The sequence below is a fragment of the Podarcis liolepis genome, assembly GCF_965112155.1.
Source record: "Podarcis liolepis genome assembly, chromosome: 8".
Taxonomy (NCBI): Eukaryota; Metazoa; Chordata; class Lepidosauria; order Squamata; family Lacertidae; genus Podarcis; species Podarcis liolepis.
This window is the reverse complement of record NC_139560.1, coordinates 44,106,301-44,239,053: the sequence shown is the minus strand read 5'-3', so window position 1 is coordinate 44,239,053 and position 132,753 is coordinate 44,106,301. Positions and strand designations below refer to the sequence as shown.

General features: G+C 42.9%; 1 protein-coding gene across 10 annotated transcripts; it reads right to left on the bottom strand.

The window, feature by feature from the left end:
• Window positions 1-12,364: 12,364 nt before the first annotated feature.
• On the bottom strand, window positions 12,365-88,863 carry KCTD1 (potassium channel tetramerization domain containing 1). 10 transcript variants are annotated; one of them, XR_014529282.1, is made up of 6 exons: window positions 62,161-63,491; window positions 38,935-39,113; window positions 26,982-27,126; window positions 20,829-21,134; window positions 15,723-18,351; window positions 12,365-15,686 (listed from the first exon to the last, which is right to left on the bottom strand). XR_014529282.1 is itself a non-coding variant. In XM_083517755.1 (6 exons), exons 2-6 carry the CDS (start codon window positions 39,524-39,526, stop codon window positions 18,193-18,195), a joined length of 804 nt encoding a protein of 267 aa, XP_083373881.1. In that variant the 5' UTR covers window positions 39,527-39,635; window positions 65,017-65,790; the 3' UTR covers window positions 12,365-18,192. The 10 variants fall into 10 exon arrangements, 9 of the variants coding, with proteins under 9 accessions (XP_083373881.1, XP_083373882.1, XP_083373880.1 ...); XM_083517755.1 differs by lacking the exon at window positions 62,161-63,491 and adding exons at window positions 39,512-39,635; window positions 65,017-65,790 and having other exon boundaries at window positions 12,365-18,351; XM_083517756.1 differs by lacking the exon at window positions 62,161-63,491 and adding exons at window positions 39,512-39,610; window positions 65,017-65,790 and having other exon boundaries at window positions 12,365-18,351.
• Window positions 88,864-132,753: the final 43,890 nt, after the last annotated feature.

Genomic DNA, 132,753 nt, shown 5'->3' with positions numbered 1-132,753 from the left:
GTCAGGAAGAACTCACAAGGTGTTTATTTAAAGAAACAAAACCACTCAAGCCTAGTGAGTACAGTAACTCTTCCCATCTGGCAGTTGCGAGGACTGAAAGTCCTCCTTCCCACAGCTCTCTAAGGTTCCTCCTCCCTCAGGTCCTTCCCAAGCAACCTGAGGCTCCTTCATCTTATGTCTCCAACTAGCTTTGGGAAGGTGGCATGAGGGTATGTCACATGTTGCTGAGGGGCGCCCAAAAGACCTTGAAAGCTACATGCAGCCCTTCGGCTACACGTTGGCCCACTGTGTTCTAGTGTAACCACTTAGTAACAAGAGCGGTGGTGAGCCTAGCAGTGGCAATAACTGACCTGTGCTTAGCAGGAGAAACTCGAGGAATATACTTGTGTGCATTGTTATTAGCAAACCATTTTCTCTTTCCTAAATGATACTAAAGTGAGGAAATTAACAGGCCACCCTATGTCCCTCCTCACCTTTTACACTGTGAATGCAGATGTCATGGCGTGAAGCAGAAAAGAGAGAAAAAAGATATACAGTGGTACCTCAGGATAAGAACTTAATTCATTCCGGAGGTCCTTTCTTAACCTGAAACTGTTCTTAACCTGAGGTACCACTTTAGCTAATGGGGCCTCCCACGGCCACCACACCACCACTGTGCGATTTCTGTTCTCATCCTGAAGCAAAGTTTTTTATCTGAGGTACTACTTCCGGGTTAGCGGAGTCTGTAACCTGAAGCATCTGTAACCTGAAGTGTCTGTTACTGAGGTGCCACTGTAGACAACACACACACGTACATGTGTGTGTGTTTGTGTGTAAAACTCTTGAGGCCAGGCTTACTGAGCTTGGCATACCACAAATGTATGGTTTAATGAACAGAACCAAAATACCGACAACCTTTTTAAGCAACTTTTTTTTAAAAAGCATGATGTTCTTTTGCCTCCCTGCTCCCCCCCCCTCCTTTAGCAAAATAGAGATGCACCAGAGATTATTTTTGCATTCCTCCTTCAAACAAAAGCAGGCATGTTGGCCTGACAGCTTTATGAAATAGCCTAAAAACATTTGCCTCGGGCAGCTGTAGCCCAAAATATGTAAAATGACGGCAGTGTAGAGCTTCCTCTGTTATGCACGGTTAATGAGATATGATTTTTGAGGGCAGGTTGGAAGAGGCCCCCACACCCCACACCTACACTTTAGTTCACAGCTTCAGCGTGATTCCCACAGACATGCCTCAGCTATTAGAGCAAACTCCTCGGGAAAGAGCTGGTGCTGTTGAGAAAAACACTGCAAATTAACCGCACTTCCCGCCCTTTGCAGTGCCTCTCCAAGCCAACACATCAAATACCTTTACTTCTCTGTAAGGAGAAACAGAGAGGGGGGTAAATAGCCTGAAAGAACGAGGGAAAACAGGGGTCCCCCGCCTTTCTCTCCCTCTCTCTGCCATGCTGCAGGCAAATGCTAACTTTTGCTCTTGTAAAAAGCAATCTGAGGAGTTATGGAAAGAAAGCAAATTCCACCCTGTCCTCTGGCAAGCAAGCAGAACAAGACTGAGGCATTTTTAATTGATGCTTGGAGAACACAAGGATCTGAAGCTGGCATTAAAGAGCACAGCTCTATCTTCCCTTCATGCCAAACCCCCTTTTTGGAGTGGTTTTTTTTTAAAGTCTGGTTTACCCAGGCATACCACCAAAGGGCATCAGAGAGTCAGCAGCCCTGTGGCGTTTGTCCTTGGGCAACTGCCAGTGAAACCGGTTTCAGCTGGCAGATGCATGTGCAAGCTGCAGTAATTGGTGTGTGTCCTTTTCTGCCCCAGATTTCTTATCTCAGGCTGATATATTCTCCCCCTCCTCTCTCCAAACCTCTCCTTCTCCAGCCGTTTGTTTGTTTGTTTGTTTCCCCCCCCCCCCCACTGTAAATGTTTTATTAGCAAGATGCAAATTCTCAGCTCTGCAGCAAATTGGTGTTCCTGGATTATTTCAGATGTACTGTTAGAGGTTTCAAAATGATCCGGGAACAGGAGCGCTGCTTTGTTTGTGCAACGAGGGCCTTTTAAAGAGATGAAGCTTCATGAAACAAGCCTAGCCTAAAGGAGCTGCTACAATAATTGGCGTGGAGACCAAACCCTGGCCAGGAAGCATGTCAGGCTGCAAGTTTTCCACACGGGGGTCAATTCAGTCTGCTCTGCTCTGTGGAAAGCCAGATGGAGAAAACGCAGATGCTGCTGCTAACTCATTTAATATTACTTTTTTCAGCATAACGGATAAAGTGCTCTGCAAGAACCATCAGCCGTGCTGCTTGCCAGTAGGCCTTGGTGCAAGCTGATACCTGCAGAGCATGTAAAAGGGCCTTATTTGAATGTCTGCTGCCTCCACCCACATTCTATCTTGAGACTATTACGAGATCCAGATTTGGACACCAGGTTTTCTGTCCCTGTTGCCCACAAGCAAACCCCTCCTTTGTTTCTCATCTAGTTGAGGAAGAGCCCTGGAGAGTGCCAAAGCTGGCACACGCTTGTGAATGCCCTGAACAAGGTATGGTGCCATCATAGAAACTTTGTGGATTGTTTTCTGAGAACCCAACACATCTGCCTTTACTTATGAAAAGACACAGTATACCCAGTGTTATTTCTCTAGAAAAAGAGGGGCCGGAGCTCACTGAATGCTACCCCTGGTCTCTTATCATGGCAATGGCACACACCTGAGAGGTGTCAGACCCAAGTTCCAGCAAATTATGGCTTTAAAAAAAAGCCCTGAGTATATTCAAATATTCAGAAGATCATGAACCACAGACAACAATCTGTATTTCTTACAGTGAAAGAAAAAGCATCTGATTTCTTTGGTATTATGTAGTATGTTAGACATGGAGCCAAAGTCCTCTTTGAGGTGGCAGGGTTGTAGCTCAGGAATAGAGAATCTCTGGTGCGGCTGAGGAAGGCTGGCTGCAACCCTAGAGAGCCATAGCCAGCCCAGAGGACAATGCTTTGATGTCAACACGTAATGAATGAAATCTAGAATCCTGACTTGTTTTTCCCTCTGCAAACCTTTGTTTGCCATTTGATTTTTTTAATAATAAACTTTATATACCACTTAATTGTAGAGATCATTGCTGTTTTCTTACTTTTTTTTTTTTTAAATCCCCTTACGTGTGGAAAAAGTCTTGACCCTTAAGGAACAACAGCTCCCAGAATTCTCTCAGTTAAAGCGGCATAAAAGTACTTTAAGTAGAAGCTGCAGATGTGGCTCGGTTGCCACTGACAATGTAGAAGCCAACACTACTCAGCCCTGTATTGTTTGATGGGAGAATTTGTACCCTTGCAATGGCTTACAATATATTTCAAATACAACAACTCAGACCATGAAGTCTGGGTTACAGCTGCAATCTGTCAACAAAGAAATGTAAATGAAACCCATGTTAGACAATCCTGGGCCTTCATTGATGTAGCAAGCAAAACATGGTTCTCATTAAAAGAAAATCTTTGGGGTTTCTCCCCCTTTCCTTTTTGTTTAAGGAAGAGGTTGAGCAGCCCTGATTATATAGAAGCAGATGGGGGCAAAGAAGGCTGGGAGAGATGCCTGAGGAGTGATTGAGGAAGGGAAGCTTTGTGGAGCAAGACGGGCAGGTCATTCCATGCAGAGGGAGTGGTGTGGAAAAAGAGCCCAAAGGCAAGAGTGGGAAGAGAGAGATGGAGTGATGCAGGAAAAAGGAGTGGTGGAGAGAGAGCTGCAATGACTGGGAGATGGCGGAGATGCATGCAGGGTGGAGATGAAGGTGAGAGCAGGAGTCATAGAATCATAGAGTTGGAAGAGACCACAAGGGCCATCGAGTCCAACCCCCTGCCAAGCAGGAAACACCATCAGAGCACTCCTGACATATGGTTGTCAAGCCTCTGCTTAAAGATCGTCACATACACTTTTTTTAAAAAGAGTTTGGAGGTGTGGCATCAGATTCAAGAGCCTTTCCCCCTGCATTGCTTCTTGCACTCAGCCCATACTTCAGCCTTTAAAGTCAAGCTCTGGTTGTTGCTGTTGTTTAGTCGTTTAGTCGTGTCTGACTCTTCGTGACCCCATGGACCAGAGCACGCCAGGCCCTCCTGTCTTCCACTGCCTCCCGCAGTTTGGTCAAACTCATGCTGGTAGCTTCGAGAACACTATCCAACCAGCTCTGGTAGATGGCAGCAAAACAAATATCCCTTTTGTGACAAAACCAAGCGCAATATTTTCTTTGGGAGAAAAGCATGGTATTTGTCATATAACACATTAATTCATCTCTCTCTCTGTGTTGTAATTAAAGGTAACTTATTTTTTGACCTGTCACAGTTTGGAGAGCATCTGTCCTGGTTTCAGGTCCTGGCATCTCTCCTGAAAAGGATCAGATGATATTGATAGAATTTCCAGATTGCAGAGTAGAGTGAATGAATACGTACAATTTATGTGTTGCCGTCATTTATCCTGAGGTGACAGATTTCACCTTTTGACATTTCCTACTGCCATTTTATTTTGATGCATTGTTGGTCCAAGTGGGATGGAAAAGTCCTTTTGAGGACACATACCAAATTACTATCGCTCCCCCCCCCCCTCGGGACAGAGCTTAATTTGATCCAGAACTTGTTTGAACACCTGGATGTACCTGAAAGCCATTTTATTTATTAAACAGTAACAGGAAAAGTATTTCAAAGAATGGCTGAATGGGGCATTTCCCCCAATAAATGAGAAATCACAGGCCCTCATGGATGGAGATCCCAGTCTTCCTCCAAGGATCACAGGACATCTCTCTCCCCCTGCCTCCTTTATCTTCACAATAGCATTGAAACATAGTGGCTGGCCCAACATCACCCCGAATGTAGTAATTAGGGAAGACCTGTTACATCACGCTGGTCCTGGAATTAGAGGAGTCTCCATGGCAGAGCCTATGAGTTAGGTAAGTAGGAGTGGAAGAAAATTAGTTCAGTCTGCATTTTTAAGCAAATAAACTAATCCACATCTTTCAGACTATTGTTACATCGAATGGAACACAACTATCCTTCAGTTTCCAAATTTTCCAATACAGTACGAAACTAAGGCAGGTGGGAAGCATATGTGAAAATGCATATTTTGAAATAAAATACATTTAGAAATAGCATACGTTATCTAAATACTTTTTTAAAAAAATGGATCTGAAAACTAATGCAGAAACAGGACAGAAGAGACTCATAAAAGCACCTGAGAAAATTTGACACCGAGTAGGAATAAACCTGTGGTGTCATCAATCTCAAGGTACAGGTGCCCACCCCTCACTTAACAGAGGAGTTAGGGAGGGCTCTCAAGAACAGGTGGAGTAGCTTGCAGGAATCTGAGGCACAGCTGCATCCAGGGTACGCTGGTGTTTCAGCAAAGCCTCTACCTACTGACTAGCCTCAAGCGTGGTGACATTTGGAAAAGCAAACAAACTTTTGACAAAGCAGCATGATTAGGGAAACAGCTCATCATTGAATTAAAGCAGAAGTGTAAATAAGGCCACAGGTTTAGACCATAGTTTAGAGACGTGTCACATACCTCTAGCTGTAGATGGATCCGTCTTGTTCCTTCCTGGGCTTGCAAAGAATAAGCATATACTCGGGGTGAAAGCACTAATTGTCTTGTGTGATTAATGAATTAATTACTCACCGATTTAGTGTGCGCTTTAACTGGATTTTCATCAGGCCTCTCCCCAGGAAGGGATGTTTGGTGCTGGTAGCATTCTTGTAAAACAATTTGTGTCAAATTGCTAGATTGAGGCAATTCATTTTTAAGATTAAGAAACGGTTCTCCTTGCAAAGCTACGAGATACCCTTGCATAGGCTGAGATAGTGTTTAAACCAAATATTAAAGTCTATCAAAAAGCACCCAGAGTGAAGCTAACTGGAATATTACAAATGGAAAAAGTTCTTTGCCCCCTTTTAAATTCATAGACCCGCATTCCCTAGGTATGTTTTAATACATTGGAATGTAATGTTACTCATTCAGTTATATGGCTTCACATGAGGCTAGCAAAGTTTTGCACCCTACATATAAGAAGACGCAGCAAGAAAATATGTGCTGGATAATCACATTTTTCAAAGAGTAAACACAATTTGAGCCATGGTGTGCAATCCCCCCCCCAATGGCTGATGTTCATTAAGAGCCATGTGCATCTACTCTCAAAAGTGATCTTAAATAAAGATGAAGCAATATATGGATTATAGCAGGTTTCTATGTAATATGGCAGTGCTGGATTTAGGACAGTGAAGGTGGTTTCCCCACATGACGTGAGCCAAGGGGGCACAAAATAATAAGTTTTTAAACCCTATTTACAGGTACCTACTCAAAGTTAAGCCCCAGTCAGATGGGCAATTGAGTTGCTGCAAGTGAGGGGGGGGGGGCGCATGAAAATAAGAAATATTAGGGTGGAGTGTTGGACTAAAAGACAGTTTCGGACTTCTGGTTTAGCTGCGTCTTGAAACAGGTCATGTATTCGAGCTCCTTGGAGACTGAAGCCTTCCTACTAGGCATAATTAATAATGAAATCCCAAAAAGATTAAGGAAAATATGTATGTGGTAGAAGCAGCTAGGATCGTTATTGCTAAAATATGGAAAGGGGACTCCACGCCCACAAAGCTAGACTGGCAAAGTAAATAAAATGTCAGAATATGCTGAACTAGCAAGATTAACAGCAAGATTCCAAGACTATACAGATCAAATATTCAAGAGAGTAGAATATTTATAGAGACTACTTATATGAACATTGTAATATTACCAATTCATTGGCAGGCTTGGATTGAGTTTCTGCTTGAAAACAAGAGATTGTTACAGAACAAAAATGATAGAGAATCTAGGAGAGATAAAATTACCGTAAGTGCACAGTGAAAGGGAACTTAAGAACCGGGGGGGGGGGGGGGGACCAGAAGTCACTTTTGTCCTCGCTCAGGCTGCTATATTACCCAAGTCCACCCCTGAAAATTGATGTGGCCAAGATTCTGCCCTCACCCTAGGACATTTTCTCTACTCCAGCAACGATGCTGAGCTACTGCAAGTCTTTTCTAGGTCCTCATGTCTTTCTGCAACCTGTTTATTGTACATTCATCCGTCTTGTGCAACATTTTGAAATGTAAACATGACTTGAGGGAACATTTGTGGCATTATGAAGATCAATCGGAAACTAACCCCCCAATGCACAAGACATGTTGGACACAGACACACAAACATTACATGGAATAGATTTCTGCTAAATATTTTTCTACATACTCGCAAAATGTTCAGAGTCCACTGATCAAGCAGTAAGTGGCTTCAGGCAAACACATGGCAGTTTGCCTGAACAGGGGCGGAGGGGTGGGGGAAAGGCGCTTGAAGACTCAAGTCACATGAGGCCTCAACATCCTAAGGAAAATGCTTTGTTTTTCTAGCTGAAAGTATGTCAGCAATGCATCCAGAATGATATGCTCACCTAACACCCCCACCCCAATCCCTTTCATATTTACCTTAGGACAAAATTATACACTTCCAATTACAGGGGCAGTTAAAATCGATACAAAGGTGGGAGAAAACAGATCATTTTTCTTATGGAACTAACTGTTTTCATTAATTTTTCATTAGTCCTGCTTCTGTTTCGCTATCCATCACTAGCGGAGCTGCTTTGCAGTAGATTACATTTCAGTTATCTTCCATGCTTCCAGGATTTAGTAGATATTGCTTGATAACGCTGCAAGCTTTGTGGCTTTAACTTTTAATGATCAATAATGCACCAGGAGAGGGTATTTTTGTGTTTGTGTGTGTGGTAGTAGCCTTGTCTCAAAGACAAAAATGGTTTGCTTCTTGAATAGTCTTTTAATGTGGGTCATGTAAACTACATCTATTTATTAAAAAAAAAAATACGACTAAGTAAAATGTTCACTGGTTGGGCCTTGAAATGAGAATTCTCCCAGTACAGGAGTAATAGATACCTTCTTAAGAGTGCAACTTGAATACGGATTTGAAGAATCAAATGTCTAAAGAACAAAACATATTGCTATCCCCTCACGCACCAAGATTAAACCCCACACCCATGAAATGACAATCCTTTTCTAAATTTCTGTTATGCAAAAATGCACTTGGTATTAATGCTAATTATGAAGCAACTTCCTTTGTGTTACCATTTCTTGATCTTTTGACTTGGACCTGCAAATACTTCCTGTTTTAAAATATACCATGCTGAAAAGGGAGTAAAACAGGAGCAAATGTGCTAATACATGCTTCCCAAAAGCAATCAAAGCAGCCAAGCAGCTTGCCAGACTCTAATCCAGACACTGCTATGACCATCTCGGCAGCCTTAGGAGAGGCACTTGGATTTCAGTCTTTGGTTCCAGTTAAAGCCCCTGTTTCCGCAGCCCTTTCATAATGCAAAGCAATGGTCTGTAGACCAGTGTATTTATTAAGACATAAACAGGAAGCCGCGTAACGCATTCAGTGATAACGTGGGCATGCATGCGCAGAGTCACTCCGGTTTGTTCTATTTTGCTCAATAAAGTCAAATAAATGATTATTAGGAAGGACTGTAGCAGATGCAGATCTTTGGGAAAGAAGGAACCCCACCAGATAGCTATTCTTGCATCATGTTCAATTCTGCTCTATCAACCACACGAAGGCAAGCATTGCTCAAATCAAAAACAACAAAAAATGAGAGTGTTGCACAGAACCAGCGCCGGATTTACGTATAAGCTAAACAAGCTATAGCTTAGGGCCCCACTCTCTTGGGGGCCCCAAAAAAATTTAAAGGGAAAAAAAGATGTACATTTCCAAAATATAAGATAAAAAACAAATAAAAACCTACATACAGCAACAGTGTTTTGTGTTGTGTAGGCTCCTATGATGTAAATAATGGGCCCTGCCTGCTAGCCTGCTCCCTAAAATATCACTGGTTTGCTCATTTCTATATATAGGGTGCCTACATTCTGCGTGTGCAAATGGCTTTAGGTACCTATTAGGTCCATAAATTACCATATAGCATATGTTCAACACAAAAACAGCAACAATTTGTTGTTGACAAAGGACAGCCGGACATATAAAGGGCCCAATTACCTTCAGTAGCTTAAGGCCTCATCAAACTTAAATCTGGCCCTGCACAGAACTGATGTGCCCAGCTCGCCTTTAAATGAACCGCTGGCCACATGCAGAATGTGCTAGGAAAGACAATTAACATGTTGTAAGCCTATAAATCACAGGCTGTTTGTACCAGTGACTAGGCAAGACCAGGCATCCCAACAGTGCAGATTTTCCTCTGGAAAACTAATGCTGACAAACAACATAATAGAGTACCCTTTTTGTATTACAGGGTAGCTCATTTGTCATCTTCCCCGGTTCAGACTACAGAGACTTTTCTTTCTTTTTTATTTTTACATAGCTCTCTTGCTCCAGTCCACCATCTGCTCAGGATAGCAACTCTAATATAGTTGCCCACTGGCTTGGTGCTTGCAGACAAGAACTCACCCCTGTTATGATAAATTTTCAGGACAAATTTTCCATCGTAGCACAAGCCCCCAAACAAGAGTGGTCTCAAGAATGCAATATTTATGATGCATAGAGACTAGACCCACTGAGGGTTCTTTCCAAACAAGTATACTGAGCATGTAGTCCATCTTTTAGGGGAGAAAATGTCTAATGCAGCACTAGTTTCTGAAATTTGGGATATAATAATAATAATTTATTATTTATAGCCTGCCCATCTGGCTGAGTTTCCCCAGCCACTCTGGGCAGCTCCCAATCAAGTGTTAAAAACAATACAGTGTTAAATATTAAAAACTTCCCTGAACATGGTATGGTAAAAACAACAACGCTACACAAGTCATTACATTAAATCTTAGGGACACATGTGGCACAAATACACACTGCAAAGAGATGAGCTGGCATCCTGAACAGCAGCCTTGCAGAGAATTTCCCTTCCTCCAGTCTAGTTCAACTTAGCCTTGACACTATAATGGTATGCATTTTCCTGTAGGCAGTAGGACAATGATAAGAAGCAGCGGCAGGGAAATAAAAACCTTTATGAGGTCAAGGCATGAGTAAGTTGAACTAGAATTTAAGGAGGAGGAGGGTAAACTTTGCACACGAAAGAACCAAAGTTCAATTCCTGGCATGGAGGACCACAGCCAGTCAGTGTAGACAATACCAAACTAGATTAACGGCTTATCTGAGTCTATAAGGCAGCTTCCTGTGTTCTCATATAAAACGTAAAGGTAAAGGGACCCCTGACCGTTAGGTCCAGTCGTGGCCTACTCTGGGGTTGTGGCGCTCATCTCCCTTTATTGGCCAAGGGAGCTGGCGTACAGCTTCCGGGTCATGTGGCCAGCATGACTAAGCCGCTTCTGGCGAACCAGAGCAGCGCACGGAAACGCCATTTACCTTCCCGCTAGAGCAGTACCTATTTATTTACTTGCACCGAGCAACAGGAGCTCACCCCATCATGGGGATTCGAACCGCCAACCTTCTGATAGGCAAGCCCTAGGCTCTGTGGTTTAACCCACAGCGCCACCCACATCCCATATATAAAACATAGTTCTACCTTAAATGCCAGAGAGTACTCAGTCTGGCATTCAATATCCCTTACTTTTTGATTCCTGATTGTAAGTCCAAGAGTTAATTACACACAACCATTCGCTCTCCCTTTTGTTGAAGAGCACACATGGTCTCTGCAAAAGTCACACAATACAATTATGCAACCTGATGTTAAATAATAGCTAGCATACAAATCAACAAAGGCTAGCTGTTAGTTTGTAGGAAAATGTAGATAGATGCTGTGCCCTGGGCTATGAATTCTCTTCCCTTACAAACAACAAACCAGCCAGCTTCCCCATCTCTTCCCATGACATCTTGCATTGCAAATGCAAGAATGAGACTGTATTTGAAGCAGAAACAGTTTCAGCCTTAAATACAGAACATCTGATCCAACATGTCCAGGTTTGTGCTTGTTTGTTTTTTTGAGGCCTGGGTAACCAGATCAGTGAGGAAATAGCCAAAGATAACAGAAAACCTTAATGCAAAGTATTGATCTTGGTACTGGTGATCCCTCCAGTCCCTCAAGAAATAATAAACCACTCACATTGAAGTCTGAGAAAATCAACTGGCCTGAGGGCCTTGAAGGTTTCTTGGTTTCATTTCCACTGTAAATAAACCTCAGGCAGCAAGAATGTCTGCATTCAAATACCAGTTGTCCAATAGAAATAATTCATAATATAGAATTCTCCAGGACAGGAATGACAGAATGGAGTAATTGGTTTTAGCTTCTAAACAAAAATAAAAATATAATTTGAACAATTGTCAATATTGCAGTTGTGGGGGTTTCTCCCCCATATTTAATCCAATTCAAAGCACGCACTCTTTTTGGCGAACTGGTCATCATAAGACAAAAATATATACTACAAAGACAACTTTTAAGAAGGTGTATTCAAAACTATTTAGCATCTGCTTGCAAATGCAAAACCAAACTTAGTATAACATTAAAAGGAGACCAGCAATAACTACGTTTCCTTGAAGAATCAAGCTGTCCTTTGATACAACTTCAGCAGTGAATGCTGGTTCCATCTGTTGGTTTCATGTGCAATTGGTGCTTCTTCCCAACTACATACTTACTAGACTTGTCAGGTAGCAACCCAGTGTGGACAAGTTTACTGCTTGCGCATTAGTAAAACATGTTAAAGGCTCCTCACTTCATCCTCCAAGCTTCAACTTATTATAATCTCCAGGTTCTGCATTGACACACTCACCCTTAACAGCACACCCAAGTGACTGTTGCTGCTTGACCCACTGGCATCAGTGCCGTCAAACAAGAACCTACCCAAAACCTTCTAGCATAAGAACATAGTAGCAACCAAAGGCTTACTTAATCCAGCATCCTTTTCTCGCAATGGTTGCCCTCGAGCAGGACAGGAGCATGACAACACTCTACCTACTTGCGATTACCAGAAGCTGGTACTTAAAGGTGTATCAGAGATATTGGAAGGAGAATCTGACATACTGAAAGCAGGATGTAGTCATTGTGGCTAGTAGCCATTGATGTCACATCTGTAGGACCAAAGGTTCATGACACCTGATGTAGCAGATGATAGGAACTACCTCTGCCTGAGTCCTGGAGAGCCACTGGAAGTCAAAGAATGGGTAATACTAAGCTAGATCAAATAGACAAAGAGTTCTTCAGCATCTGATACAGCTCTGCACCTTGCTTCCTTGTGTTTCCCCAGCATTCGTCATGTACTATATAGTATTTGCTTAATAATTGTATGTTGTTGTCCAAATTTGTTTAAATTCACTTTTTTGAACTATGATTCCCACCCTCCACTCAAGTTTCTATATTTGACATAGTGGTCTGACAATGCTTTTAGGAAATAATCAGAACACACGATGAGGAACTAGAAAGAGGTATTTGTATTGGTAAAAATGCATTGATCATTGATATAAGCAACAGTGCCTTCAATTTGCCTTTGGAACCTAGTTTCATTTCCACCTCCACCACCTCCAGCCACATTTTTACTCCGAGGAAGGTCACGTTGTGTGGCATTTCCAGTTTATGTTCCCAGCAGTCCCTCTGCTACCACTTAATCATGTTGACAGAACACACAATGTTGGCAGCTGATGTTCCTTTCCCTTTTTCCATGCATTACAGCAAAAATACAGCACCTGCTGATGGCATCAAATGCAATTATTTTCATCATTGTTAATTTTAAAAAGTAGCTAAATTACAACTACAGTGCATCACAATGTTATTAACCTGTAAAAAGAGAGCTGGTTGCCATCACTGGTTTTTTCCTTATTCAATATATTTATTGCTTGTATCTATTGATCTGATTTAATAAATGACATTTGACAGATTGTTAAAAGAGTCTGCTTTCTTTGTAAAGGGCTAATCAGTGTCACCTACAAGTCTACATATTGTTTACCCTTGTTGCATTATTTTTATTCAGTTCATGACCTTGGAGTCCATGTCTGTGACCTAGAGTACAGTGCCATTAACATACCAGACCTCCACAATTTGTGATTCAGTTCAAAAAAAAAACATTCAATGCAGTGTTTATCTGACTATTCAAAGATTTAGAAAGGAGCGAGATGTTAATGTTTGCTTCAGAAAACTGGACAAGTATGATGAATGATAAGGGCCTCAGATTGTATCAAGTGCAGCCCAGAAACAGCAATGTTAAGCTGCAGCATTTGTAAGGGGGAAGACTAACTCCTGTGTGATAGTATTTCTTTCAAAATACCAAAACACAGAATCCAAAACCATGTATGGTCTGTTGGTGCCTGTCAATTATGCTACATTTTGGGCAAGAGACAATTTCACATAGTCCCACTCCTCAAATCTAGAATCTCCACCCTTTTCTTTCAAGGTTATGCGGAGTGAACATGCAAAATACTCCAAGTTAAGTACATGTAGGGTACTTAAAAAGTACTTTCCCTACATGTTTACAGATTATTCTACTGGTTAAGAACAGTTTTTAAAATGTGGATGTACCAGAGTTCATATTCCTTCCATTTCACCTCAGTGCAAAAAAAAAAAGTTAAATAAAAAAATGCACATACATTTATTTCATTAAGACTAACTGCCATCATTAAAAAACCAAAACATTTAACAATGATCCAGAAACAGCAATACAATAGAACTGCTATTGTCCAAATTTACAAATCTGAATCCAGAAATTTACTCAATCTACCTTCTCAGTGCAACTCTATGTTAACATCATTTGTCATTTTATCCAGTATTTTTAAGCTTATCCGCTTTAGATATACACCACACTGGAAAAGCAAAGTTGTATTTTATTTTACAAGCTGATACTTGTAGGGCAACTCTGAGTTTTGCCATCAATGTACTGAACATTTATGTATGGGATTTATCCTAACCACTTATTTCCTGGCATGATCAATTTAAATTCCCCTGCCATACCCTCTGGGAGATGCAAGACTAACTGCCCTTAATTTATAAAACCCAGAAGAATTCCTTTAGCTTTTGATGGTTTGAGATATACTAGAATAGACCCTTTTCGTTTGGTTGGGAAAAGCTTGAATTCAGAGCTTCAAGTCTCACAATAAAATAAAATAAAACGGAATGTTTGCACCATTGTTTCAGTTCACTGTTCCATAAGGAGGAGGAGTGTGTAGTCATAGCTTACTTAATATACAGTATTGCATATAAAAAGGTATTTTGGGTAAGCATAAATGTGGTGATTGGTGATTGGTGAGTCTTATGCCACAAAAGCATCACCTGTGAACAGTATGGGTTTTCTGTTGTATACCTTGTAATCTCTGTTGAGACAAGCCAAAACCAATTAAGCAATTAGAATAACTTAAGACAATAAAATAAATGGAGGCAGCTATGTTGGTTCTTAGAAAAAACCCAAATAGCAACAGCACCAGACCTTTATAAGGACCAAATTAAAAACTTAAAAACAAACCCCAAAGCAATGTGCTGGCTTTTGAGTTTTTAAGAATTACTACATACTGTATATGTTTTCTGGGTTTGTAAAGTCAGAGGAAGAATGCTGTTTGGGTTTAAAAAAAAACCAAGAAGAGGGCAAGGGAGGAAAGAAAATTGTTTCAGTCAAGAGGCTAGGAGAAGCTCTGGCTGCAATACATTAGACTTAAATGGTGATTCAGTAAGCACTTTGCATACTAAGTAGCTCAAATTTTGCCAAGTGTAAAAATTCAAAGGATGCTCCAAGTTAGAAGGGGGCCAAAAATATTGGAAAAAAATAAAACTCAATGCCCACTGTCCTTTCGAAAAATATATGCCAGCCATTATTCAAATTGTCCCTCCCTTACAAGGAAGAGAGGAGAGCTAAAGAAAAATGAGATAACCCTTATATTAGCAAATCTGGAGAGGAGGTGGGCAAAGCACTCTTATGTTGTTGTTGTTGTTGTTGCTGCTGGTAGTTTCCATGGGAGAGCAACCAGAATGGTCAAAGTCCTGTTGGATCCCTGTGTGCAGGGTGAGAATTAGGAAGCAGATCCCTTCCCCTGTTACTGTTAAGAAAACCAAAACGTTTATATTTCCTTCCTATTGTGGTCAATGGCATGGAATTAACTAGACCGGACCCGCAGTTTAAGGCCCATTTTGGTGAGGTGTCAGGGGAACAAGGGGGTTTAGGACCCTGCAGAACCTAGATGTGCGCCCACCCGTCCTGTCCTGGCCCCCATAACTTGTGAAACACCACCACTAGGATATCTGTGTCACATACTAGGGGCTCTCAGGTGCCAGGAATGTGTTCCTAAAAAGAAAGAAAGGAAATGGAAAGAAAAGTTATTACACTAATTACCAGATACATATTTGAATAATAAATCTGTAATAGGCCAAATCATTAAGGATATTACAGCTTAAGCCAAACACATTTTGACAGAGGTGGTCTAAATATAACAAACAAAGCAGAACAATTCAATTGGCTTTATAGTATCTGAGACCTCAAAGGAGAGCAAGACCTTCAAAGGAGAAGCAAACCTCCTTGATTAACCACCAACCAAATTATTGTTCACCAGGATAGCCAATGCCTTGACATAATCAGGCTACACTGGAACAGACAATGAAGAGTATTGGGGCACCTTGATGATTAACACATTTATTATGGCACAAGACTATAGTCCATCATAATAAAATAATGGTGTTAGTCTTTAAAGTGATGTTTATCTGAGCAAAAAATATACACCTTCATTTCACTCTTGGGGTCTGAACTGGAGGGGTCTGAACTGGACCAGGAACGAGACTTGTAGCTAATGGAAGACTTGTAGCTAATGGAAGGGGTTGTAGCTAATGGAAGATGTCAACAGCACCTGTGAAAATCGCAAATTCCATGCTAGGGATCATTAGGAAAGGAAAGGAAAATAAATCTGCTGATATCATAATGCTGTTATACAAATCGATAGTGCAGGCTTCCTACAGGCATCTGGCTGGTCATTGTAAGAACAAGATGGTGGACTACACAGGACATTGGTGTGGTCCAGCAGGCTCTCTCTATGTTCTTAAGGTGCCATGACACTTTGTGTTGTTTTCACTACTCCTCTGGAAATCATGAAAAATGATTCCTAGAGGCTTTGCTTGTTTAGCTCTAGGTGAGAATGAAATCCTCCCCCACCCTTTTAAAACGGCTCCCCCCCCCGAGCATTACAGAAAAAAATCAAAACATTCAGTACTATGCAATAAAACCAACATATAGAAGCCAGCATGAGAACCAATTATAGTCTCTCTTTAACTTTCTTTTTAACTGTCACATCTTGTGACCTCGAAAAATACCACTTTGAATCTATAGAAAGAAGGTAAATCTGTATGGTTGTATCCTGGGAAAGTTTACATTGATGGAAACAGAGATGAAAAATAATTTGGTTGGTTGTTAATAAAAGAGATTTGAAGCCAAAGTCAAGAGCTAAAGCCTACAAAATGGTTGCACTATGTTTCTTTCTATATTAAGGCCACTGATTAAGACCTCTGTGTCAAAGTGTGTTTGGCTTATGATGGGATATTATGAACTTACTACTGTAGTTAGTTATCTGATAGTTATTTTTACTGTATTTTTGGTCCTTTTTTAAAATACAGGCTTCTCCTTATCTGATTTTGGTCACTAGGTTTTGTATTAAGGATCGTTTTTTCTGCAGTTCTCTGTATTTTGTGAGTTTTGTCCTGCCAGTGGATCTTGTGCTCCACCAACGGAGCAGTAGTCATATCATTTCCTGGGGGCCCTCAACTGCTCCTTTTGATCAGGGGTAGGCAGACTTCAGGATCTACCAGCCAAAGTCTGCTGCAAAAGATATAAATTTAAGATTAACTAATTCTGATTCCAGAAATGCCACAGTCCTTCCACACAAAAAACACATTATTGGTTAGTCGAAGTTTTCATCATTACAGTATTATATGGGGCAGAGGTGGGTCATTTGTTTGTTGCTTTGGGGAGTCAGAAATCACAGCAAATCGTCCACAGATCTGCTAGTAGATCCAGATCTACTTTCTGTCTACCCTTGACTTTCCAGGTCTCTCCCATCATTATTTATTTCTTGGCGCCGCACGTATACACAGTCACATGCAAGTCAAACAAACATATGTGGAGACTTGCCTGTATTGTTACTCAGTGGCTGGAGCGCCTGCCCTTCTCCTTAAAACAACATCTTCGGCAAAACTGTGCAGAATTATACTACTCAGAAAGGAAAACAATACTTGTGACTTTATGGGCAGTGATGAAATTATACTACACAGGGATGTTAGCATTAGATAGACGTAAAAGCAGTCGTACAGGCCTCCATTTAATGACTTTACAACATAATTGCCCAGGACTGAAAAGATCGTACTAACCAACATTAGGTCACTTGTCTCAATGATGGAGAGAAAGAAGCACCCTGAGGTGCATCAGAACTGTTTGCCACTATGATCTAAAGATAAAGCACATTGCCTTTCTTTAAGTAACGTATTTGTGCCTTCATATTGTTGTTTGTGCACAGAATTCAGCACCACTTACTATCCAATGAATGTATCAGATGCATAATAGAGCAAGTTAAAAGCAAATGCTCATCTTGATTTTTCAACATTTTTCATTTTTTCTTTACTATTGTTGACTTAAATCAGAATATTAGCAGAATTTAGTGTACTTCATTTGACTAAAAAATAATAATAATGAATGCACTGGAGTCAAACTAGAGCAACTCTGCCATGTAGGAATAAATTCTGACTCCATCTGATAAAAAAATAAGATGGTTCACATCTGTCAGACGGACAGAAGTGTGTGACTTCCTGTTCATGACCTCTGTTGTGTAATGGATGGATGCTTTCTAGAGTTGTACCCAGTCATCTCTAACACAAACACCTGCAAACTTGATTCAGGATGTACATGCTGAAAAACAGATCACCATTTGGCAATGGAAAATGGAAGGGAGCTGTGAGCCTCCCCTTCTGGCAATGGCTTCTTTATTGTAAATCAGGCCTGGCTATGGCCTAGGACACTTAATGGCCCTCACAGCACCAATCTCACCTACTATTTTAAGGGGTTTTTTCTTTCTCTTTGCATTTCTAACTTTTTACATATACATATTTTACACCTTGAGGTTATTATTACTAATCCAAATGCTCCTGTATCAATACAGGTATGGTCTCTATATTTGATATAAATGTGTCTTTATTCAATGTTTCATTCCAGAGCTCTTTTGGTGTTCCGACTGCCCATGGAAAAAGGTCCCCTTTTTTGTTGTCGCATAAGAAAAAAAAATGTCCTTAGTCCAGAGGCTCTTGCTTTATTCGAATGACAGAGGATGAACGAGATGTCCTTCTGAGTTCTCGCCTAAGTACATATTCACTGAACTGGGAAGAGTCCACCCCTCCTCCACAGGAGCCAACAATTTCAAAGCCTCTTTGTTGCAACCTCTCAAGTACCTACAAAATAGGATGAAGAAAAGACTGGGTAAGAACAAAAGATTAAAAACAACAACAACAGCAGTGTAAATGTGAAAAACAAAATCTGTTTTCATGTACTTTTTTATTATATGCTTAACTACTTTAGATTTATGCAACATAAACTCCCTCCTCAATGATAACTACTGGTAGATTTCAAGACATTAACAGCAGCTACTGTAGCTAAATGAATACTGAAATTGCAGCCTCTTCATTCCATTCACCTTTGCATGATTTCTAAAAAAAATGTAGGGCAACATCCAATGCCGTCGTCCCATCAGTGCGGGAGTGAGAAACTTCCAGCCCATGGGCCAATCTTTGGCATGAGAACCATTTCTCCCAATCCATGGCCAACTGGCCACCAGTTGATGTCAGCGGTGATGACAATAACAAGTGAACTGATAGAGGTACAGTGTCTTATGAGCCTTCGATTCTGGGCTTTATTTTGGGTACTCCAACAGGTCATGGATGCAATAATAGTGCATTAGTGGTGGATTTATACTGGAACACCCACACATGCTACATTTTTGCCACCTGGAAAGACACTTCTGCTATGGCACAACAAAAGCAGGACAACGCCCTTCCCCTTGCAAACTTTTGTGGTATGGAAAGTTACAGGATTTCAGTGGCAAAGTATGGGCTATGCAACTGCTGGAACTAAGTAGTATGTTTGCCTCAAAACCTTTGCAGAAGCAAATGGAATCGAAAGTGAAGTTGCCTATAATCCCTACATTACTATTGTGAGAATAACTTTTCATGAATGCACAATTTAAAGGATATCTGTAGGGCCCTATGCTAAGTCCATTAACATGTACAGAGAGATGAGACACACCCAACATCTGTGTGGAAATATCTAAATTGGAAGGAGGTACATGAAAAGTCCGCTTCCAAGGCTGTTGCCTTTGATCTGACTTACTGCTCACCTGATGAGTAAGTGCCTTTAACTCAATGGGGCTTACTCCTGAGTAGACATGCAGATGATTGTGGTGTAGGAGTACAACTCCATTAACACCTAGGCTCCCTTTCAAACTCTCTCTGGAAAACTAAATAAATAAATAAATCCCCTCACCTATTGTGCTCACTAAGATTAATGTAAGCATCCTCTTGATTGTTCTAAATGCCTATGACACGGGCACACAAAGGTTTTCCTGATAAATGCTCCATGCTTTTGGAACTCCAGGAGCATGTTCTGAGGGTACACGGTGGACCCATATTGCTGAAGCTAAGGTGGTTTGAGTATGGATGGGATACCATATAGGAAGGGAGACCATTTAGGAACACTTCATGATGGAAGTTAGGATATAAACGTGCTCATAATCTCCGATCCTCTAGGACTTCTGTGATCTCTGAACTTCTTTATTTGGCCCAGTGTTTAGAAGCCAAAGTTAAAATGATCTGGGGCAGGATGCAGCTGGTATCTTTAAACTGTAGCTGTAGGGATTTGTTTTAATCTTGAATGTTCAATGTAAATTAAAAGACATTGATTAAAACAGAACAAACCAAATGTTCAAGGCAAGGCTTTTCAAAGACTGATTGGAATACAGGTGTTGAGCATTAATCAGATATGACCAGACCTTATTCTTCAGGAATTTTTCACTGTATTATTCTCTCTCTCTCTCTCTCTCTCTCTGTGTGTGTATGTAGACTGATAAGGCATAATATTCAAACTTCAACTGTTTCCCCGCACTAAGAAAGTTAGGGTAAAGCAGTGTAGGATAAAGGGGTAGATGTACTAGTTGATTGATCTACTAAAGACAGGTCTTGTGTCAATCATGTAGAATATTCAGATGTTTTTAAATTCTGGCAGCTAAATAAAATGTTCCTGAACCCGCAACGATTGTTGAAAATAACTCCTAAAACATGATACCACGGAATGGAGAGAAATCTCATAAGCCACCACAGGTTGCTCCATAAATGGTTAGCCTCCTATGTATCTTCCCCATAGATATTCAACAATACCTTTCAGGATGAGTTCTGCAACATATTTTTTCACTAACCCAATTCATTTAAGTGACAGTACGTGGCTCTTCTCATCATGTCATATGCAGCTGCTGCTGAGAACATGGAAACTGCCTTGTTCTCAGAAGCATCTGCATGCTCCATTATCTACTGAATAGGTTCAGCACAAGCCATTAGACCCAGTGTATCAAATAAAATGTGTTGTGGGAGGGGGAATCATTGGCTTGGTTTTGTTCTTATTTTTATTACATATTTTGTGGTTTTTATATTGTATTTTTATGTTGTGAAATGCCTTGAGATCTACGAATGAAGGACGGTATACAAATTTACTAAAGAATAAGAATTTAATAAGTAATAAGAAAAAGAATGCAACTGATCCTCTAAGGAAGGGCTTGGATTGATTTACTTTCAATGTGTTTGTTTGTTTGTTTGTTTAAACCTCACTTTGGTTCACATATTTACCAGCTTGCCCTAAAACTGATGTACTGTTGTCTACATACCTGAACTGAATTGAGATGACAATAGCCATTTAAAGGAAATCTGATGACATGTGTTGAGTCGTGATTCCAACCTGCATTGACTGAATTGCACATCACATCACCAATTTCTGGGAAAACCTCTTCTATCAAAGACTTGTCGCCGCTCAAGGTAATCCTCTCTCCAAGATCTGGAGCAACTCGCACAACCAAACACTCGCAGGATTTTGAAAACCGGCATGTCTCCCGATCCTGTTTCCACCTTTCCATCTCCCCTAGCATGGGCTGAAGCTGAAAATACTTTGCTTCTTCATACAACAAGCTGTAATCCTGAAAGACACATAATTTTCATTGCTAACGAGAAACATACATGCTGCTATAGGGTACGAATGGCAATCCAACATTGTCAACTTGCTTGTGGAACAGACTTCCTCATCATTTCCTTTCTACTGCAGCCTCTTTCTTGTTTGCCACCCAAAAACTCCTGTAGGAAGGTTGGGGGGCAGAGGGACTGCAGTGCTGACATGCCTACCAGTGCAACATGGGATCTCATACTACATCTACAGTATATAAGAAAAATAAACTCAATATTGAATTCACTTCAGCACGTGGATAGGAACTTCTCACCTTCTCCAAGTAAGAAGGTCATATGAAAGAAATACGCACAACAATTAATAGGGATGCTTCTGCCTTGCATTATCTTTTTCTGCTCCCCTATGAGTAGTAAGCTTACCCATGTCCAGGCAGTCATCATATTGTTTGTTGGGGTTGGGGCTGGGGAGTGGGAGGACTATGGCTCATTTGTAGCATACATTGTTTGCCTGCATAAGATCCCAGGCTCAATTCCCTGCAAAGGTAAAGGACCCCTGGACGGTTAAGTCCAGTCAAAGGCGACTATGGGGTTGAGACGCTCATCTCGCTTTCAGGCTGAGGGAGCCGGCGTTTGTCCACAGACAGCCTTCTGGGTCATGTGGCCAGCATGACTAAACTGCTTCTGGTGCAAAAGGACACCATGACGGAAACCAGAATGCATGGAAACGCCGTTTACCTTCCCGCTGCAGCGGTACCTATTTATCTACTTGCATTGGTGTGCTTTCGAACTGCTAGGTTGGCAGGAGCTGGGACAGAGGAACGGATGCTCACCCCATCACGGGGATTTGAACAGCCAGCCTTCTGATCAGCAAGCCCAAGAGGCTCAGTTGTTTAGACCACAGTGCCACCTGTGTCCCTTGCATCTCTAAGTAAGGCTGTACTGACAGTACTGAACTAGATAGACCAAGCCTGTCGTGATTCATAACAGGGCAGCCTCCTATATTCTTACACATTTTGTTGCCCCTGCCAATGACAATTGATGCTGAGCAAGTTTGAGGAAAGCACATGTGACCTCAGAATACAACTAAGTCTGAGGATGGGGACTAGACGCAGGGCAATTGTCATGCTAGTTACCAGTACAGTACAGTACAGTACAGTACAAAATAAATGCAAAGAAGAGAAAGCTGGTGCTGAACACAGACTGGCCTCTAGACCAGACCATCTAAGAAGGAATACAATATTTGTTACAGAAATATAGTTAATATAGTAGGGAAGGTTGTAAAGACTGGTGTTTGAAAGCATCAAAATGGAAATGCAGTAATTTAGGACACATAACATCAATTTGTTAAAAAGGGGGGGGGACTACATTCCCTTTGATATGACAACTGTCTTGATGGATAAAGGGAACATAATTATTAGTTTTGTGAACATTTAGTCATGGCTCCATATAACATTTAAAGTTACATTATTTATAATGCAATCCTATTCATGTCTACTCAGAAGTAGGTGCCACCGAGTTCAATGGGGCCTATTCCCAGGTAAGTGGGAATATTACTGCAACCAAAGACCAAAAGACTAATATTTAAATGGTTGGTGTCAAACTAGTCTCTATTCTGAACCCACTGCTAGGAAGATGTATTTTACTACATTTTATTGTACTACATATAATAATTACATTGGTGTGTGTGTTTTGAATTAACTATATTTGTGGCTTTAAAGTTTATACTTTGGCTCATATGTGCTTTGACAAGAGTACTGTGTATGTACAAATACAGAAATAATATTAATAAGATTCAATATTTTCTTCAAAATATGAGATATTTCCAAGTGCTGAATATCTGGCTCACCTCTGAACTAAGCAGTAAAGGTCAGCAATATGACCTTTTTGTGTTGTTTTTTAAAAAAGGAAAAAAATGCATTTTGACCTCATTGTAAATGGTATGAGGCATCCCGAGTCATACACACATCTGGATGAGGCTAGGCAACTCTAGAAACATTTTTGTCCCCTTTAAATTTCTTTACCACCCTCCATCCAAAGATCACAGGGTGGTTTATAATATAAAAACAAAAAAGCATAATAACAAACAAAAACAATACCCCCCCCCCGCCCAAGTCTAGATGCAATAGCCAGAAATAATGTACATTCTGGGATAAAACAGATTATGGCAAACCTGATACGTGTAGATACCAGGCCACATCCCCAAATATCTTCTCCATTAGTTTTGATGTTTGGTCCTGTTTTCATGTTTGTATATAACGCTTAATACCAGAATTATTATTAGGATTTATTGGTTACCTAAAAAGTCTCCAAGAAGCTTACATTTGAAAACATAAATATATGCCATAAAAACTATGCTGTTTACAAAAAAGATAACAAACAGTAAATGTGTGTTTGGTTGTGTTTATGCAAAACAATGAAGCTAAAAGTCTACTATACCAGATGAAACAGTAACACGCCCCCCGTCCCAACCAGAAAACAAACCAGCACATTTCTAAAACATTGTAAGTCAGGGAAATGACTAGCTAGCCTGGCCACCAAGTACCTGCAAGGTAGATGGAGGATCAGAGAGGTATGTCCTGCAGCTGTCTGGACCCCACCCCAAAAGTATTTAAGATACACCCAAAGTTCTGAAGTGGCCCATGACATATAAAACCCACAAAGCATGCCTCACCAGGATCATAATGTCCAGTTTAAAAATTCCAGCAAAAGCTAGAGAGAAATCAAAACCAGCAAGGAAAAAAACAGGAATTGAAAATTCATATTACAATTATGTAAGTTAAACTGAGAAAGGGAAGATCAAGGTCTGGGTGGGATATAAGAATTTTTCAAATAGCAGAGGAACATACTCCCGTAGAGAGGAAGACTAGCTGGCAAGCAACTGGTTCCAGCTGTAGCAAGAGCTGGTTCAGGCTTAGAGAGTAAGAAGTGCTTGTATGTGGAAAATGCTGCTCACAAAAAGTGATAAGATCTTGTTCTCTAGACTTCTTCCAAGAGGAAAAAATGTGTCAGAGATACCTTCTGTCTAAAGAATCCTGCCCATGGCACAAGTTTGGACTAGGTGACCTTGAATGTCTCTTCAAAACTGGACTCGGTTATATTATGTATCAAAACAGAATGGACAGTGACATCATCACAATTTGAAGAGGCTAGGTTTTAAATCTATTTTACCTACACTGAAAACAAATATGAACAGTGAACAAGAAGGGCAACGTCGTCGTCCCCTTTTTAAAAAATGACTGACCTACCTTCAGGAAAGAAAACCATTAGGGACAGTGCAGAGGCAGATGCTGAGTCTCATGTGGACATATGCGCTTAAAGGCTATTTTTAGACAGCGCCATTTAAAGAGTGGTGTGCCCTAAGAATGCTTGCGAAGGGCAAGTTGGTACTACGGGGTTTTGTAAAGACTGCAGTTTAGCTCTGTGGCTGGAGCTAGAGCTCATTTCATCAGTCAAACACATTTTGATTTTCCTACTGAGCAGATAAGTGGGGCCAGATGTTTCCAATAACCTGAGGCTGGGTTTTTAAGAGTGCTCACACAAAACCTTTTTTTTTGTGTGTGAAAATACAGCCCCTCAAGCAAGAGGGATAAAACAATTACACAGTATCTTGAAATTCTTCACCTCTTTTCACGGTTCCTCCCCCATCAAATCTGAATGAGAGAGGGGGAAAAACCACCCATCTGAATGCAAACAAATGCCATGTTAGGGCATATCATATTAAGGTGTGGATTAAAAAAGGGAGGGCAAGAAAGTATTAATTATGATGGCACACAGAGGTGTATAGTTTTAAAAGCCAGCTGTTTAAAGTAAGAATAGGTTTTATGAATTAAACTAAAGTTGCTCATTTAAACTTGTGTTAAAAAAAAGTTTTTCTGCACGCATATGGAAGTGTATTATTTTTGCTGATAGGACCCACATTTTCACTATCATCTATCTATCTATCTATCTATCTATCTATCTATCTATCATCTATCTATCTATCTATCATCTATCTATCTATCTATCTATCTATCTATCTATCTATCTATCATCTATCTATCTATCTGTCATCTATCTATCTATCAATCTATCTGTCATCTATCTATCTGTCATCTATCTATCTATCTATCTATCTATCTATTTATCTATCTATCATCTATCTATCTATCTATCTATCTATCTATCATCTATCTATCTATCTGTCATCTATCTATCTATCAATCTATCTGTCATCTATCTATCTGTCATCTATCTATCTGTCATCTATCTATCTATCTATCTATCTATCTGTCATCTATCTATCTATCTATCTGTCATCTATCTATCATCTATCTATCTATCTATCTATCTATCTATCTATCTATCTGTCATCTATCTATCTATCTATCTATCTATCTATCTATCTATCTATCTATCATCTATCTATCTATCTATCTATCTATCTATCTATCTTAGTTTAAACAGGCTGCATCCTTGTACTGGATAATTTCATTATTCAGAACTGCGATCCTAAATACACTTAACTTCAACTAAGTCCCATAGAAAAGTAGTGGGACTGACTGGGGAAACCCAGGTTCAAAGCTCCACTTAGTTGTGAAGCTGACTGGGTGACTTGGACCAGTTATTCTCCCTTAGTCAAGCCTACATCACAGGATTATTTTGAGGATAAACAGGGAAGAGAGAGAAGAGAACATGCATACCACCTTGATCTCCTGGAAGGAAACTTGAGTACAAATACAGCAAATAAAAATAAATAAATAAAGCATGAGCTCCTTGATCACAGGTTACATTGCTCATTCAAGTAGATCATTTGTATGAATAACCTACAATTATCTGGTTCAAGTCAAGATTCTGCGTGGGGACTGCTCTGAAGCTGTTGCTGCATTCTGTGATTAGGATTCAACTGTGTAGGTTGTGCAGTTAAAGTGGATCTGGTGCTCTTACACAACCAACCTGCTTCCAAAAAACAATCTGAACTTTTTACAAGTAAGGGAAGTGAGGGACAACAATTACTTAGCACGATACACAAGCTCTGAACAAATCAGAATGAATACTCAATCAACAGAAGCCATTATCTAACCTCTTTGCAAACCTTCTACAAATGAATAAAGATGAATGCTCAATAAACTGGTTGAGTGACTAAGGTTTTGACTGCATTCCTATGAATGTTAAGAGTCCTGTTGGATTAGACAACAGACCATCTTGTTCCCAACAGCAGCCATGCTGCTGGGGGAAGCAGGGGAAGGGAAACTGTGGGTTGGGTGGGAATGTGTCCCACCCCTGGCATAAAGGCAGTGGCCCTTCCCTGCTGCTGCCCACTGGCAGCTGGTATTCAGGGGCACATTGTTCTCCATTTGGAGGTTCCATTTAACTATTAGACTGGTAGCTGTTTATGGACCTACCTTCCACGTGCCTCTCAGGGACTCAAAATGGAAAGATAGCGTCTTCAATCAAAGTACAGCTGACAGTCTTACCCTTATGGTGGCTTATGATCATAGGTTAAGCCTCTATGATACAAATGGGAACCGAACTGCATGGGGGGGGACATTCAATGGTATGGATGTCTACAGTTTAAGAGTGTTTGGTGGTTCAACTCACACTTTCCTCTGTTCACTGGCACTGCCTCCCTGTTCATGTGTTCAGGAAATGTCAGGTGAAAGCATGCTTAACATGCATAGACTCCTCCCATGATATGAAATGTGTTTTATAATTCGCTTGTTAAACTGTATGCTCCATATTTTCAAATATTCATTTAAGAGATCTATTATTTGCCAGCATCCATCAATGCAACCCACAAGCCTTGCTCCCGGCACATGGCAGTACTGATTACTCTACCTCCTTTCTAAACATTTCAAATAGGATGATGACGATGCATAAAATTTCACCTTGAAATCATCTGGTATGAGGAGCTTTGATGTTCGTAGAAAATTCAGGATATATCTGAACATTTGGCCATCTCTGTCAATGAAGTAGTGCTGCTTCAGGCTGTCCAAAACAATTGGCTCTGTGCCATCAAAAAGCCTCCCAATTCTGAAAATGAGAGAAAAGTCAATTTGCAGTCAGCATCTTTAAGTCACCAGGAGTCACTGACCTTGGTCACTGGAATTTCTTGAATCCACGTTTTTGCATTAATCAAGCTCAGCGATAGCAACATTTCATGGTGAAAACAATATTATGGCAATGAACATGACACAGTGATATGTTATCAATGTGAATTTTTGAATCAATTTTGAACTTAATATTAATGAGAGGACTTGTCTCCTCAGATATTTACAATGAAATTAGGGCAATACGGAATGCATTTCCATTTCAATAGTTTCTTAAAACATCTTTGAAAGTGATGCTGAATGAAGAAGGCATGCCCATTAGAAGTACTTTTACCCATACACGTAATTTTCTTCTATTTAAAACTTATTGCAACATTAACCTTCAGGGCTAAGATTTTTTGTGGTATTTGGCTCTAAACCAAAATAATCTAAGCATGTGAACTCTAGTAACCACTCTCTTTTGATTCTAATATTCTGAATATTTCATGTTTTCATTCTTGTGTTTGTGTTCTTCCCCCACATGTGAAAGACATCAGGGTTGCAATTCTAAATCAGAAGATAACTATTTCAGCATTTCATTTTACTTATGATTCCATTAGCCTTTCATTTTTCATCTATCATTTCCACTTCCTGTGAAGTGGAGGCGAAGGGGCTGGTTTTGAATCCAACATATCCTGGGTTAGCTCATTTTGAGGTTTTCCATCAGCTCTTACCAACAGGGATTCTGCCACTGACCCTTCTGCCCACCCACCCATTTTGCAGGTGGAACAGGGAGTTCCATGCTGATTTCCACCCATGGAGTGATGCAATAATCACTCTGCCAGTACAAAGCATTGCCAGCATCTCTGTGCTGGCAGATTGATGTTGGCTTTGTTCCATGGGTGGAAGTCAGCAAGGACTGGCAGGGCTCGGAGGAGGGGCAAATGGGTTTTGGATTGCAGCCTAAGCCATCCAGATTCCCGGATGAGCAGCAATTTGATATTGGTTGTCCCCTCTAGTGTCCCATTTGATTTATTTTCAAAATAAAATACATAATGACCTTCTGTGAGTGAATGTCAATCAAGGTGGAGCCAGTAAGGTTGCTAGAGTAGACATTAAAAGCTTTGGACAGAGGACCACTCTCAGTTCTACCATACAAGATTTTAAGCCTAGTGGTATCTCTTGCAGATGTTCAGAGAAACACCATACATGTTTCCAATTTATATCACATTCTGTATTCTTTATGTTGCTGATCTACCCTGAACATTAATCAATTTATCTAATTTTACGTGAAAACATGGCACAGACAAATGCAACTCAGCTAGAATCAAGTCCTATTAAATCTGCATACAATTTAGTAATTTGTATTTTTAAACCATCTATTTTCACTCTATGAAATCACTGATCTTCCACTGACTTTCAGCAACAGCCCATTCAGATTACATATTAAAGTGCCCTAATTTTAGGACTTTATTTCTTTTCCCATTTACAAAGTAAACTGACCACTTAGAACAAGACTTCTCTTGTCTTGAAGGCAGAAAACATTCAGCAGGATCATATGGGTCATGACTTTGGACAGCCCCCATTAGGCAACAGGTTTGTTGTTCTCATTATTATTAGTCATATATCAAAGCAAGCAGACACTAGTGATCCAAGCTTTAAAGAATGTCAATAAAATGGGATGTGGATGTCAAGACTATTCTTACCAATGTTTTCCATTAGAACAAATGCCTGTTACTTTTATGTCACCTTTAGAGACCTCACAAGGTTTTCTTCTCCTTTCTAGGTCCACTATTTCCACTATAAAGCCACTTACAGGAGAAGGTAGTTTAAAATGCAAGTTGATGCTTCTTCCTTCCATTATCACTACCACCCAACCGCTGTGCTCGCCAGTGCACCTCATCCTCCTATCCAGAAGGTCAGTCTCTCACACATGTCTGAATTGGTTTAATATTTGCTTCTGAACTTCCAAGTAGCAACCCGATGAAACTGATAATTTTTGTCAGACTCACTGTGGCCCAAGGCAGAAAGCAGCTGTACAAACTCAAAATGCAACCCGAGAGGCAAATGAACTGTTCACAGATTTAACAAAATCGAAGATTTATATTGGGAAAGTTGTCTTTGAAGAAAGTAAATAAATAGAAAAAATGAACAAATAAAGGGTCGAGAAATGTTTCAAAATGGAGTGGGTTTGACTAGTTCCCCAGACGTTTGTCAACATTCATGTAGTTTTCCTTCTAAAAACAACAACACTGACATCTTTTCTCCTGAGTGATATTCGTATTGTACTGAAAATGACTGATAATATGAACAATGTAAAAAGGGACTTAAGAGTAAAATCTTTGAGAAAAATCGAAGAAATTAACTGAACAGTTAAGAACATAAGAATATATGAAAAGCCCCGCCAGACCAGGCCTATGACCAGTCTAGTCCAGCATCCTGTTCTCACAGTGGCCAACCTTTTGGAAGTCTGAAAGCAAGATTTGAGCAAAAAAGCACTGAACCCACTTGTGATTTCCAGCAATTGGTATACAGGACCATACTGCCTCTGACAGTGGAGGTAGAACATAGCCTTCTAAACCATGAAGTTGTCTAACCCACTTTTAAAGCCATCCAATCTGTGGTTGCTGTTAAGCAATCACTTGCATAATTTGACCAGTTCCTTCCCTCTCTTTCCCAAACAGGTTTGTGCTAGTCAACTCAGAAGACAGAGCCAACCCTTATTCAAGAGGAGAACAGATATGAAGTTGCTCAGCAGCTGGTGCCAGCCAATCTCGCTCCAAGGCAAGGATGTGTGAACCCTGGCCAGGCCTGATAATGTATAAAAACTGCAGACTAAGTCTATTGGATTTGACTCAGATGGGAACAAGACCCCTTAATATCATGGGTCCTGATGAGTTTGCCTTCATTTCCTGTTTTCTAGATTCTTAGGAATTCCAAGGCTTGATGCCACCCTATCCCTGGGTTCCTGTTCGCTTTGACAACTAGTCATCTTCTCTGCAAACTGTTTTCTATGAACTCTTGAGATTGCACATGAGTTACTCTCTCACTGAAGCCATGTTATCTGTTAAACAACACCAGAAGGAGATGTGTTTGAAAAATAAAATTAAATGATTCATTTAAAAATATTTTTATACCACTAAGAAACAGAAAGTGATGTATAGCACAATGTAACACTTAGAATAAAACTAGACCCTGCAATCATCTGGGGCCCTTCTTTATATGCCTTCTCTACAAGAGGTCTGGAGAGTCGCAATACAATAATAGGCCTTTTTGGAGGGTGGCTCCCCTTGTTTAATGCTTTCCCCAGAGGCTCACCTGGTGCCTTTATTACATATCTTTAGGTGCCAAACAAAAACATTCCTCTTCTTCTAAGCATCTGGCTAATTAAACAATCTGTGGCCTTTTAAGTGCTTTTTGTGGGACACGGGTGGCACTGTGGGTTAAACCACAGAGCCTAGCGCTTGCCAATCAGAAGGTCAGCGGTTCGAATCTCCGCAATGGGGTGAGCTCCCGTTGCTCGGTCCCTGCTCCTGCCAACCTAGCAGTTCGAAAGCACGCAGTGCAAGTAGACAAATAGGTACCGCTCCAGCAGGAAGGTAAATGGTGTTTCCGTGCGCTGCTCTGGTTCACCAGAAGTGGCTTAGTCATGCTGGCCACAAAACCCAGAAGCTGTACGCCGGCTTCCTTGGCCAGTAAAGTGAGATGAGCACCACAACCCCAGAGTCGTACGCGATTGTACCAAATGGCCAGGGGTCCCTTTACCTTTAGGGTTATTTGTTTGTTTGTCACTATGGTGTGCATTTTTTTTTGTTTTTATATTGTAAACGGCCTGTGATCCTCGGATGAAGGGCAGTATAGAAATTTTAGTAGTAGTAGTAGTAGTAATAATAATAATAATAATAATAATAATAATAATAATAATAATTCAACAACAACAATAGAATCCTAACACAGATTAAGGACTGGGAAGCTAGATAAAGAAGAAATGAGTCAAAATCCCATCAATGTGGACACCTCCCACAACTCAGATGGGACATGATTCCCTAGAGGGGATGCCACAACTGAATAGGCTCCCTCTGGTTGCCACAACATGGACCTCTGCAGGTGACAGCACAACCAGGAGGGCGTCACTAAGCTGATCTGAGTGACTGGGTAGGATGATATGGAGGCATTTCCTACAACAATAGCCTGTTAAAAAGTTTGCAAGCCTTTTACAAATTGGTTTTCATTGAAAGGATTTGTTGTATGGTATAACATGTCATCTATCTCTTACGACAAATGCTTTCAACATAAAACAGTTTGTTTCTTTCCATTTGAAATATGTTAAACATAACTGAGTTAACTTTCAAGAAAGGAAAGCAATCCCAACCTATTCTGGCCGATACCGGTTTACTTCAATGATTGTGGCAGTCTGCCTATAAATACTGGGGGTGGGGAGTTATCTGATTTTCACCTTGTTTCTTCTGCAATGTATCATCAAGATGATGATGTTTGTGATGAAGTGTCTCACACAGGGGCCTGGAGATAATGGATTCAATGGATATCCTTAAAGGATCATTTGTCAATTTTGTATTGACTATTTGTGTTGCTCCAAGACAGGAAGAGATTTCATTTTTTTAATATAGGCTCTGAAGCCCTGAGGCATCTTCTTAAACCGTTTAAAAAGAAATCAATTTTCAGATGGATAAAAGGGAAGCTAAGAAGGGTTTTAATGAACTTACTTGAGCAGCATGTTCTGGACCTCATTCAGTTGAATCTTAAACAAGGCCAGACAGGTTTAGAACCTACTATCAGCAGAGGAGCTGTGGCCTGGAAATGCTTGCTGCTACTGTTTAGAATTTGCGGTTCTGGCTCCTGGAGTAAAGCCATAAATTACTGTCTTAGTACCTGAGACATAATATGTAGTTGCACAAGACTGTAAATTAATTGCTATCACTAATGAGGATAAAAGGGAAAGCAGTTACTATGCAAACTAGATCTCTATGTTTATGTATAAACCAGAACCTTGTGACCATGTTACATAATCTCCTCACAATTATATTCAGGTAACTACACACACACACACAACCCTAGTGAAAAATCACTGTACTGGGTAAAAGCCCATTTCAATGAAATGTTATAGCTTCTGCTTTGAAATTATAGCTGGATATGTGTTATGGGGATATGGAAGACACAAGTGAATCTATGCTCTCCTGACAGAATATTCTGCCCAATATAAATTACTGCAGGGATATTTTAACAGAAGGAACACAGAAGAGTTCGAGTGCACTGACAACTCAAAAAATATGTCAAATGAAGCCAAGAACATTTCACAGATCCGCAGGGCAGGGACAGGGATTCACTTATCCCAAGTGCAGCAAGGCAAGGATCCACCACATCCACACTAGTAAGTACACTGGCCACAAACAGGTCTTGAAAAAACTCATGGGCACAGAAATCCAGAAATCTTGTACCTGCAGGGAGCATATGCAACTACTACATTTTTGCACAGACTGTTCTGCCTTGTCCTTTACCTACCTGAGACAACTAAAGAATGCAAGAACATTTCTATTCTCAATTTCTTTCTTTTTTTAAACTTTTTAAAAACCTGACTGCCAAGTTCAAAATATATACTTTGAATAAAAATTAAGTCAGTCAATCAGTTACTTTTACATGTCATATTATCTTAAAGCACAATCCTAACCATGTTTAATCAGAAGTAATCCATACTGAATTCAATGGGGCTTGCTCCCAGGTAAGTGGAATTAGGGTTGTAGCTTTGGAGCATTTTTAATGGAAAAGTGGTTAATAAATTACATGAACAGCTAAAACTCATCCTATCCCATTCACATGTGTGGGTTATGTACGCCTACTGGTAATGTCCACTGCAGCTTAATTTCCCTAAAAAAAGAAATTATACAATCTTTATTTAAATTCATGTCTCACAAGGGATTCATTTCATTCCAATTTATTGTACAATTATAGATTTCTGGGGTTGAAAACAGAGAAAATAAAATTTGATGAAAATAAAATTTGATGTGGTCATTACAAGAGCAATAATGTGTTAACTACTTGGGATGAACATGACAGATGCAAATGCTAGCATAAAAATATAGAATGAATCTCTTCACTCAGCTGAAAAATACACATTATAAATGTATTCAGGTACAGTGGTACCCCGCAAGACGAACGCCTCGCGAGACGAAAAACTCGCAAAACGCAAGACGAATTTCCCTATGGGCTTGCTTCGTAAAACGGGTCTTCTCTTTTGAAGCAAGGGGCGGCGGGGAGAAGCGATCTTCTCCCCGCAGCCCCAGGTCCGGGGACAGCGGGAAGCGCTTCCCGCTGCCCCCGGACCTCTTTTGAAGCAAGGGGCTGCGGGGAGAAGCGATCTAACCGCAGCCCCTTGCTTCAAAAGAGGTCCAGGGGCAGCGGGAAGCGCAGCGCTTCTTCCCTGCTGCCCCCGGACCTTTTTTGAAGCAAGGGGCTGCGGGGAGATCGCTTCTCCCGGTGCTCCGAAGCCGGGCGGGGGGGGGGAGGGAACACCTTCTGAAGGCAGGCGGGGGGCGAAAGTCTTTGCTCCCCCCTGCCTGCCTGTCCCGGAGGGCTTTTGAAGGCAGGCGGGGGGGAGCAAAGACTTTCGCCCCCCCACCCGCCTTCAGAAGAGGTCCAGGGCCTCTTCTGAAGGCTGGCGGGGGGCAAAAGTCTTTGTCCCCCCTGCCTGCCTTCCCAGGGGCTTTTAAATCGCCCCGGACAGCGGAGAAGTCCTCCGCTGTCCCGGGGTTTTTTAAAATGCTGGGGGTGGGAAGAAAAGCCCTTGTCCCCCCCCCCAGCCTTCAGAAGAGGTCCGGGGACAGACTGTCCCCGGACCTGGTCTGAAGGCGGTTTCCCTAGGAACGCATTAATTGATTTTCAATGCATTCCTATGGGAAACCGTGCATCGCAAGACGAAAAAACCGCAAGACGAAGAGACTTGCGGAACGAATTAATTTCGTCTTGTGAGGCACCACTGTATTAATATAGGCTTCATAGCATTTATATCTTAGTGTTTGAAAATAAACCCATGCATGTTAAGGTGACAGAGGCTGACAGTATTGAACGCTGCATTGTTCTTGATTTGTCTGGGAGTAAACATAGGCTGCTCAAGGTCAGTACTGTACTGGGAATTGGTAGCAAAATGGTACACAGGCTCTCCTCTTCTTTGGTAGCACATAAAGAGGGAGAATGCACCTGGGGAAGACTAGCTTGGCTCAGAGGCGGCACAGCTACTAACATATCTGTACAGGAAAATGAAACTTCAAAGAGAAAGCAGAACTCAAGGGTGGCTAATACAATAACAAAAAGGGGGCCTGAAACCCAGAACTTACTTTATTTTATTACTAGGAGTGGCGCTAACTCCCTGGATTGTAGAATGGGGTTTATAGGATTACAATAGATATTTAGATGTGTTGTATAAGCATGCAAACAAAGCCTGTTCTGAACTTCCTACTTCTGGAATAAGAGACTAATCAGGACACCCTCATTAAAATGCCAGAGGTTTTGGGGGCTGTGAGGGTCCTCTGAGCTAGGAGGAGGTGTGAGGAAACTTTATAGTGTAAATGTTTTCTTTCTTTAATTCTCTCTTCACTGCGAAATATTTCTATGGAAGGCTGAATGTTGGAACAAAAACTGGGCTGGCGGTAGGAAGGTATAGAAGTCATCAGCAAAGAGCAAATGGCAGGAAAAAGTGCTGAAACAAGCTATGACCAGAACTACATGAAATGAAATGAAAAGCTGTTACAGGTGTTCAAATCATTTAATCATCAAACTGCAGAGTTGGAAAGGACCATGGGGGTGATCGAGTCCAACTCCTTGCAATGCAGGAATCTTTTTGCCCAACCATGACAGCAGAGCTTGTGGCTGATTAATTGATGCTGTAGCTTTACATTTCACTGCACTGTGAACTTTCATTTTCACTTTCTCCAGGTCTTCCCCATTTGGCCTGTCAGGTTACTTTGGCCAAGCCATGCCTAGCTGCCCTACACCTGCACTGCAAGGGGTTGGACTAGATGACTCCTGGGATCCCTTCCGACTCTACAATTCCATGATTCTATGATGTCAGCTGATTGTCCGGGCTTGCAGATCGCTGTACTTTTGCCCAGATGGTTTGATTTCAAACTGCATGGGCAAAACCAGGTCACCTGACAAGAGGGCAAGGTAGGGGAGATAAGCACCCAGCTTGCTGGTCAGATCCTGCTGCCTGTCCTTGCTCTACAGCGAAATCACATGCTGGCTTGTTGAGAAAGGTAAGATGGGAAGTCACAAAGCAAGACTGTGACAAGAACACATGCGCGGGCAGGAGCCACAAGCCTGGCTGTCTACCAAGGACATACAAAGGTTGCGCTTGTCACTGATCCTGAACATCCTCCAAGTTGAGCAGAAGTGAGACAGCACCTCAGACATCATGCTGAACCTTGGAGGTAGGGAAAGTGCCAGTATCACTACTAGGATGAGCCTCGCACATACTCAGTTTATTCATTTTTGTAAACAGGGAAAGGATGCTTGCAATGGAATTGGTAGAAAGTAAATTTTGATGAGCCCTGCATATGGAGTAGAATTAAATTCAAAATAAGCAATGGGATTTAAGTATCCACCAGCTTATGCTCTCAACAAAAAAACCAAGTCAAACAAAGCATTACAGTAAGTGCACAACAGGCAACTTTATCTTTGTTTTTTTCCTTGACTTAATTACAGGTGTGGACTGGTGATGTTCCTGGGGACAACAGTGTATGGGGAAGAGGATTTAACTCTTTTCTCCCCAGCTGTGATTCCAACACACACACACACACACACACCAGTTATAAGGCTTAGAAACAAGTTTTCAGTGATGACAATGGAAGTGTTTTGTCCCTAAGTCTCCTACCTGCACAGGGGTACTTTTCATTTGGAACACAGCTAGAAAGGAAGAGTTAAACAACTCCTCTCTGCACTTTGTGGTCCCAATGGAAAAATTGTCCCCATGACTGTAATTAAATAAAGAAAAAAAACACAGACAGCTAAGCAATTAAGCTAACTTCTGGTTTTGCCCTCAGCCAACAACAAATCAGAGCAGCAGACATGAGAATCTAAAAAGAGAGAGAAGAGAAATTCTGATTGCAAAAACATGGTTTCAGATGGCATGCTGAGTGTCACTAACAGGGGGAAGTAAAATTTTGTGGCCCTCTCTCCCTTGTGTGATTTCACATAATGCATGCCATAAGAACAGGTAAGGTTTTATTGGCCAAAGCATCAGTTTGAAAATAATGCCTTCAGATCCAAAGGCTCTTCCTCACCTCGTGGCTGTCTTTTAACAAAGCATTGGGAAACAAATCTCAAAAGGGGCAAAGCTTTCCAAATGCAAAGCCAGCAAAAAAGTGGAACAAAGCCAGCAAGAAACAGCAGAGAACTTGGCAGCTATATACTGAAGCTTCAAACATACCCTGTGGGTGGCCATGGGTGTTGGCTGTAAAGCTACAAGCAGACTCTGTTTAGTCCTGCAATTATACACAAGAAGTATATTAAACTGCTTTGAAACCATATAGCAATTTAGGAAAGACTAGCATAGCAGAAGCTGGGGCGCTAACTTCATGAATTCTCAGAAAAGTAAGTTATATGAATTGTTATGTTTCTTCATGCTTGGACACAGAGCTTTTCTTAAATATTGATCATGTATTTGTAAGGTGGTAGTGTTGCTGCTGGGCCCACCACAGATTAGTGGGTCCCAACCCACCAGCTGAAGACCAGACTATTACTGCTCCACTATGATGTCAGAGTTCTGGGGTTTTTTGGATTGCTTGTGAACTTATGATATTTTTGTTCCTCATTTACCACCACACTCTTCCTACAAATTCTATAATTTAGTACTCTAAACTAAAACTGGTAAAAATAAATAAATACTGGCATGCTGCAACCCCTCATATTCTAGAAAGATCCCAATCTCTCCTGAAATCACAAATACTACAGGTCTGGCTTCCATAGATTTTTCTTAATTTCTACAAAAAAAGAAAGCTGACACAAGGGAACACACTGTTGCAGTTAGTTTACAATTAGTTATTCTGTACCAATAATGGACCAAGACACCTGTGAACTGAAAAACACTTGTGGGGCGTGGAATTCATTCATTAGTGAGACTATTCCTCATTTGACTATGCGAATTTTAATGACTTTGTGAGCAGGCACAGTAGATTTTTGTTGTGGTTCAAACAGAAGTGACACCACCACTACCACCAAGATCTAATATATTAAATCTAGCAGGTAGTGTTGCATCAATCTCTCTAGATACCTGCTCAATATAAGTAATGACATAATAACTATTTTCTGTTATAACTAAATGCAATTTCTCCTTACCCAGGAAACAGATTTATTTATTTCAGACATGTAGAGTCTTACCTTGGAATTCAAATAGCTTAGTTGCCAAACATTTTGGCTCCCAAACGATCAAAAACTGGAAGTGATTGTTCCAGTTTTCGAATGTTCTTTTGGAAGCTGAAGGTCTGGTGAGGCCTTCACACAGCTTCTGATTGGCTGCAGAAGCTTCCTGCAGCCAACTGGAAGCCATGCCTTGGAAGTCGAACATTTGGGAAGTCAAACGGACTTCCGGAACAGATTCCGTTCAACTTCCAAGGTACATCTGTATATACTATTTAATCATCAGCATATCTTAGTGGAACATGTAAAAATAACGCACATAGAGAATCATACCTTTAGAAATAATTATGAAATCTAACTTTAACTCAAATGCTGCCTTAAAATGCCTGCTAAAACAAGAAAGTCTTTGCCATGCACCTGAATTTTGCAAGGTGGGTGCCTATTTAATCTGAGGTGGGCCTACTACACTGAATGCATGGCGCCTAACAAACAGTTGGACCTGATTAAGCAAGGAGGACCCAAAAGTAAAATGTGACTTCCACATGCATATTCCCTGCTGAATCAGAAACTGAAATGCCAATTGATACTGTGCACATAATTCTAGTCACCAATCACTACTTGCAGGAAGCATGTGGGAGGTCTGAAACTAGGCTTCACTCCCACAGACTAAATTACTAGTGCTGTCAAAGATGACAGTGATGATCATCTGATTGGCATACTCAAATCGCTGTTTGCGATTTCAGTCATTGAGTCTATAAAAAAAATAATCTGAAGGTTTTAGAAACCTATTACTCAAGCCCTACTCTAGACCAACAGTACTCACCAGAGTACTGTAAGTACATAAAATTTGCAGTTACCCAGGTAACTTGTTTCCTTTAAAATGAAAGAAGATTACATTAAAATTAGCAAAGATGCATCATTTGTTCAGGTGCATGTCAGTAAATGCTTTTGTCCAGGACTATGTACATGTTTATTATGTAGCAAATATTTGTCTAAAAATGTAATTATTTTATGTTTTAATTGTTCAGATACACCCTCTATCTGAGATTCTGATGGCAGAAAATTCCTCCCTCTTCCAGATCCAAAAGAAAGCCAACCCCCTTCTAAAGCAGATGATTCAAATGCTAAGTTGGAACCCATTATTCTGAGGTGATATTGTGTAGAAGGACTGACAAAATTTCAACAGAAAGTGTCAAAGAAAAACAGCAAAAAAATCTGGTTTATGAGTGATGTGGGTCAGTTACTCGTGGGTTCTGGGTAGAGAAACAAAATCCACTGGTGTGTTTCATCTAGCAAAATCCTTTCCAACTACGACTTTACGTGTATGGATTCACCTTCAAGTGAAGTGGTTTTGCACCAAGTAAGAAGGTTACAGAGGTCAGAGGATAGAAGTGAGTAAATTAACAAGGCTGCCAGAGACATGCAACATAGTCCTTAGAATTACCTTGAATCAGGATATTTAGTAAGTGTGGCCAAGCTGCTGGTATACATGTGCCCACCCACATCAATATGTACCGGTGCATTGGATTTTGTGAGCTGGGCTGGCGTGGGGATTCCTTGATTGTTCAAAGGAGATGCAGGGGACCTAGTGATCAGAGGTCTTGACATATTGGGCCGACTGTCCTGTGAAAAGACACAAACACCATTAGGATTTTGAGTTTCTATTTTAGAAAAGCCAACAACACAGCTAAGTTCACATTTAAGACTGAAGAAAACATCACCAGCACCAAACCTCAGTCTCCATCTTTAAATAAAGCTCAGGAAGTCAGTTAAACTTGAATCTAGTTACATTGCAAGCTAGGGGGGGAAATATATAAAGACTGTTCTTTGAACACACTCTATGGAAAAGCAGTATTTTCAAACTTCTGTTTAAAAATGAAAACTAGCTCATACTTCAGAGCTAGATTAAGTCACTAATAATGACAAAGATCAGAAAATACAAAGGGAGAGGAGAGAAGCAGGATTTTGCTATGTCCCAAACCCACCTATGCGCTATGCAGTTAAAATAGGTAAATACAAACCCTCAGCTCTTCCATTCTGCCAACTCTTCTCTTGAATTTCCAATTCACATATCACGCAAACAGAAGAGGAAACACCTGGACTAGCCAACTGTTCATGTACTGTAAAACACGGGGCACCGAGAGCCTTTGAGAAAGACATTTTCCATGTAAATATTATACAAGTTGTGACAGATGCCCCTCTGCACCCAAAGAGGCTGCTATCCCCAGAGCAGCTTCCTGAAGAAATCTCCAAAAAGGAGCACCACAAGCAGATGCAGATGAAACAAACGCCTCAGTCAAACTGGAAATGCAATGTCAGTAAACTGCAAGCGCTAGCCCTGTGCAAAGAGTCAGGGTGGGGCAGAGCGAAGCAAAGCATTTTGCTGAAGCCAGCAAGGCAGACCAGTTTCAAAATTCTGGAATGTAAACAAAACAAAACCTGGGCACATTTCTAAGGCAACGGCACTTCCTCTTACCATATTCACTCAAGGATGTAGCTGGGATATACCAACTGAGGATACAGAATACTCCCCAGATTTTTTGTTTAGGGTTGTACGCATATTATCAGCAATAACCTGTGAGGGCTCAACTAATCAGACAGGCATAGGGTTGCACTGTTAATCCCAATTACCCATCATAAAATGAGAACAACCCCACAGAGTTATTAGGATTATTGGGCCATTGGGATAAGCACTGTAAATCATTTTGCATATAAAGGGGCTAAGAGGCTGATAAAATTAGAATGAGCTTCTCCAGAGTATTTATAGTTCTACACAGCGGAGAACAAATATAATATTAAACCATTTCCATTTGTTAGAGGCCCAAACATTGTATTACCACATCATTTTAAAAGATGAATCTATACCTGACCATTTAAAATATTCTTTCACTAAAACGGCTGGACATTATTCAATATTTGTGATGTCTGCTTAAGTCTGCCTGAACCATTTGGATCATTCACAGCAAAAAGAGGCAACTGCATATACTGTACTGGACAATGTAACTGAGCATACTAACTTATGCCTGACATAAGATAACACTTAAGTGAAAAAAATATTTAAATCTACTACATTCCTTCAAAACAGTAGCTCAAACTTAAAAAGAACAACATGAGAGATTTTTAAATTGAAACTAGGTTTAAGGGTCAGAGTTTGAAGAATGCATTCAAGCTTCTTGGATGTTGGGCCCAGACAATAAGGTCCAAAGGACAGCAAACAGAGCAATAATGTAAGCAAAGAAAGGGAGTTAAGATGTGACTTCTATCATTGTTATTTGAAGAATGCTATGTTCTTAGGATTTGGAAAGGCTGGAAGCCCTACTTGGAGAACAACAAAAACAGGTCTACGCATCCCACAACCACCTTGAGTGGGACGACTGTACATTCTTTTAACATAATGCTAGGAAAGAGAGAAGAAAATAAAATGTTTAGGAGATGGCTACAGATAAAATGAAGAGTTTGGGAATATAACAAATAATAGCTTTGTGGAGTATATGAAACATACTGTGGGTTGTATCCAATGCTAGTCCTACTCAGAGTAGACCCATTGAAACTAATAGGCACAACTAATCAGTTCCATAATTTTTAATGGGTTTACTCTGAGTTGAATACAGCTCTGTATGATTTTCTTTATGATTTCCCCCCATATCTATTATAATTTGGAATACAATAGAGTCAAAAAGACTTTAAAGAAAATATTTTCATAAAGGAAATCTGGCATGTTCTAATGTATCATCTCCCTCAGGTTCCTTACTAGAACTTTAACAGCAGGTGTTAGTTCTGAAAAATGACTCTCTTTAAAGGTCAGACACAAGTGGGAAAGTACAGTATATCCTATATTATAAAATCTAACCCGATTGTTCACTATAGGACATGAAACTGGACTCTCTACCTTTAATAAACAACACAACTTTAAAACATAGCTCACAACATTCAAGTTTACTATAACTCCTTACTAGAAAGCACTCCTTTCCCTGACAAATATGTCTGGCTGATATTTGTTGGGCTTATTTCACAGCAGGGGGGACGACGACCTGTGGCTCTTCAGATGCTGTTGAACTAAAACTCCTGCCATCATTGACCATGCTGACTAGGGAAGATGGGAGCTGCAGCCTAACAACATCCAGAGAGCCACAGGTTCCCTGTCTCTGGCTTATAGCAAAGGAACAGGTGAGAGATCCCAATAATTGCATTGAACATGTACTATGAGCCACCTTTCTAAGCAGAACACTAAACCCTTCAAATGGGGGGTGGAGAGAGAGAGACAGAGCCAAAGCAACACTCTCCTGAGGTGTACTGACAAATCATCCATTTAAGGTATCTGCCTCTCCTGATTTCATACAACTTCAGGAGTTGTAAGAGAAGGGGAGAGCCATGTGTTCAACAGAATGACAATCTCATCAATGATTTTGCCATTACTGGTAAGCAACATTTTGTATGAAGTCTGGAAAGGTTTTTCCATTAAAGTAGTACATGCAAATGCCCTTATCATGCTAGTGCAATATGCAAGACACATATCATTTTGCAAAAACAGAGACTGGATAAGTCTGGAATGAAATATGAAATAATGCATCTGAAATTTTATACATGGTGTCAGTTAATAGGAAAATGCATACTTTAGGAATGGCACTACTACAGAAATTCACAAACAGCACCTCACCTTGATTATCATTCCCAAAATTCTGAATGCTTTAAAATTATGCAATGCTTTCATTGAGGCCCAGTGTGCACATGCATCCTGGGAGTTCTGGTATGTGTTTTTTTAATGTGGATGCAACATTCATTCTGCACTTTTGTGACACTTTAAAATACTGTCCTAGCTGAACCTATTTCTCTTTCTTGCAATGTTTCTAAAATACCGTATATGTGCACATAAGTAGGTACTACAATTATTTGTCCAGCTTAAGAACACTACAAGTGATGCAATCTTGATCTTGATCAAATAGACACGCACACAAATATGTATAAATGTGTTTTCACAACTTAAAATACCTCAAATGCCATGCTGCACTGACCCTCAGATAAATATGCAAATATACCTGACCAGATCCAGTGCTCTCATGCAGGTATTATGTAATGCATGCAGTTTCTGATGAATTTCATCATCTCCCTGAATCTTCTAAGAGAAATCAATTCAATACAGTATTTAGCAGAAAGGTTTTGAGCCACTATTTTTCAGTTTATTTCAGTACCAACAGAGCCAAATATCTACCAACAAAAGTCTTTTCTCATACAAATGTGTGTTTGTGACCTCAAATTTTCCTTTTCTACTGATGCTAGTTTCTTAAAACCCTTAATGCTCAAATGTTACCAACACTCATATACTACTATTTTGTATTGTGGTGTTTTGCTTTCCTTTTAAGTTTCAAATTAATTCTTACAACATTCCTGTGATACTTCAATATTATTATCCCCATATCACAGGTGTGTGTGAGAGAGAGAGAGAGAGGGAAAACATGGGAGGAGCCTGATAGTCAAGGACCATCATCATTTATATTTTGGAAGCTAGAAACAGCAGGATTCTTATGAACGCTACAGAATAAAAATGAATTAAAACTTAATGGAAAGTAACTCCTTCACTTTCTGTAGGTTCGCATGATGCTAGAATCTGAGTCAATTGCTGTAACCATTTCTTCAATTGTTTCCTGTGTACCATGTATGAAATAGTTCTCTCCACTGCTACTGCAAACACAAACTTATGAAATAACTCATTTTCAGGAATGAAGAACTCCAAATCACTGCAAATATGATGTCAAAATATGAACTGAATACATCTGTAGGAATGCAGAAAAACGTTGCAATGGTCCTAGACAAATTCTCTCCCTATCCCTGTGTGTGAAAAGCTATTTTTTTAAAAAACACAACAGAAGCAATTCCAAAGCCATGTGATCGGCTTCAAATCAACTTGATTTATACATTTGCACTAACACTTATTTATACAAATTAGCAACATGACTGTTCCTAACCAAACTGCACCACAGCTGTTCCTACTAGAACAAAATGCACATGAAAAAGCTCTTCTTAAGAATCACTATACGTACAATACTTTCAATTATGTATGCACACTGAAACCTAAATATCCTGCAACAGGATATTGTATGCCATTCCTATAACTTAGAAAAAAAATATCTATACATATAATTAAATAAATATATCTTCAACATGTTCCCTGAGATGTCAACAAAATATTTAAGAACTAACTGCATATGATACTTCTCCCAGTCCTGCCCATAATCATTATGGAGTCTCTGGTACAAAACTGCTGCAACCTGATACACCTACAGTATTTTTACATTCATATCCTGCTTGTAGACTTCCATAGGCATCTGGCTAACTCCTGTGAGATACATGGGCCTTGGGTCTGATTCAGCAGGGCTCTTATAATGCTTTTGAACTTTTACTTACTCACACTTTTTAAAGGCATAATATACAAAGTAGCACACCTCTGTACACAAACTCATGCAACATTAGGATAACAACCATAACTTACTGCATGTAGTATGACAACACAGCTGGCACTCTAACTTTTGTGTTCTCTAATATGGACATATATATATATACGACTAGCAGCATATGTATTTTAAGATGACCATCCACTGATATTTTCTGTTTTGTAAATTTGTAATAAAATAACATCGATCAATGGCAACATCTTTTGAAAAGTTACTTTGGGAAATAATAGAAATGTGCCAAAATTTTCAGACTCATACATTTGCAATGCCACATATGGGGAAATGCCGGGTGCACCCGCAACCCAGCAACCCCGGCCAGAATGGCTAATGATCAGAGATGATGGGAACTGTAGTGCAACAACCTCTCAAGGGCCATAAGTTACCCATCCCTGCGCTATATACGAATTGTCAGGTGGTACAAAGTCATACCGTCCTCATTCTGAATCCCAGGCCCACTCTAGCCATGCCAGATTCCAGAGATATGGAATGACACATCTTAAGCATGCATTCCATCAACAACAGTGATATCTATGCTCCTATACACATTCAAATGCTCATTCAAATGTGCATTCCAGTATTCAACAAGCCTGACTGACGCTTCTCATTTTCGTGCGCTGAGTGCAGCAAAAGAGGAACTTTCAGCCTTGTTGCAACAGGGTCAAATATCCTTCTCCCACAAACACTTTCACGTCCTTTCAAATACCACTCCCCCAATTCCCCAATGAAAGGGTAGTTTTGTAGGACACGAAATAATTCAGGATATTTGATCCCCAAGTTTTGACACAGCTCCAGGAAACAATATTTGCGGGGGTGGGGTCAGAGAGCGAATACCTGATTGTTCTTGACTTGTGCCAAGGTAGTTCACTCTTCCAGGTTTTGACAAAAGTGATTGCTTTCTTTTGTCTGCACTTACGAAGAACAGAAGTACTGAATTATTTCTTTTGGAACTTGAGCGGCACATTCCCTTGGGATTGTTCCAGATCATCTACCTAACAGCAAGGAGAAGCTAACACCCATCGTAAAACTTTCGGAAGGCGCATTAGATGTTTATTCTCCCCTTGGCAATTTCACCCTCAGAAGTGAAAAAAAAACACCACCGCCAATTGCCATCTTTGCTGAGAGAGCACAGATATAATTTCACCCTGGGAAAGTTGCAGGTTTGGACACTCTGGGGTGACAAGACACCTCACCTTTACAATCCAGTGGCTCTTTTGAATCAGAGTTTGGCCAGTGATATAAAAGCAACCCATCCCCTTGAAACTGCCAGCCTCTTCTTTTATCAGCTTTAAAAAATATATGTATTCAAACATCTAAAATACTTAGAAATTCAGCACTATCATCTTGACATAATGCACATATACTACAAAGACATACTGTACTATACTACAGAGACATACATGTATGCTACAGAGACATAGTGTATTAACTAGTGAATAAAACTTGTGTTCTACAAGAATAGGTATCCTCCTGACTAACATTGCAAATGCTTCCGAGTTACACAAGCCCATACGTATGGTAGTTCAGAATTACGTGCGTCACGCATTTATTAAAAGTATTTTTAACCTGCTCTTCTGCTCAAAAAGTACCGGCAACCCCCGTTTTGCGTGCATTCAAAGAACATGCAACCTTGCATGTGTGGGTCATTTTTGGAACTGGAAGAAGGCACAATGGAGGCTGGATGTAACAGGCAGGCATATGCATGCTCTGCAGGAGCGCACAGTGACTTGTAACACAACCCCCATGCAAATCAGGTGTTGCCTGTACCTCAGACCAGCTCATAATGATCAGTAATAAGGCCATCCCTACCCTCAGGCTCATAATCTTAAAAAACAAAAAACAAAAAACCACAACACAAAAGGTTAAGGGATTGGGAGCAAGGCTGGAAAAGGCAAACAGACTAAGTACAGATGCATTTCTCTCCATTATGGAAAGAAACACCAGGGACCCCAAATGGATTTTGTGGGCTGGTGAACTGCAGGTGAATCGTGGCCTCATGTCCGCCCCCCACTCCACAATCTATTAGCAAGAACTGCTGCTTATGCACATGTATTAACTTAGCCTAGCCTACCCCCACAGGGCTGCTATTCCTAATATTTATTTGATTTCTTAGCTGCCCATCACTGTACAGTTTAAAAATAAATTACAGTTACAGGGAGAGGGAGAGGGAGAGGGTGGCTCCTATTGCTAAGATAAAAGGGTGGTAGGTAATGTACACAACTGAGAGTTCCTGAATGCAAAAGCAAGTTACAAATATGTCATTCACAATAGCCCCCTTGCTTTAATTGCAACATTTCATAGTCCTCCTAATCACAGCAAAATACCAAAACAAACAAACAGTTTGCCAACCCTGATAAATAAAAACAAGCAAAAAAGTACTCCCAAGTACGTATGTGCAGTTTCACAAATTTAGCGTTTGAACTACCAACTCTTGGCCTAGCCTACCTCCCAGGGCTGTGGTTAAGATAAAAAAGGGGGTAGGGAGAAGGGAAAGAAAAGGTACACAGCCTGGAGCTCCCAGGAGAAAAATCAAGATACAAAATGCACAACAAGTGGCAACAAATATGTGCAGTTTCACAGCTCTCAGCAAAACTCATGCACAAAACATTTTGCCAACTCTGATAAACAAACAGAACTACTACTGTGTTATGGTACAGTCCCTAGATGAACAGTAACCTTGCTGCAGCTGCAAAGTGTTTGCAGATTCATTTCACATTTTTGTTTATGCTGATTGTATATTAATAAATAACAGCCCAGTGATGACAAGCAGAATAGTAGTGACTGGGTGGAAAACAGAAAAAGCAGGGTGGGAATCACTACTTTTTTTAGTAGGAAGGAAGCCTCATTTATTTCAAGGAAATTGCTTTTGAGTAGACCATACCAAAATAAGCAAATTAGGTTTTACTCTGTAAAGGCAGCCCATTTGGGGGTGAAGAAAATATTGGGGACATGTATCTTCAGTATCTTCGTCCATCCTGCATATAGCAGGAACTACTAGTCTCTCCTACTCTCTTGTACTGCTCTGGGAGAACCTCCTCCCAAGTACCAGGTGAAGGTGGTCCACATACCTTTCTTTAATTGCTCAGCAATGGTGATTAAGCATCCTAAGTAATGGTGTTTACTGCTAATTGCTGCACCCTTAAAGCTGCCTCTGCTTTCTAACTTTCTTCAGAAGTATTTGATTGACTTTTCTTTTTTTTTGTAAATGAAAAAAAGAAAATCAAGAGAGAGGAGCCCCTGCTGGCTCATAGTCGGTACATGTGTATCCCCTGTAACCCCCTCCCCCTGTCAGCAGCCCTAGAGGAAAATAGCAGCTATGATGAGTTAAACGTCCACAAGGAAATGCAAACTTGCATAAAGAAAAAAGCAGCCTACTAGGATTAGAATTTTGTGCACATAATGTGAAGAGAAATCATGTCCTTTTGATGTTCATAAATGCCATTTAAAATAAAGGTTAGTTTCAATATAATGAAATCATGACACTTTACACGCAGACACGGAGGTATGTTGAGTTTTTTCCATATGGATTCAGGAAAGCAGACTTAGGAGGTTGTAAAAGACCCGTCTTCACCCTTTGTAGAAGAACCGCTCCTCAAATCCTAAAAGCCACAGAAGCATGGAAATGGTGCCTGAGAAGAGTGGCATGCAGGCAGTAGGTGTAAAGCTGAGAGGAGAGCAAGCACAAGGCCATGCAGGTCATGCTGCGTTTCATGGGATAAGAAGGCATGCAGTTGTGTTTCACTCAATGTAGCAGTGCTGCAAAGCTCAGAGAGAGCTGGCTTCTGGGTGAACCGTCAACCAAGCTTCAGGTCTGATCCAAGCAACACAACAGAAAGCTTGAATTGTGGAGAGGGTGTGTGTGTGTGTGTGTGTGTGTGTGTGTGTGTGTGTGTTCTGTCATGCTCCTTTCCTCCTCTGAAGCCAGCACACTACGTGGACTGAGGAAAAGGCAAAGAGCTGAATTCTCTCCTGCAGTTCCAATAATACCTTTTCCTACTGTATGCTTTGGAGGGTGTCCCAGAGAAGCAGTGGGAGGGCGCTTTAAACCAACAGGAGGCAACACAGCAGGCCTCCCACCAATCCTATCACTCTAGCCCATCATTCCCTGGTAAGGGAGTTGCAGAGGTGGAAGGGATTGCCCCAAGTAGGTATGTGTGCTATTTATTCCTGCAAAAGCATTCTGGAAGTTCTCCTGCACAAGCCTCAATGAGATCAGCACAAGAAAACCTCTAGGTAGATTGTGCCTCACACATGCATTATCTATTTGTTTAAGCTACCATTTAACATGATCCATACTGTGTGCATAGACTAATCAATCATGTATTATAGTCACTTGAATCTATTTATCTGAAACTGGTGGTTGCCTTAATAAGGTTTTGGTTTTTGGTTTTAAAAACCCCAACTCCACCCCCCCTCCAAACGATACTGTTTTGTTTGGAAGACTTTGTTAATTAGCTCTATTTTCTTATTATTATTTCTGCATTAAATAGGATAAGAGCCAAGTCATGTTGGAGTAGTAATAAGGAATAGGGTTAGCTTGCCAGTGATTTGTGTGAAGGGGCCACAGCTGGGACGGCCAGGAGCAAAATGTGGTCACTGAACTCTGCAGTACCAAACGGTGACCTGCAGCTGAATTCTTTACAACAGGAGTATATTTGCTACTGCAAACAAAAGAACATTTCAGAAGCACATTAGTCTGAGAAAGTGGTTTTTGAGAAGATGAAAGAAAAAAGAAAAGAAAGCATTGCCACTTGAAAACTGCATCACATTGCATACCACGGCACAGTTATGGTGGCAACCCCAGAACATTTCTTTCCAGTGTAATTACTAAACAAGAGGAATGCTACTTTATCTTCAGGGCCTAATTAAATATTACACAAGACACAGAGCTGCCACTGCTCTGCATTGTGTTCCCTGGTAAAATCCTTTATGAATATTTGTTCTGTAAGTTGTGAATAATCGTCCAAGTATATACTAAGGACATTAACTGTATTTTTCTTTTTGTGTATTCTGTTATATAATATTTCAAGAAAGAAAGAATGATTATGATACCCAGTATTTCCCCTGCCCCTCACTTTCCTAACTGCCAATATTCCAAAGCTCAGAAATAGAGCAATAACATTTTTGTCAGGACATTAACTGTATTTTTCTTTTTGTGTATTCTGTTATATAATATTTCAAGAAAGAAAGAATGATTATGATACCCAGTATTTCCCCTGCCCCTCACTTTCCTAACTGCCAATATTCCAAAGCTCAGAAATAGAGCAATAACATTTTTGTCAGTTCCCCCATCCCCATACATACATATAAACACACACCTCAACACATTTATTCATAAAGGGCATACAAAGTAAGCAATAGATCATTTGAATACAAAGGAATCCTAATAAGTATTATGACTGTATGACCAAAGGGAAAATGAGCATCCCTTCCAGTAAAAGCAAATTGTTTGTCAAAACAGAACTTCCATGTGCAGCAATTGTCTATCTGAGGTCAGGTTTTGAATTCCATTTATTTGGTCACAGGATCCTTAGAAGACTGCATTTCCATAAGATCAGCCAAGACCCTCTGCTTTCCTTTTAAAATGTTCTCCCCCACTTTGTGGCTTTTTGTCACCCACCCCTCTCCTTGGTTCTGTGCAAACCCTTTTCAATGAGTTTTGATGTGTATATTTACTCCCAAATAAGCTTCAACAAGATTACTTTCAATTTTATTTTTCTTCGATTACTCATTTTAGGAAATGATAATTTTGTAGTCATTTAAGGTTCCATGTAAGGTGAAAAAATGCTTTTTGCAAGTCTAAAGTAGAAAGTGCCCTTCCATTACAATCCTAATGCAGCTGGGCTGACCAGAGCTTTGCCAGGAAACTGCCTCTGGCAGGAAAAATGCTCTCACACCCCTTACTTTCCTGTGCGTAGATCGTGTATAGTCTGTAAAATGACTCAATGTTGGCTATTTAAACACATTCAAAGTTCTGAAGGGATCATAGAATCATATAATTGTAGAGTTGGAAGGGATGCCAAGGGCCATCTAGTCCAACTGATTCTCTTCCTCAGCTTCCCGCCCCTCCTCCTGTCCCTCCAGAATTTCATTCTCACACAGTAGCAAACCCACAGGGGATCCTATCTTCTGATTCACTGGAGCAGGCATTGCCAAACTCAGCTTTCCAGCTGCTTTGGGACTACAACTCCCATCATCCCTAGCTAACAGGACCAGTAGTATGGGATGATGGGAACTGTAGTCCCAAAACAGCTGGAGGGCTGAGTCTGGGGATGCCTGCTGACTGGAGAGAGCCACGCAGCCTCTCCAGATTTTCTAACTCTCTGTCTCATGTTGTAAATGAGCCTTCTTCAGCTTCATGGGGAAAGGGGAAGGATGGAACTCCTGCTGCCATTCACTTTTTCATCTTTCTCTCTGGCTGAAGCCCAGACATGTTGAGAGGCTGGCAGCCTCAATGGCGCCCCTCTGGAGGCTTCACCCAGGGCAGAAACCCTGGCTAGACCCCCCTCCCCCTAGCTATGGCTCTAGATCAGCAATCATAGCTGCCAAAAGTTGGGAGGGGGGCAGAATCTCACAGCTGGAGCCCAAAATCACAGAAATGTAGAATCATAGAATTGTAGAGATGGAAAATGACATACCATCATGTTTCCCTAGGCTTCAAGTGCAATTATTTGCAGATTTCACAGAACAGGAAGAAGCCAAAAAGCTCCTCCAGCTCTAACACAGGACCCTTCAACTATAGAGTCCAGAGTCCAGACCAACAACAGTGTACTATAAAAGATGGCATGCTCTGGGAAAGCAAAGGGCACAACAATGGCAGGCTACACAATATGGGAAGTCCCAAAGGTGCTTGTAAACAGTCAGTACCACTCATGGCAGAGAGAAAGGAAGCCAGCTCTCTTTGTAGCATTTTTAGAATTACCTGAGGAAGAGCTTGTGGGTGCTTGAAATGTACTGGACGTTTAAAGAGGAATTGCATTTCAGATATTTATAACCAACTTTGGGGGGGCTTTTCCTTTCATTTCTTTGTGTACATCAAATGGCTCCAGATGACTAAAGCAAGTGAGCCAAGACACGTTTCAGGGGATTATTTTATGTTCCTTGAGATAGTTCCTCAAGTCAGGCAATAGGGATTTATATCAAGCCGGTGCAACTTGCAACCCACCAAGCTGAAACTGCCCACCAGCCATATATTGTGGCTTGCCAGGTGCTTGACAACTTCCTTATTTTTGCAGACCTAGGCAAGCAGCAAAACCAGAAGATTTACAGAGCATATTGCATAGCTTGTAAGCTGTGTTTGGATTGGCGGGCCATAGCTTGTGCTGGCCTGATTTATAGCATTCACTGAAACACACACCAATATTTGGATTTTTAGTATTTGATTTAAGATGCTTTTTAATATGAAATATCTATCAGATCTGAAACAATGCACAGATGCTCCCAAGGACCTTCGTGGGTTTCTCTTGCTTCAGTGAACTGTAAATGTGGTTTATCTGTAATAATGCAAGAGTATCTCAAAAACAACTATTTTTGTCTAAGCAACTGAACCGGCTTAATTCATCCTGCCAGACCAATGCAATGCTATAAATAAACTACAGTGACTACAGGTGAAAGCAGGTGAAGCTTCTCTGAAGGCAAGAAATATATGGAGTTATATTTTGCTCATCCCAGAAAATGGATAGGCAGTTTTGGCACAGTGTGCTGCATCCATACAGCAAATCCCTGAACAGAATTAAGGCAAGAATCGGAAAGGGCAGGGGAGGCATCATTTAAGAAGCAAAACAAAGGGCAGAATTTGAAATCAATCAAGGCATCCCAGAGATTTTACAGAAGTAAAAAGAGAATGCTAATCTGCTGTATCAGCCCCTGATGATCATATATATGTTATACTATATACATGGGGGAGGGGAGAGCAGTATATTGGTACAAGAACCATATTCAGGGTTGACCAACCCTTCAAAAACTGCATGCCAAAGTCATCTCCAAACATGCAAACCACACCCATTTGCAGGCACATGGCTAAGGCTCTCTCTCTCTCCCCCCTCTCTCTGTCTCTCTCTGTCTCTCTCTCTCTCTCTCTCTCTCTCTCTCTCTCTCTCTCTCTCTCTCTCACACACACACACACACACACACAGCTTGCTTGCTTGATTGATCAGGTCAATGTCCCTTGTAGTCCAGTATCTTCACAGTAGCCAGCCAGATGCCTGTGGGAGGCCTGAAGCAGGATGCAGGCCCAACACCATCCTACTCACTGGTATTCAGAGTCATGTTGCCTCTGATCATGGAGGATGAACACACACAGAGGCACACAAAGCTTAAGCCTCTCCAAACAGTACAGGTGAGATAAGGTGATTTCTCCTATGGCTGGTGGACCACTTCAAACGCAACTTGCTGCTCCCTACTATATATACCAGGCATCTCCAACCTTTGGCCCTCCAGGTGTTTTGGATTACAATTCCCATCATCCCTGACCACTGGTCCTGTTAGCTAGGGATCATGGGAGTTGTAGGCCAAAACAGCTGGTTTGGCCACAGGACAAACACAGGATGGTCCCCTGCTTTAAAAATGAAGGGGGAAAAAAGGACTGGGATGCAGGATATCCTGCATGCCAATGCTTCAGAGTGTCGATCCTAATTTTCCTGTGATTGTTGTGGCATTCATTCAATGGGACCAGTTTCTCAGTAAGGTTGTGTTCCTCCTCTGACTTCAGAGAAAAATAGCTTAAACTAATGCCCAAATCATTGGAACAGTGCCCAATCACAGAGTGCACATCATCTACAAATCAATTATGGATGTGCTGGACCAGTGTCTTGCCTCAGGAATGGACTGGGTGAGAACCAACAAACTGAAGGTCAATCCAGATAAGACTGAGCCACTGTTAGTGGGTGGTTCCCTAGTCTGGATGGGTGGGAGATCACCTGCTCTTGATCAGGTTACACTTCCTCCAAAGGAGCAGGTTCATAGCTTGGGAGTGCTCCTGGATCCTTTGCTGTGGCTCGAGGCTCAGGTAGGCCACCTGAGTGGCATGGAGTGCCTTCCATAAGCTTTGGCTGGTGGCCCAACTACACCCCTATCTGGACAGGGATAGCCAAACATCTGTTGTCTATGCTCCAGTAACCTCTAGGTTAGATTACTGCAACATGCCTCAGAGGGCTGCCTCTGAAGATGGTTCAGAAACTTCAGCTGGTGCAGAATTCAGCGGTCAGGTTGTTCACTGGGGCAAGATGGTTTGAGCATATTACACCGATCCTGGTCCAGCTGTACTGGCTGCCAATTAATTTCTGGGCCCAATCCAAAGCTCTGGTTTTGACCCATAAAGCCTTAAATGGTTCAGGACCACAATAACTCAATAACAGCCTCTTCCCAGATGAACTGATCCGGACCATGTGATCATCATCTGAGTTTGAAAGATGTCGGCATCTTTGTGTCTGGGTGACTTGCCTAACTAAAACATTTTAAGTTCTGTCACTAGCAGGGTGGATAAAAATCAAGGATTTGAAAAAAATATTTAAAAACCAGATTTTTTTTATTTAAATTGGATTTTTTAAAATAAAATGCTTTTGGAGGAAATTTTTTTTCTAAAGATAGTTTTCTATTTAAGTTACATAATAGTCCAAAGGCTATTCATCGGGAAATAACAATTTGTTTTAAGTTTTTCATGTGTTCTAAAACTCAGTCTAAGTTTTGTTTTTTGTTTTTTAAACTGTTTTAAACCACATCAGTTAACAAACATGGATACATATGCTATAATGTTATTGTTTTAGTTAAATAACTGTTTAAATTGTTTTTAAGGAAATGATTATTTTTCTCCTTACAATAAAGTACAGCAGAAAAATTGTCCAAATATAAACAGTTCAATTATTAAATCTCACAATAATTTCATAATTATCCGTCTTACTGAATAGTGATTTAAATCATGATTTAAACTGATTTGATATAAATCAAATCCACCCTGGTCACTAGGCAGGGAGTTCTGAACACTAAAAGTTTGATTTCTTACAACTGCGGAATGTGTATCATGTGGTACCTGTAACAGTACCAGTTCTACAAACCAAAGGTTATGTATGTGTAGCAGTTAGCTACTTTCATAGCTTTATGTGTTCCAGACTGGAGAAAGGCTCAAATGTAAAAACACAAATTGAGTGATTGAATAAATAAAGTGATCCAGTGTTTCTGTCCTATCATGTTTGGAATTCACGAATTTGCCTATGCAAACAGTGCCTCAGCTGGAAACAGAGGGAAAGTTGGATCTTTTACCATTGACATTCTAGTTTCTCTCCAGAACATAGTGGTGCTGTTCTTATGCTATCGCAGGCATCATTCACACTTAGCTACCAGCTAATACATGTTGTGTGATTTACTGCAAACAATAAATAAAAACATGTCTCAATTACTCTTGCATAATGAAACACAAAATGATATAATGAATCTTCATAATATTTATCTGCTTGCTATATGAGGCTTAATATTAGCTGGTGCGATTTAATGGAGTTTTTAATCGATTAAAGGCTAGAAGCCAGAGGCTTCTCAGAAGAGACAGATGCAAAGAGGTTGAGAGAGAAGTAAAAATGGCTCAACAATTAATTACCAATTACTGCAAAAAGGTTTAATCATATGTATATACCAGCACAGTGCCTTGTATTTTAGTACTGTAACAGCAGTTAAAGCTGACCCCTGTCACTGAACCAGCGCTGGTTATGGTAGTTCAGCATCAAGTCAAATATTAGGTCTCAATCAGAGGTTTAATCATGATCACATCAGTTTCACAACCAGATGGTAAAGACAATCATTTGTCTAGTGCATGGGTAGCCACCATGGTGGACTCCAGATATTGAACTACAACTCCCAACAGGTCCAGCCAGCACGGACAATGGTCAGGGGTGATAGGAGTTGTAGTCTAACCTCTGGAGGGCACTATGTTCACAACCCCTAGTCTAGTGATAGTACACCATTTCTTTTAGTCCTTTAAAACTTCAAACCACCTTGGGTACCTTGGGAAGGAAGATGGCACATAAGTGCAATGAATGAATAAGAGATGGAGTATTTTAGCACAGAATGGCAAAATTCTCCTCATCACCTTGCCATACCTTGTGTTACCCCTTCCCAACCTTCACTAGAGGGTTGTGGGATCTTTCTGGGCAGCATGGGTGACAGAGGAAAATGCTGAGAAAATGGCCTTCCTGCCTTCTGCCAGTGGGATGTTCCATTGAGCTCTCTACTGACGTTGCACAGAAGCAATGTTTCATACAGTTATGACCCTGGAGTCTAATGTCTGACATGGCACTATACTTTTTCCTTTAGACATGAATTTTCTAAACCATAATGAAGAAGTTAGGATGGATGGTAGTTGTTTCAAAAGTGCTCATATTTAAAACTTTCTTTTAAAACAAACCAACAAACCCAATGTATCAAACCATTTTTAAAAGCCTTTTAAAAAACTGCAGCTGAACTACGCAAGTATTAGATACAGCAACCCAGCAGCTGGACTACGCAAGTATTAGATACAGTAACCCATTTTCCTTTAGAAAACCAGCGCCCAAAAGTCAGGGCTTATAACAGGCTGCCCTTAGGCATGTACTTTACAAGTTTCTGCAAATGACACTGAATCCAAATTGTACTGAAATCACTTCCCCAGAATTCACAACATATGGTCCATTAAGCAGTAACTGGCACACTGATATTTCAGAGCCACCTTCAATGCTTTCTTCATTTGAAGAGGGAGGGCGGGCAGGCGGGCGGTGGGGGGGGGATGCACATGCTTCTGACACACCAAAAAAGAAAGGGGGAAGAGTGAAGACAGGTCTTCCAAAGTGGCTGAAAAATCTACAACATAACTAATTAGGTTCCAACTTCTAACACAATAGTTGGTGTACTAGGGTCTATTATCAAGTTTATAGCTAAAGGCAGCAGACAATACAACCCTACATTCAATTTAATTACAGCCCATGGCTTTTGCAGCAGTGGCGCATTTCAAAGGGTTTAACCACTCATTTATTTCTAGCCCATACATAAAATAAGTCAGCTCACACTGTCATACAGATTCACCAATTAAAAATGAGCATTTTCTGATCTCTGGGTCTCTGCAAGGAGAACAGTGAGCAAAAAAGGAGCCCTTTTCAACAGCAAAAGCACAGAAGCTTCATTTAATAGGGAAAATGCTTTCAGGCACCTGCAATTCTAGTTTGTGCATTAGGACTTTGATGTTCATATACTGAGGGTAGTGAATTATTTAACTATCTGAGGAGAGGGGTTTTTTTTGTGAGGTGCTACTTCAGCTCTCCAGCCATAATTTTCTTGCCTCTCCTGATGGCACCCATGCAGACTGATCAAGTCTGGCCAAGACACAAAATATTAAACATTCTCTGGCTCAGTTTTTAATGACTGTTGCATACAGACCACTCAGCTTGAAAACGTAAATGTTTTATTCAAGTATTGTGCAAAGAAATGGACTTAAGAGAGGCACCACATAGGTGAAATGACAAAAGGTTAACGAGGCAGGATATTAAAAAAATTCCTTCCAGTAGCACCTTACAAGACCAACTAAGTTAGTTCTTGGTATGAGCTTTCGTGTGCATGCACACTTGTATCTGAAGAAGTGTGCATGCACACGAAAGCTCATACCAAGAACTAACTTAGTTGGTCTTTAAGGTGCTACTGGAAGGAATTTTTTTATTTTGACTATGGCAGACCAACACGGCTACCTACCTGTAACTGGAACCATGGAGGTAGGATATTGTACAGGCACTTGTTACCCCAAAAGTATGGGAACTTCTTGCCTTCTTGGCTAACATAAAATTCTGTATTAAAGTCAGTGGGTGGCATTCAAGTCTAGCCCTACTCAGAATAGACCCATTGAAATTAATGGGCATGATTAACTTAGGGTGATTAATTTCAGTGGGTCTACTTTGAGTAGGACTTAGTTGACTACAACCTGATGTGGTATAGTGATTTAAGAACCTTGGACTAGGACCTGTGAGACCAGGGTTCAAATCCTAAGTGGAAAAAACAGATTGAAGGGCTAGAAAAGCTGGCATGAAACTCATATAAATTCATGTGTCATGAATTCGTCTCACCCATGCTTCAGTTGCCTCCAGACTGAATTATTGTAATGCTCTCTACATGGGGTTGCATTTGAAACCCAGGAAGATGCAACTGGTCCAAAATCTGGAAGCTGGACTTTTGTCTGGCACTCTGAAGAACTTTGATATGATGTTTGGTCTAACTTCCTATTTGCTTCTGAGCTTCACTCAAAATGACAGTATAGTCTCCAAAGCCCCAAACAAACACTTTCAAACTAGGTTAACTTAAAGAGTACTTAGTCTGATACCGGTTAGAACAAAAGTTCAAATTATTGTCAGAAGACTTGCACTTGGTGCAATCCTGGGAGAGTTGATGAATGATATTTTCTGTGGTGACAACATGCTTTTGGACTGCTCTCCCAACTGAAGTTCAACAGGTTCCCTCTTTGTGCATCTTTCACCAGAAATAGAAGGTGCTTCTTATTCCACTGGTTTTCAATATGCAACACACACGTTTTATTGCTGCCAGATTTAATGTATAAGATCTTTAACCCTTGCTACTTGTGGTTAGGCTCTTGCTTTGTTGGTTTCGTATTGCTTTTAGACATTGTTTGTTAACTGTGCTTATTATATTATATTACAATCATGTTGTTTGCCTCTCTTGGTAGAAAACCAGAAGATAAATATTAACAACTTAGGCTCAGGTGTCACAGCCATCTCAGCAGGTGGCAGCCACAGAAAAACAGCAACTTTGTGTGGGCTATCAGCTACATCAGCAAGCAACAAAGCAGGCATCGGAATCTACTGTCAGGTGTGGGGTTCAGCTGATTTGACTTTTGATATGCCACTGACTAAAGCTGAATCCTGTCTATACCAGCGAATGTCTACAGTTGCTTCACCCCTGACACAGCTTAATGTCAGCACAGGGCAGCTGTCTCACAGAGGCTACCGTGGGTGGATGTGATTGTGGTATGTTATTTGCATTCAAATCATCTGACTATAAGAATGACTAATAGCATGTTTAAGAACAGGACATAAAACCCTTAGCCAGTCAGTGCAAGGTGCTACTGTATGTCATTTTTAATAATTACTGTAATCATTTGTCTTTCTTTATCTATATTGAATTCCTTTGATGTAGTGGTCTTGTCTTGAGCAATCTCCAGGTCCACAGTGATAAACAAATGAAGTTGAATAATTAACCCAAAGATATTCATTACCTCAATCACACCGACTCTCCTTCCTTATATACACAACACAGCATGGTTAAGCACTCTCTGACAACCCAGTCTTATGCTCTAACTGCAAGAGGACCACAGCTACGAATGAATAGTAATCCATGCAGTACCCTTTGTATCCAAATACATCTAAGCTACAACAGAAACATGCCTCTCATGTTCCCATTACAGCCCTGACTAATGTCAATCTAGTCTCTTACGATAATTTCTAAACTTTAATAAGTAAACTCAAAAAGGACTGATTAGATACCTCTTAATAGCTGTTGCACTGCACTATTAGAGATCTTGATCATTTATGAAAAATGAATACACAAGTATGCAGCAGACAATTTAAAAACCTCATTCATCAGTCCCAACTATGTTACTGCATCACTGTAGCGCTTCAGAAGCAAAAAGACTCAAGTCAAGGTCATGGAGGCTCAGCCACGTATGATTAAAATACTATAATGCCTCCTGTGTCTGCTACCTAAAGCGATAGCTGGATCAAAGGAACATTTAGCATGCCTTCTCCTCATTTCATTGCTGCATCCTACAATGCCCCTGTATCTCATACACTAAAAGATATCTCCATAGAACAAGAAAAGATATCTTAGTATGAAAGAGAAAGGTGGATGTAGTAACAGTTATCAAAATCTTGAACTTGGCATTCCTGAAATACCAGTACATTTACATCTGGTAGCTACTGGCACATTAAGTTATCTGAATATGTTTATGTCAGTACTTTATGCAGCAAACGTAACTGAAATGTTTCCTGTGTCTAGTTGTGAACAAAAAGTCACCCACATTTTACATGTTTGCTCTGGATATCTCCAGTATTATACTGGTATACACAGAGTAAGTGTGGCTACACCCTTAATTACACATATGATCCAAGAAATCAAATGCACACAAATGAATGCACACACATATAAAACACACACATGCTTTCCTGTTCTCAAAGAATGGTCTCAAACAGTTTCATCACAAAAGCCAAAAGTTTTAGGCCTGACTAGATGAGAAGCCATCTGCAGACCCAAGTATACCACTTTGAGCTCCATGGAGGAAGGGTAGGATAGAAGCATAACCAGCAGATATTCTATTCAATGAGCAAAGGAATGTACAACCTGAGCAATCCTTGCACAGTGTGCTTTCATACACAAAAGAGAACAGGAAGCCTTCATATGCAAATGTGGGGGTCATGCCCACTGTAGTATCATAGTGGCTGGTCACGGGATTCAAAAGAATATATATTTCATTTCATACATCAGAGCATAGGCATACTTAGTGTCAGGATGCCGATATTACAAATTATAAGAGCACCAAATATGTTCATCAAGTAACTCTAGGTGAAGCCTTAACTTTCTTGATTTCAGGGAGATCAATACTTTACCTCTAGTCTTCACCTAAAACTAGAGTGCACCATTTATTTTTAGACTCGTATTACTGGCAGCGTGTACATCTTTATAATACTGAGAGTCAATAAAACTATCAGTCTATGACCTTCAAGACCTTGAAGCTATCATGAAAGCAGCAATATTTGTCAGCCATGGAATTCAGTGGCATACCACTTGATGAAGTCAACTCAGTAATGACCTGGAAAGTCTATGTTTATAATTAAGCAATAACTATTGTGGGTCAAGTCATTTCCTCTAGATTAATGGCCAGCTACAACATTTGATGGCTCAAGGTAGTGCTTTGGGCTTATTCACCCAGCCATCCATTTCTTCAAACAACTCTATGACTTTATCATTATGGCTATTCTCATTTTAAGAGACAGCAGTGAAAGACTCTTAGAGCGCAACCCTAGCCATGTATGTTCAGAAGTAAGCCCTACTGAATTCATGTTTACACAGAAGTAAGTCATACTGCTTACTCCCAGGTACATGGGGTTAGGATTGCAGACTAAATTTATTTTCCCATATTTCAATTGCTTTCAGCGCCAGCCATGAAAAAAGGGGATGGAATTCTGCAATTGTTTGGAAAACAGTAACTGCAGATAGAACGGTTAGTAGACAGAGCCTATTGAATTTTTTTCTTTTGCTTAAAAAAAAATCACACTCTTAATGCACAAAGCAAATGAAAATATTTATCCCCACCCCAGTCCTGTGTAGAAATGAGTGGGCAGTCAATTACCCTACCTAATCCTAATCTAGAAACACCCCCAAACACACATAAAATAGGGGATTACTATTAAAGTACATTTTAACATCTTCCAGTCTCACTGAATGCTCATTTCTGGGGGGGGGGGGGGATATAAACACAGAAACAACAGATGTCTTTATTCTATCTACCGCATATACAATTTCATCAGCAGTCTGACTTTTCCTCTTATCTGAAATGTCTGATTTAGCAGTCAGCAGCATTTAAAACAACTACAAAAACTAAGTTCACCTTAGGTAAGCTTCTTACTTACGCAGTTCGGGGAACACAATTATAAATTATTGGTTAAAGGGGCTTTATAAATTATGTGGTAAAAGTGATTCGCAGCTTAACGAGCAGTTCCTCTTACTAACTGCAGTAACATACGGTGGTGAACTACTACACTTGCATACAAATATACTTCTTTTAAGATGGATTGTCTTTTTTTATTTCTTGCTCACAGACATGCAACATAAAAACACAACTCTGAAAGATGTTTTCAACCATCCATCCCAACTTTTGGTAATCTCATGCCGACTATATATAAGATGTAGTTTCTTTCATCAACAAGCTAGAATAAAAACATTATCCACACATCAGCAGATCTCTAGTCATTCACAGCCATAAGATACGCGCAGCAGGAGACCAAAGTACAATACTCTACTCAAGTGGCCCCAAACTCCAAACAGTAAAGAGAGGTCACATGTATTTTACAGAAGACAGATGCTTATGCAGCCATTCACAAAAAGGCCCATTCTTCAATTAGCCTTCAGGCTGGCTGATTAGCTGGCAAACTCCTCTGAAAGGGTCAGTTTGTACAAAACTGGTATTTCCACTTTGGAAATTGCTCAGGCATGTCATATACCTGTACCCACAGAATAGAGCTCTTTCAAAGCTTAGACTGAATTCATTGTTAATGCTGGAGACCAGACCATCAGGAGGTTTAAGAGTCAATTGCAGCAGCTTGTAATAACATTGTTGACTCAAATGTATTTTATAGGATGCTTTTTTTTACACTGAGGATCCTTATATAGTGACAATATGGGAAGTGAAATAATATGTGATTAAGATCCAATTACTCATACAGTAACTGGCTTTCAAAAAAACCAATGCCCCAATTTAACAAGGCAAAAGGAGTAGAAATGTGAAATCAATTTTACGGAGTGGGGAGGGACTTCTGAAATCTGAAGCCTTCCAGCTCCCATTGCTGATGAGGACTTAAGCTACTTAGTTTGTCAAGGATGCGAACATTTAAACAAGGTCTCAGAACCTTTTAAAATTACTTTTGACTCACTTTCTGAAAGTCTGACCCCACTTAGGTTCTCCAGCAGCTAAATTCTGTCCTTTGGGATATAGTGGATGGGGGCTGAATATAATTTAAAAAATGCTTCTCCTCCAGATTTCCCTGGTAGCATAGTAGAATGGGAAGGGACCCTGAGGACTATCTAGGCCAACCCCCTGCAATGCAGGGATATGGAGCTGTCCAAACCTGCAACCTTGGTGTTGTCAGCACCGTGATCTAACCAGCTGAGCTATCCAAGTCAGGACAGTTATTGACCCAAGCAGAGGTGGGGGAAACCAGGAAAGTTTCCCCCAAATCACCCCTCCTCCAGATTTCCCAGGGGCCAAAGCTAAAAGTCAGGACAGTTATTGTCTCAAGTTTCCAAACTTGCCCTAAGACAGCTTCCTCGGAATCTAAACTCTGGAGGAGGCTGCCTGCAGTGGGCTCCACCATGCACCTGCCTTTTGGCCTGGAATTCCCTGAAGCTGACAGGAGGAGTTGGGAAAAGGAAAAGGTGTGTATGGGGGGAGGGGGGATAAAGTTGTTTCTCTTCTTTCCTTTTTTTGTTACCTGTGTGGGGGAAACCATAGCAGGTGACATGACAGTGGGAGAGTTGGTGCTTCTGTGCCCATTGGCCTCGGGGATGAGGAGTGGCAAGGGGTCGTGTTTCACTGAGACCACCACCACAGACGCCGCCGCCGCGTCCAGGGGCTCGGCCGGCCTCAGGCAGAGTCTTTTGGGGGACGAGGAGGGGCCGCAGGCGTCGCCCCCCGCCGCGGCCCCGCCCCCCGCCGCGTACATCGCCTCATAGAGGGAGCGCTTGGCGGGAACGACGACGGCCGCCGCTTCGGCCTTGACGCCGGCGAGGTCGTCGCCGTCTTTGGGGAGGACGTAGGCGCCGTTGTTGGCGGGCGGCGGGGCGGCGCGGGCCCTGCCGTTGAGGTGGGCGTAGCAGCCCCCTCCGGCGCCCGAGGGCAGCTTGGTGCCGATGCCGGCGATGCTGTTGAGGGTGGCGATGGAGACGGCGCCGATGCAGTGGTTGGTGTAGGTCTTGGAGAGCTTGGCGGCCTTGGAGAGCATCTGCATGCGGGTGCCCAGCAGGTTCTTGCCGATGGCCTTGTTCTCGTACCAGGTGACGTCGCCCTCGCTGCAGTGGTCCCGCGGGCGCTGGAAGAAGGCCTTGCAGAGCGGGTTGCGCTTGGCCAAGTACTTGACGAAGCTGGCGTAGGGGCAGAACTCCGTGCCCGTCTCGTACATGCGCGGCAGGTTCTCCTCGTCGCTGCTCTCGGCGCGCTTTTTGCTCCACGACGACGAGCGCGACTTGTGGTAAGGCCCCAGGGCCTTGAAGTAGACGAACTTGCGGCCGTCCTCGTCCATGGCCAGCCCGAAGGAGTCCTCCTCCAGCTCGCGCTGGTTCTCGCGCCCGCGCGTGCAGAAGTACATGCACGTCTCGAACCAGACCTTGTTGAGGAGCCCGAAGGGGCTCTGCGTGCTGAAGACGCTGCAGGTGTACAGCTTGCGCAGGTCGGCGCGCGTGATGGCCTGCTTCTGCACCACCGGCCCGGCGCCCTGCTCCTCCAGCTTGCGGATGACGGCGGCCAGCGTCAGGTTGGCGGCGCGCAGCTCGGGGTCCTTGGTCAGGTCCAGGGTGCGGCAGTAAGGCGGCTCGTTGAGGTAGCGGTTGAGCGAGCTGCGGATGCTGATGAGCGACGACTTGGAGTACAGCTGCCCGCTCTTGGAGCGCGCCTCGGCGTAGAAGGAGCGCAGCACCCGGCACAGCGCCCCCTTGTCCATGGTCTCGAAGTCCGGGCTCTGCGCCTTCTCGCTCAGGTACTCGCGGAAGATGCGCACCGCGTAGCGGGTGGCCAGCCGCGTGTTCTCGCTCAGGCGGGCCCGCTCGGGGCGCTGCAGCAGCAGCTCCGCCTCCGGGTCCGAGTCGTCGGCGGGGCCCGCGGCGGGCGCCTGGCCGGCCAGGGAAGCGGCGGCGGAGGCAGCGCCGCGGGCGCTCACGGGCACCGAGGGGGCGCCCCCCGCCGAAGCCCCGACGCCGCCGCTGCTGCCGCCGCCGCCAACTCCCCGGACGCCTCCTAGGCGGCCCCGGACGCCGCAGACGGCCGCCGCCGCCGCCGAGTCCAGCAGCACTCCGGTGCCCTGGTCCATACGGATCATATGGCCCGGCTCCTCCGAGGCGGCCCACTCCAGCCCCATCATCATCATCTCCTCCTCCTCTTCCTCCTCCTCCTCCTCCTCCTCCTCGTCGTCGTCCAGCAGCAGGATCCCTTCCTCGGCTCCCTCCTCGTCCCCCGTTATCTGCACCTCCTGGATCTCATCCTCGTCCTCCCCGTCCTCGTCCTCCCCAGCGCTGCAATAGTGGAGGGGCCGGTGGGGGCCGCCCCGGCCGGGCTGCCGGTCCCCCGCATTGTTCTCCCCGCCGCCGCCACCTGCACCGCCGCCCCCTCCTCCTGCGCCGCCGCCGCCGCCCCCGGTGCTCCAGTCTCCGCCGGCGCTGCCGCTGCCAGGCATTCTCGCCATATTGCCGTCTCCCTGCCAGTCCTCGGGCAGGGCGCATGCGCTATATTGGACCGCAGCGCTGGAGAGCTTTTGTGTTTAATGACCTTCAGCTACCGGGAGGCAAAGCTGGGCTCTTAAAGGGGCCGCGCGCTCCCAGTGGTTGTGGCTGATGTGCGAGGAATGGAGTGGGGAAGCCGGACTGGAGAGGAGGAGAGGGGGACGGGGAAGAACGAGGGGGAGACCGACCGAGAGGGAGACTCGCCACCCAACAAGGCGCAGCAGCAGCTTGGAAGCCTTCCATCGCCCAGCGTTGCGCTTCGCGCGAGGCGATCGCCATGCAAAGGGTTACTTTATATCGGCCCGTGCATGCACCCGGGAGAAGGGGAGGCTGGGACTGACAGATCCACTCACCCAGCCTCAGCGCGCGGTGCCAGCTGCTGTCCGCTAAGTGATGCCCGAAGAGCAGCCCGGCAGCCCCCACATTCTCATGGCTTACGCGGGGAAGGGGCGATTTACCCCACCACCACCACCACCCACTGGCGGTGCCTACTGGAGGGGTGGGGTGGGGGTCAGAAGTAGGGAGGGGGAGCCCAGCTGCAGTAACAGCGGCAGGTGAGATCGGAGCGAGAGGGGTGGGGGGCGGCAGGCGGCTTTTCGCACAAGGCAGCTCCTCCCTACGGATTCCTGGCAGCCAAGCGCGGAAACGCGGCGGAGGCAGCAGAAGCAGCTTGGAGTTGACTCCGGTAGAGGAGAAACTTCTCGGATTGTCTGCACTTCTCGGCGGCTCTCCCTCCTTCCCACCCCTCCCTCTTCCTCTCCCCGGCCATCCCACCTACCACCCCCCACCCCCACGCCGCCGCTCCATCCAAAGGGGGGAAGGGGGGGGGAGAGAAAGAGGCCACTCTGGCTGCATACCAGGCGCGTCGATCTCACGGCGAAGGCATCGAGCAGGCTTCTCCAGCCAGCCAGCCAGCCAGCCAGCCAGACACGTTAGGCTGCGGCTGGGATCGGAGAGGGCGAAGCTGGCGGGGAGGCAGCTGACTAGTCCGGAAAGAGCGAAAGCGAGCGAGAGAGAGACCGAGCAGGGGAGCCGGAGCGGGTCCCAGGAGTGCTCTTCGCCGCCGCCGCCGCTGCAGATCTTAGGGGGGCGATGTGGGGAGCCTGCGAGTGGTGCCGGGCCGGCTGTGTACCAAAGAAGGAAGCCCGCTTGTTTCCTGCCTGGCGCTAATAAGCCGAAGGAAGCCAGCAGCGAGGAGCAAAGAGGAAGCCGCCAGGGCTAGTAAAACCCACACAGTCCGCAGCCAAGAGGCAAATCCAGAGCTATTCCCAGCCTGCGGGGACAGGCAGCTGCAACACTCGCGCGCTCACACACACACACACACACACAGAGAGAGAGAGAGAGAGAGAGAGAGAGAGAGAGAGAGAGAGAGAGAGAGAACAGGGGGGAGAGAGGGAGAGAGAGAAGGCACAGCCTAGCCCTGCAGAGCTCAGCCATCAACATTTCTCTTTCTCACATACACGCACAGATCCACCTCCCCCCCTTCTGGCTTCCCGCAATCCTCGAACCATTTGTAGGTTTTCCAGCAGGCATCTTTCCCTCTCCCTCTCCCTCTCTCTCTCTCTCCTCGCCGCTACCGCACCCCCGGGGCAATACGGGACTTTGCAAGCCCCGGCGCTGCCAAAAGCCGCCCTCAAGTTGAGTAGCCGCTGGAATCCCGTTACCGATTCACACGCACAGCCGCGCTACAATTCATTTCCGCCTGCACTTCCAGCTGCCGCAAAGCCTTCCCTAACTTTAAGCGGTTGTTGCGCGGCAGCGGCGCCCTCGATCTTAAGCATTTTGCCGCTTTTATTTTAAAAGGAGAAGATGGGACGCGGGGGGAGGGGGGTTGGCAGTCACGACACCCACAACGAAAGGGAGATGTTTCTAAGGCGGGTTTTAGCTAGGGGCGGCCAGACAGTTCTGGGCTGGGGGGGGGGGAGAAGCACGTCTGAACTTGCCCAGGCGCTACACGTTGCTTTCTCGGTGAACACAAAGCAGACGGCTCTCGCAAACTTGGCAGTGCCAAACTGACGCCACTGTGTCTTGGCATGGCACTCCTGTGAAGGGAACGAGTACGTTTTCTCTCTTTGCTCACCTACCTCTTTCAATATCGTGCTTTTACCCTGAACAAAATTCTGGGGAAATCTTGCTAAGCTACAGACAAGTCACAACGAGCCATCGCAACATCCCAGATATGATTCACAGATAAGGGCAGAGATGACAGTTTACTGTTGTCCTGATCCCTAAGAAAAAGAGCAGGGAGGTAATACGAAAGCACCAAAGTGCACGCCGGTTTTTTTGTTTTGTTTTTTAAGTGTGAAAGGCATTTCGGGAAAGACGGATAACAGTCACTCAAAGTAGTTCAAACACCACCACCACAGTATTGTATGTCTGAAGTCTTCATAATTCCAGCACATGGGATATTGCTCTTTCTGACCCCTACCCAGGCCTCCCAAATTCGATGGGCATTGCCATTCAAATAGTGTCCATGTACCACATCATGTGATCGATTATGCGGGGAGGGGCTTACCTGTGCCGCCCCCCCCCGCAATATTTTATTCAAATTGCTACGCATGAACAGGAATAAGTGACATTTTGCGGAAAGCACTGTATTGCCACGGGGTATATATTTTTTTAAAATGGTTTAGAAATTATTGCCATGCTCTATTATCTTTCCGCACGGCAGGACGAGATGGTTGGACGGTGTTCTCGAGGCTACCAGCATGAGTTTGACCAAGTTGCAGGAGGCGGTGGAGGACGGGTGCCTGGCGTGCTCTGGTCCATGGGGGTCACGAAGAGTCGGACACGACTAAACAACAACAACAACAACATTATCTTCCTACCACGAGTTCTCCATCCCTAAATTATGTAGTAATTGTCAGTGAGGTCAAAGCCATACTGCCCCGATTCTGAAGCCCAGACCCATGCTAGCAATACCAGAATATAGAGATGTAGAATGACACATCTAAGCATGCATCCCATCAACAACATTAATACATGTACTATGTGCATTCCAATGTTCAACAACCCAGCTTGATGCTCCTCATTTTCACCCACTGGTAGCTTCACTGCCAGTGTGGCAAAAGAGGAAGTGTCAGCCTTGTTGCTAAGGCAACAAGGTCAAACTTCCTCCTTCCATAAATACTTGCATGCCCTTTCAAATACACCCCCCCCTATCAAAATGAGAAAGTAGTTTTGGAGAATGCAAAAATATCCATGACATTTGATCTCCAAGTATTGCTCAGGAAACAGGCTGGCTTTCTTGTGGGGTGGGGTGAGGGGAAAGAACCTCTTTGTTGTTACCTTATTCCAGAACATTTGGTTGGCTACCCATCTCTTACATTCTACAATTACACTGTCATGCCGGCCAATAGCTTCCATATTGGGATAATCATAAACTTGAGCCAATGCACCATTGGATGGTGAGTGGAAGCACTCCTGTGACCTCTGGTTGTCTGTATTGCTACTGCATACTGGGAGGCAGTTAGTGAGCTTAGTGTGGTGCAAATGAACTAGCAGGAGTGTCAGATTGACTCCACCTGACCTTGTTGCTGCCTTAGCCCCTCCCCACTCCATTCCAGTATGGAGGAACAACATGGATGGCCAGCGATCAGATGAATGCCACTGATCCACCCTGCAATTGGCTCCTATGTCAGTGGTCTTTCTATCTGTCTGGATATTTGTCAGTCTGGAAGGGAAACTGGTGCCCTCCAGATATTTTGGACTACACCTCCCATCATTCCTAACAATAATTGGAGTCTAGCAACATCTGGCAACTTTCCATAGTCAAATAATACATACTTCCGTCAAAATAAGAAAATGCAAAACCTTGGATTTTGAATCTGATGAAACTTACTCCAATTTTTCAAAAACGACAACCACCTCACAATAAAGGTACTATTTTGCTGTCTAAAACACCCTGTTTCTTTATTAGCAGAGTCCGTTTATGTTTGCATGAACTGGCAGTATTAAATGCCATGTAAGGAAAATGACTATTTTTGTAGCTGGCCCAAATAATTTGTTACACAGCAGATCAATTACTGGATTTCCTAAAGTGATCACTTTCAGAGGTACAGAGGAGAACGTCTTTTCTGTGGTGGCACTGTATGCCAACATAGTGTCAGTTCTGCTTAGTTTGGGGTTTCAGGTCAAAACAGTTAATTTCAACAAAAGTTTTTAACTGAACAATGATTTTTTAAATATAGCTGCTTCTCACATTTTAGTGCTATTCTGTTTGCTATCTTGCTTTATGCTGCCCCCCCCCATTTTATTATTGTGATGATGATTATTTCATTGGTTGCTATTTTGCAGTTTGATATTTAATTTTGTATGCTGCCCTGTGAGTTTTGTACTTTATTGTTGTCTTTTTTATATACTGCTGTTTGTACTTAAATTGGAAGGTGGATGTAAACATATTTAATTGTAATAATACATTATTGGGGTTCACCGCAGTTTCATCACTCTCCTTGTATAAATTATGATCCTGTAACACTGTCTGTGTGGGTGTGGGGAGAGGTCTGGTACACTGCTATCACTTGGCAAATGTTTGGGTTGAAATACGTTGTGGAATAATTTGATTGCAAGTCTTTAGTTCAAAGGAGATGCTTGCAAGCCTGTTGTTAAAACAAGCAAATAACACTTATCACTCTCTCAGCCTTGGAAAAACACAGTGTTGCAATTAAACATTGCAGGTGCACATTGTACCCATTAACACATCCTGGAAGAAGATGTATCGGGTTATTTCAAGTCATTTGCTACAATCTGTTGAAGCATTTAACCCTTTCTGTAGCTCAGCCTGATACGTAGGATGCTGCCCTAAACCAAATCAGACCACTGATCCATTTACGGTAACTCAGTACAGTGGTACCTCGGGTTATGAACTTAATTCGTTCTGGAGGTCAGTTCTTAACCTGAAACTGTTCTTAACCTGAAGCACCACTTTAGATGATGGGGCCTCCCACTACCGCCAAGCCGCCGCTGCACAATTTCTGTTCTCATCCTGAAGCAAAGTTCTTAACCCGAGGTACTATTTCTGGGTTAGCGGAGTCTGTAACCTGAAGCATCTGTAACCCGAGGTACCACTGTACTGAACTGGCAGCAGATTTCCAGGTGTCCGGCTGGAGTCTCTCTCAGCCCTATCTTGAAACTCAAGGGACCGAACCTCTGAACTTCTGATTGCAAGTGTGCACTCTGCTGTGGAGGTATAGTTCCCTTGCTATTTGTTAATCCATCTCTAGGAATACAGAGAAGCCTCCCTATCAAACATTCAAGGGTTCTTATTTCACTAGACCTGTGTGAGTTAAAAAACCCCCAAAGAACTACAAGACATTACTAGTTTGCTATAAAATCACTGATGTTAGATGTGTGCATGGCCCCCAAAGCGGTTTGTTCATGATGTTAGGTGACAAGAAGCCATGGTGAGCAGGGCTTCAGCACCTTTAATTGTTGTGTTGTTGTTGTTTTTAAAAAGAAGCGTTTCTTGTGTCTGCATTTTCTTTCTCTGCACAATTATTTAGTGATGTTGTTGAAACTCCCTGTTGGAAATACACATTTTGCCAGCTTGTAATACTTGCCCAGAATACGAAGCAAGCATGACAGCCATGATATATGTTATCTGGCTTGGATTCTAATCTGATCCAGAGAAGAAAAAATATTTTTGTTGCAGCATTTTGTACCAACTGGAGATTCTGGCATCCCCACATGAAACATACTACAGTAGTTTAGTCTTGAAAGTAACTGAGGCTTATGTCGCCATGGCCTGATCCGCCCTGTATTAAGGACAGGTGTGGCTGGTGTACCAGCCTAAGATAGGCAGCAATACAAGCTGCTGCCTGAACATCTAATAGCAAAGCTGGGTCAGGGAGCACTACTACAGTGTGAACCTGATTCTACTCAAGCATTAAACCTCAACCCAAACAGGCCAAAAATCTTATTATTTCATCCACATCTCTACTGACCAGACTTGTTTCAGTTTCATAGCTCATATTCAGTCCTCCACTGATCTTGGGCACTGGTTGAGAACTGCCACAACCACAAGAATAAAAATTATGAATTAATCTTAAAAAGAGAAAAGAACTTCCACAGCATATATAGAATAAGAGAAAATGAGAGGTGGAGCTGAATTTCCTCAGTGAACTCCAATCTCTGGTTGATCACCCCAGGAGTTTCATGAAGATGTCAAACATGTATAAAATTGGAATTTGCCCAGTACCATAAGCAGATATCTCTTAGCACTACCTTCTGAGATCTCTCCTCCACAGAAGACAGCAAACACCATATAATGGCATCTTCAAGGCCAACCCCAGATCAACAGACCAGGAGGATTGGGATCAAAAGCTCCCAGAGTTCCAGCAGAACTAACAAGGATGTATGCCATCTGTCTAGCACTCAATGTTGGTCATCAGCCAGGGTGACCAAGGCAGTCTGGTTCTGGAACCAGATTGAAAAGAATCCAGATTATCAGTTTCATACAGAAATATGTGGCCTCCTCCAGTTTAAAGTGTTATTCTGGATATGTGTGGTCAGTGTTCAAAACACTGGACACAGAAACCTAGCTTCTTTGTAGGCCCACACAGAATGTCTTAACCACTTACTCTCAATGGAACTCTTGTTAATTGCTGTGAAACAACGTGAATGGCATATAAAGCCAGTTGATATGTATGTGCAGAAGTTACAGCTTCTAAGGGAATATGTGCATTAGCTCATGTGGACGGTGCAACCAGCGTGCACAGAGCAAGATTACAAAGCTGGGAGAGTTGCTGGAAAACTGACGAGCTTTTTCTTTTGACTTGCCAAGAAAGCTCTTAAATACTGAACCTATTTCAAATTGAGCTGGGGGGAGTTTGCCCATCACTCATTCAGCTATTACTGTTTAGAAACCTCAGATCTACACTAAACAAAATGCCTTAGTTTTTATGGGGGGGGGGGACAACACACAGGAATTTGAAAACTTCCATGTGGTGCAAGGCTTCTAGGTTCAACTCCCTGTTCAGCAAGTGGTAAAGATCACTGGATAGTTGAGAGGCAAGACTCAGCCTACTCTATCTCACATATGTTGCTCTGCATACTTTGGGGGAAGAGTCAGGGAGAAATGTAGGTATGGGGGTGGGGAAGAGGGAGAGGGAGAAAATTTTGGGGCTGCAATCCAGCCTGGAGATTTCCAAGAAGCAGGCAGAGCTAGGTGCTAGATTGCAGCTATTTAAAACAACCTATTCAATTCCCATAGTAATATTAATTAAAAACTGACAGTGTAAGCTTATGCAAAATGCTCTTAATAAATTATCTAAGGTTTGCTTACTCAGAGGACACACCTTCCTCTTTTCCCTGATTTATGATAGTAATTGTGTTGTAACCTCGCTTCTATGTCTTTTGGGTTATGACTTAATTCATTTTTGTTAAATATTCTTATCCACATTTGTCTTTGTTAATTGGTTAGTTATTTTGCAATGTAATTACGTGCGCTTTCATAAAATAAAAATATTAATTAAAAGAGGCAGAAGCATAATCTAGCCCAAGATAATTTCATTGATTTCAATGGGAGCATTAAGCATATGCTTAAATGCAGGGCTGGTGTGCCCATTAGGCAAGGTGAGGTAACTGCCTTGGGCAGCAGGATCCGGCTTCTGAGAAATGCATGACCCACTGCCACTGCTGCAGTGGCAGTGGCAGCTGCAGCACTCTCCTTGGAGACTGGATCTGCTGCCTCCTTGGCAGACCCCTACAATGCTGCCTCCCCAAATATGAGGCACTGCTGGCCTCCTCCCTCCTAGAGAGGAAATGGCAGGGCCAGCCCTCTTGGGTTCCCCCAGTGTCTGCCCCCATCCTGATGCTGTTGAAAATTAACAGAGGTTGCAATCCCATGCCCTCTTACATGGAAGTATGCCTCGTTGGACATAATGGGACTTACTTGTTGCTCAGTTTGAGTTGCAAAGTATGTGAGAGATGGGACCAATCACACGATCCCATTTCTCCTTACATGAACTGGGCTTGAACCTCTGACTTTTAGATTTCCTGTTAAAACTAAGGAACAGGTTTATTTACTTCAAATGAATTGAGAGCAACATAGGATGTCAGGCAATACTTCAAAGGGCAAAAGGTAAAACTGCCTGTCTTCCTAGCTTGCAGAAGCCAGAGTCTACAAAAGGTGGCAAGGGTCCTTTAATAAGATAGTCCTCTCACCCAGGGAGGCAGAGCCCACCACACTTGAGGTCCAGGGTCAGCCTACATAAGGCTCAGTGGGCTCTAGCTTACCACCGTGTAATTTCTCTTCTAGCTGTCTTGGGCCCCTTGGAGCTGTCCAGGGTCCTGTATATTCTCTGCTTGACGTGAACTTGTGACTGGACACTCCCTGTTTCCCCTATGAGCATCAGGTGCCTGCAGATACTCTGAAATTGTAGTTGATTATAGAGAAGGAGAACTATGTTCCTTGTGGAGAGACGAAATTTTGACTACTATCACTTTTCAGATGGATGTTGGATTGTTATTACAGTATTTCATAGTACACGAAAGAGCAGACTTAAAAATAAACCACATTTTCACAGGCAGCATACAGAATACAAGGCGCTCATTTTGACCTTTAAAGCCCTAAATGACCTGAAATCAGAATACTTCAATAATCACCTAAGAATTCTACGCTACATCTAAGGACAATATAGGCCCCTGCCATTAGGGGCAGACTTTGGTCTTTCTAATTTCAGTGGTGCCCTGTGCAAGGCCAAAATTCACTGCCCCGTCTCTCACCTTCTGTTTGGTTCAATTCACTACATCACAATTGTGACACCCTGCAGCGCCCCCTAGGCTCAGTGCCCAGCATGGTGGAACCAGTTGCTCTGCCCTAAATCTGCCTCTGCCTCCGTATGGTGGTGGTTGGTACCTGGGAGAAGGGCATGGGAGCATTTAGCCCTTTGAAGGACTTTATAGTGATTGGTACCTATGATCTGAATGCCCCTCTGTCCTGCCTATTGGTCCATCCAAATGTCGGGTAGAAATTACTTCTGGCAGCATCTCAGCTGGCGGTGGTTAGCAGAAAACCCCCAACTCTGGTTAATTCAGGGGAGGGAAATGGGTCAGCACTGGATTCACTGCTTCTGTCACATGACCACAATGGGCCTGAACAAGGCCTTTCTGCTGCTCCAGTCTGGAAGCGGGCATGGTAATGGAAAGCCCCTCCCCAAGCTGGTGCAATTTGTGCTGTCCCATCAAGCCCCACTGCTGCCAGTCAGGGGTTAGCATTACACCCTTTTTCTATTTCCTAGACTTATTTCTGGCCTTTCTTCCCTTGCAGTAGTCTTGGTCTAGAGTTGGTCTGACACCATTTATTCAATCAAACAATGAGATCAATCACTTTATTTGTACATCATGTTTCCACAACAAAATAGTGCTGAGGGTGATTTGTAACAAACTAAATAACAGCAATGAACAGCAGGTATTCAATATTGGCTTCAGCCAAATTCAACTGGAGTTCTTGCAATAAATGTGTAGTATGACTGTAACAGTTTTCCTAAGCATATTAGACTGTGATTATAGCCTTTTTATATGATACCATATGAGCTGAGCTCTATAATATTATCCCCTCCCCTCAAAAAACCTCTGCCACCTGGGGCACTTTCAAATGGGTGGGTCCTAGCAGATGATGAATACAGCCCTAGCCTTAGTACTCAACATCTCCAGTTAAACGATATCAGGGCTGGGGGGAAACAAAGAGTTGGTTTAAAAAAATTGGCTATGATTAACTGGGAAAAATAGAGAGGAAAACTTTCTTAAGTGAAAGGGCAGCTTAATCACAACATTGCAATGGGATAACTGACAATCTACTGATTTATTATATTTGCAAATAATTTTAAAAATAAATAGATTAAGGAATCTTTTGTTGATTTGGCTGTTTATGCCCTTAACTCTTGCGAAAACCTTGATGTCTATCTATTAAGTATCTACTATTTTACAGGTGCTGGGTACATATTAAAGGATGATGGGATGAGGTGTGGACCTTTTCCTTGCACTGTAGAAGACAATTTCATCCACTCACAACACTCTGTATTTATTCAAAAATGAAAGGCACACAAGATTGTGATTTAAATTAGTTTGCATTGCTCTGCTCACTTTTTCCTCTGGCCCCACCAACTACTGGCATGAGGTGCCCCAGAAATTGCCCAGGAGGGAATGCAGTCCTCAGGCTGAAAAAGTTCCCCACCTTGTCTTAGCTAATACTTGTGAAGAACTAACGAACCAGCTTCTGTCAATTTTCTAGTTTGCTCTCTAGAATACAAAGCCTACTTGGCCTACATTTCTTCACCTTTCACATCTACAGTGAACAATGCTTTGTGCAGCTTTTCAAGAATAAACATCCTTAGTAAAACCAAAACCCAGCTAAGTTTCTTCAACTGCAAGTGTATGTATATTTTTGTTTTATTTTGCTGAAGCCATGTTAACCTACCTTCTCAGTTTGTTCAATCATCTTCTCCGCTTTCCCCAAAGAAACCCACTTTTCAAACCCAGACACTACAGTGGTACCTTGGGGTGCGAACGGGATCCATTCCAGAGCCCTGTTCCCATCCTGAATAGAATGTAAGATGCGACTGTGCATCTGTGCGTGTGTGGGTCACTGCTTCTGCACATGCACATAACGTCATTTTGATCGTCTGTGCATGTGTGAGTGGCAAAACCCAGAAGTAACTTGCTCCATTACTTCCAGGTTATCCTGAAGCAAATTTATCACGAGGTATGACTGTATAATGAATTGTATCTCCTTGTTTCATAATCTTCTAAAGTGGATTGCTTGAAAGATGAACTGGGTAATTCTGTTGGTATGTGTCATTTCTTAAAAACATGTTCATCTGTGGCAATTGCTATTGGGGAGCAATTGCTTCTCTGGGAGGCAAAAGGTTTTTCAAACATGGCCCATTAGGATATTACTAATTCTATCTTTTACTATGGCAGCTTTCATTCACATAGCCTATTGTTCAAGAAGAGACCACCAGTGAAAGTTAATTCTCTCTCCAACCCCCCAGGCCCACATTTACATCTCTGGGGCACAAGCTTGGGCAGTGTGTATGGTGGTTCTGTTAGTGGCCTCTTCAGCAAAAGGAAGTAAGGCAGGAATCACAGCATCCATTGCCTAGTGGGATTGCATCACTGAACCTCTCTGCACTGACAACCTTTTATCCATTCCCTTTCCAGCTTTCAAATGTCTAAAGATTTTCCTGCCTCCCCGCCCTTTTTTGCCTTTTCAGACTAGTCTCACCAAGGCTAGAATTCAATTTCCTGAAGGTTACTTGCTCCCTTCCGTTCATTTTATTTATTTATTTTGCTCTTGCCTTCCTGCTGCATTGTTGGTTCAGGAGTACGCATACCTTCTGCAACTCATTATGCCAGTACTTAAATAGTCCCATGCTGAGTTGAAGGAGTTTAATTTCCTCCCTTGCTTCTTCCCTGCCCCCAAGTTCAAAGCAGTTGTTGGACTATTTTTATTTTTGGGTGACTCTACTATACCCAAATGCATCAACTTATATCCCTCTCTAACTCATTTTTTTTAAAAAAGTCTTATGTGGTGTGGTCATTGCTGTTTGCGTATGTATATTTATTTATTCAGCAAAATGTATATACCCCTTGATTATAATAAAATCTCTAAGCGGATTTCAAAAAATGCTTTGAAACACACACACACACACACTCCTTTAATTCTGGATCTATCCAAAGGCCTCACAGGTTTAGGCATGTTAGAAAGCAGTTACATTTACAAAGCATTTCTATGCATGTTTACCAAAGAGTAAGCATCGCTGTGTTCAGTGCAGCTTGCTCCCATATAAGCAACTTATGACATAAGCTTTCATGAAGAGCCAGCTCTACAATTAGGGAGAGTGAAAGAACTGCCTCAGGCAGCCAATTTTAGATTTTAAGAAAAGGCAGTAATACTTTGTTGCTGTCGCACTGTTACTCCCGGGGAGAGCTGCTTGTGAAATTCTGTCCCTTAAGATGCCAAAAAATGTGGTTGGTGTTGGGTATCATACACCTTGACTGAGGGACTGAGGGCTGAGGGATGGAAAAATTTACCACTCCAGCTCAGGCAGCAAAATGTTTTGGGCTGGCCTTGCTGATGCAGTGCATTAAATCTTATTCTCGGTTGACAGGCATATAGGGGGCAACATGTTCTGAAATTAAATAGAAAAGAAAGGGGGAACACTCTGAAAGTCCAGAAAAAAAGGACAAAACAAATGGGAAAAAGGAAGGGCGATGGGATGGAAGAATAGAGTCATTTCAAGAGACTTCAGAGGTTCTGTAAAATGAAATCAGGGGTTACATGAGATCCTGGGCCACAGGTTATGCACCTCTACTCCTCACACAAAAATAGACAGCTGCCACCCCATTGCCAGTCCCCTCCTTTGTCTTTGGAACTGACAATTGGCGTTGTCAATTGCTGATCCCTGTTCTAGTACCACTGATCTCAAGTATGACTTATTAGCTTAATTGAAGATGGCACTACTCTAGGTCACTCAAAACTAGGTTATTAATCAAAGAAACCTGATATAGTATACATTAGTTACTTAAGCAAGCAGCTACTTGCAAAGCCTTTTGGTGAATCAATTCTCAGTGTGACGGCCATCACTGAGAGGGGTTCAAGCAGATAGAGATGGATGCATTCTTATTGGACTACAAGCTAAGAGGTCTTTGTTCTGGAGACTAAAGACTGACAGTCAGCATTACCAAAGGGGACAGATTAGCCCCAAGACCTGTGGGACCGTCAATTCAGTGCTTAAGCTGAGGGCGTATGTACAGCATGTCTCAAAGGACACATCAGTTACACACTGCCTGCAATGCCAAAGGAAGTTACCAGGATCAAGGTGCCAATCTGAATTTCTTTCCCATCAGTTACAATTCTGAATATCTTTAAACCGCCCCCCCACCACCAAAAGTTCAATGGGTATTTCAACAACATTCCATCAGACCAATATTGCAATTTTGAGCAAGTATACCAATATTTCAGTGAAAATACTTCTTATGATGCCACGTGATCCCTCTCACAAGCAATGTGCATCACTATTTTCTCCAACTGGTACAAAACAGTGTAAAGTGATCCTGACACTGCATCTCCTCCAGAGATGGTCAAAAACCCCACAAGATTGTTAGACCAGCTGAGGGGCTTTAGGATCTGGCAAGGGCTCTTGCCATACCAGTAGGACACTGTTACAAATATACAGACATGTTGGTGAAATTTCTTCAGTACACCCAAGGAATGGCTGAAATGGGGTGCGGTGGGGGTGAGTCATGATGGGAAAGATGTGTGATGCCTGGCACAACTTTCCACCAGCTACAAATCTGGACCAAAGATTTTCCCTCCCATTTACTTCAATGGGATTTTTAAAATGATAAAAATAAATAGCTGGCCCACCAGAACTGGCAAAAATGAGTGGGAATTGGTTCCACGGGCTGCTCTGATGGAAACTGCTTGGATTCTAAGTCTGGCCTGCTTGTGGACAGAGTATGGTATGGGTGTGTGTGTCTTAGACTCCTTCCTGAAAGGCTGCCTGAGATCTCTAGAGAGCTGCATACTTGCTTTCTGTTCTGCTGGGGATGTTTTTTTTTGGGGGGGGGGGTACTGTGGAACCACTGTGAATATTGTGCCAGGGTACGACCACCTCCTAATTGGCATATGTGGGTTGTCGCCCTCTGTTTCCGGGCAATGTGGTGGCATTGTCTCTGCTACATCCTGGAACTGGTAGTTAGTAGTGCTGCTGCCAATTTCTTAATTATTCTTTCCCCTCTCTGTATCTCTTGCCCATGTTTCTCTTTCCCATACAGGATATGTGAGCTATTTTGCCAGTGCAGCAGCAGCATAACTCCAGCCCCAGCAGGATAGGATTGCTCTGTTAAGTGCTTGGGTTTCTAAAGTAAAAGGCATAACCTGCCACCTGCAATCACAGAAGTACCAAAACAGTACCGAAAAACCTTAAATAATTTATGCAAGTAGGTAATATATTATTATTATTATTATTATTATTATTATTATTATTATTATTATTATTGTATTATTGGTATTTCGATTTATATCTCATCCTTCCTCCCAAAGGAGCTCAGAGCAGCAAACACCAAATTCTCTCAGCCTATCTCAAGTTAGACAGGAACAATTTCAGCCATCAAAAGCCTGGGAAAAGAGAAATGTTTTAACATTCGTCCTGAAAATCAGTATGGAGGGAGGCAGACCCACCTCACTAGAAAGGACATTCCACAAGCAGAGGATGCAAAACTGTATTCAAATGGCAAACATTATGTGTGAACATCACAATGTGCTTTTTTGGAGTAAAAGTAATTTTATGCCTTATCACTCACAAGAAAACTAACCCTTGTTTGCATGTTTAAAAGACATTAAACTGATCTGAAAGAGAATTGCATCTGCAATGACCAACATCACTCCTCCAATTTCAGTGAAGGAGGACGTCTAACTTAATGTTGGGAAACCGCTGGTAAATATGCATGTGACCACTCCTTGAGTGGAAAAGCAAATCAAGTCCACTGCCAGAGTTATGAAATAGTCACACAGTCACCTAAGGTGCAAGATAGCCAAAGAGTCCTGTTTGTAAACTGAAAATCTGAGGGGAATCCATTCATTTGCTGCGACTGCTTTATCCTGCAGCAACATCACCTGTAGCGGAAAGAACTCCTGAGTGGCAGGATTTGTCAAAATGCCAGGAGGGAAGTGATAAGGGGATCTAAACTCCTCTTGGCCTCAACTGCTCAACAACTCAGTCAAATTGCCTCTTCTTAGGACTGCTTCATACTTTGCATTCTTACTGTGTGCCTCTTTCACACACAGTAGGACTATAGTGCGTAATATAAAGGCATATAAGGTAGCTTGGTGGCAATTTCAGGTATGCATGCAGATCAGAACATTCATGGCTTCTGCAAGTGTTGTGTGAAGTGACTCTCAGAATCTCAGAGGGCAGAGTTGAATAAAACAGTAACACTTTGAATACTAGAAATGCTATTTGTAAATACTAAGTGCTTCACATGTGTTCAGTAATCCAACATTTCTAGAATACAAGCCTGTATTGGACTGTATACAAGTCCAGTAACACATAATGCAGATTTGACTGTAAGTATGGGGTAAGGCTAAGAGAACAATGGACTGCTTAAAGCCACTGAGTTCATGAATGAGATCTGAATACTTAAATATTATTATTTTTCCTTCATTCCATTCCTTTCCCTGCAAAAGCAAGCAAGATGTGATCTAATATGCTTTAATTTGAGAGCCTGCATTTCATTTACACAACCATGGAAAAAGTTCTGCTTTAGAGCAGGGGATTTGATTCTATGATCCACTGAATCCCTACCAGTTTGCAGGTTTCTAATTCTTGGTCTGCCTGGATGAGATGAGGTAGAAATGCCTACCTCAAAGATAGACAGCCCTCTGTTTCCTGCTCTAGTGTTGTAACAAATGGCTTATTACCAATGGATTTATTTTCTATCATCTACAGAAAATGGTAATACGAACTCTCTTTTTAAACCTCATTACATGAGTTCATGGAATACATACCAAGTAGGGAACCCGACATAAAAGCTACAACTTTGAAAAGGGCACCCCCATCTGTTTTGGGTCTGGGGGTACATTTGGAAAATCTAAGAAACTGCCACAGTCACACCAAAAAACTTTTTCACAAAAGAAAAATGGGTGGTGCTAAAACAGACTAAACATCCCTAAAAAAAAACTAATCTTGCAAAATAAGCATTATAAAAAGGAGGCAATACAACCCCAAAGAGCAAAAACAGTCAAGACACTGCCCAACAACATTTCCAAGCAGCGAGAAAGCTGAAAAAACACCTCCAAATGGAAAAACACCCAAGGAGCTCCCCAAAGCAGGCAAAACACACCCACCCACAAACAACAAAAAGCAGGCAACCCATAAAGGTTCTCCCTTCAAACACAAAACACCCCCACTTCCCCAGCGGTGGCCAGGTCTCCCGCTTCCATGAGGAGTGGAAAGCCAGGCACCAGCCTCTAGCTACCTCTGCTAGGAGTCCAGAGGCATTCTGGGGAATGGGCAGAGGGCAGGGCAGCTGCATTTCTAGCCATTCTTACCACTGGCGCCTGGCAGGCACCAAAAGGGGTGTCTAGTAGTGTCGTGCCATCAGTAGGCACATTGGAGACCCTAGCCCTGGCATAGGCAAACTCGGCCCTCCAGATGTTTTGGGACTACAACTCCCCTCATCCCTAGCTAACAAGACCAGTGGTCAGGGGTGATGGGAATTGTAGTCTCAAAACATCTGGAGGGCCAAGTTTGCCTGTACCTGAGCTAGTCCAAGAATTTGGTGATGCAGTCCAATAACATTTAGTAATTATTGTTTCCCAGTGGATTGCATCTTTTGTTTTCAATAGATACATTTGTATACGAAACAAGAGGAAATGCTATTAAAAGCCACAATCTTGTCTTCAGAGACTCCATGGATCCACAGTATATGTATTAGTGCTTTAATAAGCATTTTGGATCAATGGTGTAACAGATGAATTCAACTGGACAGCTGAATAAAAGAGAGGAAGAACTGCATGCTGATCTTAAGAACAATTAAAATTCAGGCTAGTTAATTCAGACATGTTTCATATTAACATATAGTATTATGCAAAACATATGAGCAGCATTTCATTAAAAAAAGACTTAAGATTTCCAAAACCAATGCAAGTTTCTATTACTCCTCAATCTTTTGCTCCTTAAGAGTAAAGGTGGGTGGCTCTGTCTTTGTGCATACCGAACGTAAACTGACAAAGTTAGAATAAAGTGTGCATTTTAGATTAATTTCTTCCAAACAGGCAAAATGAGATTATAGTCTATGAAAAGTAGGACAAGGGAATAATGCATTTTAATAGAGTAAGGCAAATTAATTCTTGGTGTATTAGCAACTGTGTTATATTAAGGCTGAATGAGACACAGAATGTGAAGAGAAACTGCTGCACTGTGTGTGATAGAAAGAAGCCATACCCAAACATTTTAAAAATTCTGTTTCTCTACAAAAACAATGACACTGCCGCCCCCCGCCCCCCCCCCGCCGGAAGGTAATCCAATTTGGTGCTGCTATAAAAGCAACAACAAAGTCCATCCCAAAAAAGTAACAGCAGCCATCTTACGAGGGAATTTTCTCCTGACTGACAGATTTCTCCCCTCAAAAGCGAGGTGGAATTGAACACACTGCAAAAAAAAGGACTGTTGATATAGGAGAAGAGAACATTTATCTCCCTTCTAATTTAGTTGAACTTGAAAAAAACTTTTAATAGCTTTGGAAATTTTAAACAGGTGTATATCTCAAGGACTTTACTATGCTTATTCATTGAAGGTGTTTTGGAATCCAGACCAGCAAGGCCAGGTTGATATAATATGGCATCACTTGTAACTGCGAAAGTTTCTCCTGTTAAAATTGTCAATCTATGAAGAACCACTGGCTCTTTCCCTTCAGATTTCATTGTCATGGAAATCAACTTAATTCCAACCACAAATGTACATGAAGCTCTTTTTTTAAAAAGGAAGTTTCTCCCTCTTATATTCTTTCTTGTACATAATAGTCATAAAAGTTTTCCATCTTATATGTGGATAGTGTTAATGAATGGGAGCCTTCATTGTATCACACTGCTGCTTTCCAAGATATCTACACTGAAACAGAATGTTTCAGTCATGCAGAGGCTTTTCCCATTGAGAATTTATTCAACGTGCTGCTGCTATCAAGGGCCAGGAGGCACATAGCACCATCTCACGTGTGGAATGTATGTATAGAAAGGGCTGTCATGAACACTATTACCATCTGTTAATGAAGTTGCTGTTAAGGCGAGAAAGAGGGGAAGATTGTGAAGCTGACAATCCTACCAGTGACTGAATTGTAATTCTGTTATTGTATGACCATAGAATCCAAGCCCATAAGCTCTTGATAAAGGTAAAGGGACCCCTGACCGTTAAGTCCAGATGCGAACGACTCTAGGGTTGCGGCACTCGCTTTACTGGCTGAGGGAGCCAATGTTTGTCTGCAGACAGCTTCCAGGTCATGTGGCCAGCATGACTAAGCTGCTTCTGATGAACCAGAGCAGCACACAGAAACACCATTTACCTTCCCGCCAGAGCGGTACCTATTTATCTACTTGCACTTTGATGTGCTTTCAAACTGCTAGGTTGGCAGAAGCAGGGACTGAGCAATGGGAGCTCACCCCGTTGCAGGGATTCGAACCGCTGACCTTCTGATCGGCAAGTCCTAGGCTCTGTGGTTTAGACCACAGCGCCACCCGCGTCCTTAAGCTCTTGATAAATGCATCTATTTGCCACTCTTTGCCAGAGCATTGACATTAGTTTATCCAAGTAGGAGCTTACCACCCTTTCAGTTGATCTGGAATGATTGTCACCCCTTTGGTTCCATATTGACTGGTGTTAACCAGAATTAGTATCACTACTTCGCTGCACATATGCAGTGAAGAAAAATAAATAAACCTCCCCATTACCTATCTTCAAGTTTAATGGAAATACATTCCATTTGTATACACAAAAAGATGCTAAACCCTTGTTAAGGGATAGCTGGATCAATGCTGATTGATTTGTCAGTATTCATACTATGATACCCTGAACACCCAATATTAACTCAGAAGAGTTATTCCTAGCAATTTGTTTGCAATAGATCCCTTCTTTTTTAAAAAAGTGCTATATTTCATGATTATGTTTGTGCACTGAATCGATAACTGTAGGTGTGATTCTCCACCCACTAATTTATTAAAAAAAGCACTGGCAATGGTATTATTTTAGATTGCAGTCCTAGCTGGCAATGCTCAAATTCAGATTAGAAAGAACTGTAAACACAGATATATCTTAGCTACAAGAGAGACCTCTAGTGTGTGCTAGAACATTTTGTGTTGTGCTTGAGGCATAATTAATACACCAAAATCACTGCAGTCGTTTTGAATATGTGATATTAAATTTCAGTAAGTGTCTCTCAGAGTGAATTAGTTTTAACTGTCCTCCTAAGTGTGCGGTTTAACTCAATTGGAATCAGTTTTGAAGCTGAGTGGAAACTGGGCAAAAAGGAACTTGCCTTCATTTCCAAAGCTTCTGCATTATGTCTGATCAGTTTCAGTGATTCGATTTTATAGCTGAATGATCAAAAGGTCACCAGCATTCTAATTCTTGTGTACAAACCTTTACATCCAGGATCACAAAGCATTTGCCTAACAGTTTCTTGTATGCCTGCCAGATCAAAATGTCAAAAATAAATCAAATTACAAAGCTATAGTATTTATTCCAGAGTGCTTTGGAGTAGGGTTTGAAACAAATAGCCTCTTTAAGAGTTTGCTCCATCTAGTTTAATAGGACTTACTTCTGAGTAGACATATACAGAATTGTACTAGTGCCAGGAAATAGCATGCGGTTTCGAAAATTAAAGAGGCAGTGACTGGAAGTTAGTTTTCTGCCCCAAATTTCAAACATTTTAGGGCTGGCTGTTAGAAATATATACAGTATTCAGAAACCATCCTCATCCTTTCCTCTAATTGCAAATTCAGGTGCCAAGAGCCTATCAGTTTGGAAGCAAAATGGGGCCATCCAAAAATAATGGAATGGATTCTTACATATTAATGGGACTTCCCAGGCAAGTGTGAACATTACAATAAAAATAATATTTTATAAGTGATTCAACAAGCACCTATGAGGGGCCAGGACTTACAGATTGTTAATGGCACTTGAACATTAACAAAGGACGCTGAAAGGCACCCTAAGTGGGGGCATTTTTCATTCCAGGAGCCACATTCCCCTTTAAGCAACTTCATGGGGGCCACAAGCCAGTGGTAGGTGGAGCCAGAAGCAAAATGAGAAAATCAATAAATACTAATTTTACCTTTTTACAATACTGTAGGCTAGTTTCTTCACATTCACACATTCCTCTCTAACCTCCATCCACGTGAGCAAGGAGCATTATTACACTTCAAGGACACTTCCAGCCAGGCAAAAGCACTCAAAGGAAGGTGCAAAGCAGGAGTCAGCTTGGGAGGGTGTGTCTTACAGGCCAGAAAGAGAGGTCTCAAAAGCTGCACCTGGCTCCCAGGTCTGAGGTTTCCTACTCTTGGCTTAAGGTAACCAGGCAGATTGTGTGAGGCTGCAATGCTAATTTAGCAGGCCTCGCTGAATTCAACAGGACATACTTCTATGAAGACATGGGGTTGTATTCAACTAATGTTTGCTCACAATAGACCCATTGAAATTAATGGGCCTAAGTTAGTTATGGTATTGGTTTCAATGGGCCTATTCTGAGTAAAAGTTGAACACAAACCATGGTTGAGTCTATGAATTAAGACTATGGCTGAGAGCATTTAAGACATGAAATTAGTGTCTAAACAACTTTACAGAGTTCCTACAGCAGACTCTCTGGAGTCCCGAAAAGGAGTACACGTTGGGGGCTGTGGATACACTGCAACATTTTGGTCCTGTGTAATAAAATTATAAGTATTTGAATAATGTTTTCAGCTGTGCAGTGTGCTTTAACATGCATTATTCCAAAGTAATCTATGCAACATTCCTGTAAGGTAGTATTATTGCCCCAAATTGCAGGGGTGAGAAGGAAGCAAGGCTGGGAGGGTATGACTTGCCTACAGCCACCTGGAGAGTTCATGAAAGCCATGAGATTTGAACTAGGGATAGTTCAGTTGCATAGCCACTAGGCTTCTCATACTATTCCAGCAACTGCTCTTGCCCAGACAGTTGGGGGGGGGGGAGTGGAGAAAATCCTGACCCAGATTAAATGGCATTTGCTCACCAGTGCTTTAAAGTAAAATAAGAGACATCTGTCACTTGCTCTAGCTTATGAACCAATACTTCACCTCAACACAAACTTAACATACAGTTAAGTTAGGAATAGAGATTAATGGCTTATAATCAAGCACTGTTACAAATGGCAGAACTGAGCTGAGCTTCTACCCATTTCCTATCAAATTTATCGAGGCTTAGGTAAAGGGACCCCTGACCATTAGGTCCAGTCGTGGCCGACTCTGGGGTTGTGGCGCTCATCTCGCTTTATTGGCCGAGGGAGCCGGCGTACAGCTTCCGGGTCATGTGGCCAGCATGACTAAGCAGCTTCTGGAGAACCAGAGCAGTGCACAGAAACGCTGTTTACCTTCCTGCCGGAGCAGTACCTATTTATCTACTTGCACTTTGACGTGCTTTTGAACTGCTAGGTTAGCAGGAGCTGGGACCGAGCAACGGGAGCTCACCCCGTCGTGGGGATTCGAACCACCGACCTTCTGATCGGCAAGCCCTAGGCTCTGTGGTTTAGCCCACAGCGCCACCCGTGTCCCTCTTTATCGAGGCTTACTCCAAAGTAAATGGGGCCAGGATCACAGCTTTAGTAGAGTAGCAGTCACAGTTTGAGTCCAAGCACATTTTCTCAGAAGCAGTTCCCACTAAGCTTAATAGGGATTACTTTCAAGTAGGTTTGCAACTTTAAATTAATTGTGCAGCTGAAAGTTACTCCATCATACACGGCATGGATAAGAGTAATATTGACAAATGCTTGTTATTCATTTATGAAAAAGCTTAGTTGGGGCACATTAAGAAATCCCCTTCTCTTTTCCTCCCCCACACCATGTTTTGTTTGTTTTTCCACTTTCAAAGTAGGAGGACTCTTAAGGAGTCTAACTGCTGAGAAGGTAAAAGCCATTTTCCTCATTTTTAATTTGCTCAAACAATCCAAGCATGCTTGGTACCCAGAGGGTATGCTCAAATAAACTTGTATGTGTCTGCCAGCTTCGTTGATTGAAACCAGAAGGCGAACATTTCTTAGAGAATGGTGATGTTAAAACTGTTCTCTTTCTTTCAACAGAAAAGGAGAAGCTAATGGGGGAAAAAGTCAAACAAGCAAAGTCTTATTTGAAAGTAGCTGGTTTGCATACATTCAGAGGAGAGTGTGTGTTACAGAGCATTTCAGCTATACCAGTATTTACATCAATTAACTTCTTGGCAACTGTGCTGAGCTGCTGAGAGCAATGAGAAGCCAATGCCAGGAGACAGAACAGGGGTAGTGAACCATTTTCAGCCTGAGGGCCATATTTCCTTCTGAGCAACCTTCTCAGGGCCACATGTCAGCAATGGGCAGAGCAAGAGAACAAAGTGGGGAGAGCAATGGAAGTAAGGTTTGCCTTTTGAACATTAGGCAAATTTATACACCCTTAGATATCTCTCTCCCTTATCCATTCAAGTAAGGGGCATTATAAGCATTCAAGGACATATTCCAACTAGGCAAAACACTCTGGATGCAAAGCAAATCCAGAGAGGAGTGTGGTTCTGAGGGCTGGATACAGAAGCTTAAAGAATTGCATTTGACCTCTGGGCTTGAGGTTCTCTGTCCCTGAGATACAGGATGCTCTGTTTACTTTTTACTCTTCTGCTTTCTCCATCCAACAACCTCCATTTTCAATTTGAAGGCCTGCAAACCTCAAATCAGATGAGACCAATCTAGGTCATTTTATGGCCCCAAGTGGCAGCCCAGCTTGATCCCTCTAGGCATTATTTGAGACATGCAAGGTGTCATGGGGCACATGCCTCAAATTGCATGGTGCCTCACCTGTACCCCTAAATCCTACCTGCAACCTCACATTTCTGGTGTTACTCTGTGGTGAGATAAGAACACAGGAAGAGTCCTGCTGCATCAGATGAAAGACCAATCTGGCCCTAACATCGGGGAGTGGCAGTGGATGGCAGAGCTTTCTCTGTGCATATGCCCCCTCTGGCTTAGGACCTAAGGTAGCCTGCTGTCCTCAGAGGCAGTGGAGGATCCTGTCTCATTACCAGATTTCAGGTAACAGTCAGATGCCATTCCAAATACCTCAGGCGGGCTGTACTCATCTGTTCTCACAGGGGCTAATCAGATGGGAAGCCTGCCAACAGGACATGAGCACAAACAAAACTCCAGGTTGGTGGGGACAACTCTGCATATGCTCAGCATCCTTCTGTTACCACTTCACCTAGCCTGTCTCACAAACAGCTGAACTTTTGAACACCTTTACTTGGGTGTATTCATCCCTTAAGCCCAGTGGAAGTAGTTTCCTATTCATTCCTATTGGAATCACCAACCTGGGGCTAGACGAGGACCCAAAGACCCTCTGGCACTGCCAAAGTCCGGCCTCTTTAAGGCCCCCTCGAGTTCCACCCACCCGTTTCAGGAACGAGGGTTTCGTGTTTTGGGGACAGACTCGGCCTCGCATATTCTGCAGAGATGCCTTAGTCCTGTTAGCTAGGGATGATGGGAGTTGTAGACCCAAAACATCTGGAGGGCCGAGTTTGCCAATGCCTGCCTTAGAGAACTAGGAGAACAGGGCAACAACCCATTACTAGCTGCAGCAAAGCCGCTCGAGTATTTGAGTAGACAGGCGCGCGGTCTCCAAGGCGAGGCTCTGGCCCTTTAAGGCAGCCCCACAACCGGCTGGAGCACCATGGCGCCCGCCTGCGCTTGGCGGCAACTGGCCGGGGGAGGGCGACCGCGAGCAGCCCACCAAGGCGGCGCGGGCGAACTGGCGCCTTTCAGCATCCCGCGCGGGGAGCAGCAGGAACCTCAGTGGTCCCTCCAAGGCGACCGGCGTCTGCGCGAACTCTTTAGCCATTACGAGCTAGTTCTCAGTAGCCTAAAAGTGGCGGACATTGCCGCTTCAAACTCTGAAGAGTCACGGGAAGGGACGCGGCAGGCGGGCGTGTTTGTAGAGGGGGGGAGGGATAAGGGGCGGGGCCAGCGCCCTCCCGCTCGTGCGTCGGCGCGCCCCCGCCAGCCCGCCCGCCCACTGGGGAAGGTGCCTCTTTCTGCAACAGGGAGAGCGAACGACCCCGGGGGCAAAAGCGGAGCCCGGGCGCGCGCGCGCCCTCACACAAATAATGGCGTCTCTCTCGCGCAGCCAGCGGGGTTGTGGGGGGTGGGGGACGCAGAGCGAGAGGCGCCGAACAATACACGAAGCCAGGCTCCACTCGCGACCCCTCTTTCCCCACCCTCTTCGGGAACAAATGAATGTGGGAGGCGAGGCGCGAAGAGAGAGAAAGAGAAGCGAAGACAAGCTCCAGCCCGCCGGCGGAGGGGAAACAAATACTGTAGCGTTGTGGGGCCCATTGGCGGGCGCGCGGCAGCCTGGCTAATTGCGAAAGCGGCAGCTCATGGCGGCGCAGCGCGGCGGGGTGGATTGGCTGCACCCTTTGGAAAGGGGCGGCGAGGAGAGATGGGGGGGGGGGAGAAAGAAGAGAGAAGGAGGGAACGCTTCCAAATCAGTAGCCGCTTGGACGCTGCGCGCTCGGCCGGCGAGGAGGTTGCGCGCAAAGCTTGGTTCGAGAGCCTTTGCCAGGAGGAACGTTCCGGTTGCAGCCCAGCCCTCCCTCGCTCCCTCCTTCCTTTCCCTCGCCTTGCAAACTCGAGTCACCCCAGTTGCAGGGAGATGGGAGATTTGCCAGCGCCCGTGCATCGCCTTGTCTGGGCTCCTCGGAGTGTGCCGCGCTCTCGCCCATTGCCTGGCACATGCGTAAAAGCGAGTTGCGCCCAGAGTCCCAGCCATCCCCTCCTTAGCAAATAATAACAAACCCAGTCAGATCTTACCTGAAACATTGAAGCCGGAAAGTGTGCGTGTATCTCTCTCTCTTTCCCCCCCAAGTCCCTTTCTCTTTCTTGCTCCCACTCTCTCTTTTTTGCCTCCCCACTTCCGATTTTTCTCTCTCCCAGCAGCGATCTGCTCTCTTCGCTATACCAGAGAGAAATGCAATAGCTTGGCTAAGGTAGACAGAACAAAATACAGAGAATAGTTGCTCCAGGGGCTTTGAAACCCCTCAAGGCAAGGATCAGGATACAATTAGCTCATGTCTCTACCTCCAGTCTAAATCAATCTCCAAAATAAAAGTTAAATTAAATTAACCGATCACACGGGCATAAAATTGATCTCCTGCAAAACGCTCATACAAATATATATCTATATAGCATGTAATTTTTTTCCAGATTTTTTTTTTGGTGGAAAAAACAGTCTCATTCCAGCCTCCAACTTGCTTTTTACTCTCCTCTTGCACAGAAAAGCTGATTTTAATCGTTGTGATTAGTTTTGATGTAACGTTTCCGCAGGCGATTTCTGCAAATGGATGGCGTGTTTCTTTGCCAGAAGAGGGAAAAGCAGCAGATGATGATAATTATAAGGATTGTTGGTTGTTTCCTTTTCCTTTTAAAAAATGGTATTCAGATCTGCCTCTGCACTTTCCCAAGTTGACCTGACATTGTCGTTGCACTAAGGTCGCCCAACTTGTTGATTAGTATGCCCTCCTGATCTGTTCTGAGCGAGGGATACGTGATAATTTGGCAAGGGAGCCAACACATTTTCTGTTCCTTTGGCTATATAACTTCCCAAATGACGTGTATAAAAATAAGCACATGGAGTCTGCTTTGCCCCAATCAAGTCTGAATCAGTGCCTGGGGGTGATACACAAACTCATTTCAAATGTTCAACCATGCAGAATTGCAAAAAGATTGAAGGAGTTCCACAGCATTTTTTATTTTATTTTAAAACAGCAAAATTAAAAGAAAACAAAAATCCCTGTAAACCTACCCAGGAATTTACCACGGAGGATCATGTGACCCTGTCCACAATTGTGGCTAACTTTCCTGTGTGCACCAAAGCTACTAGACCAGTATGTTTGTAACTGCTTTCTGTTTCAGGAGCCTCCACTTATTGCTCGGGAGTAACCCTATTAATCTCAGTAGGACTACTCCAGTGCTAATAGTTTTAAGGTGTTTTGACAGGAGAGACTTGTAGGTCTGTAGGTGAATGTTAAACACACAGTGGCTGGAATATACATCTTTGATTAAAAATGGTTTTCAGCTGCATTCTGTCCTACATTAACAGCATTCACATGTGGCACAAATAAATGTGAAAATGGACTCTGTGCTGTTTTCACACATCACAGGGGGAAATGGATGCTAGTCTTTTCACAGCCTGTTGATCACATGCCTTCAGTAATGTCTGAAAGAGAAAACTGTGTTATGTGGTCTTGGGAAACATGCACCTTGTCATGAGACACCAGGTGCATGTTCCCTGCCTTTTTTCATACATTCTTCTCCCCCTCAACTTTTACAGGAGATGATTGATCAACAACAAGTTGTCAAAATGGTTGGACCTGTCCCCCCCAGCCTCAATAATGTGTTAACCTGCTCCACTGATGGTGCTGTCCAACAAACTAGTGAAGCTAAAGTATGAGTACTTAAGATGAATGGGTCCATAATTGCATTTACTTAGAATTTCATATAATTAATTTCACTGGAATTTTCTCATAGTCAGTATGCTTAGGGCTTTGTTTTAAAATAATAAGATTAAGAGTTGGAGCAGGAATCCCGAATCAGGCACCATATGTTTGTAATCTGAAGCTGAGAGGGACCTGGGAGATCCACATTCAAATCCCTACTGAGCCATTGAGCTCACTGGATGACACTGGGCCAGTCTTCATCTCCTACCTCACAGGTGGTTGTGAGGGTAGAATGGGGGACAAGGAACCACGTAGCCCACCCTGATGCCTTGGAGGAAAGATGGGGTATAAATGTAATAATAAAACAACAATACAATAAATCTACATCACCAACTCCATTTGAACAATACTGGTGTTAAAAGCTGACAATTCACATATACCCTTTCACCACCCTCTATTGATATTTACGTTTTTAAAATAATCCTAATCTATTTGTGTATACAGTGATACCTCAGGTTAAGTACTTAATTCGTTCCGGAGGTCCGTACTTAACCTGAAACTGTTCTTAACCCGAAGCACCACTTTAGCTAATGGGGCCTCCTGCTGCTGCCGTGCCGCCGGACCACAATTTCTGTTCTAATCCTGAAGCAAAGTTCTTGACCCGAGGTAATATTTCTGGGTTAGGGGGGTCTGTAACCTGAAGTGTATGTAACCCGAGGTACCACTGTATTGTTTTCTGTACCATTTTATACAATGTACGCATGTTGACACTACGAATGGGGCCACATTAAACTTTGATACAATGTGAAATTTGACCAAATCCAAAACCCACAGCATGTAAGAATTGCAATTTACGTTTGCTTTTTCAACAGCCTCTCTTTGTAAGAAATCCACACAAAAGCTGCTATTTCTTGTAACACAGACCAGCTTTCAGCAGCAGAGTTGCTCACCAAAATATCCAGAATAGAATTAGGGAGAGGATTTACTGTATTCCCATTCAAAGCAATTGAGTGGCAAATTCCATTGTAAGGGGAGGGCTGTTGCAGCTCAGTGGCACATGCCTTGTATGCAAAGGTCCCAGGTTTAACCCCCAGGGTCTCCAGGAAGGACTAGGAAAGAAAGAGCCTTGCCTGAAGCTCTGCAGAGCTGCTGCCAACCTGCGGACAGTACTAAGCTAGAGGACCAAAGGGCTGACTTACTGCCAGGCATCTTCTTTTGTTCCTGTTGTAACCAGCAGCACTTAGAAGCAGAAATGTTTTGGATCTATTATGAGCTGGTACTTATCGCCCTGAGGGTGGTTGGGTTTGCTAAGATCACCTGATGAGGCCCTTTTTTATTGTGCCATGACCTGTAGCAATCCATTTGGTGGCAACCAGGGAGAGTGTCTTTTAGGTAGACCTTTAACTTTTCTCATATTAAGGCAGGTGCCAACACTGATTGCATTTCTGGGTTTGTGAATTTATTCTCACCTTTGTTGGACATTGAGACCACTTGACTCTAATAGCAGCTTTGATCTAATGTTAGCCGCTTCTTTATTTTTTCTGTAAGATGTGATTTTAATTACATGACAGGCTGTATGGAAATAGTTTTAATAAATACGTTTTTGGGTTTTTTAAACAATTGGTTGGGTACCTGGAATGCTTCTTGAGTAGACAGGAGCTGTTGCTGAAGAGTGAAGTGATTCACTTTTGGCCACTTTGTACCTCAGTGCTTTCACCTTATTACTTTCTCAGGTTGTTGTAGGGACACAATCTATTCGGGTGACTCACTGTAACTACATTATATTACATTTTATTTAAAATTATCTTGGTAGGGGGAGGAACACTTTATTATATATAAACCTGGATCGTGCTTGTGAAGAATCAGAATGTGATGGAAAGTGAAGAGTGGCTTTAATGAGTTCCGACTGAGAGGGGTATTCAGATTTTGAGCTTTTGCTCAAACTTCATATGTTTATAATTAGCTCCTGGAAAACTAAGACAGCTGCTTCTCCTCCCCCCTCCCATGCCCTAATATCATTGTCAATGCTAACATTCAGGAAAATGGCAGATTTTTGAAAAAGAAAATAGTCTAAGGGATGCAGATCACAGAAGTCCACTTATTGAAGGGTGTTTTGAATTATCTCTATGCCTTTTAGCAAGCAAGAGGACCAGGGTTTTTTTTGGTATTTGCTAGGTGTACCCTAACATACTGGACATCTCAGGATGACGTAAAGCATGTAAGTTTAAAGCAAATTTAAACATAAGTTATGCATAATACAATCAAATACAGTCCTACAATCTAGAACCAGTAAAGAGAGTAAAACATAATACCAACCACCAGTGCTTTTATTTCTAGAAAAATAGGTGCTGGTACTCACCATGAAGTTGTTATAGTAAGTACTACACTTTTTAACAACAACAACAACAACAACAACAACAACAAAAAGATGCCAGTACTGCATACCCCTGAGTACCCCTGGAAAAACCCCCACTGCCAACCACAGTCAAATACCCCAAATGCAGAGATCTAAAACAACTTCATGAGGGCTAAAAAACACACTCCCATAAAAAGCAGAGGTAATATTATTAATGTTAATCATTAAATTATGTTAAGAGGTGTTAACAAGTACTGTAAGAATAAAAGTCTTTGGCACAAAAAGCACATTAGTGTAAGCACTGGGCCAGTCTCTCTAGGTTGCATTGTGCAATTGGGGAGGGGGGCCATCTCTGAAAAGGCCCTGTCATAGGCACACTCTGTGGTTAAAATGGGGTGGAGAGGCTTCTGAGAAGTCTTTAGTTTTGGGTAGATACTTGTGGGAAGAGGTGTCCCTTTAGATCCCAAGACAAACCAGCACTTTGGGCCCAGGTTCAGATCAGAAGCCAAAAAAAGAACTGTCATAATGCCAGTTCAGACTCATGCTCCCATATTCTGCACCAGCTGAAGTGCCCAGATCAAAGGTTACATCCTGAAGGAGAAGCCCCATCTGATCTGCTGAATTTGAAACTGTACTTCACTCCTTTGATTATAAGGGGGAATCTTAAAAAGCTGTGCTTTTCACATGGAATTTGCTGACAACGGAATCCCTCCAGAGTGGATGAAGGCTGCCAAATTTCAGGCAGAGCCACTGAGGGGTTTTCAATAAGGTGATCTTTCAGTTTTATTTCATTTCCCTAACTTAGTCTTTATCTGTCTGAATTGGATGGTGTGGTCACCCCTTCAAAGGGACCCAACCCTGCCAATTTTCAGAAAGACAGTTACAGCTGTTCTTCTGCAAAGGCAGATTTTACTGTTTTGGGATGGAAAGACAGAAATCAGGTTTCCCTCCCCTAGTTTTTGTATGCAATCTGTTTGAAAAGCAGGAGCATGGGGTAAGAAAACTGCCAAAGCTCCGACAAAACTCAGGACTATTGTGCTTGGTGATGTTACCTTAGCTATAATAATAACAAAACCCTGGGGGGAATGACAATATTTTTCTTGGTGCTCCCTGCCCCCCTTCCCCAAACTGGAAGTACCCTCTGTGAAAACAAAGAGCACAAGCAAGCTGTGATTTCAATTGTCTCCTAGGACTCTGCTCTCACAGCCAAAATTTGGAGGAGAATGACAACTCACATGAAGAACAACTCTGATTATTTAGTTCAACATTCCCAACACTGTGATTGGAATAGCACTGGAAAATAATTTGTTGTGATTAAAAGTTAGACTCATAGGTCAAAATGAAAGATTCCCTTCCAACTTCTCCCCTCTCTCGAGCCCTGGTCATTTCCCATGTCATTTCCCTTACTTTTTCCCCTCAGGAAAAAGTATTGCTGTGAAGTTTTTTGGAAAGCCAAAAGCACAGAGCCACTTGGCAGCTTAGGGAGACCCTGTTCCTCCCTGAGACACCTTGTCAACCATGAGATGCCGCTCAGAAATGCAAGTACCTGGGTCACCTTGTAATTTGGCGTGTGCACCACTGCACACGCCAGTAAATATTTCATGGCATGTTTCTATCACATTAGGAGCTGGGGAAGATGTTGCTCCACCTTTTTGAGTACATTTTAAATACTTTTAAGTAAATGTAAGCAAATTATCTAAGGTAATATTCAAACAGCTGATTGGAAGGCACTTCTGCCTCACCCTCAAACCTAAAACAACCATCCCCAATGAATCTTGGTTAGGCTCACTTAAAATTGGCCAGGTGACAATTTTATGTGTATATGTTGCCAAACAGCAGGCCTCCCCCCACCCACACTCGAAAAATCTGGTCTTTATTGAAATCCTAACCTCCCTATTCTGTGTGAGTTTAGTGTGTCTTAAGCTTGGTTCAAAGGCACATACATAGTTTGGATTTATGTGACAGATGGTTCTAATTAGAGGCTGCAATCAGGGCCGGCCTTCTTGAAGTTGGCACTACAGACAACATAAATTTTGCTGCTGCCCCCAGGCCTCCCAGGGAGCAACACTCAAATGGCTTCTCTTGGCAGTGGTGACCCCAAGCACCGAGTGTCTTCAGTTAACAAGTCACTTCCCCCAAAATAACCACTAACAGAAGTTTCTTCTTGCTTTAAAAAATTTAAAAAAAATATGGAAGGAGGCTCTAGTCTTATTTCTCAGGAAAAGGAGGAGAACTGAAGAAACGGGTGAGTCCTGAGAGAAAGGCTATGAGCTAGGCCCCTGTTAGTTCCAAAACCCAGCCCTGGAAATGATGGCGATGATGATGGACTTGGTCTAAAAAGTCTTAGTTGGCTCACAACATGGAGTAGTGGTCTCTTTTCTCCTAGTAGCACCAACTCTATTTACAGCAATCTAAAAAGGAGTGTGCATAATTGTGAATAAAGAGGACTGGGTGTGTAATTTATATATTTTATTGGTGCCCTCCTTTTCATATTCCAGTGCATTAAAAGAAACTATATTGTATCTGAAGGCAGTTCTATTTGTAGTACAATCTGTCTTGTTCGCAGTTCATCTGGTATAGAACCACTTAGCTTTGCTTCACTGTCCTATTGCCTGAACCAGAACTGTTCATGATATACCCAATAATGCACCAGAGGTGCCTTCAGGGCACTATATAAATTTATGTAAGTGTATCTCTTTGTGCATCCTTTGGGTGTTAGAACCTCTCAGCTTAGCTTACGATAAAAACGACTGACATGTAATATCTTATATCAGTGCAGAATAAAACATTTTTATATTAATAAATATTAATAAATTATTTACACACACACACAATTTAAAAACACAGTCCTGATTATATTGTAACTTCATTGTTAATGTTCTTAAATATAGCGACAGGAAGGATGGAAAGGAATACTGTTTTTTCCCTTCCCCGCAGCCAACATGAGACATCAGAACAATTAGCCACAAATGCAGTGATCAGGCAATATGAATCCCAATAAAGAACGTTCTGTTTTACCTGAGGACACAGCTCAATAGAATAAATGAAAGAGGAGTGAGGCAGCTCAAATTCAAACTATGTTGATTCAAGTTAGGAAACTGAACCACCTACAATCCAAGTTCATACATATCTGATGGTCCTTTATGTGGACAAGGCAGGATGGACAGACTTTGGTCCATTGCATTAAAACAGAAGTAGCTGGAAAAATATGCTCGTGCCATTGGTCCATCTATGCCATTGTGATATTTCTGACTGGCAGTGACTCTGGCCTTTACCAGTCCTGCTACTCTAGTTGATTTAACTGGAGATGCTGAGAACTGATCCTGGAACATATAAAGCACACACTGAACCATAACCCTTTGGGTTTTTTGCTCAAAGCTTTTACAGGGGTACCTTGGGTTAAGAACTTACCGTAATTCATTCTGGAGGTACATTCTTAACCTGAAACTGTTCTTAACCTGTGGTACCACTTTAGCTAATGCGGCCTCCCACTGCCGCCACGTGATTTCTGTTCTCATCCTGAAGCAAAGTTCTTAACCTGAGGTACTATTTCTGGGTGAGCAGAGTCTATAACCTGAAGCATCTGTAACCTGAAGCATCTGTAACTTGAGGTACCACTGTACTCTATTTTGTAAAGCATTTTTCTTATCTCTCACATAAACTGACTCCCCCCCCCCACCTTTTATAGTTTGGGATTTACTCTTTAGTTATATTTTATTTTGTGCAGAGGTATACCAACCATCTGCTCCTTTACTATGGTGCACTTAAATAGCTGGGGGCAGAATGTGTGGATTTAACTTAAAAAAACACACCCACCCCAGAAAACTTTGCCCTTGAGATTGCTAACTAATTTGCTTCTTTCTACAGCTTGATCTTTAAGGGCACAGACCTCACTCACTCTGTGAGCTCTATGGCAAAATTCCACTGGATGCTAATGAATGATGTAACTTATATCTAAGTTTATTCCTGCATTCAACCCCGTAAGATCAGTGGCATTTTTCCCCCTCAGCAGTTTTTATATAGTGATGCTGTATTTTTCCTCACTTCTTTTGAAAACAAAAAGCTGGTTATGTGAGTGTAGGTTTTTTTGGGGGGGGGCAGAGCCCAACCTTTCCCTCTCTAGATGCTTTCCCTCTCAAAATTACTTACCCAAGTTAGTGTAGTCATATCTTTCCCGCTGTAGAGAACAAGCAGCAGAAATGTCCTCCTGATGCCCTTCCCTGGTTGCCGCTGGTGTGATTAACCAATCACTAGAGCTTGAAGTTTGCCATCCCATAAGCCTTGGTGGTGGTCTAGGAGTAAGGTCCTGGGCAAAATAGTCTTGTTGGGATATTGTGGTTGGTGTCCCTTATTCTCAAAAACAAGATGAAATGCGTCACCAAAAGAGAGGACTAAAGAGGATAGAAATTTGAAAAAAAACATTTACATAGATTGATGTATATTAAGCATATTTAATAGAGCTAAAGTTTAAATAGAAAAAGAGTACATTTCAGGAGTCATAGTTGGTGAACCAGCCAGAGCTGGAGTTGGGCATTCCTAGCCATTCCCAACCAATTGCCCTAAGCCACACTACTCCTTGTGCAAGATGACCTACCTTACAGGGTTAGAATATATGCTGATATCATGTTTGAGAAATCAGAAGTACTGCAAAAATGCTAAATGCTGCCATTATTAGCTCATGAAACTGCCAGAATCCAACTTTGCTGGTCTTCCAGATGGTCTGTGTGGTTTTTTTCATTCAAGCAGGCCTTTAGTGAGATCTGACTGTCTGGTTGTTAACGGTTTCTCATTGGAATATCACTCTTTAGGCTCGACTGTATTTTCGGATTTGATGATTCTTTTTCTTGGTTTTGTAAGCCCCTTAGACTTTCCACAAAGTAAGTAGAATGAAAACCAAGAATGCAGATGGGTGGTGAAAAAATGGGGAGCAGTCATAGCCCAGTAATAAAGTGCCTACTTTTGTAGATACCTGTCAGGAACTCGCAGGGTGCCAAGGTGTGGATGCTGGAGGATGACCCAGGGGAAGGAGGCAGTAGCTCAAGGTGGCACACATAGTTCTCTTCCCATTTTATCCCCCCAAAAACCCTGTGAGGTAGGTTAAGTTGTGATTGGTCCAAGGTCACCCAGTGATTTTCATGGCTCAGCAGGATTTGAACCCTGGTCTCCTGGGTCCTAGTCCAACACTCTAACCACTACACCACACTGGCTGTCTAGATAGAGCTGGCAAAGGCTGCTGCATGAAACTCTGGAGAGCTGCTGCCCATCAGGATAGACAATAAATGGATCCCGTTTCTGAAGTTTGTTGGGACTTTTATGACATGCTCAGGGGGCTATTTTTCATCTACACTACCTTTTATCGGTGGACTGAGCTCTCGCCAAGTCCTAAGCATATCTACAGCCTCTCAGCAAACTATTTTCACTCTCATGGCTCTTGGGATCTATTTCTGATTGCCTTGCTTGATTTCCTGTAGACTTGGTTGTACTGCCCTTCCATTTCTCCCCCTTGCTGTACCTAACCACCATCAAGGCTGATGCTTACATTTGTTGCTATCACAAAGGAGTCCATTCAAGTATGGCTGGTTGTATGAAAGATAATGAAGAGGATAGCGGCAACCCCCCCTGAAAATGCTTACATATTAATTCCTCCTGGACTGCAGTGGTTTTAGTGAACAAACATCAGGAAGAATATAGCCCGCAGGCAAAATGCCAGAAATTCCAACGTTCTCCAAAAACAGAGGTGCTTGAAAAGTTGTAAAGAAAAAAGTAATCATTGAAACCATACCATGGTGATCTGCCAGGCAGTGCAATGGCCTTGGGGTACAAAAATGATCTGTAATTGTCAGTAACACAGTATCATAGAGAGCTCTTTGTTGTTCTCTTTACCAAAGTCTGTATTGCGTTATTTTCATTGGGCTGGCCAGGTATTGTTTGAAAGCATGGCAACCTTATGTAAAAATGCAACCTGGCTGGCTACATTTACTCTTGAATCCCATCTGCAGAAGCAGCTTACATTATTTGAAAATGTAAGGTCACCACTATGACCACCACTGTTACTCTACTATTGTGTGACACTTCTAAGAAGACATGTATAGGATTGCACCAATGTCGTGCAGAATATGGATGCAAGAAAAATAAGGATGGACTGCAATCCCATATGTGTCTACCCAGAAGTAAGCCCCATTGAATTCAGAGGCAAGTACACAGGATTGCAGCCTGAAGCAATTTGTATCTCTCAACTTTGCAGTGGGATGCAGTTCCTTGCTACAAGTGATTTCCTACCAAGAATACAATTTAGCCTCAAATTACCTTTTATATTTATCTACTGCTTATGGATTTGATGGAGAATCTCAAAGCTAGAACTATGATCACCTACACTCAAAATATCAAATGATTATTGTTTCTGAACTTAGGATGTAGGGTTAATTCATCCCATTGCTTGATCCTCAGGCTGAGCAGATTCTGAAGAACACCTTTTCCACCAATAATTAACATGAAGTTGATGGGTATTATTAGTTCAGACAGGCTGGTCTATGCCAGCTGTGTATGTGACCCATGGGCATTTACTTTCCCCCTCTCTTTTAAACTTGCCAGATCATTTATATTGGCGATAAAGTCAATGGAAGACTCAAATCTTTAAAGAAAATGCACTGCCAATTTCAGCATTGGAAGCGGAGAAGAGTTCTCGACAAATAATTCATTTTATTTATTTTTTTCATTTTGTCCCTTCAGGATGTCTTTATTTTGAGTCTGGAGAGATATAGCAGAAGCCCCGATGTTCAGCAAAATCTGAGTGAAAGATCAGAAGGATCTTATTTACACTCAGTGGGGATACTCCATAGTAAATGAACTCATTCCTCACTCTTGAGGAACCAGAGAGGAGTAAAAGAGCCAGTTTTATATATATGGCTTTCATTTGAAAACAAAAGACTCTATCCTTTGTACTGCTGACCAAACGAGAAAGTGTACTGTTTAAGCCGTGGTTCTAATCTCTAGTTGAATCTACTAGACTGCTACTGTACAGCTTTATAGCAAAATCTGCAAATATGATCAGAATTCAGCCTTGTTATGCCCTAAATTTATGGCACAAAGATTGCTCGCAGTAATAACCCCTTTTGTTTGGCACATCAGAGCCCAGATTGCCATGACGGCAGCTCGTGTTTTTGTTAAAGTCTATACATATGTATGTATTTCTGCTTTCCGCTGTTTTCATTTCTCTCTGAGCGCTGAAGCTTGTGTGTTTGCTTGTTTGAAATTTTGGCAGCAAGGGACCTGAGGTGTTTTTCCTCCCCCCCCATCCCCACCTCCTCTCTTCTTCTCCTTCTCTATTTCTTTTTGGTCCCCCCAACTCTTTTTGCAGTTTAACAAGTCAAATATAAAACACGTGGCAGAAGGGGAAAGGGAAGGGGGGGGATAAACACCCACGCAAGAGGCACGGTGTGTGATATTGCAACATTGATTGGATATACTGCATGGAAATGGCACACACGCTTACAAACAGCCTGGGATTGAGGGGTGGGGGGTGGAATTGCCTGAAGCACTGAGCTTTCAAATTAGGCTAAGAGGCTCCCCTGATAACCAGCAGTGTTGAGGCTTTCGATATTACTTAGCTGCCCTGATATCAGTAACACTTTACTATACAGCAAAGGCCCGGAGACCTATATAACACCAGTAAGGTAATCCACCTGCCTTCTCGACACTTCTTGATCCAAACAGAAATACCTTTCAGTTTACCAAATGCCAATTGAGAGCAAATGCCTCTCTCCCATCTTGAACACTATCTCACTCTGTGCAGCCTATTTTGCATCAAAAGATACATTTGAAAGTAGAGATCCCTTAGAGCTAAATATTCTAAACTGACAGAAGAATTTCTAGTGGCACACCAGCCTAGAGCCATATTTTTATGAGGACATCACTTTCTATTTCGAAGCTTCAGCATGCACTCATGCTTCCTCATTGCCAGGAGCCATGCCACATCAAGTTGTCTCCCTCCCAGCTTTTTATGTGTGCTTTTTTTTTTGTTTAATGGAGTCCAGTTTTCTGCCTAAGATATGGCTAGCATTCTGACAAATCTCCAGACACCTAAGTCGCCATAATGGGGGTCTCCTGATGTGAATGTGATGGATGGAAAGAAGGAAGAAAGGAAATAAAGGGAAAAGAGAAACATTGCCATCAGCTATGTGTCCTTAAACCAAAGCCAGTTCCCCGAAATAATGGTGTTCTCTTGCTACTACCGTGAATATTTACTGTTGCTACTCTTTATTTGTCAAAACCTGATCGGAGCGGAAATACCTTTTTAAAGGTAAGAGACAATAGATAATTCCTAATGGGAAAACTGCAAAGTAAAGAAGTGATAACAATGGATTGTTTTGTATGGTATAGCAAATGGCAAATCTCTTCCTGAATATTTACGACATCTAGGTTAGACATCCCTATACAGTGGTACCTCAGGTTACATATGCTTCAGGTTGCAGACTCCGCTAACCCAGAAATAGTACCTCGGGTTAAGAACTTTGCTTCAGGATGAGAACAGAAATCGTGCTCTGGTGGCTCGGCGGCAGCAGGAGGCCCCATTAGCTAAAGTGGTGCTTCAGGTTAAGAACAGTTTCAGGTTAAGAACGGACCTCCGGAACGAATTAAATACTTAACCTGAGGTACCACTGTATTGCCATCTCTATATTTCAGGAAGGGGTGGGTCTGAAGCGGAGAAAAAAGTGGCTTGTAGACTCTAAGGTCACCTAGTCAGCTCACAGCTGAGATAATATTTGAAGTGAGACATCACTACCTTACGTCTTCCACTGCTAGGCATCGTGCTGCCAAATCATTTCTGATCTTCAGTGATTGCATGATTTTCAGTGATCAAGGACACACCCTGATTTTTTTCTCTTGTATTCTTGATTAACTGCAGTGGACCATAAATGGGAATGAAGGTGTGTCCCAGACACCTGTATACTCATGGGAAGACAGTTGTGGAGATTTGGCAACTCATGCTGACCCTATGATCATCTCTGCTTCTGGTATTTTTATTCCTTTCCCATTCTTTAAGCCACCTTGTATAGAGGTGGGGCAGGTTGTAAGATGATGATGATAGTAATGGTAGTAGTAGTAGTAGTAGTAGTAGTAGTAGTAGTGGTAGTAGTAGTAGTAATAATAATAATAATGGACCATGATGGACTAAATCAATGGATTGATCTAAATTGGGTCACAATAGCCATGCTACCACCATGCAAATAAATGGTAATTTTTTAAAAATAAGAAATGGGTCCCCAAATGCATGTTTAAGGTGAGTCCAGAGCTTGAGTAAGTTGAAGACAACTGGACTAAATCATCTTGTACCCCATGGGGTAGGATCCAGAGAAACAACATGGTTGTTCAAACTTCAGAACATTTTCTAGATGAAATGCAAAGGAGCAAGGTAGAATATACCTTTACTCTTCAGTTCCACATTTTCTATGGATCCCATTTTCTGGTTCCTAACATTACACAAAGCTATGCTCATCAGTATAAAATGAGCCTTACCCCCCTTCCACTTCCCAGTCCAGATTTTATATCCCCTCCAAAAGCAACATTTGCAGGAGTATTACATACTTGGATACTTTGCAATAGCAGAAGACATAGAATAAGAATCCTACCTAAGTGAACCTGCACACTATTATAAAATATCTGTATACAGTTTTGTGCAGACATCCTGAATGGGTCACCTTCTCTTTCTCTCTCTCTCTTTCTTTCTTTCATTTTTAAATAATGGGAAAAATGCTGCTTAACTGCATGAACAAAGCTAATCTTTGAAATGAAAAGTCATTGTGATATTCACAGGTCCCACACTGTTAAAATTCTCTTTAAATACCTGGAACAAACAACACTGTGCTTTTCAGCCTAAAAATTACAGGTCCTTAAATAGAGAGGAATGTTGATGTTACAAAAAGAAAGACATGTTGTCGTAAGCCAGCAAGTTCACTGCCTTTATCTGTACAGCCTGCAAGACATCTGCAGAATATTCAGCAATTAAATATGCCCCCAGCTGAACAATAATGGTGCTGCTTGGACTGCATATGAATGAGACTAAGTTAAAGGTGGGTTTCAAAGCTAGGCTCTGTTATTGTGCTTTACCATTGTGTTTTACCATTATCCAATAACTAACCTTGAGCTGGAAAAGGGGGCTTCTTTCTAGCTAACAAATCTCCATCCTTACAGTAGGGGTAAAGGTAAAGGTAAAAGGACCCCTGACCATTAGGTCCAGTCGTGACCGACTCTGGGGTTGCGGCGCTCATCTCGCTTTATTGGCTGAGGGAGCCGGCGTACAGCTTCCGGGTCATGTGGCCAGCATTACTAAGCTGCTTCTGGTGAACCAGAGCAGTGCACGGAAACGCTGTTTACCTTCCCGCCGGAGCGGTACCTATTTATCTACTTGCACTTTGACGTGCTTTTGAACTGCTAGGTTGGCAGGAGCAGGGACCGAACAATGGGAGCTTGTTCACCCCGTCGCAGGGATTCGAACCGCCGACCTTCTGATCGGCAAGTCCTAGGCTCTGTGGTTTAACCCACAGCGCCACCCGCGTCACATTAGAGGGGTAGGTTCAGCTTATTATTGTTGGTGCATAGCAGTAACGATTTGAAGTTAAATCCTTTAAATTCTGAGGAAAAGCCTTTATTTTTGGAGATGAGGAAAGTTCATGCTGGTGGAACATAGCCCTTGAAAGCCCTAAACTGCCTTGGCTGTGTATACCTGAAGGAGCATCTCCATCCCCATCGTTCAGTCTGAACACTGAGGTCCAGCTCCAAGGGCTTTCTGGCAGTTCCCTCACTGCAAGAAGTGAAGGTACAGGAAACCAGGCAGAGGGCCTTCTCAGTAGTGGCACCCACCCTGTGGAATACCCTTCCATCAGATATCAAGGAGGTAAAGAACTATATGAGCTACCGAAGACAACTGAAGGCAGCTCTGTATAGGGAAGTTTTTAATGTATGAAGTTTTATTGTGTTTAAAACATTTTGTTGCGAGCCTCCCAGAGTGGCTGGGGCAACCCAGTCAGATGGATGGCATATTATTATTATTATTATTATTATTATTATTATTATTATTAAGTTGATGTACCTTAATGGCTACTGCCATTATCCTCTGCACCCTTACTTGAATGTAGCCCCACTGAACTCAGTAGGATTTACTTGAGAAAGGGCTGCAACTCAGTGCAATAATAGATTCCAGGTTCAATCCCTGATGTTTGCAGGTACACCTGGGAAAGACTCCTGTCTCAAACCCAGGATAACTATTGGTCAGTCAGTGTAGTAGACAATGCTGATTGGCTCCATCAGTCTGTTTCTACTGCATGAAACCTCCTCCTATCAGAGACAGCAGTCCATTTGCAGCTAGCATAGTGGCTCTATCCTATCTGGTGAGCTGTTTCTAATTGAAAGGAACCTAGACTTATACAAAGCACATTAAACAACCACCACTACTAAAATTGGAATAAAGGAATTGAAATTATGTTCTAGAAGGCCCATTGCTCTTGTAAACCACACAGACCTGTTGGAAGAGCTAATTTAGGATTAGCTAGGTATAACAACATCAGGGTGCTGTCAACAGACACATCTATTTGCCTAGAATTTCTCAAAATCTGAATTTCCTGTTTTAGCACAGTGACCCTGAAGATGGAAGGTATAAACTTGGTTTGAGGAACCCAGGTCACCATCACTTGTGCTAGAATGCTTGGTGTGCCGATAGCTACCCTTATAGTGGCTTCAGGATTCCACTTACCAGCAGTGTGGATGGGAGGGACAACAGGGGTGGGCTCAGAATATGGCTGTTCAGCAAAAGCAGCAAAAAAAGTTGTGTGACACCTTAGAGGATTACACTGAAGCTTGTGGAAGCTGGATCTGCTTAAAGAGTGTACGAGATCCCCCCCCCCACTCTACACATGCACTTAAAGGCAGTCCGCTAGGCATCATTAATAAACAGCTGGCAATACACAAAGGCATTTTTATTTTACAGTTTTTATGACAGTTTTATGGCAGTCTTGCAACTACTATCCTCCATGGTTGTAGAATTTCCTTTTTTAAAATCTTCAGAGCTGTTTGAGGAGGTTAGTGGGTAATAAATGGATGAGAGCAATAATTGCATGGTGAGTCACATAAAAAGAGTCATAATCAATTGCTCCGATGTCACAAAAGTTACAGTCCGCTGATTTGATGTCAGAGTGATGGATTATGACTTTGAATGCTTCAGTTATGAGCCTTTTAAGAAAAGGAAGATGAAGGAGGAGGAAGAAAATAAAGGAAGGTGGAAGGCATTGATAATGATTATGATGATAGTAAAAATAAATAAATAAATAAATGGATTAACAGAGGGCTATTTTCAGGGCAAAGCAAGACTAGATAAGGGAAACATGGGTACCTCAAACATGTGCAGTGGTACCTCGGGTTAAGTACTTAATTTGTTCCAGAGGTCCGTACTTAACCTGAAACTGTTCTTAACCTGAAGCACCACTTTAGCTAATGGGGCCTCCTGCTGCTGCCGTGCCTCCAGAGCACAATTTCTGTTCTCATCCTGAAGCAAAGTTCTTAACCTGAAGCACTATTTCTGGGTTAGCGGAATCTGTAACCTGAAGCGTATGTAACCTGAAGCGTATGTAACCAGAGGTACCACTGTAGTTGCTTCACATAGTTAATATGGTAAGTCGTTAGCACTTGAAGGGGAGAATTAGTGGACAGGGAAAATGCTCTTCCCAGCATAGGCGCCGACTCCATGGGGCTTGAGGGGGCCCGAGCCCCCTCAAAAATTCGTTTGGGGGGGCTCTGCCCCCCAATAATCTCCGGCGCCCCTCCAGCAGAGCGCCATCGCCGCCCCTCCCCCAGCCCAAAATGCACAGGGTCGGGCTGCATGCCTCCTGCCCTCCCTCCCGAGCAAAAGCTCCACCCAATTTCCGCTCCGGAGCTGATTAATAGGCACAGCACGCTCTCCCCTATTCGCTCACGAGGAGGCGGCGCCACTTTATTTGCATATTCATGAGCTTATTTATTATTCATGAGCTTTCCCGAGCCCCCCCCAATATTTTTTATAAGTCCGCGTCCCTGCTTCCCAGTCATGGTTCTCCCCTACCAACCCTCTCCTCCTAGTCTTTTTTGAATCCCCTCACTCCAAACATGTTTAGTAACATCTGAAAGTTTTTCAAGATAGGACAATAGCCCCCACCCCCAAGTTAAAGTTAACTGTAACTCTCTCCCTTTAAAACCAATTGAATTCATTTACAACACAGGTTTCTTTGCTTTCAATCAATGACAAAATTGGAGCAGCAGAAGGGTGCCCCTCCACTTTTGGAGGGTGCACACCCACCTGGCAACTGTTGAGGGCTATAGGAGGAAAAATCCTGTGGTAAGGAAAATGGGTTGGAGGAACGGAAAAATGGAGGCTGCCATCCCTTGCAGTCCTCCTTCCTCGTGGAGCAGAGCCCTGGCAGTACAGTGTCACCAGCAAGCACAAGCTGATATAGGGAAATAGGCTCAGAAGAAGGAAGGGAATGATGCTCAAACATGCACTTCCTAATGGAAAGTCCTTCACTGCCAACAGGCAAAATACGAATTTTAAAAGACATCTAAAAGTAAGCAAGAATGATTCCTGTCAAACCTGAAACAAATGACCCTTCTGTTGTCACAGCTGTGGCAAATCCCACCTGCCAGTTCTAGCCACAGAGACCTACTAGTTTGCAGTCTCTAGTTTGGGAGCTGAGGTTGCCTGAGCTTAGAAACACTCAGCTCACCAGTAAGTGGTTGTCTACACTGACCAGAGGTCATCTGTAGAGTCTGTACCCTCTGATGTTTACCTGCATTCTACGCTCCAGATAATGATGTTTTCTCCATGCATGAACCTCTGTCTCTTTCCTCACAATGCAAAGGAAAGCCCTGGAACAGAAGAGAACTCTTAAGTCCTTCTTGAAGGTCCCTCACCTAAGAGGGCTTACTAGGTCAGGACATATATTGACTGGAGAAGAATGAGGATGAGAACTCTGTTCAGTTGCAGCTTTGCTTTTAGAAGGTTTGTAGAGTTCTCCCCGCGACGGGGTGAGCTCCCGTTGCTTGGTCCCTGCTCCTGCCAACCTAGCAGTTCGAAAGCACGTCAAGTGCAAGTAGATAAATAGGTACCGCTCCGGTGGGAAGGTAAACGGTGTTTCTGTGCGCTACTCTGGTTCTCCAGAAGCTGCTTAGTCATGCTGGCCACATGACCCGGAAGCTGTACACCGGCTCCCTTGGCCAGTAAAGCGAGATGAGCGCCGCAACCCCAGAGTTGGTCACGACTGGACCTAATGGTCAGGGGTCCCTTTCCCTTTCCCTTTAGAGTTCTGAAATATAAAACAGTTTTCAGCCACAATCCCTTAAAAATCACAATAACTGGATAACAGATTTCCTGCAAATGCTTAAAACCAGGTCCCTCCCATGCAAAGGCAAGCCTGGTTCTTTTTGGTACATGTGCAGCTGTAAATGTACAGCAATTGTTTGACAACGGGTGTGGTTTGGACAACCAATTCACAGGAAAAAGAGTAAAAAAAAATGCACCAGCCGATTCCCTGCAGTTTCCCCAGGAGCTGCTTCCTTCCTTCTAAGTGTTTTCCTTTTCATGTGAGGAATACATACTGCTTTGTCTTGGAGCCAGGGGTATGTCTCTGACTCAGTCTGCTTTCTGTCATACTGCTTGCCCAGATTCCCCTTGCTGCGTCCTGCAGACTGTGCTCCATAGATCAGACTGCCAGGTCTGCCAATTAAGAGCCCCCTCCTCCCATTCAGCCCTCCCAGTTTAAGCTTTCATTCCCAGTCTGGCCCTGAGGGTCCTCCTATCACAATGGCCGGTCTATGGCTTGAGGCCCCTCTCATGAGAGCAGAAAGCTGCCTTGCCAGAAGGGAGGGGTGGGGTGACACTGAAGAATAATACCTGACTCCCAATGCGTACTGGGGGCAAAGCATCACCCGTTTTCTTGGCTGATTGTGGTTTGGAACTAATTGCATTTGGTAAAACTCACACTTCTGGTATGATTGCCAAGAAGGGCAAGGAAGGTTGGCTAATCTATATATTTAAAAATTCAGATTTAAGTTGGATTTAAAAAATAATAATAATCCTGAGATGCATGTTTTCAGAAAAATACAGCAAATAAATTTTGTTCCTGATGTAATTATGAAATGTTATTATTGTTGATGGTTTTTTTGTCTGATGTCTAATTTATGCATGATAAATAATTATCAAATGAATATTTTTAAAAAACACACACACAGCTCCTGGAAGCTAAGAAAATGGATATGATTTTTACACATATTTCACCTGGTACTCCATGGTGCCCTCTCAACTTGCACAAAGAAAGGGTACAGACACATTTCATTGTGGAATTCTAGTGATATTGGTGATTTGAAAACTTGTAAAAGGGGATGTGCGTGGTTTTTTCCTTGATAGACTTACTTGGATGTCTTGTGTGATAGAAACTTTCAACGTTCTTTTCTCTCAGCATGGGAACCTAAAGTTCAGATTGGTTTCAGCAGCATTTCCACAAATTTTATACTAGTGCTTATTGTTCACCATCACTTAATTGCCGCCACCCCTGCTGCATTCGCTCCTTAACTTTCTTGGTGTTGAGAGCAGAGTAGGAGAAGTCAGATTTCATGCCCTAGGGCCTGAATAAAGAAATAAAATAACAACACTGTATTTGCATCTGTTTAGCTGTCTTGGGTCTGAGCCCCCACATGGAAAAACTGAGAAGAGGAGTGAGAGAGACGGAGAGAGGGAGGAGAATCTATATTTCCTAGTTAGATACTTGTACAGAGCATGATTCACCGGTGTGGATGGTGGTGGGGTGGGTGGGAATCATTGTTAAAAACGACCTAGGAATTCATGGCTTTCCTATTAGAAACAAAGTCTAAAAGGGTTACATTCTCTTGCTTCTCTGCCTACTCCTGATATCAATGAGCATCAGCTAAAGGTGGCTGAAGAACCAATTTCATGCATCTACTGTAGAAGGAAATGAACTGAGCCATGGGCAAAAATAAAATTATACAAATGTTATTATAGACTAGCCTGCTTCTGTCCTAGTTTAATTCAAATTTCACTGCTGCAGGCTTGGCTGTCGGCAGTAGCCTTGCTGAATAAATCAACATTTGCTTACATCTAAATTATTAGAGAAACATGTGACTTTGTTTATTGTATAAATTATACACAAGGTTAAAGCATTAACTCTGTGCATCCACATTGTCTCCCTCTCGCCCCATCTCAACAAAACAAAAGCCCTCCAGAGCAAGCCAGATAGGGCAATATCTGCAAGCAGTGCTGGGTTATATGATGTTTTTAATGGAGCTGTGTGAGGCAGGAATTACTGAACCTTATTTCAATCTGCCTTGGGCACAGTTATTTACTCCTGTACAAAGGAAGTGGGCTCTACTAACTAGGCACCATTTCACACATCCACAGAGGATAGTTGTAAGTAAACACATAAAGGGCTGAGTTCAAGAGAATGACTCTGTTTATTATACACTGGTGAAGGGTCCATCTGTATGACAAGCTGTATTTATTTTATTCTCCCATAAACATGATGGATGCTATGGTCCTTTGTCCACCTAGCCCTATGGGCTTGTTTAAAGGGGGCTGAGAGTGCTGCCCAGAAGTGAGTAGCTAATCTTCCTGGTGTCACAGTGGTAGGATTGTGACCCCCTCTGGCCACAGACAGGCTGGTTTAGTTCAGGGCAAGGTAGTTAGATGCATGCTAAGAGTTGACATACTGGGGCTTAAACACAAACAAACAATGAGCATTTCAGTGTGTGTTAGGTATACCATGTGACTTTAAAATATACAGTTGTGGAACTTTGAGGGGGCTCAGCCCCTTTACTGATTTTTTTTGGGGGGGGACCAGACCCATATTGTCTGCCTGTCTGGGACAGGATACTGGACCAGATGGGCTTTTCTTATGTTTCCTTTTTTGGGGGAGGGGGCATCTGATTTCTTAAATTGCTCTTACTGGTGTCATTTTTTTTATTAGAAAAGTAAAATACGTTAATATAATGTATACATGGTTATGGGAGAATAAATATGGGAGAATAAACTTAGTTAAAAGCGCTGGAAAATGAAGAATAAGAGGAATATAAAGCTACATACTTGATAACTGAAGCACTGAAGATGCCAACACTATACAACCGAATGTCAAAAGCCATTCACAGTCCTCATTCAGACCCTGACAAACACTCAATTTTCCTAACAAATTCCAGTTCTGCATTCTCTCTGTTCCCAGAGAGAACTGAAATGTCTCCCCACAACTCATTTCTGTATTTTTGTGTATGCGCAGTGCAATCTTATTTGTGTCTACTCTGATGTAATCTCCAGTGAATGTAACTGAACTGCCTCCTAGGTGTGTAGCAAGGATGAGTCGTCTGTGATCCTCCAACGACTGTTAGACTCCAACTCCCATCAGCCCCAACTAGCGTGGCCAATGTTCTGGGATGATGGGAATTATGGCCCACCGGATATTTTTGGGCAACAGGTACACCATCCCTGATGTGCAGGATTGAAGCCTTGATGTCGAATTTATACTTATCCATGCTTTTACATAGAGGGCAATTTTTCCCTGCTGGTGCAAATTTCTAACATGCAGACAGTCACAAGTTGGGAGTGAGGGGCTGAGGATAGCTTCCTTTCTGTAATTGCCTCCTCTTTTCTGGCTGTAGCTAGGCACCGCAGATGACAGGATGCTGGCTAAATGAACCAGCAGCCTGATACACTATGGCAGCTCTCATGTCCTCAACAACCCAAGGGATAGCCTGGCCATATGAACACAGCCTAACAAATAATAGGATTCATATATCAAATTCTCATGCATCCCTTTGAAAAATGGATCGCCTCCAGAGAGTGTCTTGCATGTTCCTTCTTCACAGTATACAATGCAAAGGGTACATCTCTAAATAGGAAGGGATGTGTCAGAAGACATCCCTACTCCGACACCACTCCTGGCTGCTCCTTACTACACTGCATCAGACAACTGCCTAGCTCTGATGTGCCCCACTGTGCGTTGGATGAACATTTGATGGGGCCAAATGTGAGAGGTTAGAGACTCTTAAAGCCCAGTCTTAACTGAGAGAGCAATTTATAGGACCTACTATCTATCATGTGAACTCCAGCTCACATGAGGAACTCATCCTTTTGTACTAGCAGAAGAATCTAATTCTGGCACAAAAGCATGCTTTGGCAATGTTTTCCTGATGCTTCCTTCCAAGCCCTGTATCACTCAACCATGGAGATGTACATGCCATTTATTTTAAAAAAAATTTTTACACCTGACATCTAGCCCAGCATAATCTCCTCTGACAGGCTTTCCAGGTCCTCTCAGGTCAAGGTCTGCACTGAGGAACCTGTGTTCCCCATGCTGTTAGACTCAACCCCCAGCCGGCAGCATGGCCAATGCCCAGGGATGATGGGAGTTGCAATCTAGAAACATCTAGAGGGCCACTGGTTCCTCATTCATCTTAAAGAAAGGACACCAGCCAATTGTGCTGTACTCTTGAAGCACAGGATCACACTTCATCTATGGCAAGGCAAGCTCCTTTGCTCACGCCTTACATTCTTTGTTGATCCACCAGATCAGAATGTCCGATCTGTGACCTGGAATGCTAGCCTGTTGTGGATTCCCCACAGAGCATATTTTAATAACAGCCTACTACTTTGAAGCACATTAAAATCATTTGGACCATTTCCATCAACAAGCCCTAATGTTTGCTTGCCTGAACATGTGCCAGAACTCATGGTGAGGCAGTGACTGCCCAGAGCCAGAGGAGAATCTTAAGATGTAATACTGGTCAAAGTAAATTCAATACCCAGGTTTCAATTGTAAACTCAAATGAAATTCATCACCCTTGCTCAAAATGTATAGACCTAACAGTGAATTTCAGTGTAGGGAAAGTAATTAATATTGAGGCATTTATGACTGCAACATATGGCTGCCTTTAGCAGCTTCATTCCGTTTCATGCCTGTCTCCAGATCATGCAGCTCAAATGAAAAGAAAGCATCCAGGAAAGGCTGCTTCAATTTCTCTGCATGGATGTAACTGAGGGACTGAGCAGTTCTTCATAAACTCTGAGTGGGTCCCTGAGGGCAACAAAGGGCGGTATTGGAAGTCTATGGTATTAATGAAACAACAGTCCCACAATCCATTCTGGACAGAATTAGACTCTCATGTAACTATATGCCACCACTGGCATTCTCCGAGATGAATCTGCTCTTCAGTCAGAAAATGTGATTGACAAAATGAAAGGCAGGATGGGAAACCTACCACTGTTTAATTTTTGCTATAGAACTGCTGGAGATGCAATGTCAACAGAGAGTTCTCTTAATTGATCCTTAGTAGGAGGTTCTCATTAAGGAAGGCTGTTTTTCCTGGCTGACCTCTAGCAGCTATGCTTTACCAATGTATGAAAGTTATTAAAAGTAAAAGAGAATCTGACCCTGAACCAGCTAAAGAAATATGAAGGTCTTTTTAATCCAAACATTTCCAAACCAGCCTAAAATATCCATGATAATAAGTGTGTATATATATATATATATATATATATATATATATATATATATATATATAATATTAATAATAATATAATAATAATTTATTATTTATACCCCGCCCATCTGGCTGAGTTTCCCCAGCCACTCTGGGCGGCTCCCAATCAACGTTAAAAACAGTACAGCGTTACATATTAAAAACTTCCCTGAACAGGGCTGCCTTCAGATGTCTTCTAAAAGTCAGATAGTTGTTTATTTGATTGACATCTGATGGGAGGGCGTTCCACAGGGCGGGCGCCACTACCGAGAAGGCCCTCTGTCTGGTTCCCTGTAACCTCACTTCTCGCAATGAGGGAACCGCCAGAAGGCCCTCGGCGCTGGACCTCAGTGTCTGGGCTGAACGATGGGGGTGGAGACGCTCCTTCAGGTATACAGGACTGAGGCCGTATAAAAGAACAAATCCAATTTAACCCCCTGTTCTTAAAATATGTAGAGAATTAAACCCAAGGTCTGAATGAATAAAAATGTATTAATCTGGCATTAATACAGAATCCTGAGAGGGTATATTCATGTGTTGCCATCTCTCTTCATCTTCCTGGGCCTCAGATGAAGAACACAGGTTTTTGATTTGATTTTGGTTTAATATTTGCATTTCACTTTTCTAACAACAAATGCTGAACTCAAAGTGGCTCTTAATAATCACAGTAACATAAATAAAGCAAATAACAATAAATTCACCAAAACAATATAATTTTGGTTGGTTCATGAAGGAAGAGGTTATCTGTGAGGCAGAGGCAGAGGTAAAGGACGCCTGGACTATTAAGTCCAGTCAAAGGTGATGCTTTATAGGTCAAAACCAGAACTTTGAATTGGACTTTGAATTAGACTTGGAAACTAAATTGTAACCATGGTAAACCAGGCTAAAATTGGTGTTATATATTCAGACAATCTCACTCCAGTCAACAATATGGCGTCTGAATTCTACACCAACTGCAGTTCCAGAACAGTTTTCAAAGGTAGCCCCACATATAATACATTGTAGTAATATTTACTAAAGCACAAACAACAGAAGTTAGGCTATTCTTGTCTACATGGGGGCATAGATGGGCCACTAGCCAAAGCTGATGGAAGGCACTTTGCAGCACCTATAGAATTCCTCCAGAATCAGGAATCCAGAATTCTTCCCCACCTCAGCCCAAATGATACACCTGCTCCTTCAGAGGGAGTGTAACCCCATCCAGAGCAGGCCACACCCCACCCATCCAATCTTGGGAGGACCACCTACTAACAGTGCCTCAGTTTTGTTTGGATTAAGCTTCAGTTTACTGGCCTTCATCCAGTCCATTACCAAGAAAACACTTTGAGGATAAAAGCCCTTGCATCTGCCAGGACCTTGACTCCACTGTTATAGTAGACGAATCTCAAGAGGTGTCCAGAGCACTGTCTAGTCTTCATGTGTTGGATGAGCTTCAGTTAATGCCACTGAAAAAATAGCCAAATAGCTAATAGAGACACAACTTTAACTATGACATCTTCTGTACCTCGTAATTTATGTAAGTAATAAATAGTTTATTGAACCTTGACTGGCTTGGCAAGAGCTAACAAAAAACAAGTGAAATAAAGGGCCAGCACAACAGAAAATAGACTTTCTACCTGGTAATCTTATAGAAAAGTCAATCAGACTTAGGAAACAAACTGAAAGAAATAAAAGTAATACCTTCTGAAAATCCCCCTGGCAATCTCAGCTGGATAAAGGAGTCTTCAGTTCCTCTCCAACAGTTCTGCTGTGTAATAATATTAGCAGCTGCATTCCAGCCTAGAGGCTGGTGCATTTCAGCAATGGGTGAAATGTTGATTTGGAGGGGAGGGTGTCATCTCAGCCTCCATTGTTTTTCTTTGCAAAACAGTGGGAGCAAACAAATGTAAGTTATATTTAATAACATCTATATGGCTTCAAGTTATAATGAGCTGGTTCATATGTTATTAATGAGACTCTCTCATGTGCACACACACACACACACACACACACACACACACAAGTCTCACTTAGCCTGTTGGTTTCCAGTTTGAAAAACTAGTACAGGTGTACCGAGGCTTCTGAACATGTGGTGTCTCATAAAGAAGGCAGCACATGAGTCTTGTGTGTTATATTCTGGTGGTACCCTTGGTTGTTGACCAAGATTAGGAGACATATATCCCTGAAACACATACCCACTACAGAGGTAAAACAGATGATCCTGCTTAACAGTGGGGTATCAACTCCACATACAATAATTCTATCTCTGAACCATCCTGAATCAATGACGATGATGATAACTGACAAGTAGTAGTACAGTAGTCATCTTGTGGTACTTGAAAGTCTACCAGATGTATTATAAGATCCACCAATGAATATTTGTGCCACAAGAAATCTGCTAGTCTTTAAGGTGCCACAGCAACAGAATAGAGCATTTTCAAAATGGAACACTCAGTCCACCGCCTTGGCTGAGAGGGAAAGTGCTGGTTCCTTTTCCTTGGCCGCTGGAGGGCAGGACCGAAAGCATTTCTTCTTTTTTCTCTGAACAGTTTATTCAGCTACTTGACCCTGTCTGTGACACTTTGTGGTCTATGTGTAAGCAGCAAAAGCTTCAAGCTATCATGCCCCAGATTAATTTGAGGTCCGTTTAATAAAGCACGAAGCCTCAGCCATCAGTGGCAATCACATTGCAAAATGCAAAACCTTGCTTTGAAGAGGTGGGTGTAAAATAATCAGTCACTCCGTTTCTGATGTTTTGGGGAGAGTGCCAGTGCTTCTGCAGTGGTGCAGTTAAGTAATTTTGTACTCTGGACTTAATGGTCTTATGCGCTACCCCCCATGCCACTTTAGATGGGAATGCATATTACTTTATTTCAAGAAGTGGCATTCTAGGCTCACTGCATATGGGAGCCCTCCTGCTCATTCTGCCATGGATTTCTGCCCTCAGTCATGCACCTATGCGCTTATGTAGCCATCCACACAAAAGAGAAGGTATCAGCAATATTAGGAAAACCCCCAGTTTTGCAAAAGTACAAAATAACTTTTTGGGGGAAGACCTTAAATGCGGGGAGGGAATACCAAAAACAGTTTAATGAGTATGGAACTGAAGTATGGAAAGTAATGGAGTATCCTATAAGAGGGTCAACTAACTGGAACACTAAGATGGTGCACTTCATCCTTTTTTTGCACACTTGTATATAAATTCTAGTGAAATCCCAAGACAGATGCTGCCTAGGAGGAAACCCAGAGTGCTCTGCAGCTTCCACAATGGGACTTGTACAACATGCGGGCCTCAAGGTGTTTTTGTTCACAGGAGGAAGGTTGTTTCAGTGGACTCATTGTATGGTGTCCTGATCTCATTAGAACACAGTGGTACCTTGGTTTAAGAACAACTTAGTTTATGAACAACTTGGATTAAGAACGCTGCAAACCCAGAAGTAGGTGCTTTTGTTTGTGAACTTTGCCTTGGAAGCAGAACATGTTCCACCTTCTGTTGAGTGTGTTCCATTTGTAAATTGAGTCCCCCGCTGCTATGGGAAAGCATGCCTTGGTTTAACAACGGACTTCCGGAATGGATTAAGTTCGTAAACCAAGGTACCACTGTAATACCTATTGGACCTGAAAGAAATTAACGGTTCTTAATTAATTGGACGCTCTTTGGGTATGTCTGTACTAGCTGCTTCTCATCCAGAACACACATGAACTAGCGGGTGCAGAAGCCCCAACCCATCCAAAGTTCTGTCACAGTTCTGGCTTCCCCTCACATAGGAATGAATTCCTCATTAAAAAGGCAACAACTTTTGCAACTGGTCATTTCCAGAAGGTCTTTCTTTAGCCTTACATGTTTGTTGCTTCACCTTTTGTGGTCTTCCAGTGATGAGGATGATATGACAACACATCGGCTAGAATCTTTTTTGAGGTCCCTCCCAATGTTATGATTCCAAGTGCAGTGAATACACTCTCATTTCCCCCTCTATTTGTATCCCATAGCAATAAATGCTTCCCTGAAGCTTTGTTGACTACCAGCAATCACTTTGTACATTGTCAGCATCCTAAACTGATCCCAAACCACCAGGAAGCCAGTCACACGATCCTGAGGGGAAACAAAGACAAGAGGGAGAGAAAAGATCTATTCTAAGCAAATCCTCCCCAAAGAGACAAAAGTTAGAGGTTCCACTGCACTGGTTACTATGAATGAGAAAGCACTAGGGACATTTTCTCAGCAAGCAGCAAATCTGATAATGGTGTTGCTGTTGAAAGCTTGGCAGAGCACATTGCTGGAACTGCTGATTTTTCCCAGCCCCATTTATTAATACCTGTGTCCTTTAAGATAGCAGCCAGCTTCCACAGTACTCAGACAGAACACACATATCCTGGTGGTTTTCTTCCTATGAATTAAGGGCTAAGATCTAAGGCTCAGCATTGGCTGCTGCTGCTACTACTATGATGCCAGATTTTCTCCAAGGTTTTGTAGCACTGACACAAAGGAAGGGAAGCTTTTCATCTATGTGTGGTACACAGAGTTCTCTCCACACAAGGAGAGTTTTGAGAAGAAAGAGTACCATTTTGTATAGCGTTCCCACAATTTGGGTGTCACTGTGGAAGTGCTGATGAGCCTGGACTAGAGGAGAGGGTTGTTTATGTAGCAGAAAAGAATGAACGGCTACAGAAAAATATTGAAAAGGCAGTATCTAATGTCACTTACCTCACAAAGTAATGAATGTATCGGATGTAATAGGGAGAGTATAACAGGACAATTGCTTCTCATTCACACAGCAGATATTTTATCCTCTTAGGGTGGAGGGGCACAATCAGCTCCTTTCCAGCACAGATTGAGCCAGGTGACCTCCCTGAAGTATAGACCCAAATGAGACACAGTCTTTGAAATTTGCTGAATATGAATTCAGCCAGCTAGCCAGCCAGCCAGATGACAGATCTTCTTATTTTTTAGTTTATCCTGGTTGTTAGTCCTGGAAAACCAAGCAGCACATTGAATTCATTTCCACCTAGATTCTATGTAGAGCTTTGTTGTAAAATGTGTCCTGACCCCACAACAAAGTATTATAGTAAAACAGGGATGCAGGTGGCGCTGTGGTCTAAACCACTGAGCCTCTTGGGCTTGCCGATGAGAAGGTCGGTGGTTCGAATCCTCACAACAGGGTGAGCTCCCGTTGCTCTGTCCCAGCTCCTGCCAACCTAGCAATTCAAAAGCATGTCAGGGCAAGTAGATAAATAGGTACCACTGTGGTGGGAAGGTAAACGGCGTTTCCGTGCACTCTGGTTTCTGTCACAGTGTTCCGTTGTGCTAGAAGTGGTTTAGTCATGCTGGCCGCATGATTTGGAAAGCTGTCTGTGGACAAACGCCAACTGCCTCGGCCTGAAAGTGAGATGAGCATGCACCCCATAGTCGCCTTTGACTGGACTTAACTGTCCAGGGGTCCTTTACCTTTTTATAGTAAAACTGAGAAAAAGGAAGAGTGTACAGATTTTCTGGTTAGCCAGTCACATGATCCTAGTAGCTTGCAAACTTGGTGGTGAAAGTGGCTTCCTGCTGTGATAGTGAAAGATAGACATCTCTTGAAGAGGTGGGTTTTATTTAGATATTGTGGCTAGCAGCTGTTGAGAAGCCAGTTATTCACAAAGGCTGTGCGAGTGTTTATTGGTGCAGCATTCGTTACCCACCCAAATGGACATCTGCTGGCAGGGGCCACAGATACATTTCAAAAGCAAAGCATATAGTTTTCCATTGGGTTCAATACATACTATAGCTCATAAGCTGCTTAGTCCTGGGCAGTGGTGGCAGCACTGAACATAGGCATTGAAACATCTCAGCTATAGCAGGCCTTTGGATTTTTTAAATTATTTTTTGTCCTCCCAAGTATTTCATTTTAGTAGAGAACAGTTTCCCCTTATTTTACACACATTCTTTGTCCTCAGCTCCAGGCTTCTCGCCAGCTGTCCTTGTTCCTTTCTTTAGCATTTGCTGGCTGGTAAGCACCACCCTAATATATTACTATGTCACCAGTTTGTCTTTAGAAAGGAATGTAACATTTTAGATCATTCCATTTTCAAAATGCAATATTATAGGAATACCATACTCCAGTTTGCTTTCTTTTTGACTCACTAGTTTCTGAACTTGGCCCAAAACATCCTACTAAGCAGGTGACATCCCTCCCCCCCAAAAAATCTGAGGCTTGCCCTTTAGTTTTTCATGCAGGGTGGAGGAAAGCTCCCATAAGAGGTTTAAAGAGCCTTAGGCAAGTTTTGGCTCCATTTTGGTCTCTTAGCAACCAAGAACTCGCTCTCCAAATTATCTCCAAACAGGCATCTCTTAGGTGACACCCAAAGAAATGACTTACTTTAAGAACGTTTTACAAACACTGGCTTTTTGTGTATCCCTCTGGAATGCTGGAACTTCATGAATAAGACGATACACTGTCGGATATTGAATACTGGCACGGAAGAGCATGATTACATTTATAAAAAGCTACAATACACACATTTCTACATAACGTATTTGTTTGATTTGCCACATTCTCAACCAATATAGAAGAGGCAAAATAGGATTTCAATAAAAACATGTAAGATATGCAAAGGCACTTTAGCAGTTGCTAAACTATCTTTCTTTCTAGCAACACCCAGCTAAACCCCACTGTTCTGCAAGAGAAACCTCCATTATGCGCAGAGTACCTTTACCACGCACATTTTACATGCTAGTCTGTTTGCCAGTGCCCCAATACCATTTTTAAACACTTAAGGAAGAAGAAATTTAGAGCGAGATAAATGGTGGGGCTGGGAGGGGTGTTTAACCCCTGGTGTTTCTTCATTCCAAATCATCGTCTTCCCCGACAGGTCCCCCCATTGGTTTTCAAATCACGCATTTTAAACAGGGTTGGACCCCAGACATTTTTTCTGCCTGAGGCAAAACAGCAAATGACAACCCCCCAGGTCAAGGTCCATGGGACCCAAGGTGGCTCAATTTATTTTGGCACCTAAGGAGGGGGGGGGGAATCAAAAATAAAATTGAACAAATAGCTATTCTGCCCTTGGCAGCTACAAAAACAACAAACAAACAACAATTTGCTGCCCTTCCATGACACCAAAAAATCCAGCTGCCCAATGTGGCTGCCTCAGAGGATGCATTGTACTGGAAAATGGAGAGGGAATGCTCATCCACCTCTGCCACCAAACCAATATCATTTTTCTCCTCCTGACGAATTTTTATTATTATTATTTCAAAAAGCAGTTGCCAAAGCACTTCACATGGGTGTGTAATGTGTTGCTCGGCCCTGAGTGGCAGCAGTCCCTCAGCATAATGAAAACACAAATGCTTTTAGGCCTCAGATAATAATATACCGTAGTTCTTGTGCTTCTGGAAGACTTGGGTGCTCAAGTTCTCTTTTAGATCAGTAGGTTAGCCAGAAAAGAGTACATTCATGGAATTTGCAAGTTTATCAGTGCTCCATCATTTTCTTCAAATTCTTGTGAATGGGTAAATATCTCAGCAACTAGGATCCATCAATTGAGCGTGCCTTTCAGCTGACAATCAAGGGGCTCTGACTTAACTAGTCCTATTAACTGTGCGCTGGGCTGCCAGCACCAGATTGCTGCGGTGTGCTTTGTGTTTTAACCAGATTGCACTGCAGACGACCTTGAGTGTCAACTGAAGGCGGAACGCAGCATGGCTCTGCACCCAACTGCCAGCTAATTGGGAAGGAAATATTTTCAACCTGACACAGACTGTGCCCTGGTAAGTTTATACCTTACAGAAATGAGCTTTTTCTCTTTAGTGAAAGGATCAGACCACATACTGGAAAGGAGACACAAAAGAAACGAAAGTCCCTCATGGGCTGTAATGTTCTATTAGTGGATATTACCATCCTTGCTTTTATCCTCTAGTGTGCCACAAAACCTGAACATGTGTTACGTGCCCTCAGACATTTGCTGCTGAATTTACTTATGCAGAAGAAGGCAGCACACATAAATATATATATATATAACACTGTGCAACCAGAGGATCAGTGCTCGCTACCATTTCTGCACATCCCTCTGTGTGCCTTGTCATTAGCGTTGCCACAACTGTGAGAGTGGGTGGTGGTTGGGAACTCACACTATCGGAAAGCGCTCAAAAATATTTAATGGATGCAGCTAAATAATTCATCAGAACAAATGAAGTAGTTAATAAGAACAGAATGCAGTTAAGATACAATATCTCAATCTGTATCCAGAGCCAACTTAAATTTAATCAACCCACAATTAATAGGGAGCACTTTTTCCAATATACACAATGCTGTATAGTCAATGCTACCTGCTTTCAGATATCCACCTCTCACAAGTCTTCTAGATCCTTTAGGTTTCCAGCATGCTGAAGGAACCAGGAGGTGCCCTGTGTGGAGAGAGAAAATGACAACTTGTCACATTATGAATTCTTTCCCTTTTAATTCCGCCCCCCCCCGGAAACCCTTTCCCTCATGAAGCACACAGACACACTCTGTCCATTCTTACTAAGCTGTTTGTTTATTATGGAGAATCTGTAAAATGGGTAACAGTCCAAACTGTTGATTAAAAAACATGCCCCCACCCCAATCCAAACATCCTTACTTAGAATTTTGTTCTGCTGAAATTGATGGCTCCTACTTCCAAGCAAGTGTGTTTTGGCTATTCCTTTGATTTACATGGTGCTTGGACTGTAGCAGCAACAACAAAATAATTCCATACCTTGACTTAAAAATGAAGGCCATCTGTTTCTCCCCCTTTGATTTAGAGTATCTGTTTTTATATCAAAGCTAAAGCCTTTCTGAGCAGCTTCCTATTTGAAAGCACCAACTACCTGACCTATAAAAGGAGTTTTGTCTGACTGCAGGAATTGGCCCTGAGGTTGTTTACAGTACATGTTCAAGTTTTTCTTTTGAAATATAAATTGGAAAGAGAAGGGTGAAAAAACATATATGACATTATCTTGTTTTCCCTACTTCATTTTCTTCTGTCAAAGGATGTCTTTCCCCTTGTTTTGAGATTGCTGAGATGTTCGGACAGAAGGATTACCCTGCCATTAATAGTGAGCATCTTGGATTTGTAACATTTCACAACACAATCCACAGATCACTTGAGCCTGTGTATTTGGATTGTAGCTGATTCAGTTCCACTGAAGCCACTGGCATATTGACCGCTCCCCACATTAAATGGGGGGTGCCCTTTGCGTGGTCGTGCGCAGCCCCTGGGACCCTATGCGGCACCATTAGCACTGGCTTGGCTTTGCCTTCCCCAGGTGGGATACCTGGAGGTCTCTGCCTACCTCAGCCAATTGCCTAATCCCGCCTGGGGAGGTGTTGCCAAGGTGATCAGGCTGGGTAGGGGGAGGGACCACCCTGCCCACACAATAGGGGGAGGATCTTATCTGGGAAATGTCAGCTGGCTCCAGAGCTTCTCCCACCCTACCCACCCTCAGTTAAGACTTCTTTTGGAGGTTAACCTTTTTCCCACAGGTACACGGGTGCTGCTACATCAAGGTTGCTGTTGAAGGGCCAGAAATGAATTCTCCTGCATTGGTAGGTTTGCCTTTCCCATAGCAAAATGTCACAACTTTGGCGATATCAGGCCTTGGGCAGAATCATTTAGTCTATCTTCCCTAAATGGGGGTGGGCATGTAGCGGTGACCCAAACCCTCTTTCTCTTTGCAGGGGCAATACCAGGGTTCCCCTTTAAAGGGGTTGTTTTGAGGGGGGGCTTTGGCTGTACGACTAGAGGTTGTCATTGCTCTCCCCTGTGATGGGGGCGGGCTCTCTCTGCTTGAACATATGTTCTCCGGAGCCAGCCCCTCCCCCCACACTTTGGATAACCCTGATGTCCCCAGATCCACAGCGGGGGACTAGGAGGGATAAACGCCCAATGCCTGAGCCAAGGTCTACCCACATCTGAAACATAATAAAGCTGTGGCCAATTTTGATCCCATAGCATGCTGTCTTGAATCATTATTCCACACGGGGGCCGCCCAGGGTTTGGGGGACTCTGCCTGTCCACGCAAAGGTTTTACTTCCTTTTAAACATGGGATAATCTTGTCCCCTAACTGACAGAGGACTGTTCTCTGGTTAAAGGGCTGTGAGGAGACAATCTTCTATTTGAAGGTATCCTCTATTGAAAGAATGTCCAGCCCAAGGGAAAGCAGAGGCCTTGAAATTGTACATCCACAGTAAGCAACTGGGCAAAAAACTGAACAGGCACACAAGTAACCCATTTACAGTCTTCCCTACTATGGTGAGATGCATGTCGGTGAAGTAGTATCTAACTAACTTGCTCTGTCCTGTCCTCTTCACTGTTCTGTTCTCTTTTTTGGCTATGTAGTTTCTCTCTCTCTTTTTGGTGATGGATAAGTGGCCACTCTACATATATCTGACAGAACACTTTAAAGAACTGCTGCAAGGCTGCTTACAACCTTGGTGTGGAGAAAGTCAATATAAGTTTTTCCATTTCTTTCCATAATACTAGAACCCAAGATCACTGAACAAAGCTGAAGAGTGGGAGATTCAGGACAGATGAAAGGAAATGCATTAAAGTATGGAATTCACTTCCCAACATGTGGTCAAGGCCTCCATCTTATATGGCTTTAAAAGGGGATTGGAAAAAGTCTTGGAGGATAAGGCATTCAATATCTACTAGTAATTGTAGCTGTGCATTACCTCCTGGATCAGAAGTACCATGCTTATGAATGCTACTTTGGATCAGGCATGGGAGAGGACTATTATGCTTATGTCCTGTTCTGGGAATCCTGTAGGCATCCAACTGGTTACTGTGGAATATAGGATGCTGGATAGGCCTGATCCAGCAGTGTTCTTCTTATATTCTTTTGATAGCCCCATCAAACAGGTCACCATTATTCTTATTTTACCAGTAGAGAACAGAGACAGAGGAAAAAGTGAGTAGCTAAACACTACAACCATAATTCTAGAACAGAAGTGGGATGAGCTCACATCTTCCAGCTTCATCTCCCTACTCATTTTGACCACAATGATGTTCAGGTGTCTGAAGTGATTGACAGAGAACAATGACCAATTGAAAACAATAGGGATTCCAAGTAAATGTGTTTAGGATGGCTATAGACATCAGCTCAATTGTCCATAAATTTAGTTTAACTGGTGTGTTGATCACGGGCCTTCTGGCCACTGGAGAATTTGGGCAATCCTGCTCTAGCTGAAATAACAGCCAAGTGGTTGGGTATAGAGCAACAGCAAGCGAATAAAACTGTCAGGGAACTGCCATCGGAGCATCAGGTGGTGGAGGGGCTCAGGGAGGAAGAAAGAGACTCAACAGCTGAAGCAGGGACCAGCAGGGGGAGGAGTGGATCTCTGAGGGAATGCGAGCAGGAGGGAGGGCTCAGGGACGCTTCCAGCGAGAACAGTGGGGAGGTATCTGAGTCTCCCATAGGGAGACCCACACCTCGCCGGAAACTGTCACGCCGTGAGTCCAGGAGACGCGTTTCCGTTAAGGAGCTCCTTTGCTGGAGACGCTTCCGCAGACAGCCACTGTCGGACTCTACTAGTGACTAGAGCAGACATGTCTGAGGAGCTGCGTCACACACGGAGGTTTGTGGGGCCGCACAAACTCTGAGGGAGCACGTTTTACGCACAAGCAGCTAATCAATCCCTAACAGCAGTCCGACAGTCTCTGTACGCTGCCTGTGCAAGAGAAAGCATCATGAGCGAACCAACCGGAACCGGAGGAGCGGGGGCTGGAGCTGGTCCAAGCTTGGAAGATAGATACCGAGCGTTGGAGGTCCAACTGGCGCTGCAGACGGCGAAGCTGGAGGAGAGAAGGGCTCAGGATGCAGACAAGAAGGGGAGAGCCACTCAGTTCCCCAGAAAGGTACCAGGATTGGTGCAGAAATTTGGGGGGGACCCCAAGGATTACCATGCCTTTAGGACAGAGATGCAATATGCCATTAATGTGCAGTTCGATGAGTTCCCTGATGAGGAATCGCGAGTTGCTTTCGTAATTGGGCATCTTGAGAAAGGGGCGAGAGACTGGGTTCGACCCCTAATGGCAACGCACAATGACGTACTAAAGGACACGATGAAGTTCTTTCGTGCAATGGATATCATGTTTTCCAGCGATATTGAGGAAGGGGTGGTGTGCAGACAGCTAATGGCTTGCAAGCAGGGAAGTCGATCTGTCCGTGAGTACTGGACTGAGTTTACCATGCTGATTCACAGACTGGGTTGGGATTTATCGGCGCCACCCATTCAGATGCTATTTGAAGAAGGTCTTTCTTCGGCGGTGAAAGACGAGCTGTCACGGAGCCCCAGGGCGGGGTCTATGGATCAGCTGACCAAATCTGCGCTGACCATAGGAGCGCGGCAGGAGGCAAGAGCCTTGGAGAGGCGGGAAGGGAGAGGGGAACGTTGGAAGGAGTTCCGCATTCCAGACATTCCTGAGCCAGCTTTCCCGCCGGCAGAGCCGATGGAAATCGGAACAGCGCGCGCGCGCGCATTTTCAAAAAACAGCGAGGGTTTATTGACAAGAACCTGAAGAGAGGCTTCATCAGAGAGTCCAAAGCAGCAGGGGGTAGCCCAGTGTTTTTTGTGGACAAAAAAAACGCGGACAAGCCGAGACTTGTATGTGATTTTAGGAGGTTAAATGCAGTGACTGAACCAGTGGCTTTCCCTATGCCCAGGATTGATGATATTTTGACCAGGGTGAGGAAGGGAAAGATTTTTACAAAGCTGGATCTAAGGGGGGCGTACAACCTGATACGCATAAGGAAAGGGGATGAATGGAAAACCACCATGTTTACCCCTTTGGGGGCATTTGAATACCTCGTTATGCCATTTGGATTACAAGCAGGCTCAGCGTGTTTTCAATCTTTTATGAACCACGTACTGGGCCCTTTGCTCTACAAGAATTGCGTTGCTTTCCTAGATGATGTGTTGGTGTATTCGGAGAATGAGGAGCAACATGTGAGAGACGTCAGAGAAGTGTTGAGCAGACTGCAAGCCAACAGGCTGTGGGTGAAACTGGAGAAGTGTCAGTTCCATACCAAGGAGGTGGAATTCCTGGGGTACCGCCTGTCAGACAAGGGATTGGCCATGGATCCCGGCAAGGTACAGGCAGTGCTGGAATGGAAAACACCCAAAACCAAGAAGGATGTGCAGAGGTTCCTAGGGTTTGGAAACTTTTATCGTAAGTTCATCCGCAACTTCGCCCATCTGACGGCGCCCATCACTGACTGTCTCAGCAGTAAAAAGAAGTTTGTATGGACGGCGGAGGCGGAGCGAGCGTTTGAGGAGCTGAAAAGGGCCTTCGCCTCTGAAGAACAACTTCTGCATGTGGATTTACGAAAGAAGCTAAGGGTTGAAACAGACGCATCTGACAGAGCCATAGGGGCGGTGCTTCTTCTGCAGCCGGGGAAGGAGGAGTCAGAGTGGCGACCGTGTGCCTTCTTTTCGCGAAAGCTGAACAAATCCGAGAGGAACTACACGGTGTACGACCGAGAACTTCTTGCTATTCATGAGGCGTTCCGGAGATGGAGGCATCTGCTAGTTGGTGCACAACATAAGGTGCAAGTGTGCACGGACCATAAAAATCTAGAGTACTGGAGAACTGCGCGAGTGCTCAACCAAAGGCAGTTGAGATGGGCCCAGGAGTTCTCCAAATTTAACTTTGAGATTTGTTACGTGCCAGGGCCCAGAGAATGTTAGGGCAGACGCTCTCTCACGCAAACCTGAATATTTGGAGGGGGAGGGAGCACCCGAAGAAACCCATATCATTCCAGAGGACCGCTGGGTGTGTGGGGCGACTTTGGTGGGGCAAAGGGAATTGGTAGAGGGTACGGTGCATGATGCATACGCCCAGGACAAACTCAGGGGTCTCAGGAGGGAGGAAGACAAATCCGGTGGTTTTGAGGAGAGAAACGGGGCATTGTATTATAAGGGAGCGTTATATATACCTGAAGGGGAATTGAGGGAGAAGGTACTCAAGCAGCTGCACGATAGCCCCACAGCAGGGCATTTTGGGCAACACAAGACCATGTGGCTGGTTACCAGGGAATTTTGGTGGCCCAAGGTCAGGGAAGATGTGCGGGAGTATGTGAGAGGGTGTGAACAATGCCAAAGAGCCAAGGGGGAGAGGCGGGCGCCGGCTGGTTTATTAGAACCACTGCCCACACCTGAAAGACCGTGGGAAGCAGTGGCAATAGATTTCATGACTGATCTGCCAAGGTCTAGAGGGAAAACAGCCATCATGGTTGTAGTAGACCTGTTAACTAAAATGGCCCACTTTATAGCCTGCTCACATGCGGTCACAGCCGAAGAAACAGCCAAATTGTTTGTAGAGAATGTGTTTCGGTTGCATGGCGCCCCCTTGAGGGTGGTTTCAGACCGAGGGAAACAATTTACTTCCAGGTTCTGGAGGAAGCTCATGAGCTTACTGCATGTAGAGGTCAATTTTTCAACGGCCCGTCATCCAGAAACCAACGGGCAGGCGGAAAGAGCAAATGGGGTTCTCCAACAATATTTGCGGTGTTATGTTAATGACAGAGAGAATGATTGGGTGGAGAAGCTGGCGTTGGCAGAATTTGCCTACAACAATGCAGAGAACGTGTCCACGGGGATGAGCCCCTTTTTGGCTAATCACGGGTGCCATCCCAGAGCCTTCCCAGGGGGGGAGGGGGAGAACTGGAGCGTTCCAGCTGCTGAACAGTTCGTTGAAGAAATGGAAGCGATCCATCGCCAGCTCCAACTCAACTTAAACAGGGCTAAGGAGGAATATAAGAGGCAGGCAGACAAAAACAGAAGGGAAGGTGAAAGCATCAGGGTGGGGGACCAGGTGTGGCTGTCAACCCAAGGGTTGCCGTTCAAAGGAGGTTGTAAGAAATTAAGACCCAAAAGGCTGGGTCCGTTTGAAGTCATGCAGCAGGTCAATCCAGTGGCTTTCAGGCTCCGGTTACCGAACCACATGAAGCTGCACCCAGTTTTTCACAGGTCGTTGCTGTCACCGTATAGAGGAGACAGTGAAGGGAGGGTCACTAGGGGACCAGCAATGGAGGAGAAGGAACACAGCTACCATGTAGCGGAGATCCTCGATTCCAGGTGGAAGGGAGATCAAGTAGAGTATTTGGTAATGTGGGAAGGGGAACCGGAGTCGGAAAACACCTGGGTTAGGGCAGAGGATGTCAATGACGAAGTTTTAATAGAGACTTTTCATCAGAGGTTCCCACGTAAACCTCAGCCTGTAGCGAGGTTCCGAAGGGAATACTTTGCCACCACCGACGAGGAAGAGGAGTTGGAGGGGTTCCCAGATTCTGAAGAGGAAGAGGATTCAGCGAGCCAGGACAACGATCGATGGAGGGAATTGTTCGAGACGTCGGAAGATGAGGAAGATTCTTTTCGGGGTTTTAGCCCTTCACCTCCCAGGGGAGAGGAAATGGGAGGGGGTGAGGGGGGCCCTGGAGGGGAGGTGGATGTCAGGGAACTGCCATCGGAGCATCAGGTGGTGGAGGGGCTCAGGGAGGAAGAAAGAGACTCAACAGCTGAAGCAGGGACCAGCAGGGGGAGGAGTGGATCTCTGAGGGAATGCGAGCAGGAGGGAGGGCTCAGGGACGCTTCCAGCGAGAACAGTGGGGAGGTATCTGAGTCTCCCATAGGGAGACCCACACCTCGCCGGAAACTGTCACGCCGTGAGTCCAGGAGACGCGTTTCCGTTAAGGAGCTCCTTTGCTGGAGACGCTTCCGCAGACAGCCACTGTCGGACTCTACTAGTGACTAGAGCAGACATGTCTGAGGAGCTCCGTCACACACGGAGGTTTGTGGGGCCGCACAAACTCTGAGGGAGCACGTTTTACGCACAAGCAGCTAATCAATCCCTAACAAAAACATACTCGTCACTAGGAGTTGAAAATCCTACAGTTTTTGCTTCTTGGAATGGCAAGAACAAGGGAGATGTCAAGGATCTGGAAGGCCACAACACAAAGCTGGTGGAAAGCATTTGGATTGATAGGTCACAAGTTAGCAGGCTGTGTACTGTTGCCTTCCGTATCCTTGGCATTCCCCCTTTCATAGTCTTTCAAAGCAGATATTAAAAACAGTGGGATCATCAATGGAACGTTCATCTGACTTGATATAAGGCAACTTCCCTACATTCCTCCCTCCAAATCGGCTTTCTCAAGTTGTCCTGAACTGGAAATATCTGGAGTGAATCAACATCAGAATCCCTTGGTGGTGATGTGATGGCTTTGATTCTGCCTTTCTGAGGTCCAATGTTTTCTAACAGGTCTTCCTTTCAAACTCGTACCAGTTAAAGCCGTAATAGCTCAGGACAACCTACATGGCTAATGCTCATATGAAAGAGAGAAGGCCTAGCTATAAATCAAGAAAGGAAATGCAACAAAATGTCACAATATGGTGTGCTCCTGTAAGGGTTCCTACCAGTCATGCCTTTTCCCAGAATGCTTCATTCTATTTCCCCTGCCTTTGCTTTTCCATCCTCTTCTCATACTGTCAGGCAGTATTCTGTGCCCACTGAGCATGCTCAGTCCTTATTGAGTTGTTGTGCTGTTCTCTCCACCTCTTAGGGCTCTCCCCGCCCAAATGTTTTGTAGTTCTGTAAACCTCGGGGCTCCCCTAAGCCTGCTTATATATCCCTCTATATGCATGGATAGTGTAATTTTGGCTACATGAGGACCAGCACTTGGAGAACAGGTTTTCTATTAGTATAGGATGTATCTTAGAAATGCATTGTGTATGTATGTGTGTGTCAGAGAGACAGAGAGTGAAGGAGATGCAGTCATGTCTCTGTTTCCTCCCCAAATGTCTTTCCTAATAGCTTTCAAATGTTGGCATCCCTAGGCCATGTACAGATGCAGCTCTGGACATGCCAGTGGCTTCATGGCACTCAAGGAGATAAGACAGTTTAGTTTAACACAACATGAATGATTCCAGCCTCCAGTCCCAATCAAAGAGATTTACAGCTGTTTTAAAAAGACAGTAATGTTGACTTGACTGGTGAAAAAATGCAGGAGGCAGCACTGAATACGAAGACGGGAAATTAATAAGTAAATAAATGCTGGGCTGTGAACATAATGCTTCCCCAGTTAGCTCCATTATTTTTATTTTTTGATCATCATTTCTTTTGGGGACATTCGCACAGCCTCTTAATTCTAAGGCATTTAAAGCTGCTGCGCTTTTGAAATGAATAGCTTATCCCCCCTTCCCAAAGAAACACCCATCTTGTCTAGTTAAAACAATTAACAGAACAGACAGTGAAAAAGACTGCCTCTGTCACTGTTTATAGCCATTTTAATACATGGTGGCTCAAACTGAAAATCTCCTATAGTCTCACTTTCTCCTGATGGGGCTTCTTTTATTTTTGGTTGCTGTTTCAGTGTGAAAGTGCTGTTCCTGTATTAGCACCTTTCTCCACAGATTGTCCGGAAAAAAGCAATGCTCTGCAAGACCAGACCTTAAAGCATAACTTTTATGGACACAATTAACAGCACAACTGATTTGTGCTTACTTAGAGGTAAACATCCTTGTGTTCAGTGGGGCTCCTCTCAGGATTGCAGCCTAAAATTCATTTTCCTTGTGAGCTGGTGTATTCCTTTTTCTGCCCTCCCCACCTGATAACCCAAAGAAGGGACATTAAAAACCCAGCCAATGCAATGCAGACGAAGTGACCATCTGCAATCCATAGCAAATAATTATCCGTTGCCTTCCTTGACTGAATTCCATGTGCCAGTGCAGACTGGTAGGAGGTGCACCTTCCGCTGTGAGTTGCTGGTGCATCTGCCTAGGGAGAGGAAGGAGGGGTCTGGGGGAAGCAGATCATGCCGATTCCTTCACTACAAGGCACACAACCTGCTGAGTAGACAGGTGCTGGCTGTGTGGATGTCCATGGGCGATGGAAGCCTGGTTGTCCTAGTAGCTGACATCTATATCTAGATCTATCTGGATTTTTAAACTGATACAACATGAAGAATGTCACTCTTGGTTACTGTACAGCTGTATCTCATGGACATCCTTTAAGCACAATGCCTTGACCACGTCTCCCCTGCTTTCCTCAGCTGCTGTTAATGTGCTATTGTTGTGAAATCTTTTGGACCTCTATTGAGCCTCCAGAGCAAAAACCCCTGGCTACGGTTTGAAACTTTTTCAAATGCTGCATACTTGATTATCAGACTTCTGCACAACAACAAAAAACAAAAGTAAACTAAAACCCAGCAATTCTTCTTGTGGCTGCTGCCTGCAATATTCATTCATAATGAAACAGGGAATAGGTTGCTACAATATCAGAGATACTTCTGTCTGCACTACGTGTGTGTGTGTGTGCGCGCGCGCACACACACACACACACACACACACACACATACAGTGCTTTTTTCTGGGAGAATATGGGGGTACGCATACCCCTAAACATTTTGTGAATCTAGGTTTGGCCTCATTGAGGGGCAGTATTTCAATATGAGTAGGAAAATGAGAGTACTCCTAAACATTTTTAAAGAAAAAAAGCACTGTATATATGTATCAGAACATCGACATCTGGAAGAAGATTTTAGACAGAAAGCAAGTATCTTGGCAATGAAATAGAGGTGATCTCCCTTACTCCACTGTAAGCAAAATTTCCCCAGTAAACTATGATCTCTAGCTAATAGTAAAACTTTTTTTTAAAACAAACAAACTGACAAGGTAAAATTTCTCACAGCAGCACCGATTCCAGCTCACCTCCAACTGTTCTAAACTAGTTACAGATAGGTAGCCGTGTTGGTCTGCCATAGTCAAAATAAAAAAAATTCCTTCCAGTAGCACCTTAAAGACCAACTAAGTTAGTTCTTGGTATGAGCTTTCGTGTGCATGCACACTTCTTCAGAGTATCTGAAGTATCTGAAGAAGTGTGCATGCACACGAAAGCTCATACCAAGAACTAACTTAGTTGGTCTTTAAGGTGCTACTGGAAGGATTTTTTTTATTTTGTTCTAAACTAGTTGGAGGTAGAACTGAGGAGAGAATTGAGAAGTGTCCAAAATAAAGCAGCAGGTCTCTGGGAACTACCACCCCCAAGTTGTTTAAACCAACGAGGAAGCCTTTATAGGAAACAGGATGTATTACTTGACCTTTCCTGGCCTGTTGTTGTGGTTCCAGTTGCAGTGCCTCCTTCCCCTGCTCTAATTCTGTTGTGAAGTGTGAAAGTACAAACTCAGGCAGACAACAATCTGGAATTAAAATGGCTACAACTGTATTGATTGCAGATGTAGCTGGAACTTTGGCTGAGGCATTGGGTGTATATCCATTCCAGCCTCCTGCTAGAGGGCAGGAACTGCTTCTGGGTTGTGGCCTCCCCAACATCTACTGTGGTGGCCGTACTAAGGCAGCCACTGGAAGCCCTGTGGGCCATCAGCCCATGCTGGCTTCTGGACAGGGACATCCACCGAGATCCCTTTAATAGGAGTCAGCATGTTAAAACATCAGGTGGTGACCCAATAATTCTGGGCACTCTTACTACTGAGCTAGAAGGAAACCTATTAGAAAATCAAGAAGTGAAGTCTGTCAGGCTGTGATTTCAATGGCAGGTGACACTACTAAGAGGGTTTCCATTCAGTCCCATTGATTTGCATTTCTGGAACCAGAAGGAACTTCTCAGTCTGCAAAAAACTTCTAAGTCTGAAGAAATGGCATAATCATAGTTAGGCAAAGCAATTTGATTTATTTATTTTAAATTAATGGTAACAGCTAAAACAGGAGTCTCTCAGTGGGTACAAGAAATATAACAAACATCTGCTGTAACCACAAAGGAAAGAAAGAGCAAGTGGCCTGCTCAAGCCCTGAGATCATCTTCGTGACATGATAAAAATGACGCTGTTAAAAATAGTCTACATGGGGGCCTAATGAGAATAGCAAAAGGAACAAGGAGATCAGTAAAAGAAGGTTTACTGCTGGCTCCTGCTTTTACTGTTTTCCTCTAATGAGGTACAAATTGAGTAACTAGTGTTATGTGTCATGTCACAATGCATCACAGTCGGGTTGTGTTCTCCTCTCATGTCACCAAGAGTAACAGGAGATGACAGATACAATAAGACACTATCTGTCACTTTTGGATTTTTTTTATTTATTTCTTGTTGATAAAGTTATAATGTTTACCAAACACAGTAATAGAGTCTCAGCAGCTGGAAAGTGTGTGTGTGTGTGTGTGTGTGTGTGTGTGTGTGTAATCCTCAACAACAGAGAGACCGGGAGAAAGGTCAGAAGGTCAAAAGCAATAAGTGTTGCTCAGTCCTCAAGCAAATGAGGCGTCATTGAGTGATGGCAACAACATGGGAGGTGGGGTTAAATCTCCACTTAGAGATCTGCCACTAATCATAGCAGTCTCAGATATAGTCACATTACACACCACAGCCTCTTCTTGGTGAAATCAATAACACATTCTACCGAACGAGATAAAATATGGGTAATTTATTGGCATCATATTTTGGCTCCAATTTAAGTGAAAATTGCACCACAATCCAACACACACTTACTTAAAAGTATATTAAATTGAGAACTAGGCCTAATTCTCA

Coding starts and splice junctions, on each gene's coding strand:
- KCTD1 (XM_083517751.1), bottom strand. CDS start 63,384: ATGGACAAGGGGGCGCTGTGCCGGGTGCTGCGCTCCTTCTACGCCGAG. Junction 39,114..62,160: donor CTATGGTTTCCCCCACACAG/GTAACAAAAAAA, acceptor GTCTTTTCACAG/GACAGTCGGCCCAATATGTC. Junction 21,135..26,981: donor TCATACCAGATGATTTCAAG/GTGAAATTTTAT, acceptor TGTGTCTTTCAG/GATTACAGCTTGTTGTATGA.